The following is a 144,179-nucleotide window of genomic DNA, read 5'->3' on the forward strand; positions in this document are numbered from 1 at the left end:
GGGCTGCTGATCAGCCCCACCTTTCTGATCATGCCCCGTTGATAGGCCCAGAGATGTTGACTGGCATAGAAACCGACCAATCAGAACCAAATCTGGGTCAACTGTGAGGAGCCAATGGTTGCCTAGGAGGCGGAGCTTTTGATGCTGACTGGCATAGAAACCGACCAATCAGAACCAAATTGGCTGGCATAGGCGTGCAGTTGGAGGCGAAATCAGGCCTGCAGGGGAGGGCAGTTGGGGGCAAGATCAGGCTGGCAAGGGAGGGCTGTTGGGGGTGAGATCAGGCCTGCAGGAGAGGGCAGTTGGGGGCGAGATCAGGCAGGCAGAGGCAGTTGGGGGTGAGATCAGGCTGGCAGGGGAGAGCAGTTGGGGGAGAGATTAGGCCGGCAGGGGAAGGCAGTTAGGGGGAGTCAGGCACGCAGGCAGAGGCAGTTAGGGGCAATCAGGCAGACAGGTAGAGGGGTTAGGGTCAATCAGGCGGCAGGCAGAGGCAGTTAGGGGTGATCAGGCTGGCAAGCAGGTGAGCAGTTAGAAGCCAGTGGTCCCAGATTGGGAGAGGGATGTCCAACTGCCGGCCTGATCACCCCTAACTGCTCTCCCCTGCCAGCCTGATCTGCACCCCCAACTGCCTCTGCCTGCCTGATATGCACCGGCAGTCGGATATCCCCCAAGGGGTCCCTGATTGGAGAGGGTGCAGGCTGGCTGAGGGAACCCTGCCCCTCCATGCACAAATTTTGTGCACCAGGCCACTAGTCTATCAATAATGGAATCTAAAAATCAGAATAAACAAACAAAAAATTTTACTATCAAAATAAACTGATGAATAAAATAGAATCACAGGCATGGAAACATGGACCAGACTGATGAATCTCAGAGGGAAGGAGGAAGAGATTAATCATAGATCTTATATGCATATATGCATTATCTATGGACATAGACAATAGGGTGGTTAAGGCCTGGGGTGGGAACAGGGTGGAGGAGGACAATGGGGGAAATATGGGGAACATCTGTAATACTCTCAACAATAAATATTAAAATAAAAAGATGATAGTTTGTTGTTTTATTTTGCTTAGAGTGTGGAAATACATAACTTCTCAGCTACTTCAGTGATTTAAGTATTAACAGAACATACCATAAGGTAATATTGTGCTTCCCTTCGACATTTACTAGTAGTTTTTATCCTTTAAGTGATTTCCAACATTTATGAAAGAGAATGAAAAGAATTTTTTTTGAGCATCTACTTTTTGCCAGGTACTTTTGATGCCATATTTTACAGACAAGGAAATAAGGACTAAGAGAGGTTAAGTTACGTGTTTGGAATTACAGAAAGATGTGTCAAAATATAAAATTTATAATCTGATAAATCTGGCCCTGACTGATGTGGTTCAATTGGTTTAGTATCCTCTTATGCACAGAAAGGTTACAGTTTCAAATACCAGTCAGGGCACATACTCAGGATTCGCGTTCTGTTCCTGGTCGGGGTATATACTGGAGGCAACCAATCAATGTTTCTCTCTCACATGGTTGTTTTTTTTTCCTCTTACTCTCTCCCTCTCTAAAAAGAAATCAATAGCTCTAGCTGACTTGGCTCAGTATATAGAGCATCAGCTGTGGACTGAAGGGTCCCGGGTTCAATTCAGATCAAGGGCACATGCCCAGGTTGCAGGCTTGATCCTCAATAGGGGGCATGCAGGAGGCAGCCGATCAATGATTCTCTCTCATTATTGATGTTTCTATCTCTTTCTCCCTCTCCCTTCCTCTCTGAAATCAATAAAAATATATTAAAATAAATAAGAAAAACACATGCTTAGATCAATCTGAATATAAAAACCTGTGTTTATTAAAAGTTTGGATTCATGTGCAAAATTATTTTCATGTTAGACATTGGCATTTAATTTTTTTATGAGGGCAAACTATTATTTTATTTTTTCTGGAATCGTATTTAAGTAGACTTTAGTCACTCATTCAAAAAATGCTTATTGTGTGCCAAGTATATTACAGACATTTTGCTATGAGGCCTAAAGCAATGAATATAGACAAAAGTTGGGAACATTATAGAAGATTCGTTTTAGGGGAGACAGATAAAATAAATTAACAAAAGCTATGTTATATGCAGAGATAGTTTAAAGATCAAAATATATAATAATTCAGGAGTTTTCATAAAAGTTGTTAAAATGAACTTTTTTTATCTTTATCTTCAATTAAGTATGAAGTTATAGGACTAGTAATAATACAGGATGGTGAATTAATTTCTTATTTATTTGTAAGCTTGTTTTATTTTATAGTGACTTACTGTAGTTGTTGTGGGGATATACATAATAGTTGCTAAATGATAAAAAGATATATCCTATAATAATACTATTCTTAAAAAGAGGGATGTTTTAATGATTTTAGCAAAGTTGTTTTGACTACTAAGGGAATTCCCTAGAGATCCATAGAATCACAAATAGTGACAGCTAACTTTTGTCTATATTTATCAATATTTTAGATACTCTTCTATATTTATTGTTATAAAAGCCCTTCTGATTAGTAAAACATGAAATATTTTTTAAAATCCAACTAATAGCAAATGAAAACTAAGACAATTTTTAATAAGATAAAGATATTCATCAAAAATCTAAATTGGTTCCCTGGAGGATAAGTTAACAGCTGTTTGAACTTCTGGTTAAAATGGCCCTCGACAACATGGTTCCTGTTGGATTACATGAAGATACTTCAGTTTGGAAAATGACAGTTTCTAAAGGACAATGCATACCCTCATCTCCATTCTAACCTGCGCTTGCCTTAAGTAGTTCAAACCAGATGCAAGCAATTTAATGGCATTTAATGAAATCTTGGTCTAGAGACCCTCAGTGGAATAGTGTTCACTGGTCATTTCAGGCTTGCCTGGAATTTTATTTATTTCACCTTTACTCCTAAATGTAGAAAATATGATAAAACAAAATAGATCCATAGCCATAGAAGCATGGAGCAGACTGCCAAAGAACAAAATAAATCTCAGAGGGAAGGCGGGAGTGGGTGGGAAAAGATTAACCAAAGAATTCATATGCATATATGCATAACCCATGGACACAGACAATAGTGTGGTGAAGCCCGGGGGGGGGGGGGGGGCAGAAGGGGTTAATGGGGAAAAAAGGGGGACATCTGTAATACTTTCAACAATAAAGATTAATTTAAAAAATAAAAATAAAAATATAATTATGTCATAATCATAGTTTCTCAACATATTGTGCTTTTTCTTTTTCCTATCTCACAGATATTAAGGTAAAAAAATGACTTTAAATGATAGAAACATCATCCTTTATCTGTTTTCTCCATTATAGGAGACATAATTGCACATGCAAAATTACTCTGCCCAGGGAATTATTATTGAAAAAAAATCTCTTTAAATCCTCTGAGAAAACAATCAAGTAGACATATAAACTGATTTAAAAATTCCCTTTGAAACTACATTTGCAAGGTAAATAAAATTTGCTACATCATTTATTTTGTTTTTGTTTTTTTCTTTTTCAAAACAGTATTAAAAAGAAATATGTTTGTTCCTTCATTTAAATGAGAAAGCTCAAATTGCCTGCATTTCACTTAATATTTTATATCACAATATGCTATTTTGATTTAATATTTTAAGAAATCTATTTAGTATTTTATCTCAGAGAAGCAAAACAATGTTAGTATAACCTACTTGTTAAAAGTAACTACATAATAATGAACAAAACTCTTTGGCTATTTGGAATTTATTATGATTTGAGAAAAATTAAAACATTTTTTTCAAATATATTTTTATTTTCCCTAAAAAGAGCAGAACTGGCAGCCTTCAACCTACAGCCAGAGATGAAGACCAAGGAAGGATTTGTGTTCACTGAGAAAGAAATGGAAAGATTGTATATTTTTGTTATATAATAATTGTACAAATCAGTTAAAATAGTCAATTTGAAACACATTTTTAGTTTCTCAGGAAAATATTTAAAATGTGACTAGGTTTAAGGAGAGTTGGGATATTTCCATACCACTAATGTCAGTGGTTCCCAAGCAGGATGGTTTCCTTACTCCTCACCTCTCCACTCTGGAAACATTTAGTAATGTCTGGAGACATTTTTGACTGTCATGTCTGTTATTGGCATCTAGTGGGCAGAGGACATATGTGCTACACACACAACGCAAAGGCAGCCCACAATAAAAAAAATCATCTGGCCTAAAATGTCAATGATGTCGAGGCTTAGAAACCCTGACTAAGGTAAAGGCAATCTTGTTTTGGCCAGTCACTAAGGCTAACTGGAGAGTCCTATATCGTTCGTCCTTCTGCATGAATGGAAGCAGTAATAAAATAATACTTTGTGATTTGTGCTTATATACAAACGTCGTAGAAAAGCAGTTTGTCATATATTTAGCATTTATGTCGTCTGTTCTAGAAAAGATAATTCTGCAGAAAATAATAAAAAAAAGTTGCATGATTAAGCTGTTTTCTGTTTTGTTTTAAAGGCATTAAGAAAGGCATTTTCATGATTCTCTTATCCTATGCAACTTTTCCTGCATCAAATAACTATAAAATTTCTAGAATAACAATTTTTATTGGGCTAAACTATCAATCCCTAGTACATGATAAAAACTTTGGCATTTTTGTTTACAAAATAAAATTAGTCACATGGCATTTACTCATACATAGTTGACCATGAACTATGTAATAAGAAATTCACCCAGTTTTTCATGAAAAGAGTTTATTATCTGAGAGACTGTTCTTTAGAAATGTATGAACAAAACACTAATGTATTTATTTGCTAATTGTTTTCTATTACATATGCATTGTTAATCTGACAGATCATTTCAATAAAATAGTCAACAAATGCTACAAGAACTTAAAACAGAAAATATAGTGAGTTAGGTATCATGGGTTATATAAAAAAGTAAAAGACACAACCCTGTCTCTAAAATCTTTACCAGACCAACACCCCAAATATTTCAACATTAAAAAAGGTTACGGTTTGATCATTCATTCATCTATTAACTAATTCATTGCTGTATCAACAAAAATATTTATAAATGTATTAATGTCTGTAACGTGACAAGTATATACCCAGTACAATGGCAGTAAAAAGAAGGCAATAACATACATAGTCAGGCATGTCATAAGGATCTTCACAAATAAGGTAGCATTTGACCTGGGCCTAACCCAATGATAAAAATCTTTGAAAAATTATAGGACAATTTGAGAAGAGTGAATGATCCTACATAAGATGACAGACTTGGTGTTTTATTTTTGTTTTTGTTTTGTTTTTTTGGTACAGTTAGTCTTTAGAAGATAAATCATTATTTTTTAAAATATATTTTTATTAATTTTAGAGAGGAAGGGAGTGGGAGAGAGAGATAGAAACATCAATAATGAAAGAGAATCATTGATGGGCTGTCTCCTGCACATCCCACACCGGCATTTGAGCCTGCAACCTGGGCATGTGCCCTGACTGGGAATCAAACCATTACCTCCTGGTTCATAGCTCAACGCTCAACCACTGAGCCACGCTGGCTGGACAAAGCATTCTTTTTGAAATATCAGCCGGATTAATATACAAATGTGGGTCCTGGGCTAAAAAGAGATGAGGGCTAGCAATATCAACTGAGATGGCAGCCACATAGTGGTAAACGAAGCAGCTTGAAAGCGGAAGGATATCTGAATGAGAAAACAGAGAGGAATATAGAGAGAAGTGGGGAGAGAGAGAAAGATAAAGATTCAAAGACTGAATGTTTGTAGAAGTAAGAAGTACGGATAAGAATTAATCTCACTGCTGCAGTGTAGTACCATGAGAACCAAGAGAAAAATGACTTCTAGAAAGAAATTACTGGTTCACTGTGACAAATAATGAAAAGAAGTCAAAGAAAATGAGGTATCAGAAAGGTCATTGGGTTTTTCATTAGGCGGTCCAATATTTCATACATGCATGCCAGGTAGTAGAAAGGAGAGGGGCAGAGGTCAAGGGAAAGTGACATAAAAGAGACGTGTAAATTTCACTCCTCTTTCCAGCACCACTTTCCTGGTTCATGGCCTCATTATGTTTTACTTGGACTACAGCCATAGCCTCCTAAAGAGCCCTTTCCTGGCGCAATGCGGCTTATGCACAGCTGCAATAAGAGTCTTTTCAAATCTCAAATTTGAACATGGACTCCCTTGCTCAGAAGCCATCACTGATTAGCCATTATTTATAGCCCCACGCTTTTATCCTGGCATTCAAAGCCCTACATTTTTTGCTTTCAATCAATTTTTATCTTATTCGTTTTATGTTCCATTACCTTTTGATAACTGTGTAACAGGCAGTTTTCTGTTTTCACTACATTATTTCTTGCCTCAATGTCTTTTCTCTTGTTTTTATTTTAACCATCTAGGGATATCTATTTTTGTCTGTCTGCTTGTTTGTTTGTTTCTTAATGTCAAGATCCTAGGCATCTTTCATGCCATGGGTTAAATGCTATCTATTCAATTAGGCTCTCCCTGATTCTCCTCACCTGCAGATTGCTTCTGTGTTCCACTCTTCTGAAGTATCTTTAGACCTCCCTTGTGGCACTTATATACTTTTTTCTTTATTATGTTATTTAGTTTAGTAAAAATATACTAATATATATGAACATATATTAGTAAGTATATACTAATATATATTATACACTAATATGTAAAAGTAGAGCAAAAGTAGGTTTGCAGTTGTGAGTATGCAAAACAGAATTTATTCTTGTATTATTCATTATTGTACTTTTTAATTGTATTATTTGTCATCTTCTTCTTGTTGTTATTTTGAATCCTTACTTATAATTTATATTTGAGGTAATGATGCCGGTAATTTAACCTATTTTACCGACCCCTATATTGCTTGCCCACTCAGCATCCAAATAATATGTTTTGGTTAATGGTGGCCTAGTTTAAATTAGATAAATACTCCGGTCATGTATTTCACAAGGATCGTCCCTACTCCCAAAGCCACAGTGAACTGGCTGTGATCCAAATGACAAGGGCAGAGTAATTAAGCATCAACATGAGGATTTTTCTGATACTATAAACAATGATATGTTTGTGTTCTACATAAGTCACTTAAGTGTTAGAATTAATGTCATGAAGGAGACCTGCTTGAGGATTAAGTTAATAAGAGTAAAATGGAATTGAGAAGAAATGAGAGATAAAGAGAAAAAGGCCAAATTCTAATGAACATTTTTTGAGAATCTGGATTCAGGAATTCTGTATTATAACTCTAGAGGGCACTATTCATATGTGTCTTGTGTGAACAATGTCCTCCCCTCTACCCCCCCCCCCCCCCCCCCGGAATTGTATGATGGGATAGCCTCACATTTTAGTTATTTGAGCCAATAAATTCTCATTCTCAGATTAATTCAATTTAATTTTGTTCCTGCCTCTGTCATTTGCAAATGAAACATGTAATGCATTTATATGTAGTTTGAAAAAACACTTATTCTACAAGGTAATATATTCTTGAATACTGTATTTGGTTATTCATTTTGAATTTAAATGGTTTCTAACAGTACTTTTTCCATAATAAAAAATATTTATGTTTTTGTATATTCTATTAAGTTGACCTAATTTAAGAGGTGGATATCAATAGAGAGAAAAACTGAAGAATATGAACCATGGAGAAAGAGTTTATGAGGGTGGGGAGGGAAAATGGCGATTGGCAGGAAGGTAGGGAGGGAGAGTGTGTGAGAGAGTGAGGGAGTGATAGGGGTGTGTGTGGATGTGGGTGTGTGTGTGTGTGAGTGAAATAGGGACAGTTAGACCCTGCAGTTCTTCCAGGGGGCTGCCAATCCGGGCAGTATTAGATGGCAAAACCCCGGGGCCACCGCAAACACTCTGGGGAGGACACCAGCGGCATAGAGACCACACCATCTTGAAGAACAGAACTGCTTGAGACTAGGATCCTAGCCTCGCCACCACCCAGTCTGATCTCGGAAGCAAACCAGGACCCTACAACCACTCTGGTAGAAGACCTGCCACCACAGCTGCAGACCCAGGGACACCAGGACTCCAGGCACCCGGCCGCAGATTTCTGTGAGTCACAAAACCAATCCCCCTCCCACGCCACCCCCAAGCAGCAACATAGAAACTATCAGACCCCAGCCGCACAATAAGGCTTTCTGCACACACAAAGCAGTGGAAACTCTGCCTGACTTTGAGCCTTGGTGTCAGACACGGGAAGTTTGTTTCCCATGACTCATCTCCACACCCAGGCAGGGAGACTGAGTGGAATTCGAGCCTAGCTGCTCACCCCTAGGGAGGTGGTCTTCTGCGACCAGATCCCGTGCTCACTCAGGGCAGGGAGACAGAGCTAAACTTGAGCCTGGACTTGTGAACTCTGGGAATTTGTTTCCTGCGACTCATCTCCACGCCCAGGCAGGGAGACTGAGCAGAATTTGAGCCTAGCTGCTCACCCCTAGGGAGGTGGTCTTCTGAGACCAGATCCCATGCCCACGCAGGGCAGGGAGATAGTGCTGAACTTGAGCCCGGACTTATGAACTTGGGGAATTTGTTTCTCATGACTCGTCTCCACATCCAGGCAGGAAGGCAGTCCTGAATTTGAGCATAGATGAATGACCTTGAGGAGATTGTCTTCTGCGACCAGATCCTACACCCACGCAGGGAGACAGCACTGAATTTGAGCCTGGGGGTGCAAACCCAGGGAGTTTGTTTCCCATGACCAGACCCTGCACCTTAGCAGAGAGGCTGCGGTGAATTTGAACCTGGATGTGCGGTCTCAGGGAGTTTGTTCCCCACGACCAGACCCTGTGCCCACACAGGAAGGCAGCGCTGAATATGAGCCTGGGTACATGGACACAGAGAGTTTGTTTCCCACAGTGCACACCCGCATGACCAGACCCCACACCCACACTAAGGGGCAGAGCCACCTGACTTTGATTCAGGGCAAGCGCACACAGAAGGCTGTTTACCGCAGGGCAGAAGTGGACCTCCTGCCAACACAGTGTGACTGAGCAACCTGGTCTCCCAGGCAGATCAGGGACCCTGAATCTCCACATAAGAGGCAGCATTGACCACCAGTGACTAGACTCTGTTCCTCATTACGTGTGCCTGAGATCCCTGATTCCCAGTACGTTCACACTAAAAGCCAGTGACTCCAATTCTTGGCACATGTGAACATAGGGACCTGATTCTCAGTGTAAGGTAGCACCAAGAAACAGAGACTCTGATACTCGATTCTCGGCATGGACACAGGGAGCCTCTGACTCCTGACATGCAATAGGGGACTTTGATTTTTGGCACACGCCAGTGGGTTCTCTGTTTCAACGTGGTGCAGGCAGGGTCCCTGATTCTAGGTGCACACACGAGGCCACACTAAGCACCTGTGACTCTGACCCAGGGTGAGTGTGGTTCCCACCAACCCACAGCAACTGCATGTCTTGGTATCAGAGCTCTTTAGTGACACTTGGGGGGTGCAAAACTCCCACTGCACATGGTCAAGGCTCCCACAACTCGACATCTGAACCTTCTGTGATAGTCAGAATGGGGAGACAACAAAACAATCCCCAGAAGAAAGTAAAGGAGGAATCACCAAGAGAGGAAGTAAGTGAAACAGAAGTATGCAACATGACAGAAAAAGAATTTAGAGTAATGGTCATACAGTTCATACACCAGATGGATAAGAAAATCAACAACCTATGCAAAAATCAGGATGAAATGAAAAATAATATAGCTACAATCAAAAACACCATGGAAGGCTTCAACAGTAGACTAGAAGAAGCAGAGGACCAAATCAGTCAGTTAGAAGATCAGGTACAGAAACAAGCCCAATCTGAACAGCAACTAGAGAAAAAAATTAAAAAGCAGGAGGAGAGCCTAAGGGAGCTTTGGGACAATGCAAAACGAAATAACAAACGTATAATAGGGCTGCCAGAAGGACAAGAAGAGCAGCAAGGATTAGAAAATTTATTTGAAGAAATAATGACAGAAAACTTCCCTGAAATGGGGAAGAAAAAAGTTACTCAAGTACAAAGAGTCTCAAGCAAGATGAGTCCCAAAGACCCACACCAAGAAACATCATAATTACAATGGCAAATGTTATCAACAAAGAGAGAATCTTAAAAGCTGCAAGAGAGAGACAGAGAGTTACCTACAAAGGATCCCCCAGCAGATTATCAAATGATTTCTCAACAGAAACACATCAAGCTAGAAGGGAATGGAAGGAGATATACAAAGTGATGCAAAGCAAAGGACTCAATCCAAGAATACTCTATTCAGCAAGACTATCAATCAAAATTGAAGAAGAAATCAGGAGCTTCACAGACAAAAAAAGGCTAAGGGAGTTTATCACGACCAAGCCAGCAATGCAAGAAATGCTAAAGGGAATGCTGTAAAAAGAAGAAACAAAAGGTAAGAAGGAACACAGCCTCAAAAAATAAAAATGGCTACAAACAAGTACCTTTCAATAATAACTTTAAACGTAAACGGACTAAATGCTCCAATCAAAAGACATTGAGTGGCTGAATGGATAAAAAAACATGACCCATATATATGCTGTCTACAAGAGACCCACCTCAGAACAAGGGACTCTCACAGACAGAAAGTGAAGGGATGGAAAAATATCTTTCAGGCAAATGGAAATGAAAAAAAAAGCTGGGGTAGCAATACTTATATCTGACAAAATAGACCTCATAGTGAAAGCCATAACAAGAGATAAGGAAGGCCACTTCATAATACTAAAGGGATCGATACAACAAGAGGATATAATCCTGGTAAACATATATGCACCCAATGCAGGAGCACCCAAATACATAAAAAGTCTCCTGGAAGATATCAAGAGAGAGATAGACAACAATACAATCATAGTAGGGGACTTTAATACACCACTGACATCACTGGATAAATCCTCTAGACAAAAAAATCAGCAAAGAAACAACAATCCTAAATGACTTACTAGATCAGATGGACCTAATTGACATCTTCAGAACATTTCACCCCAAAGCTACGGAATATACTTTCTTCTCAAGTGCACATGGGACATTTTCAAAAATAGACCACATACTGGGTCACAAGCAAAGTCTCCCCATTTCAAGAAGATTGAAATCATACCAAGCATCTTCTCAGACCACAATGGCATAGTATTAGAAATAAACTACAATAAAAACAATCCAAAACACTCAAACACTTGGAAGCTGAATAGCATGTTATTAAATATTGATTGGGTCACCAATGAGATCAAAGAAGAAATTAAAAACATTCTGGAAACTAATGACAATAAAAACACAACAATCCAAAACCTATGGGACACAATGAAAGCAGTCCTGAGAGGGAAGTTTATAGCTCTACAGGCCAACATCAAAAAACAAGAAAAAATGGTAGTAAATCATCTAATGCTACAACTCAAAGAATTAGAAAGAGAGCAACAAGAAAAGCCCAAAGTGAGCAGAAGGAAGGAGATAATAAAGATTAGAGCAGAAATAAATGACATAGTGACCAAAAAAAAAAAAAAAAAAAAAAAAAAAAAAATATATATATATATATATATATATATATATATATATATATATATATATACAAAAGATCAATGAAACCAAGAGCTGGTTCTTTGAAAGGATAAACAAGATTGATGAACCTCTAGCCAGGCTCACCAAGAAGCAAAGAGAGAGTACTCAAATAAACAAAATCAGAAATGATAGAGGTGAAATAACAACAGACCCCACAGAAATACAAAGAATTGTTTAAAAATATTATGAACAACTCTATCCCAACAAACTAGACAACCTGCAGGAAATGGACATATTCCTAGAAAAATACAACCTTCCAAAACTCAATCAGGAAGTTTCTAAAAATCTCAATATGCCAATAACTATGGAAGAAATTGAAGCAGTCATCAAAAAGCTTCCAGCAAACAAAAGCCTGGGCCCAGACGGCTTCACAGGAGAGTTATACCAAACATTCAAGGAAGAACTAAAACCTACCTTCCTCAGACTATTCCAAAAAATTCAAGAGGAAGGAACACTTCCAAGCTCATTCTATGAAGCCAGCATCACCCTAATACCAAAACCAGATAAAGACAACACAATGAAAGAGAATTACAGGCCAATATTCCTCATGAACATAGATGCCAAAATCCTTAACAAAATTCTAGCAAACTGGATCCAGCAGTACATCAGAAAGATCATACACCATGACCAAGCAAGATTTATACCAGGGATGCAAGGATGGTACAGTATCCACAAATCAATAAACATGATACATCACATAAACAAATTGAGGGGAAAAAATCACATAGTAATATCAATTGATGCAGAAAAAGCATTTGACAAAATCCAACACCTTTTCTTGATAAAAACTCTCAGCAAGGTGGGAATAGAAGGATCATACCTCAACATCATAAATGCCATATATGATAAACCCACAGCCAGCATCACACTCAATGGACAAAAACTAACACCATTTTCCCTAAGAACAGGAACAAGACAGGGATGCCATCTCTCACCACTCCTGTTCGACATAGTACTGGAAGTACTAGCCATTGCTATCAGACAAGAAGAAGGAATAAAAGGCATCCAAAATGGGAAAGAAGAAGTAAAACTGTCCTTATTTGCAGCCGACATGATATTGTACATAGAAAACCCTAAAGACTCCATCAAAAAATTATTAGACTTAATAAATGAATTCGGCAAGGTAGCAGGATACAAAATTAATGCCTAGAAATCTATGGTGTTTCTATACACCAATAGTGAACTTACAGAAAGAGAGACTAAAAAAGCAAACCCATTTACCATCGCACCAAAAAAATTCAGATACCTTGGAATTAACTTAACTAAGGAGGTAAAAGACCTATACGTGAAAAACTACAGGACATTGAAAAAAGAGATAGAGGAAGATGTAAACAGATGGAAGAACATACCGTGTTCATGGATTGGTAGAATCAACATCATCAAAATGTCCATTCTACCCAAAGCAATCTATAGATTCAATGCAATCCCCATTAAAATACCAATGACATATTTCACAGACCTAGAACGAACTCTCCAAAAATTCATCTGGAATAAAAAAAGACCCTGAATAGCCACAGCAATCCTGAGAAAGAAGAACAAAGTAAGTGGGATCTCAATACCAGATATCAAGTTGTATTACAAAGCCACTGTTCTCAAAAATGGCTGGTACTGGCACAAGAACAGACTTATAGATCAATGGAACAGAATAGAGAACCCAGAAATCGACCCAAACCACTATGCCCAATTAATATTCGACAAAGGAGGCATGAACATAAAATGGAGTCAAGACAGTCTCTTCAATAAATGGTGTTGGGAAAATTGGACAGATACATGCAAAAAAATGAAACTAGACCACCAACTTTCACCATACACAAAAATAAACTCAAAATGGATAAGGACTTAATCATAAGATGGAAACCATAAAAATACTAGAGGAATCCACAGGAAGCAAAATCTCAGGCATATGCTGAAGGAATTTCTTCACTGATACTGCTCCTAGGGCAATGGAAACTAAAGAGAAAATAAACAAATGGGACTACATCAAAATAAAAAGTTTTTGCACAGCAAAAGAAACCATCAACAAAACAACAAGAAAGACCACTACATGGGAGAACATATTTGCAAATGTTTTCACTTATAAGGGTTTAATCTCCAACATTTACAGGGAACTCATACAACTCAACAAAAGGAAGATAAACAATCCAATCAAGAAATGGGCAATGGACCTAAATAGAAACTTTTCAAAAGAAGACAGAAGGAAGGCCAAGAGACATATGAAAACATGCTCAAAGTCACTAATTATCTGAGAGATGCAAACCAAAACAACAATGTGGTACCATCTCACACCTGTCAGAATGGCTATCATCAACAAATCAATAAATGACAAATGTTTGCGAGGATGTGGAGAAAAAGAACCCTCGTGCACTGCTGATGGGAATGCAGATTGGTGCAGCCACTGTGGAGAACAGTATGGAGTTTCCTCAATAAACTAAAAATGGAACTCCCATTTGACCCAGTAATACTACTTCTAGGAATATATTGCAAGAAGCTAGAAACATCAATCAAAAAGAATATATGCACCCCTATGTTCACAGGAGCACAATTTACCATAGCTAAGATTTGGAAACAGCCTAAGTGCCCATCAGCAGATGAGTGGATTAAAAAACTGTGGTATATCTACATAATGGAATACTACACTGCGCTAAAAAAGAAGGAATTCCTACCATTTGCAACAACATGGATGGAACTGGAAAGCATTATGCTAAGTGAAATAAGTCTGTCAGAGAAAGATAAGTATCACATGATCTCACTCATTTGTGGAATATAATGAACAACATAAACTGATGAACAAAAACAGTTCCAGAGACAGAGAAACATCGTTCAGACCATCAAACCTCGGAGGGAAGGTCGGGGAGGGTGGGGGTAAGGGGGAGAGATTAACCAAAGGACTTGTATGCATGCATATGGGCCTAACCAATGGACACAGACAACAGGGGGGTGAGGGCATGAGTGGGGGGCATGGGGTGGTAATGGGGGAAGAAGGACACATATGTAACACCTTAATCAATAAAGAGATTAAAAAAAGAGTTTATGAGTTATGTAGACTATCAGTTAATATTAGACAAAGTTTTAGTTGAAAGTCATTTTTTATAAAAAACTACATTTAAAAATTCAAAATAATAATTTACATTTTATCACTGATTATTTTAACTTATGGATTATTGTTATAGCTCATTGTTAATGCTATTATTTTTGTTACAGGATTTTTATTTGTATAACTGATAAATTGGGACCTCTTATAGATTTGGAACAATAGCTGTGTCTGTCTATCAATGTATCTATCTCAAAAACTAAATCTTTGAATGTGAGCTCATTCTTAGTACTTGCAAAAGTAAAATAGTGATGCACACACACAACTCACACATATACAGACTCTAGAAGAGTCATAACAATAAGTGACATTCTGTCAGTGTTTGGTTAAAAATTTAAAGAAAACACCTATCACAATCTTTCCTTCCTCCTAGACTTGATTGATAATTTTCAATCTCGAGTCCAGCTTCATTCAGTCCTCACTTTTTTCCGTATGTTTTAAACACATTAGTAAATGTTTTTACATTATAACAAATGTACCAGATCTTTAACAGAGTTTTACTGGTTTTAAAAGAGCTGAAAAGAAGCAGGACTTGGGGAAAAAAGAGTGCAGGCCCAATTATTTTGCTAGTTTCTATGCAGTTGAAAAGAGGGATCACAAGCATAGGACACAAAAATTAATGGGTTTCTAAAATTGCAGAAAGTATTTCAGTTAAAATGGGTAAAAATGTACTCTTTGAGGCTTAGAATGCCAGGAGTATGTATGCTTAGGTGTGGAATCATTTTCTCTGACGTTATTAGTGGAAAGTCAAATCGTTGTTTTTCTGGCCTCTTTCCAAGGCAATTATGCCTGGAGATGTGAGGATGCACCAGATGACTTCTTGAAATGCTTCCTTTGATTTATAACTATCAAGATGAGTACATGTATACATGAATACACATGTACTCAATTTGAGAAATAACAGTGCTCCACATATGTGTGGGCATAACAGATGTGTACTCCCAGAAAAATCTCTGTAGACAAAAATGTTCAACAGAAAGTCAAAGTTTCTCAAGGTTACTTTTACCCTCACAATGACAATCTACCTCAGGGACAACTGAGTGAAAGTTTTACATTAAAATCTTAAATTTTTCTGTCTAGTCCTCTTTTTCCTACACAGAGAAAAAAGGAATGTGATGCAAATTAGTACAGTGATGAATGATCTGAGAACAAGCTTAGCTAACAGGAACAGGAAATAACCTAATGTCTTTTAATTACATTTACATAGTTACTCGTCAAACAGAGCAAAACATTTACATTTCTATTTCTGTGGTACTTCAGACTCTAGAATATATATATATATATATATATATATATATATATATATATATATATATTTAAAGCAGCTTCAATATTTCCTTTGAAAATGTCAAATATACTTCCAATTATCTAAGAAAAAATAAAATTATGGGTTCATACTTGGAAAATTTTAGCTTCATCCGTGGCTATTTATTCTCAGTGGATTTAAATGCTGTTACTCACTTTTCCTTTTGCTTACATAGTATAAAACCAGCCTGAGACAAACCAATATTATTTCTGAGCAATTTAGGCTTGGAAAATACTGGATGTTGATAATGTAAGGTAATGAGAATGGATGGCATAATTTTCTTGTAAAAATAAAGAACTTTTTCCATGATTTTCAGCAGAGCTTGAGTTAAGGTTTAAAAATATTGCTAAACTACTTTATAAAGCACAACCAGTAACAATAAATAAAATTATTAATCATCATAATAAAACTTGTCACAAAGACTCTGCTCACTAGAAAAAGACCGGTGCTCCCACCCGCTGCCGGTGCCATAGCTGTCGCTCACACCTGCTGCCGGCGCTGGAGTTGCCACTTGCACCCACTGCTGGCTACCAGCCCTGATCACCCCTCAGGGCTTCTCCACCTCCCTCTGCTCCTTAGAGGCGATCAGGGCAGTAGCCACCGCTCGCACTCGCTGCTGGTGTCGGCCCCAATTGCTCTGCACTGGGGGCCATGGCAGGAAGGGCAGGGCAGGTGTGCATAGGATTGGCCAAGACCTGCTCCTGTGCCCACCACAGCCTCGCAGCCCACAGTTTCTTTCAAGGTGCACGAATTCATGCACTGGGCCCTCCTTTTAACAGGAATATATATTTATATCTTTCACCTAAACAATATAAGGATCTTTAAAGATATTAAATCCAGTTAGAAAGATCATGACTAGTAAATAATATATGTTCTTTATTAATTTTGCACAGTATTTTCACTGTGATCTCACAAATATTATTAAAATTATTTTGTATACCTAAGGCTTGTTTAGATTTAACTTTTTGGAGTTTGCATTTTTTGTGGTTTTCCTTTCTTTTTCTTTTTTTCTTTTTTACTTTTCTTTGTGTTTACTTGCTAATTTCTGCTATATAATCTAAAAGAAAAATTCTTTTACTGAGGCTCTGCTTTTAGTTTTCCTAAAATGGTTTTTAGTATACACTCATTGATAATAGTTTTTCTAGGTGTATGATTTTAAATTGCTAATTATTCTTTTTTCAATTATTTAAGGAAATAATTTAATTTTCATTGTGGCAGCAGGAAATGTCACCTACCAGTATAATTTTTATTTGTCTTTGTTTGTTTGTTAGTTTTTGGCAAGGGGACATGTATTGTCTTTTTTTCCAGAGGTTTCTTTTATGATAATATTCTTTTTATCTTTAGTCATCTGAAGTTTCATTATAATGTATCTTTGTTCAATTTTTTTTTTATTTACCATAGAAAAGTTTTTATGATCCCCTAAACCTGATTAGTTGTATTCTTGGTCAGTTCTGGACAGCTCATCCAATAGTCCTTTGAATTTCATTTCTCATTCATACTCCACTTTTTCTTTCTGAATACCTTCATTCTGTGTTTCTCATGTCTTAATCTCTTTTTATCTTTCTTTCTGCTTTAGGGGAAATCAGATACATTTTCTAATTCGCAAAATTCTCACTTAGGCTCTTCCAATGTACTATTTTGTTCATGAAAGAATATGCAATTTTAATTGTTATGTGTTTTCTTATTACTAAAAGATTTGTTAGATTGGTTTTAAAATTTTTATAGCCTCTTGTTCCTTTGTCATATTTTAAATACCTTCTTTTAAATTTTAAAATATTGAGTGATTCTTATTTCATATTCTATTTTATATAAAGTTAAAATCTGGGGTCTTTGTGAATCTGTTTCTGTTCTCATTCCTTAGTCTCATGCAGACTTATTTCATTGTTTATTGTATGACTTTTATTGTAAGATCAATTTCCATGGGACTTTACCTATGGTAAGACATTGAGCTCTGAAGTAAAGTTGATTTCTTCCAGGGAAAAACTATATTTCCTTCTGCCAAGCATCTGGGGCATTACCAATCTGGAACTTTTTAAAATTCAATTATGGTTTGCAACCAGAAATTCTTAGGGGTACATCTTTTTCCCTCCACCTATCCAGAACCAAGACTGAGACAGTCTTTCACAACATCTCCTTTGGACCACTAGATGATGTGAAGACCAACTTCCCTACTTCCCTTCTAACACATATCCTACATTGCTTTCCGTCACACTTACTATGTGCACTTTGAAAATGGAAAGCTGCTACAAGGAATGGCAGATGCCTTAAGGACAGCTGTTGGCTTTGGTCCTGGATGGCCTTCTTCAGAGTCATGGTTTCTTATAATTCTGTTCTCTGAGAATTACCCTCCATTTATTGCTAACTCTCAACCATAAATTAAAGGTGTGTGAATAAATAGTGCACTCCACATTTTTTATTTTCCAGTTTTGAATAGATTTCAAGTTTCTCATATTTCTAGAAAGTGACTAGATGAATTCTATATATTTAATATGGATAGGTAAATAAAACTAGTTCTACAGTGAATGCTTGGGTCATCCACCTCATGATACTAATTGTATACTAGAGGCCCAGTGCACAAAATCTGTGCACTCGGGGGATGGGTCCCTCAGCCTGGCTTGTGCCCTCTTGCAGTCCTGGAGCCCTCAGAGGATGTCCGACTGACAGCTTAGCCGGCAGTCGGACATCCTTAGCACTGTTGCGGAGGCTTCCACCACCACCATTGCACTCGCCAGGGGTAAGCCCAGCTCAGGGCTTCTGGCTAAGCAGTGCTCCCCCTGTGGGAGCGCACTGACCACCAGGGGGCAGCTCCTGCATTAAGCGTTTGCCCCATGGTGGTCAATGTGTGTTATAGCTACCGGTCGTTCTGCTGTTTAGTCGATTTGCATACTAGCCTTTTATTATACAGGACTAGGGGCCCAGTGCATGAATTCGTGCATCTTGAAAGAAACTGTGGGCTGCGAGGCTGTGGTGGGCACAGGAGCAGGTCTTGGCCAATCCTATGCACACCTGCCCGGCCCTTCCTGCCATGGCCCCCAGTGCAGAGCGATTGGGTCCGGCACCAGCAGCGAGTGCAAGCGGCGGCTACTGCCCCAATCGCCTCTCAGGAGCACAGGGAGGTGGAGAAGCCCTGAGGGGTGATCGGGGCTGGTAGCCAGCAGTGGGTGCAAGTGGCAACTATAGAGCCAGCAGCAGGTGTGAGCAACAGCTATGGCGCTGGCAGTGGGTGGGAGCACTGGGCAGGACTGCAGCACATGGGAGCAAAGAATTTTCTGTAACCACCAGACGCTCACCCCGATGACAGCAAATGGTGCCCTGCCTTGGTCTGGTGCCCCCGTGCACCTGCTCCATCATCCCACCGTGGCCTATGCTCACCATGTTCCATGCTCTGCCGCCTGCTGCCGACACCTGCCATGTTCTGCGTGTGCCCCCTGGTGGTCAGCGCACTTCATAGCGAGTTTGTTGGGTTGTTCGGTTGTTCTACCATTTGGTCTATTTGCATATTAGGGTTTTATATAGATAGACTAGAGGCCCGGTGCACAAAATATGTGCATTTCCCTCATCCCAGCCTGCCCCCTCTCAAAGTCCGGGAGCCCTCAGGGGATTTTCTACTGATGGCTTAGGCCCGCTCCCTGTTAGCCTAAGCTGTCAGTAGGCCTCCCTCTGCAGGAGGCAACCTGGCTGATCAGGGGAAGGTGCTTCCCCCCATCACCTTGCTGCTGCTGCCACTGTCCGCCGCCGCAGCTGCCAAGGTGTTTTCATCAACATGGACTCCAGTCCTTTAACCATGAAAAAATGACAACTTTATTTAGGCTTTTTCAAGATGTCTCTTTCATATGATATGCCATTTCTTTCTTTCTTTTTTTTTAATTCTCACCTGAGGATATTTTTCCATTGATATTTAGAGAGCATGGAAGAGAGAAGGAAAGACAGAGAGAAACATCAATGTGAGAGGGACACTTTGATTGGTTCCCTCCTGCATGAGCTCTGACCTGGGTCCCAGTCAGTGAGGAGCCTGCAACCTAGGTACATGCCTTTGATCAGAATTGAACCCGGGCCCTGTGGTCCACAGGCCGAGGCTTTATTCACTGAGCCAAACTGGCTAGGGAAGGATATGACATTTCTTAGCCCCTCCAGCAGCAGACCTTCATTTTTTCCTCCAGGAGTAAGGTGGAAAAACCCTAGATCACCTTCTTGGATTCTTATTACCCAAGTTACCAAGAACACTGTGAGTGGTGTATACAGAGCTTAGCCAATGAGCTGTATAAAAGTTGTTTTCTCTGCAGCTCACACACAGAGGCAGGACTGCTCGCATGCTGTCTCCCAGTGAGGGCGGGCCCCCTTGTGTATTGCATCTCCTCTCTGGGCCCATCTGTGCGTGCAGCCTCCTCCTGAGCCGGTCGTGACTGTTATGGTGTCCTGGCTAATTTGCATATTACCTATTACCTCTCTTTCTCTCTCTTTCTCTCTCTCTCTCTTTCTCTCTCTCTCTCTCCCTCTCTCTCTCTCTCTCTCTCTCTCTCTCTTTCTCTCTCTCTCTCTCTCTCTCTCTCTCTCTATATATATATATATATGTATATATATATATAGATTATACTGAGCTGTATGTGCCCCTCTCCCAAAATTAATGTCTACCTGGAACTTGTGAATATGACCTTATTTGAAAAGAAGTTCTTTGAAGTGTAACCAATTTAAAATGATGTTCATATAGATTAAAGAAGACCCTATCCTATATAATAAAAGGCTAATATGCAAATTGACCAAATGGCGGAATGACTGGCTGCTATGATGTGCATTGACCACCAGGGGGCAGACACTCAACACAGGAGCTGCCCCCTGGTGATCAGTGTGCCAGAAGCTGGGCTCATGGTTGATGAGCACAGCGCTAAGGATGTCCAACAGCCAGCTTAGGCCCGCTCCCCACTTAGGCCTGCTCCCCAGGGGGAGTGGGCCAAAGCCATCAGTTGGACATCCTCCGAGGGCTCCTGGACTGCAAGAGGGTGCAGGCCAGGCCGAGGGACCCCCTGAGTGCACAGATTTCATGCACTGGGCCTCTAGTATTAGTATAACTGCTGTTATTTGTAAAAAGAGAAGAAACACAGAGATTGACACACATAGGCAGCATGCCATGGGACAATAAAAGCAGAGATTGGAGTGAGGCATCTATAAGCCAAGATACACCAGGGATTGCAATCAACAAGCAGAAGCTAGGAGACAGGTGTAGAATAGATTGTCCTTCAGAACCTCCTGAAGAAACCAACATTGTGGAAAATTTGAGTTCAGACTGCAAGCCTCCAGAACTGTGAGAGAATAAGTTTCTGTTGTTTTAAGCCACCAGGTTTATGGTAATTTGTTATAATACCCCTAGAAAACTAACACATATTAATCATGGGACCCCGTGATTTTTTTCTAATGTATTCATCTTAAGGTGTTTTTTTTTTTTTTTTTTTCATCTGTGGATGTGCATAAATAGTCACTTTTTCTATCTACAGAAAGCATATTTATGGGTAAAAACATGATGCATGCCGAAACCGGTTTGGCTCAGTGGATGGAGCGTCGGCCTGCGGACTGAAGGGTCCCGGGTTCGATTCCGGTCAAGGGCATGTACCTTGGTTGCGGGCACATCCCCAGTGGGAGGTGTGCAGGAGGCAGCTGATCGATGTTTCTCTCTCATCGATGTTTCTAGCTTTCTATCCCTCTCCTTTCCTCTCTGTAAAATATCAATAAAATATATTTTAAAAAAAAAAAAAAAAAAAAAAAAAAAAAAAAACATGATGCATTATGGTAGAAACTTTGTTTTCATCATTCAGTAAGAGTAAAATCACACAAAGTTCATAATATTATGTTTAAAGAAAGAGAGCAAAAACCACTTGATCATTTTAATGTATTAATTAGTAGTTGATTATAGAAACAAAATCTAAGCAGTTTGAATCAGAAAACACTTTAAAAATAAGACAAACTACCTTGGCCAGTGTGGCTCAGTGATTGAGCATTGACCTGTGAACCAGGAGGTCATGGTTCAATTCCAGGTCAGGGCACATGCCTGGGTTGTAGGCTCAGCCCCCAGAAAGAGGCAGCCAATCAATGATTCTCTATCACCGATGTTTCTATGTTTCTATCTCTCTCCCTCTCCCTTCCTCTCTCTGAAATCAATAAGAACATATTAAAAAATAAGACAAATTAAAATATCATATATATATAATTAAAAAATTTTCAGATGGAAACTGCCAGGATCATTTTCAAAAAAATGTAATGCTATCAAACCTATGATATATGTACAATGTTATAAGATATCTTAGATATATAGTATTATATTGCTTTCTTGCTTAAGGGAGTATATTAAGATGTATTGTTGCTCAAGTTAAATATTGACTTTAGAATTTGGACACTCAATATTTGACTCATCCATCAACTTATTTTGAGAGTCTCTTTAGTGTTCAATATTTCCTGAGTTTTAAATAAAATGACAGGTGTAAAAGCAGTTTATCTTTGTGTTCCCTCTAGCAGATTTTATAGAGGATTTATAGGGAACTAGAAACAAACTACTTTTTAAAAACTAGTCTCTGCACAATGTGAGTGTGTGTGTGTGTGTGTGTGTGTGTGTGTGTGTGTAACTGTAATGTGGATTTTACTGAGCTGAAAACAAAAGATTTAGGGAAGAATTATGTAGTTGTGATGTTATAATAAATTCCCAAAGATTATTTAATTTCTTAATGTTGATCTAAATTTCTTCTTAATCATTGTTAAAATAATTGCTTTGGTTTTGTGATAAACTTCTCCATTTGTATACTATATTTTTAACTCAAATAGATAATACATATTATATATATATATATATATGTATATATATAACATATATATACAAGAGAAACATGCAAATTGACCATCACTCTGCTACGCCCACCAGCCAATCAGAGCAAGTATGCAAATTAACCCAACTAAGATAGCTGTTAATTTGCATATGCAGGCACGGAGCGAAGACTGAAGACAGGGTAGAACAGGGGTGGGCAAACTTTTTGACTTGAGGGCCACAATGGGTTCTTAAACTGGACCGGAGGGCTGGAACAAAAGCATGGATGGAGTGTTTGTGTGAACTAATATAAATTCAAAGTAAAGGAGCGGAGGGGAGAGCAAGAGAACCCTCCGCTCTTTCAGCTCCGCGGGCCAGATAGAACAGCCGAACGGGCCGGATCCGGCCCGCGGGCCATAGTTTGCCCATGGCTGGGGTAGAAGGAAGAGGGAGGGAAAGCGGAAAGTGGGGCGGCGGTGGCAGGAGGGAAAGCGCAGGGCGGTGGTGGCGGTGGTGGCGGTGGGAGGGAAGCCCACCCGCCTCAGCAGGCTTCGCTCCCTTCTCTGCTTCGCTCAGGCCGCAGGAAGCCCTATTCTTGCAGGAATCTTCTTGCAATGGGCCTCTCTCTATATATATACCTACACATATTTGACTCATCATTTTTATGTTACATGTATATTATGTATGTATTTATGTATATCTACATATATACATATGATGAAAACAGTAAGCTGCTTCTTCTGGAAATAGCCAACAAGTTTCAATGCTTGGTGTCAGCCATCCCTATTTAAGCTATCTACCTATATGTTAGTAGACCCAGCCGTTCACTCTGAAGGTTTTTAGGATAATTGTTTTGGTTTGAATATTCAATTCAATTGAACTCTTACCATATTAAGGCAATAACAAAATTTGACTGTTTACCATATAAACAGTCTCCATATCATCAGATAACCATTAATCTACAATTGATATCTGATAATAGCAGTATATAATTACAACCTTGTGAATATCCTTAACTTCCTTGAGGCACACTCCTTCCTTCCACTGCAGTCATCTGATAACACTCTTCTCATAGCTTCATCCAAATAGTCACTATGTTTCACCTGCTCTGAAGCAGCTGAAAGTTGTTAGAGAAACCACAAACCTGGCTGACTCTTATATTTTATTTATTTATTTATTTATTTATTTATTTATTTATTTATTTATTTTCTTTTAAAATACTTTATTGTTTAAAGTATTACATAAGTCTCCTTTTAATCCCATTGACATCTCCCCAGGCACTCACACCACCCAGCACATGACCTCAACCCATACTGTGTCCATTGGTAATGCTCATATGCATGCATACAAGTCCTTTGGTTGATCTCTTATTCGCCCCCGCCCCCCCTGCCCTGCCACCTTCCAAATCCCCTGCCTTCCCTCTTAGGTTGGACAGTCTGTTCAATGCTTCTATGACTCTGGCCCTATTTTTGTTCATCAATTTATGTTGATCATTATATTCTGCAAATGAGTGAGATCATGTGATATTTATCTATCTCTGACTGGCTTATTTTGCTTAGCATAATGCTCTCCAGGTCCATCCATTGCAAATGGTAAGAGTTCCTTCTTTCTTACAGCAGCGTAGTATTCCATTGTGTAGATGTACTATAGTTTTTAATCCACTCATCTGCTGATGGGCACTTAGGCTGTTTCCAAATCTTAGCTATGGTGAATTGTGCTGCTATGAACATAGGGGTGCATATATCCTTTCTGATTGATGTTTCTAGTTTCTTGGGATATATTCCTAGAAATGAAATTACTGGGTCGAGTGGGAATTCCATTTTTAATTTTTTGAAGAAACTCCATACTGTTCTTCACAGTGGCTGCACCAGTCTGCATTCCCACCAGCAGTGCACGAGGGTTCCTTTTTCTCCTCATCCTCGCCAGCACTCCTGGTTTGTTGATTTGTTGATGCCATTCTGACAGGTGTGAGATGGTACCTCCTGTTGTTTTGATTTGCATCTTGGATGATTAGTGACTTTGAACATATTTTCATATCTCTTGGCCTTCTGTATGTCCTCTTTCGAAAAGTTTCTATTTAGGTCCGTTGCCCATTTTTTTATTGGATTGTTTATCTTCCTTTGTTAAGTTGTATGAGTTCTCTGTAAATGTTGGAGATTAAACCCTTATTGGTGATAACATTGGCAAATATGTTCTCCCATGAAGCAGGCTTTCTTATTGTTTTGTTAATGGTTTCTTTTGCTGTGAAGAAACGTTTTATTTTGATGTAGTCCCATTTGTTTATTTTCTCCTTAGTTTCCATTGTCCTAGGAGCTGTATTGGTAAAGATACTGCTACGACATATGTCTGATATTTTGCTGCCTGTGGTTTGTTCTAAGATTTTTATAGTTTCTCATCTTACGTTTACATTCTTTATACATTTTGAGTTTATTTTTGTGTATGGTTTCATTTTTCTTGCATGTATCTGTCCAATTTTCCCAACACCATTTATTGAAGAAACTATCTTGACTCCATTGTATGCTCTTGCCTCCTTTGTCAAATATTAATTGAGTATAATGGCTTGGGTTGATTTCTGGGTTCTCTGTTCCGTTCCACTGGCCTAAATTTCTGTTCTTGTGCCAATACTGGGCAGTTTTGAGAACAGTGGCTTTGTAATACAGCTTGATATCTGGTATTGTGATCCTTCCAACTTTGTTCTTCTTTCTCAGGATTGCTATGGCTCTTTGGGGTGTTATTTTATTCCAGATGAATTTTTGTAGAGTTTGTTCTAGGTCTGTGAATATGTTGTTGGTATTTTAATGGGGCTTGCATTGAATTTATAGATTGCTTTGGGTAATATGGACATTTTAATGATGTTGATTCTACCAATCCAAGAACATGGTGTATTCTTCCATTTGTTTATGTCTCCCTCTATCATTTTTTTTTCCAACGTCCTATAGTTTTCTTTTTTTTTTTTTTTAAATATATTTTATTGATATTTTACAGAGAGGAAGGGAGGGGGATAGAGAGCTAGAAACATCGATGAGAGAGAAACATCGATCAGCTGCCTCCTGCACACTCCCCACTGGGGATGTGCCCGCAACCACAGTACATGCCCTTGACCGGAATCGAACCTGGGACCCTTGAGTCCGCAGGCCGACGCTCTATCCACTGAGCCAAACCGGTTTCGGCAGTCCTATAGTTTTCTGAGTACAGCTCTTTTACCTTATTAGTTAAGTTTATTCCTAGGTATCTTAATTTTTTTGGTGCAATGGTAAATGGGATTGTTTTTAAGTTTCTCTTTTTGTGAGTTCATTATTGGTGTATAAAAGGGCCATAGATTTCTGGGTGTTAATTTTGTATCCTGCTACATTGTCAAATTCACTTATTAGGTCTAGTGGTTTTTTCGATGAAGTCTTTGGGGTTTTCTATGTACAGTATCATGTCCTCTGCAAATAAGGACAGTTTTACTTCTTCTTTTCCAATTTGGATGCCTTTTATTTCTTCTTCTCATCTGATCACTATGGCTAGCACTTCCAGTACTATATGAAACAGGAGTGGTGAAAGTGGGCATCCCTGTCTTGTTCCTGTTCTTAGGGGAAATGGATTTAGTTTCTGCCCATTGAGTATGATGTTGGCTGTAGATTTGTCATATATGGCTTTTATTATGTTGAGGTATGATTGCTCTATTCCCACTTTGCTGAGAGTTTTTATCAAGAAAGGGTATTGGATTTTGTCAAATTCTTTTTCTGCATCGATTGATGTTATTTTGTGATTTTTGTCTCTCAATTTGTTTATGTGATTTATCACCTTTATTGATTTACAGATATTTTACCATTCTTGCATCCCCAGAATAAATCCCACTTGGTCATGGTATATGATCTTTTTAATGTAATGCTGGATCCCATTTGCTGGAATTTTGTTGAGGATTTTAGCATCTATGTTCATTAGGGATATTGGCCTGTAATTCTCTTTCTTTGTAATGTCTTTAGCTGGTTTTAGGATTAGGGTTATGCTGGCTTCATAGAAAGAGCTTGGAAATGTACCTTCCTCTTGAATTTTTTTGATTGTTTTTAGAAGGATAGGTTTTAGTTCTTCTTTGAATGATTGATAAAACCCCCCTGTGAAGCCATCCAGTCCAGGACTTTTGTTTGCTGGAAGTTTTTTTTTTTTTTTAAATATATTTTATTGGTTTTTTTACAGAGAGGAAGGAAGAGGGATAGATAGTCAGAAACATCGATGAGAGAGAAACATCGATCAGCTGCCTCCTGCACACCTCCCACTGGGGATGTGCCCGCAACCAAGTTACATGCCCTTGACCGGAATCGAACCCGGGACCCTTCAGTCCGCAGGCCGACGCTCTATCCACTGAGCCAAACTGGTTTTGGCTGTTTGCTGGAAGTTTTTTGATTACTATTTCAATTTTATCAGTAGTTATCGTCCTATTCATGTTTTTTTATTCTTCCTGATTGAGTTTTGTAAGCTTGTATTTTTCTAGGAATATGTCCATTTCTTCTAGGTTGTCCACTTTATTGGAGTACAGTTGTTCGTAGAATTTTTTTATAATCCTTTGTATGTCTGTGGGGTCAGTTGTTATTTCACCTCTTTCATTTCTGATTTTGTTTTTTTGGATCTTCTCTTTTTGTTTTTTTTTTTGTGAGCCCAGCTAGAGGTTCATCAATCTTGTTTATCCTTTCAAAGAACCATCTCTTGGTTTTATTGATCTTTTGTATTGTTTTTTTTTTTTTTTTGGGGGGGGGGCGGTTCTCTATGCTATTTATTTTCACTCTGATCTTTATTATTTCCTTCCATATACTTACTCTGGCCTTTTCTTGTTGCCCTCTTTCTAAATCTTTAAGTTGTGGGGTGAAATAATCTAGTACCAATTTTCCTTGTGTTTTGAGGTAGGCCTGTAGAGCTATGAACTTTCCTCTCAAGACCGCTTTCACTGTGTCCTATAGATTTTGGATTGTTTTGTTTTCATTGTCACTTGTTTCCAGGATGCTTTTTATTCTCCTTTGATCTCATTGGTAACTTAATCATTGTTTAATAACATGCTATTTAGCCTCAAAGTGTTTGATTTTTTTCATTCTTTTTATTGTAGTTAGTTTCTAATTTTATGCCATTGTGATCTGAGAAGATGCTTGATATGATTTGTATCTTCTTAAATTTGAAGAGACATTGCCTGTGTCCTAATATGTGGTCTATCTTTGAAAATGTCCTGTGTGCACTTTAGGAGTATATTTTGTAGCTTTGGGGTGAAATGTTTGGAAGATGTCAATTGAGTCTATCTGGTCTAATGAGTCAATTAGGATTGCTGTTTCTTCACTGATTTTTTATTTATAGGATTTATCCAGTGGTGTCAATGGGGTATTAAAGTCCCCTACTATGATTGTATTATTGTCAATCTCTCCCTTGATATCATCTAGAAGTTTTTATTGTGGTTTTTTTTTTTTATGTATTTGGGTGCTCCTGTGTTGGGTGCATATATATTTAACAGAGTTATATCCTCTTGTTGAATTTCTCCCTTTAGTATTATGAGGTGGCCCTCCTTATATTTTGTTGTGGCCTTCACTTTGCGGTCTATTTTGTCAGATATAAGTATTGCTATCCCAGCTTTTTTGTCATTTCCATTTGCCTGAAAATTTTTTTCCATCACTTCACTATCAGTCTCTGTGAGTTCTTTGTTCTGAGGTGGGTCTCTTATAAAGAGCAAATATATGGATCATGTTTTCTTATCCATTTAGCTACCCTATATCTTGTGATTGGACCATTTAATCCATTTACATTTAAGGTTATTATTGATAAATACTTGTTTGCAGCCATTTTTATTCTTTATGCCTGTGTTCCTTCTTTCCTTCCTATTTTTTCTTTCTACAGTAGTCCCTTTAGCATTTCTTGCATTGCTGGTTTGGTGGTAATAAACCAGCAATGCAAGTTTATCCATTTTTTGTCTGTGAAGCTCCTGAGTTCACCTTCAACTTTGAACGATAGCCTTGCTGGATATAGTATTCTTGGATTCAGTCTCTTGCTTTGCATGACTTTGTATATTTCATTCCATTCCCTTCTGGCCTGAAGTGTTTCTGTTGAGAAATCATTTGATAGTTTAATTGGAGATCCTTTGTAGGTAACTTTCTGTCTCTCTGGCAGCCTTTAAGATTCTTACTTAGTTGATGTTTGCCCATTTAATTATGATATGTCTTGGTGTCAGTCTTTTTGGGTTGATCTTGTTTGAGACTCTGTGTGCTTCTTGGACATGTGTGGCTTTTTTTCTTACATTAGGGAAGTTTTCTGTCATTATTTCTTCAAACAGGTTTTCTATTCCTTGCTATTTCCTCTCCTTTTGCATCCCTATTATGTGGGTGTTGTTTTGTTTTGTGTTGTCCCAAATCTCCCTTAGGCTCTCCTCCTGCTTTTTAAGTTTTCTTTTCAGTTGCTGCTGTGCTTGGGTGGTTTTTTCCTACCTTGTCTTCTCACAGATGCAGTCCTCAGCTTCTTGTAGGAAAGTTTCCATGGTGTTCATTATTGCAGCTATGTTGTTCTTCATTTCCTCTTGAGTCTTACAAATGTTGAATTTGTCTTTCATCCTTTTCTTATTCTTATAACCATTGCTCTGATTCTGTCTCTGACAAATTGCTTGACTCCATTTTATTTATTTCCTTTCTGGTGATTCCTCCTTTTCTTTTGAATGAGTTGTTTCTTTGTCTCCACATTTTTTTTTTTTTTTCTGTTCCTTTGTGATTGTTTCTATGCATTAGATCAAATTGCTATGCCACCCAGATTTTTTGTTTTTCTTATATAGTAAATGTTTTGTGGGATCCAATGGTGCAATCTCTCTGGTCTTCTAGGCTGGATAATCTATGGATGCCCCCTTTTTGGGATATTTGGGTTCGCTTGGTGTAGTTGGGTCTTGAGTGTTATTGTGTTGTTCGTGGATGGAGTCTCCTCTCAGAGTGTCTGGTTATGCGGCTTGCTCTCTACAACTTTGACTCAAGCCTCAGTTGAGTATTCAATATGTTTTTAAAATTATACTCCATTTTCCTAGTGTGTTTGGAAAACACATACTACTCCTCTCCTTGTCTTTGAAGCTCTTTCACTTCTGAAAGAAAACAAAATACCAGGAAGCTCCAAATTTAACTTTGTCATGAGGCCAGATTGGGGAATTTAATCAGAAATTATATTGACTAATAGAAAATAAAGAGATGCAACTTCTTTCAAATGTGGGTTTGTGGCCTCTGATTTATATTTATGTAGTATTAAGTGACTTCTCTTTCAGAGAAACTACTAGATAATTTTTTATTGTTCTCATTCTTACTGTATGACCATATTTCATTGTTCCTTTAGAAACTGATTATTTTGAAGGAACTTTCAAAATATTCTGTAGTGTATACACAATGTAGTCACATTTTTCTACATTTTGTACACAAAATCTAAGAAATTCAAGGTTAAAATTTTCATTTGAATGCAAAGAATGAACATGTGCATGTGTGCTCATGTGCTCTTTCTAGGAGCAAATAAATCTAAAAGGATTAATGTATTTTCCTTCTGATATTGATTTTTATTTGTGCAGCATTATCTTTCACATCCTGTAGTATGTGATCCCTGAAACAAACTACCTACTATATAATGATGTCATTTGTCCTCTTCATTAACTTTTATGGCAACTGACTTCATCTCTGAAGTTATTGGATATCAAGCACAGTTTTAGCACCAAGCTCACAAATTAATCAGCATTCAGATAACATTTTTATAAGACAGCATGTTAAATTATATAATGATATAGAAATAATAGTATGAGAACAAACTGCCTTACCAAAGCACTGATGCATATAAACCGCAGCATGGTAGAACCTGTAGTTCTTTTCTGAAAGTAATTTCTCAATATGAAAATATAGTGCACATTCTCTAATCAGAATATAATCTGATTCTCATCATTACCACTTTACTTAGAAGAGCCATGTTACAAATGAATACAAATCCTCCTCTCTCTTTTCTCAATTAACAGTTTCAGCATAAAGTACTATAGACAAGGTTTTCTTCCTCTTACATTACAGGCTTCTTCTCTTTGTAACTGAATTTTGTTAACACATTTCTATATTTTAACATGCTTCTGAGATTCCATTCTAGTCCACTTTCCTTGTTTCCTTTTATTGTTTCTTCTCTTACATCTCTTCCCTCCTTTCTTTTTTCTTTCTTTTCATTAACATAGTGTTTTAGGCAATTTTATTTAATCCAGTAATGAACATGCTGATGCCCTCAAAATGCATATTTCAATCCAAGACCTGATATCTGAACTCCAAGTCCATAAGCCTAATTGTCCACTTGCTATTTAGTATATTAGAGATTTTTCTTCTTTTGCTGCACATATTATGCACCTATAAAATGCCAAACACTGTATTTGGTGTTTGGGATAAGTTATAGAAAAAATATATATATAACAGGGTCAGCATACGTTTTCTGTAAAGGGCCAGACAGAAAATATTTTAGGCTTTGCAGACCATATGATTTCAAATGTAATTCTGTTGAGGTAGCATAGAAGCAGACAAAGACAATATGTAAACAAATAGGAGTGTCTGTGTTCTAATAAAATTTTACTTACAAAAACACACAGTGGGCCATATTTGACATATGGTCCTACAGTCAACTGACCCTAGTCTATAACATCTCTTATTAAATTGCCCATGGGCATATCAGATAAATTATATTCAAGACAAAATATTTGGTTTTCCCTGTCATACTTTTTTTTCATTAGTCTTTACAAACTCAATACATGATATCACCTTTATTTCAATTACTCAAGAAATAATTAAAAGGTAACATTAATTTTCACATGTCCATTTCACTATCAACATCCAATTTCTCAACAATAATGCAAATTATATCTCCAAAATGTACTTCATATTCATCCATTTCTTTGCCTCTCCAGATCAACATTATTTTTCCTGGCTTGATGCATACAATGACTTACTCCCTCCCTCCACCCCCAACTTATCTCTTTACCTCCCATATAGTCTCTACACAGCAGCTGGCATATTTAAAAATATAAATCAAATTATGTTATTCTTATACTGCAAACCATTCAATACATTCCCTTTGCCCGTTAAAATAATTTTAAATGTGTATGATCCAACTCTACTGGAATCCTTTATGTTTCTTGAATACAACAATGTCTTCCCGGTTTAGTGGAGTCTGCATTCATTATTTCTACACCTGGAATATTCTCCTCCAAGCCCTTTGCATGACTGGTCCCTTGTATATTCTTGTCAAAGTGCTGCCAACTTTTATCTTCTATGCCAGTTTCTATCATACTAGTATCATTTGTTCTGTTTATTTTCTAACACATCACCACAATCTAATTATTTACTAGTTTATTATCTTTGTCAGGTATATGTGATCCTTGAGTACTAGACCCAAGTTTACCATAGAATCTCCACCACACAGCATAAGGCATAACAGTTAATAAGTACATAACAGCTAACTGAATAAAGGGATCTATCTTTCTTAAAGGAATTATAAAAGCAAATAATATACTAATAGAAACAACATTTTGTTTAATATTCTTGAATCTTACATTTTTATAATGAGTTTATTCATTAGTTATTTGACTTATAAATATTAAGATAAAGAGTGGAGTTTCTCAATCTCAGTACTATTGAAATTTTGGGCTAGATAGTTCTTTCTTGTGAGCAATGTCCAGTGAATTACAGGATGTATAACAACATGTTTGATCTTTTCCCACTAGGTCTTTGTAGCAACATTTCTTTTCCCTACTCTTTACCGAGTTGTGACAACCAAAAATGTTTCCAAAAATTGCCCAGTGTCTCCTGTGTAAGAAAAATTACCCCTCTTTCCCTATTGAGAATCATTGATGAAGAGATATCTGTTGCAGCCTGCGCATTTTGCTAAATACTGAAATTACAAAACAAATAAGATGCATTTTTTTTGCTTCCCTTAAAAAGCTATCATTTATTAGGGGAAAGAAATACTGAGTAGTAATTTTAATTAAATGCTATAAAGAAGTATAGGGTAAAACTAAAGTATACAACATGAAAATTTAACCTAAACTAGAGGTTGGGAAAAACTTCTCTTCAAGAAGTAATTGTGTAGCTGAGATATTAGTGTTCTAAAAGAATAGGCTAGCTAAAGGAGATTGAGAATAGGTGTGGGCATAGAAGAAAAGAGCATTTCACACAGAGAAAGGAGCTTGTAGAAGAACAAAGTATGGCCCATTTGAGGAAGTAAAAACAAAATGCCCGTCTATCAAAAGTATAGAGGCAATTAATCACATGAAACCTGGAGAGTTCAACAGGTGCCACCTTATATTTACACAGGTGCATTACATTCAACTTTTGGAACTTCCTTTTATAAATGCCATGAAATGTTAGAAACGTGATCATGCCTGAAATTTTAAAATTAACTCTGGATTATCTGAATAAAATAGATCAGAGGGAGAGAGAGGATCTATGCAGTCGACAGAGAAGGCATAATGTAGTATTTTAGATAATGGTGAAAACAGAGGGGAAGGAAGGAGAGAAGTGGGTGAAAATGATAAAGTTTTTGAGTGTGAATCAACTGGGTTAGTGATTAAATAGATGTTAGGGGCCAGGGATAAAAGAACCATGATGTAAGTACCTAAGCAAATGGTGATATTTTGTTATTATTAATACCAGGTCCACACACCCAAACTTATACAGAGAATATCTCAAAAGTTAAAAATACACTTTTAGGGACAAAGAAACTCCTCATATTGACATTTATGACATTTTGAATTTTGCTCTTTTGATTTCTTTCTATGCTATATTATTCTGTGTTTGTTATCTGTTATTGCTTAATAAATTACCACAGATTCATTTATTTAAAACTATGCATTTATGTATATACTTTTTTATAGTTCCTACTAGAGGCCCACCGGGCGAAATCGCGTGAGACACAGATCCAGCACACTGCGGGACCCAGTGTCAAGTCTCCTCCCACCCACGCACGCCTTGCCCACCTTGAACACAGCTGTGGACGGAGATAAGAATAGTTTCCTGCCCTAACCTTTCCTTCTCAGGAGCACTTAAATGGACCTTCATTGGAAGATGAGAATTGAACAGAGCAACACTTACTTGTTCCCATGAAGAAATCATATGACGTTCAGCAGATGCCTTTTGGCATTTGGTCATGACGGCATGACGGCCACGGGGATTAGTCAGGATTGTGGGCATAACTTAGTTGGGGCCTCTGATTAATAATCTCTCACAAGGCTGTAAACAAGCCTGGGCTGGAGTTTTATGCAAAGGCTTGAGTGCAGTAGGTTGTGTTACCAAGATCACTCAGTGGTTGTTGACCTTATTCATTTCCTCATTGGGTGTTTAACTGAAGCCCTCTGTTTCTTACTGGACATGGACTGGAGTTTTTCCTCAGTTCTTTATTGCAGAGATCTTAACACATGGCATACAACTTCATCAAAACTGATAAGAGAGAGAATCTATTAGCAAGACAAAAGCCAAATCTCTTATAGCCTAATCATGGAAGGAGCTCCCTCTCAGTGTTTGCATATCCTCTTGGTTAGAACAAATTACTCAAGGAAGAGATTCCACAAGGACACAACACCAGGAGGTTGGGATCTTTGGCTGCCATCTTGGAAGTCTGGCTACCATAATTTATATATTATATCAAGCATGTAGATTAAAATAAAATAAACATATTCTGATAATGTGAACATGCTAACTTGTAGACATATATAGTCTAAAATAAATGTAAAAAAATTAATATTTTAAAGTTAGTTCTTCTCAGGGATAAGTGTACACACATTTTAGAAGCTGATATGTAGCATGGACAAGGAAATATAGGTCCCATATAGAACATGCAAGTTGAATGGAAATAATAAATTGGGAAAGTATTTTTTTTTTTCTTATTTTACAACTTCTTATAGCCTGGGATGGGGCTGGGCAGGAATTATGGAGAGAAGACCTAATGATAACTGACACCAACTATAAACTTAAAAGCATAAACTGTTTTAATTTTCTTTAAAAATGCCACATTATTTCCTTTAAGAAACATCTGATTTTTTACTAATCTTAAGGCATGATATCCTAATGTCTTTGTGAAAGTTGGGACACTCATCATCACATATTTGGCCAAGTACCTTATTTTACATAACTTCCTGCATATTGTTTAAAATTGATCTTGACAGACTTTAATCAGGTTCATGAAACTCTGTAAATTTTCAAGCATAAAATGAAATGTTTGTTCTACCCATTTAGAGAACTTGTAAAATGAACATTAACTCATTTGTGGCAGTAGAAGCAAATATTTAAGAATGTCTTTTTTTTTCTACACTGTCCTCAGTAGTTACTGGGTTTCAAGAGAATGAAATCTTTCGGATATGTTGTTTATCTTAACATGACATTTTATAAAGACGATATTTCCAGTTTATTGATGGTGTAAGCATATGTGATTTAAATTTTTATTAATATTTCTCATTTTATTTCAAGCTGATGTATGAATGCTCTAAATATTGTTTTTATCATTCCCAGCACATATCTTTAAGCTTTAAAAATAGTTCAGTTCTAGTTCATAATTTTTTTTAGTAAGAATTTTTCATGCAAGTAACTCAGGAAAAGGCTTTTGTTTTTAAATATCAGTTTCTATGTTCTGTATTACCCCTGAATGTCAGGTCAGCACTGCCAATTTTTTTATCTAATTACTTCATCCATGATGTCAAACACTTATTATAAATAATGAACAGTACTTCCTTTCATCTAGAGAAAATATTATTCATATGGAAATTGGCCAATTTGGAGTTTAACAAGAAGGGAAGTAAGATAATTTATTAGATTTCTTCTAACTTTGATTACATTCAATAATGTGCAATGCATACTATTAATGCTGTCTGCTGTAAGATAGTAGTCTCAGGCCAATAGGCTTGGTGAAATTTCTAAATTCCAAGATATTTTTTTCCATTTCCATTTGTACAAACTAAAATATTAACAAATCAAACCACCAATTAAAATAAAATGTTTAACAAATGCATGTACTATGTTAATGTAACAAAAAGACCTGGTAGAAAAAATAATGGATTTTAGGATCTTTTAACCTGCTTTCAAACAATGGGAAAAAGACCAACACTGTGTTTCTAAAGGTTCTTTGAAGGGGAACTATGAGAGATCCAGGATTTCATCACCAAAGAGAGAGGGTATGGAGCAGAGGGTTTGCAGTGGAGAAGAAAGCTAGTGTCACTGTGGAATGCTCATAGGACCTCAGAAGGGAATGAATTCATGGACCATGGTGCACCTGGGATGTTAGCTGTATAACATGGGCTTCTGGTCATGGCAAAGATTCCCAGTGGACACTAAGTCAATGGAGATGCCCACTATCTGGGGACCATATAAACTTATATAATTACTAGAGGCCCGGAGCATGAAATTCGTGCACTGTGGGGGGGCATGTGTCCCTCAGCCCAGCCTGCACCCTCTCAATCTGGGACTCCTTGAGGGATGTCCGACTGCCATTTAGGCCTGATCCCATCTTTGACCACATGGTGGCAGCCATCTTGTGTGTTGGAGTGACGGTCAATTTGCATATTACTTTTTTATTAGATAGGATTCGATCAAACTAAGGGACCTAACTTTACATGTATTAACATAGAAAGGAGCTTCAAGACCATCCCAGGAACCTGGTAGAGTAAAGACAGGGTGTGTCAATGTCAGAGTTGGGTTTTTGTTTTATTTTTATTTATTTATTTATTTTTAACTGACTATTTGGTAAAAAACATCTGAGTGGACGGGTGAGCAGAGACATATTTCATTGGATTTAGAAGACAAACCTGGAGATTTTATTTTACTTTTTTTACTGTTTGAAATCTGTAATATTACTTTGAATGAGTTTTGTTTGTATGCATTTGAGGAATAAGAAAAATATAAAATGGCCTTTTGCCAATATGAAATACATATGCTAGTAGAGAATATAATAACACTTAAAACATATAGATCGATGCAAAAGGTATCCTATCTAATAAAAGAGTAATATGCAAATTAACCATCACTCCACTACACCCACAAGCCATGCCCACCAGCCATGCCCACCAGCCAATCAGGATGGAATATGCAAATAAACCCAACCAAGATGGCTGCAGCCAGAGAGAGCAAGAGGGAGGCTTGGGTTTCCCTGGCAATGGAGGAAGCCAAGCTTTCCGCCTGCCCTTGCCGGCCCAGGCCTCCACTCAGTGCTACAAAGTTTCAATTATAGAAGATAAATAAATCCCAACAGAAATGGTGGCAGCCATGGAGCTGGAGAGAGCAGGAGGGTTGAATTGCCCCCAGCGATGAAGGAAGCCAAGCTTCAGCAGCCCTGGCCTGCTTTGGCCTCTGCTTAAGGCTACAAAGTTTCAATTACAGAAGATACATAAATCCCAACAGAAATGGCTGCCTCCACGGAGTGAGCAGAAGGCTTGGCTCCGCTCAAGGCTACAAAGTTTCAATTGTAGAAGATAAATAAATCCCAGATACCAGGGCCTCCACTTGGGTCACCAGGGGCGTGGCTGGCCTGCAAACCACCACAGGCTCCTTGCCCAGGCCGCCCCACGCCACAAGGGAACCCCCACCCTGATTTGGGACACCCTTCAGGGCAAACCAGCTGGCCCCCACCTGTGCACCAGGCCTCTATCCTATATAATAAAAGAGTAATATGCAGATTGGCCATCATTCCAACACACAAGATGGCTGCCCCCATGTGGTCAAAGATCCTGCCCCATGTGGACACCAAATGGCCACCACAAGATGGCCAGTAGTGTAGGGCAGTTGGGAGGGACCAGGCCTGCAAGGGAGAGCAGTTGTGGGTGATCAGGCCAGCATGGGAGGGCAGTTGGGAGGGACCAGACCTGCAGGGGAGGGCAGTTTGGGGTGACCAGGCCAGCAGAGGAGGGAAGTTGGGAGCAAACAGACTGGCAGGGGAGCAGTTAGGCATCAATCAGGCTGGCAGAGGAGTGGTTAGGGGGTGATCAGGCTGGCAGGCAAAAGCGGTTAGGGGCAATCAGGAAGGCAGGCAGGTGAGAAGTTGGGAGCCAGCAGTCCTGGATTGTGAGAGGGATGTCCGACTGCCCGTTTAGGCCCAATCCCACCGGACATCCCTCGAGGGGTCCTAGATTGGAGAGGGTGCAGGCTGGGCTGAGGGACACCCCCCACCCCCATGCACGAATTTCGTGCATTAGGCCTCTAGTTATATCATAAAAGTCAATCCTATCTAATAAAGATGGAATATGCAAATTGACCATCACTCAGCCACAAAGATGGTAGCGCCCATAGCCACACGATTTTGCCAACATGAAATACATATGCTAGTAGAGAATATAATAACACTTAAAAATATAGCTCCATGTAAAAGTTATCTCTACTAATAAAAGGGTAATATGCTAATTAGACCAGGAGACCTTCTGGGAGACCTTCCGGATGTCCTTCTGGACAAAGCCATGGTGGCTGGGTCGAAGCAGAGGTAGTTAGGGGCGATCAGACCAGGAAGGGAGGGCAGTTAGGGGTTATCAGGCCAGTGGGGGGTGCAGTTGGGGGCCTAAACTGGCAGTTGGACATCCCACGAGGGGTCCCAGATTGGAACGTGTGCAGGCCGGCTGAGGGACACCACCCTGTGCACAAATTTCATGCACCGGGCCAGTAGTTACATCATAAAAGACAATCCTATCTAATAAAAAGGGAATATGCAAATTGACCATCACTCCACCACAAAGATGGCGGCACCCATAGCCACAAGATAGCGGCACCCAGTCCTCTCAGCCCTGCCAGAGTCCCCCAGTCCCACGGGGGCGGCCGCTGAGAGTGGGCAGCATGAGTGTCCTCACAGAATGCTTGCTTCGTCACAGCGACGATGAGGCAATTGTTCTATCCCAGCTGCGGAGGGCCTCTGGGCAGCAGACATGAAGTGACCCGGGGAGAAGGGGGAGACTTGTGTCATCACCCCAGTAACGAGGCAAGCGTTCTGTGCCCAGCTGTGGAGAGCCTCTGGTTGGGGAGGACAGTTGGGGGCCATGAGGCCAGCAGGGGAGGGCATTTGGGGGCGATCAGGCTGGGGGGGGCAGTTGGGGGCGACCAGGCCAGCAGGGGGGGCAGTTTGGGGCTAGCAGGCAGGCAGGAAGAGTGGATAGGGCCAATCGGGCAGGCAGACAGGTGAACAGTTAGGAGCCAGTGGTCCCGGATTTCAAGAGGGATATCTGATTGCCGGTTTAGGCCCGATCACACAGGGACATCCCCTGGCAGTCGGACATCCCCCAAGGGGTCCCAGATTGGAGAGGGTTCAGGCTGGGCTGAGGGACACCCCCTGCCCCGGTGCACAAATTTCGTGCACCAGGCCACTAGTAGAATAATACTGAAAATTATGTCTACAGTAGTTGAAATGAAAAGAAAGTATTTCAAAATGGTGAACCAAGAGAGCCTCCTTGAGGATGGAGGAGATACTATTTTAAATGGGATTTGAAAGGTTTCCTCTAAGCAGGATGATTGAAAAGATACAACAGTGACCTGTTTGTAAAGGATAATAAGAATACTTTTTAAAAATTGTCTTCTTAGTTAACTTACAATTCCAGGAGTATATCATTGATATTTTGTCTTAAGGTCATATATATGTTGTATGAAAAATATTAGATAATCTTATTGCTGACAATTATTAATTAATTAATTCAAATCAGTGTCTCTTGCCTTGATTAAAAATAGTGAATGTGAATTGCCCCCCAAAATGTGAATTCCACATTCACCTTCAAATTGATTATAAAAGTATCTTTAAAATGAACACATGTATACCTCTTGTTCCAAACTTATCTGTCAATGAGTCATTGTAAAAAATTTGCCCTGTCCAGAGGGCCTGAAATAGGTCATCCTTCTTTTAATCATAATCACCCAAAGTTCATAGTTTACATTAGGGTTTACATTCTATGGGTTTGTATGAATGTGTAATGACACATGTCCATCATTATAGTATTACACTGGAAAGTTTAACTGCCCTAAAATCCTTTCTGCTCTGCCTATTTATTTCTCCCTCCACCCTAAGCCCTGGCAACCTGACCTTCTTGCTATCTCCATAGTTCTACCTCTCCAGAATTCCACATTAATGGAAGTACATTACAAAGCCTTTTTAAATTGGCTTCTGTCACTTAATAATAAGCATTTATGTTTTCTCCATTTCTTTTCATGGTTCAATAGCTTGTTTTTAGCACTGAATAATATTCCACTGTCTGTACGTATCACAGTTTATTTATCCACTAATCATGGTTGCTTCCAAGTTTTGGCAAATATGAGTAAAACTGCTATAAACATCCATGAGCAGGTTTTTGTGGAAACATGTTTTCAATTTCTTTGGGTAAATAACAAGGAAACGATTACTGGCTCATATGGTAAAAGAATGTTTAGTTTTATAAGTCTACTAGGGGCCCAATGCATGAATTCATGCACCTTGAAAGGAACTGTGGGCCACGAGGCTGTGGTGGGCACAGGGGTGGGTCTCAGCCCATCCTTCGTGCCCCCACCCTGCCCCTCCAGCCATGGCCCCCGGTCGCCTGTCTGCCAGCACCCCGCTCCCGCTGCTGCCACTCCCACGCACTGATGGCGCAAGCCCCACTTGCATCCACTGACGGCATGGAGAGATTGGGGCCAGCGCCAGCAGTGGGTGCAAGCAGCGGCTGCTGCCCCAATTGCCCCTCAGGAGCAGAGGGAGGTGGAGAAGCCCTTAGGGGTGATTGGGGCCAGCAGCTGCAGCTTGCACCTGCTGATGGCGCTGGGCAATCTGAGTTGACACTGGGCTCCAGCAGCAGGTGCAAGCGGGGCCAGTGCTGGCAGCAGGTGTGAGCAACGGTGGGACCACAGCATGTGGGAGCAAAGAATTTTCAGTAACCACTAGAGGCTCGCCCCATGACAGTGACCGGCACCCTGCCTTGGTCTGGTGCCCCTGGTCACCTGCTCTACCATCCCGCTGTGGCCAATGCCCGCCATGTTCTGCAAGCGCCCCCAGATGGTCAGCGCACATCATAGCGACAGGTTGTGTGGTTGTTCGGTTGTTCCGCTGTTCTGTCTATTTGCATATTAGGGTTTTATATATATAGAGATGCCAAACTGTCTTTCAAAGTGGCTGTAAATTTTGCATTCAGCAATAAATGAGAGTTTCTGTTGCTTCATATCCTCACAGCATTTGGAGTTGTCAGTATTTTAAGTTTTGGTCATTCTAAGGTAAGTTTCACAGTGGGAGGCTGACATAGAGTATGGATCAGAATTAGCACAATGGCCTGCTCAGGTCATACTTAAGGCCAGGTTATATTGTGTGCAGAAATCTTAATTAAGCTGAATATGACAGTTTTCAAAGAGAGAAATTTAGTAAATTTGCACAGAGAAGTGACTGCAGGAGCCTCAGAAGTAAAGAAATACAGAGAGTAGCTTCTTCAGAAACTGGCACCTTTCTGCTTATTCTGAAGACCTAGCTGTGCAGTATTTCCTTTCATGATTCCTTCCAGCTTTATATGAGCTAGCCTGAGAGAGTTATGTTTCTTATGGCCAGAAGAACGTTGACTAGAACATTTAAACAATGGATTTCAATTATAAATACATGGGCCACACTTTTATGTGATTAAAAAAACAACACACACACACAAAAAAAACTAAGCTTTGGAACAGAAGCTTACAAAAGTAAAAAATATATAGGTCCAAGCAAAAATTTACTTATGCCTATAATTTCCTTCAGGTTTCTGGTCCAAAACAGATCCCACTTTATACAGTTGGCCATTCTCCGGATCTGGTTCTGGACTTGAGCTATTCTTCTGGGAGCTGGGTTTTTTAATTGTATGGTTAGAGTAAAAAATAAAAATAAGGATATTCATTGGAAAGGTGCAATGGTATCTCTGGGAATTCAAGCTCTAAGATGCATGTCAGAAACAAATAGATACAGGCAAAAAGGGTAATGGGGAAACCAAGGAGGTTCTCTCTCTCTCTCTCTCTCTTTTCCTTCTTCCCTCCCACCTTACTCCTTGCCACTCTCTATTTTGTACCATCACCCCCACTTAGATTCACTTCCTTTCACTTTATTTCGCATATCTGCTTTACTCTTCTTTCTAGTTGCTAACTGCTTTTATTTATTTATATTTTTGCTTATTTGTCTGCATGGCAAAATATGGCCAAGAACAGCTTTTGGATTTACTAATGCATTGGCTCCACTACCTCAAGAGAGGAGAAGTCTCTATTAGTCCCCAGGAAGAAAACAAATCAAATGAATGAACCCATGTTTTTGTACCCACTTTCCCAGTCTTTGTATACCCAAAGCCTTTCATTGCACATGTTTTTTGTTTTGTGGCTTATTTGTGAAATATATGATACTTGCTATATTCTAAAAATATTACAAATGCAATCTCTTCATGTTTCTACATATTGTAGAGTTAAGTTTTTGAAGGTAGAAATTCTGCTTTATTAGTCTTATTTGTTCAATCTAAAGTAATAATTGTAAAAACTTAGAAACCACCCAATACATTTTTTTCAAACAATGAATAATATAATGCAAAAAAAGTTAATGATCTGGTTCAAACCACTTAATCATGCTTCCTATATGGCTTTTGCAAATTATACCCTCCTCTTGAAAGTTGGGCTGCTCTGGGAAACCAACTTTATGCCTGGGGAAGTGTTAGCTTTGGAAAGATTTATTTGCTTACATATATGTCATATATTGCTGGCTGCATCTGCCTGCCTTTTTGTGCATTATGTGTAAAGGCCCCATACTTACACTTTTTCTTTTGCTCTTACCAGGACCCTACTTTTATTGTCAGTGGCCTTTCTAATTCTATCTATATATAGTTAAGATAAATAATTTGTATTGAATAAAATAATAAGTCAATCAATAAATGGAAGAGTGTAGATGAGTTATGCCTGTGAAAACAAACCATTATGTTTCTAAATATGGCTAGGTGGAGTTACATTGATTTTTTTTATTTTAAGTGTTTTAGGTTTTAAAAACATTGGTGCAATGTTCTTCCTGGTGCCTCTCACCCATGATACCTTTAATTACTTTTAAGGAAAATGACAGTACCATCAAATATATATATATATATATATATATATATATATATATATATATATATGAATACATGTGTAAATGCATTCATATATACTTTTTCTATAGGACTCTAAATTCTTCTTGTGGAAAAAATGTACTGGATATGTGCTTTTTTTTTTTTTGCCAAGAGATCTGTACTTTTTCTCTAAGGGACCACCCTTTCTCTCTACTTGCCATGTGTTCACATGAAGCTGTCTGTCCAGGCACATTTGTTTAATCCATAAGTGCCATTTGTGTTATCATATGTTATCAAATAACTGGGCTTGTTCAAAATTTGATAAACTGGAAATACAGATGGTTTTTATTTATTACTTCTTTAAACAGTGTTTAGGAACTATGATTGTCATAGTCTTTCTTGCTTAAACTCAATTTATGAACTAGGACCAATACAGTTGCACTAAAGACCCTTTCAGTCAGTGTTTTAAACTACGGTTTTAGTTTTTAATCCTAAACACAAGCCCCCAAAGGAAGACTGAACTCAGGGGAAAAGACAACAGTAAAGGACTGACAATTATACACAGTCTCTTGCTCTAACGATGTCCAGGGCAACTGGTGATCAAATTTGGACTGTTTCCTCTGGCAGAGAAAAAGAAGCAAAAAGCTTGTTGTAAGTGTGCTCGCAGCTTGCTGAGCTCAGCCAAGCTCTGTGTGCTTTTCTTGGTACGAAGATCCTTGTAAATCTTACCACTTTTTTACTCCCTTGCTGAGCCATGTCAGAGTGCTCATAGACTCATTTCAAATTCCTCTGAATTCCTAGCTACCCACCACCAGTCAAGGTTGTTCTAACCTCCCTTTGAAATAAAAAACAGTTTGAGATGTTCTCCTAGACATAACAACAGTGAAAAAGAAAAAGAAGTTAAAATAATCAAAATTGTTTTAACAAAAAGGAAGAGCACACAATTGTCTCAGCCATTGGTGAACCAGAGCTACAGAACTTTGATTTTATTACTTACAGGTTACAGGAGACAGTGAGGGGCATTGCATGATGCCTAAAATCAGTTTACAAACTTGGAACCAGTCCCAAGTGTTCTTCCAAATCACTGGTGAAGCAATGAAAAAATGTTTTGCTGATTTTTCCCTCTACAATGGCCTTTTATAGCGCTAGAATTTCTATATCTTTGAAGGTGAAGATAATTATTAATCTGTGTTAATTTACTATTATTTCAGATTACTTGTTATTCCAATAGTCAGAAATGTTGAATATTTTATCATAATGCATTGTTTATTGCTAACTGATGTTGAGGAAGAAACATAGTTTTCCCTCTACCTTTCTAAGTTCTTAGCTGAGAACCCCAGTAATAAAAGACAGATTAATAAGAGAAAATAAATAGAAGTTTTGTAATATGTATACCTTCTGTGTACATAAGAGATGCCAAGGAAAACTCTTTGTAAATGGCATAAGCCACCACCTTAAATACTGCCTCCAGCTAAAGACAAAAGAAGATATTGGGAAGTTGCCAGAAAAAGCACAGTAAACAAGGGTATGGATTTTACACATATTTATTTCTATGCATTTTCCATAATAAATTTCTAGATATTTAGTTATTCCTGTATTTCTGGTACAGAGATGGAGACACTTTCAGAAATGGAAATTTCTTTTATAAATATTAATATCTCCTACAAAAGAGTAACTTCTACTGGTTTTCAGAGCCTCTCCTGTGTCTGATTTCATGTTTCTTAAAATTGTTCCATTCAAGATAATATGTATGCCAAAGAGGCATAGCTTGGGGTGTTATATTCTGCTCCCCCTCACTTAATAAACATAGCTATTAAAAATCAACCAAGCAGTTTTCAAATGGTGTTTTAGTAACTGACCAAAAATGAATTCAGTTTGATAGTTTAAAGATACAGGGGTGTATGGACATTTCAATGATGTTGATTCTACCAATCCATGAACACGGTATGTTCTTCCATCTGTTTATGTCTTCCTCTACCTCTTTTTTCAGTGTCCTGTAGTTTTCTGAGTACAGGTCCTTTACCTCCTTAGTTAAGTTTATTCCTAGGTATCTTAATTTTTTTGGTGTGATGGTAAATGGGATTGTTTTTTTAATTTCTCTTTCTGTAAGTTCACTATTGGTGTATAAAAATGCCATAGATTTCTTGGTTAATTTTGTATCCTGCTACATTGCTGAATTAATTTATTAAGTCTAATAATTTTTGATGGAGTCTTTAGAGTTTTCTATGTACAGTATCATGCCATCTGCGAATAATGACAGTTTTATGTCTTCTTTTCCAATTCGGATAACTTTTATTTCTTCTTCTTGCCTAATTGCTATGGCTAGCACTTCCAGTACTATGTTGAACAGGAGTGGTGAAAGTGGGCATCCCTGTCTCGTTCCTGTTAGGTGAAATGGTTTTAGTTTTGCCCATTGAGTATGATGGGCTGTAGGTTTGTCATATAAGGTTTTTATTATGTTGAGGTATGATCCCTCTATTCCCACTTTGCTGAGGGTTTTTTCAAGAAGGGGTGTTGGATTTTGTCAATGCTTTTTCTGCATCAATTGATATGACTATGTGATTTTTATCTCTCAATTTGTTTATGTGATGTATTATGTTTATTGATTTGCGGATATTGTACCATCCTTGCATCCCTGGGATAAATTCTACTTGGTCATGGTATATGATATTTCTGATGTACTGCTGGATCCGATTTGCTAGAATTTTGTTGAGGATTTTGGCATCTATGTCCATGAGGGATATTGGCCTGTAATTCTCTTTCATTGTGTTGTCTTTATCTGGTTCTGATATTAGGGTAATGCTCAATGCAATCCCCATTAAAATACCGACAGCATATTTCACAGACCTAGAACAAACTCTCCAAAAATTCATCTGGAATCAACTATTCAGGGAAAAAGACCCCAAATAGTTGCAGCAATCCTGAGAAAGAAGAACAAAGTAGGTGGGATCGCAATACCAGATATCAATCTGTATTACAAAGCCACTGTTCTCAAAAATGCCTGGTACTGGCACAAAACAGACATATAGTTCAATGGAATAGAATAGAGAACCCAGAAATCAACCCAAACCACTATGCTCAATTAATATTTGACAAAGGAGGCAAGATCATAAAATGGAGTAATGAGAGTCTCTTCAATAAATAGTGTTGGGAAAATTGTACAGATACATGCAAAGAAATGAAACTAGACCACCAACTTACACCATACACAAAAATAAACTTAAAGTGGATAAAGGACTTAAACATAAGATGGGAAACCATAAAAATACTAGAGGAATCCACAGGCAGCAAAATCTCAGACATATGCCGAAGCACTGTCTTCACTGATACAGCTCCTAGGGCAATGGAAACTAAAGAGAAAATAAACAAATGGGACTACATCAAAATAAAAAGCTTCTGTACTGCAAAAGAAACCATTAACAAAACAATAAGAAAGCCCACTGCAAGGGAGAACATATTTGCCAATGTTATCTCCAATAAGGGTCTAATCTCCAAAATTTACAGGGAACTCATACAACGTAACAAAAAGAAGATAAACAATCCAATAAAAAAATGGGCAACAGACCTAAATAGATACTTTTCGAAAGAGGACAGAAGGAAGGCCAAGAGACATATGAAAACATGCTCAAAGTCACTAATTATCCGAGAGATGCAAATCAAAACAACAATGCGGTATCATCTCACACCTGTCAGAATAGCTATCATCAACAAATCAACAAACGACAAGTGCTGGCGAGGATGCGGAGAAAAAGGAACCCTCATGCACTGCTGGTGGGAATGCAGACTGGTGCAGCCACTGTGGAGAACAGTATGGAGTTTCCTCAAAAAACTAAAAATGGAACTCCCATTTGACCCAGTGATCCCACTTCTAGGAATATATCCCAAGAAACTACAAAACACAAATCAGAAAGGATATATGCACCCCTATGTTCATAGCAGCACAATTTATCATAGCTAAGATTTGGAAACATCCTAAATGCCCATCAGCAGATGAGTGGATTAAAAAACTGTGGTACATCTACACAATGCAATACTACACCGTGGTAAAAAAGAAGGAATTCTTACCACAGCATGGATGGAACTGGAGAGCATTATACCAAGCGAAATAACCCAGTCAGAGAAAGATAAATATCACATGATCTCACTCATTTGTGGAATATAATGAACAACATAAACTGATGAACAAAAACAGATCCAGAGACAGAGAAGCATTGATCAGACCATCAAACCTCAGAGGGAAGGTAGCGGAGGGTGGGGATTAGTGGGAGAGATCAACCAAAGGACTTGTATGCATTCATATAAGTCCAACCAATGGACATAGACACCAGGGGGGTGAGGGCATGAGTGTGGGGGAGGTTGGGGGGCAATGGGGGTACAGTATGTAATACCTTAATTGATAAAGAGAAAAGAAAAAAAAAGATATAGGGGTCTTCTTAACTAATTCTCACTCTCTGCCCATGGGCAGAAAAACTTAGAAGTAAGAAAATAAAAGCATAAAACTATACAGTTAATAGATGAAAGACATAGAATATCATTCAACAAAAAAAGTCATCTTATTGACTTAAAATGTTAGCTACCATTTATTTAGAGTCTACCATATGCCAGGCATTGTTATAAATGTGAAAGGTTTATAAGCATTTTGTTGTTAGTAGTAAACTATACTGTGAGCCGAGGGTAATTCCAGGAGTTTTGGAAGATGATGAAGTATGACACCATTTGCAGTGTTGACAAAAGAATACCCAGAATATAGAAAAGAGTTGATTTAAGCCAAATTTTAAGGACATGCCTGGAAGCAAAACTTCAATGGATGAGAAAATGCTCCAGAGAATGGCAATTTTACACACTAGAATCTAAGGAAGGTTATATATATCAACCACTGGTTATAGATAAAGGGTGTGGGAAAAAACAAAGTGGAGAAATTTTTAGGATTGGTAGAAAGCAAAATAGAGAGACACATACTTCTGTTACACTGGTGAGTCCAGAATAGTTAATAATTAACATGAAAGCACAGAGTCATGGTATGAGGGCAATAAGATAACAATAAGGGGTTCTGTGGTCTTGTGCTCTGATGCTGCAGTTGATCCTTCTGAGGGTAGGAAATAAAATACTCTGTCGTTTCAAAGGTATGTTATCCTAGTAGAAGCACAAAGACAATAGACAGGCCCACAAAGTGAAGACTGGCCTGAAAACTCTAGGGCAAGTATTCCCACTGTGACTCAGTTTACATAAGAATTTTTATGTTCAGACCAACCCTATGTGGTTGCTTTTAGTCACGAAGTTTATAAGGACTACCATTTGTGTACCCCCTCTTTTTTTTTGTTCACAGTAGTTTAATTTAATAGTTTGGAATTTTGTGCAAATTTTTGTGGCTGATAAGGTTGTAGATACTTATCAAGAAGTCAACTTCTAGAGATTCCTTTTAACCTATGATTTTTTGGCAACAATTAGGCTGTTGTGAGAACTTCTTATTTGCCTTGGGATAGGGAAATATGTCTGAGAACAAATAAGCATTGCTCAGCTTTGTATGTCAAAATTACACTTCTCCTAAAATCCTCAGAATAAACAATAAACCTGAAAGCTAGAATTATAATTGTAGAATTGGGACTCTTTAAGAGAAAAATGTATTGAGCTTCTTACAGAACCTAGAGTATAGCATTTAATTAATTCCAAAAATTAGATAAGGGAAAATCATATAAGGTGCCTCAACTAGAGAAAAATGTGATGTTTTTCTTAGCCCCTGACTCTACGGTATAAATTTTGAACCGGAGCCTTAAGAACTCCTAAACACTCCTGAGGATTTGAACATAGTAAAGTTACACTATTCAGGGGAGAGGGGTGGCTAGGGGAAGGAACTATAAAATAGGAAATCAGAGCACCTGGGAAATGCTAGTTTTGATATAGTAGACTTCTAGCCCTTTCAAAAGAAAGCTGTAGAGCTATTTTACTTTTTGAGAAAGTAAAGAACAGACTTTCACAGGGTTGCACACTTAATTCTGACAACACGTCCTGTGAATATAGGTGTTATTTTTTCATCTATAATGGAAGGAATTTATATTTAAAGTGCATAAGTAATTTTCTGAAGGTTCCACACAGTCCATAACAGAACCAGGTGTGAAAAAATTACATAAGTAAAGCCATTTTAAAATGGAACCAGAGCAGTCATTACAGATAAAAGGCCTTGCACATCTTACTCCTTGAACCTTTGGAATTTTTGAACCGGGCAAAATAACGTTCGGACTGGGTTCAACCAACATTGTCTTGCAAACAACTGTTTGTAAAGCTAACAGGAAAGCAAACATCCTGACCACAAAGGCTCATGATTATGGACTCTCTGAAGATAGAATCAGAAACAAGCCACGTATAGCTAAAGTTTAACTCAGCTGTTTGCACTAATAGAAATTTCTTTTATCAATATTATCATTTTCCTTCCTTTTCTCTTAAAAAAACCTTTTGCCTTTATCCCGTAATCAAACACTATTTGGTTTTTTACCTGAATCTGTTGAATCTGTGCTTTCCCAATTGCAATGCTTTCTGATCCCAAATAAACACTTTTTGGGGGGCCTCTAATTTTGGCTTTTTTATTTTTAGGTTAATACAGGATTCAGAGAAACCAAGGTTGTTCTGATTCTTCAGCATGTTTTGTTACCATGAAACACTAACCTTTCCACAACCTAATACATGAAATTCAGCTCTACACATGGATGGACAGTAAATGCCACCCATGCTTGTGTCCATTGTGTAAAGCAATTGACAAATTATTTTTATTTTTAAATGCTATACTCTGAGCATATGCCTCTTTTAATCTTAAAAATACACAGTGTCTTATTTTTTTAAAAGAAAAGTACACTTTGACTATTTGAAGGGGATAGAAGGGGTGTACTTTAAGTTATACCTGGGTTGAGAAGCAAAAAGGAAGTCTCACATTAGACTATGATAAAAGGGCTTATTGTAAGTGAACACACACAAAAAAAAACTTTTAAATAAGAAACATATCATTCTAATCAGGAACTAATGCTCTCTTCTGAACTAGGGAAGGTTTCTTGTTTAGTGAAAAAAACTTGGGGTGTTTGTGTTTCTCCAAAATCTTTTTGAACATGCATTTAATAAAATATTCATTGAATACATATTTTATTCTTGGCTTTGTAATAGGCATTGGAAATAAAAAGTTTAATAAGACATGTCTTGTCCACAAAGAGATGATAATTGCATGTGAAGAAAGATAAGCTCATATACCATGTCTAATATTTAAATTGCTGACATACCTGATATCAGACATTGTGCTAGCATATGTGGTTCTGTCCTCATCGACAGTCTATGAAGAATAAAGATAAGTAAACAGGCAAAGATAGTGTGTATACTAAGATCTAAGAGGGAGAAAATGAAGGATCTGTTAGCATAAAAAGGGTACTAATATATCTAACTCATATCTGAGGATCTCTTCTGGAGGAAGTCATATCTAAGCTGAGAGCCAAAACATAGGTAGAAATTTCGGTGGAAGTACTTTGAAGAGTTTCAAGCATCAGAAGATTAAGAACACCTGAGAGACCATGGTCTGTTTGAGGACTAAAGAAATTATAGCTACATTAAAAAATAAAAACTTCATCTTTATTTTTGGAATTTTGACTAAAAAAAAAAAACTAGAGAAAAAACTCATTGTTATTAATTTTTATTGATCATTTTTTTCAATGTAAATCAAAGCCATATTAACTGCTTTTAAATAGAATTCAAAACTTAAATTCCTTTCTCTTCTTAAACTTCTCTGACATTATCAGCTTCGGCAGGGATGTCGTATTTTCAGTAGTTTTCATTGTTTTATTTCAACATTTTACATCCTAACTTGTCACACAGAATACAAGTTATGATGTATTTCTTTCAAGAAGTTGCAATAGAATTTTATTTAATTTTGCATCATGTAATTGGATTTTCCTAAATATACTAGTAAATTAATAAAACTTATAAGAAAGACTTACCTTTTAAAAAAGAATAATGTTCTTATTTACAATTCAGAAAATGAAAAGTTGTTGAAATATTTCTATAACTTCCTGACATTATAATTGGCTCACTTTCTCATTTCTTTCTTCCTGTTGCAGTCTCAATATTTTAAAAATTAGTTTGTGTCACTATTTGCATAAGCCCACAATCTGCTAAAGTTTTTCTTTTGCTGAAGTCCAAAGAGTTCACATGTCAATTTTCATTCCCACTGTCATCAAGAGGCAATGTTATATGTCAATGAATATGCTTTGCTTAACTTCTATCAATCTCACACTGCAGGAAATAAGCCTAGTCACCCTTAAACTTATGCTGTCAATCAGAAAATCAGAAAGCAGGATACAAGTATCATATGCTAGTAGCATTGTAAAATCCACATGTGGTTGACATGTTGAATGATTCATAAATATATGTCTTTTATCCCAAAAAAGAAGCAGAATTTGAATGAATAAGAGGCCAAAGTGATCTTAAAACAGTCAAGTTATTTCCAGATCAGAAAAAGGGAAATACATTTTTCATTAAGGGAGACAGAGCGAATACAATATAGGTCATTTGCTATAAATGGCTAGGTAAATTATACATTAAACATAAATATAAATAATGATGTATATACATAATTTCTAAAGGGAATATGGATATAATTAGTCTATGATCAAGGCTGTATTAATAAAAGCCTATTTTAAGAATTGGTTATCAGTTTTAGCCTATTCATTGCTGGAAGGAAACCTTTTATTTTTTAAGATTAGTTGTCCATATACTGTATCTACCTTGTTTTTTAACAAATATTATGTGTTTTAATTATATACTTTGATTGACTTTGATTTGGGTATTAACTTGTTGAATGGCTATATTAGAGATTTATGACAAATTCTTACAGCTACACTTGTATATGACCATTAGAAAGAGTTTTAAAACAATTTCAAACATCCTAATATATAAAAACCCAGTGTTCATAATGACCTACTGAAAGCTCGACCAAATACTGAAAGTCCGTCCTGCAGGCTCAGAAAGCCAGCACTGACTGCCAAGGGGGCTGGGGATCAGGCCTGGAGAGAGGCCCAGAGAGAGAGGTAGGGTCTGATCCACAGCCTCTGTAACAGCTGTTGATCAGCCATTGCCTCTCTCTTTCTCTTTGAGCTTCGCCAGCAGATGCGCCTGTGTTTCTTTCCTGGCCTCGGGGCGGGGGGGAGGGGGCTGCTTATCAGCTCCACCTCTCTGATCAGGCCTGGAGATAGGCCCGAAGACGCTGACTGGCATAGAAACTGACCAATCAGAACCAAATCTGGGTGAACTGTGAGGAGCCAGTGGCTGCCTAGGAGGCAGAGCTTTTGACACTGACTGGCATAGAAACCGACCAATCAGAACCAAATTGGCCGGCAGAGGAGGGCAGTTGGGGGTGAGATCAGGCTGGCAGGGGAAGACCATTGGGGGTGAGATCAGGCCGGCAGGGGAGGGCAGTTAGGGGTGATCAGACAGACAGAAGCAGTTGGGGGCACGATCAGGACGGCAGGGGAGGGCAGTTAGGGGAGATCAGGAAGGCAGGCAGAGGCAGTTAGGGGTGATCAGGCAGGCAGGCAGGTTGAGCGGTTAGGAGCCTGCCATCCAGATTGCGAGAGGGATGTCTGACTGTCAGTTTAGGCCCAATCCCTGTGGCAGTTGGACATCCCCCAAGGGGTCCCCAATTGGAGAGGGTGCAGGCTGGGCTGAGGGAACCCCCCCTCCATGCATGAATTTTGTGCACCAGGCCACTAGTTGTTAATATTGCTCTGATTCATTCAAGGTTGGAGAATTCCTATAGCTGGTATTCATTTTAGGAACTTTGGTTAAAATTCTAAGTTTTCTTTGGTAGTTGAACTTGTAAAAATTATTTGATGTGTACATTTGTGTACATTTTAAAGAAATAAAGTGAATAAATTGGTCTTGCATATAGTCTTTCTAGCTATCAAGTAAAGGTGTTACCTTTCCATTTCTCAAATTAAATAATAAAATTTAAAAAATAAAAGTGAATTGCCGTTTCCTTATTTGTAATATTTAAGAAAATTTTCCTCAACATGTCACTGTGAATTCTGTTATATTGTATGTTGAATGCTTTTTATTAGAATAATTTTAGATGTTGATAATATATATTTCAAATTTAATATGGTAACTCAGATCACCAAAACATCACAAATCTAAATATCACTTATGGATCATAAATACTATGAATCTTGATTTATTATTTATTTTAATAGATTATTAAACAAACAAAGAGTATGCATGTCTTTATAAATAAAAACAAGAGATGATACGTTTTCCCTTTTTTCAAAAATTACCTTGTTTAACTCTAATGTATTTCCTGTGCTCTGTCAATCACAACTGTTTTGGACTTTCTGTAATTGGTGAAGTAATTGCTTTTCATGCTTTTAAATCACATGTGCATTTTGTAACATTAATCAATTTCCTGCTTTGCCCTGAGTTAAATTAAATTATAACACTGATACCAGGAGGGTTCCCAATAGCTCTTTCTCTTTACTCTAATAAAGCAATCATCAGTGTATGATCAGAATTTTTTATTTTATAAATAGAACATACAGAACAACTGTTTTGCTAGAGCTGACAGCTGACATCTACTTTTGTTTAGTGCTTGCTGTTCTGTGATAGCAAAACTGTAGAATAATATATTATAAACAGTTGATGTGGAACAACTGTGTATGACTCCAAACTGTAGCAATTCCTTTTTTCTTCTGCAGCTGCCTGCCCCGTGCTCTCCCATTTGATGAAAATGAATGTAGAGTGAATGTAAATACATTTCTGCTCTATTCTCACTTTCATGGCTACATCACTCTAGTTAAGCAGTTAATTTAAACCAGTACATTGAGAACTTACAGGTTATAGCAAAGTGGATTTCATGCTTCAAGGAGTTCTAATTGGAGCTTTACCCAAAACTTAAACCAACGGACAGAGCTTCATGACCACTATATGGAAATATCCTGGTTGCATTATAGAGAAAGATAATTATGCAGGGATGTGATACATGTAGGTCAAAGTTAGTGGGCAACTATTTAAACTATTAAATCATCAGACCTTAACATTAGTAATGTTATGATTGGGCACATTTAAAAATTAAACCATGCTGAAGTTTGACATGAAAAATAGATCATAAAACATAAGCAAGAATGAATTTCAATATCTAAAAATGGAAAATTATTATCAAAATTTTTATTGAAAAGAATATTATGATTGCCTCAAGAGTTCTTGCAATTAAATAAAATGTAGCCTTCAATCTTGTTTAAAAATGGACTTTTGCAATAGGACCTTAAAATAATATGTTTGTGATTTGATTGCCTAAGAAGTAATAGGTAAAGTGTGACAAGAAAAAAATATTTTTAAAAAATAAAAATAGACTTTAATGTTGAGATTTTTTTAATGTTTTCTGGTAAATATATTCTTATGGAGGTATAAAATTATGTGTTGTTATATATAATTTAATGTGTTATTGAACTATTAAAAGACATTTTTAAAGATGTTTATAACAATTGTACCATAAAGCAAAAGTAATATTAAAATAGTGAATATGAACTAACTGAAGAAATAAAACAGAAGATTATAAAATATATGTAGAAGAAGAAGCTATAATAAATACTAGTGTTTGAAAATGACAAATGAAATGGCAAAAACATGCTAAGGAAACTTCTAATAAATTAAGAAAATATTTTCTATCTTTTCCTTTATAATTCTTTTGCTGTAGAAGACTTGATAAAGTAACTTAAAATTTTTAAATTTCTTTTATTAATGAAAAGTTTTCTTCTCTTACCAGCCATGCATAGTATCATATCATTATTGTTTTTAAACAAAATTCTGTCATTTTACATCATAACAATTGAAACAAAAATATGTGAAAGTAGGATAACAATGCTTTAAGCCCTGTTTATGTACAATTCTTTGTGCTCATGAAATGTTTCTAGGGCAGGATAGAGGGCTGTTAAGAAAGACTGATATCATACAGGCATGTCAATCACATTTAATAGGCGCTGGTGGAAGGTAATCTCCTTCTCCCCATCAGTCTCCAGCAGACTGGTAGACAGAACTCATTACTGTGCAAATGAACCTGCCAGATGCTTCAGCCATTTGCCTTACTAGAGGTCACAAAGAGTTGACACCACTTAAAACTGGTTAAATGTGGCCAGGGAAGGATCAGGAGACAGACGAGCTTTGTAAGTCGAAATAAGCAGTATCATATTGACAATAACCTTAAAGGAGCTAAAAACATCCACCTGGAATTGTGGGAGGAAATAAGTTTGCATCACAATGGTTCATGTGTTTAAAATTAGTTCATCCATCATTTACTATATACGAAAAATGTGCATTTACGATATCCAGTGTGATGGTAATAAAATGTCAGTTCAGCATCTTTTATCATATAAAGATCTATAGATTTTTAAAAAGTTCACATCACTTTCAATGAGCTATCTTTTGACTTAGAAATACTCAGAGCCTTGCTGGAGTGGCTCATTTGGTTGAGTGTAGTCTTGAGCACCAAAGGGTTGCAAGTCAGGGCACATACCTGGATTGCGGATTAGATCCCCGTGGGGGCACGTATGGACGACAACTGATCTATGTCTCTCTCTCTCTCTCTCTCTCTCTCTCCCTCCCTTCCTCCCTCCCTCCCTCTCTCATTTATCTGTTTCCCAAAAGCACCATCTTATTAATAATGACGATAATACTAATTATTATTGTTAGCTCCATTGATAGTTTCTTTTTGTTGTTGAAGTTTTTAAAAATTGTTTTTTTAGAGATAGAGGAAGGGAGAGGGATAGAGGATAGAGAGATAGAAATATCGATGAGAAGCATTGATCCGCTGCCTCCTTCCCACCCCGTACTGGAGATTGAGCACACAACCGGGCTTGTGCCCAGACAGGAATCAAACTGTTAACCTCTTGGTTCATGGGTCCACGTTCAACCACTGAGCAACACCAGCCAGGCAATAGTTAGTTTCTTTGAGGGGCTCTGCTAAACTTCATCTTGTTTAATTTTCAAAGCTGCTCAGTGAAGTAAGCATCATTATCTTATTTTACAGTTGAAGAAATTAGAGCTATAAGAAGTTGTAATTTGCATAAAGTCATCAGTTTAAAAGCACAAATGTTTTAATGTAGACTCAGGTGTGTCTGACTCCAAAGTCTAATCTACTAGAGTCTCACTGTTTTCTTATTATTTCTCACTTTATTCTATTTGTCTCCAATAATATGTATATGTAGGTATAATGAGAACAAACTTAATTAAATATAAAATAATCTAAAATGTCTATCCTTAGGAAGCCAATTATAATTTATAAATATAATTTTAGGTTATTACTAAATGAATACTTCATAGATCAATAATTTCAGGACAATCACTTAATATTCAATTTAAGAAAAGAAAAATGAACAAATAATTTTAATACTACTCTCAATAATGACTACTATTTAGTCTTTTTTAAGGCACTCTCTTCAGTGGTATTCAATTAAACTAGAGTAAATTCTTACAATAAAACTATCATGGAGAATAACCAGGAGTTGTTTTTTTTTTTTTTTTTATTTCTCCAATATCTTTTCTCATTCTCAATTCAGTCTGACATCCATGTAGCCCTTTTCTCCAAATCTTAAATTCTCTGGTGAAATTAAATTAAATTGATAATATCTAAATGCCCCTAGTTTTCTTTATTTCTCTGTTCAGAGAACAACAACAAAAAATCTGAAATGAAGCCAGTTATGGCTCCAATTTCTTACTCTAATAAAATACCATGTTATGAAAATAATGTATTCAGTTTTCAGGGGTGGGCAAACTTTTTGACTCGAGGGCCACAATGGGTTCTTAAACAGGACCGGAGGGCCGGAACAAAAACATGGATGGAGTGTTTGTGTGAACTAATATAAATTCAAAGTAAAGGAGCGGAGGGGAGAGCAAGAGAACCCTACACTCTTTCAGCTCCGCAGGCCGGATAGAACAGCCGAACGGGCCGGATCCGGCCCGTGGGCCATAGTTTGCCCACGGCTGAGTTATTTCATTTTAAATAGGAAATATTTATGTGGGAGAGTTAGTCAGTTTAAAACTTCTTAACTATATCCATGGGACAATAAAGTAAATGACTGTAAGTACCTGATAGTGACAAATATTGTGTGTTCAATACTACCTTAATTGTAACATCTATACAAATAACTGAATGTTGGACTGATATTTTTCTAAATAGAGAAAACTCATAAAATTAACTAACATTTATATTTAACATATTTTCCTAGTGGACTTTCCAATGTTTCTGTAGCTATGATTCCAAAGTTAACCTTTCAAAGATGAAAGAACTAAAAACAAACAAAGCAATGTGAGAGGAATACCGGAAAGATTGTATCTTTGAAAGACAGAAGAAGAAAGAGAATGTGACAGAGACAGAGGGAAAGATCAGAGATACACTAATCATAACAAATATTCTAGCCCAGAAGGGAACACTGGAAATTATAAACTAGTGATGGGCAAGCCTTTCAAGGTTTAAAGATCGGGTACAGATAAGAAGCTCAACATTCTTGTGACTATCCTAACCTTTCTCAGAGAGGTTAAAATCATATTGGAAATATGAGAAAAAGCTTTCCTGTAAAAATTTCTCCTTCCAGAGTCAGTCCAGCTGGAAATGCATAGAAGCATGAAAACGAAAAAGAAAACAAATAGAAATAAGCTAACCAAATTTTGAACGATAGGAAAGGTTCATTTGGGGTTGAGTAGGCATAGGTCACTTTGTTTTTACATCTGAATTGATTGTTCCCTTGTTCCTAATAAGAGAACTTTGTTGTTTTTTATAAATGAGCCTTCATGGAAATAGTTCATCATGTCTTCACAAAGATCTGGGATTATTATTTTTTCCCTGAGAAAGAGTTTAAAACATCATACAAAAGTGTTGAAGGAAAGGACATGGTTTTAGATTAGGGCATAGTGGTTGAAATAGAAAGTAATTAATGAGAACATTCTTGCAAATGGTGCAGATAGCAAAATGACTGAATTATGCTATATTATAATAGACTCAGGAAACCTTTGAATGCTAGAATTTTGACAGAGTGATATAAAGAGATCTATGTACAAATTACAGCATTAATGCTCTAATGCCATTTTTTCTAAAGAGAAACATTATAATTACAGAACCAATTATCTCAATCTGTAATAATGCACTGAATAACTGTCTACATATTCATATCTAAACTTATTTTATAGCTCAAGGAACAAAAACCACAGGTTAGGAAAATAAAACTGATGAGTATTTTACTTTGATATGAAGAATAAGAGTTTTAGGCTTTGCTAGACAAGAGAAATAACTATATATTTTAACAATCTCTCTCAAATTAAAAAAATAAACTTTGCATTTTCAAAGTCTAAATTCTAATATCTCATGCACATAGAACCATATTTTGTCCTTATAAAGTACAAACCAACTTAATCATGATTTAACAGTGGAAAACATCAATTCAATTATGTCCGTGATAAGTCTAGTGGCAGACATAACCCAAGCAGGAATCCAGCTTCAATTTTCTGTGACTCTTTTAGCAATGCCCTCTTCCCAGGTTGGCTTAGGCTTCTGGCTTCCTTACTTAGTGGAGAGAATGGCTGCTACTAATAACCAGGGCCACAAGTTCTTTATTTAATATAAAGAAGTAGGGAAAGCTTCAACTCTTATTATTATCATATAAATGCCTGAATTTGGCCAGGGAATCCTAGCTCTTATTTATTGAGGCTACTACTCATTCCTAAACCAACCTTTCAACAAAGGGATAAGATTATGTTGATTGGATAATGCCACTAGGGGCCTATCCATGGAGCTTGGTAGGGTTTAATACTATCAAAATCATAAAGATAAATAACATTGGAAGAAAGCTGTCTCCCAAAAGAAAAATCTGGATGCTGTTAGAAAAAAGAAATGGGATACCTGATAAACAGAAAAACAATGACTACTAAATACAGTAGTAAATATAATGAATATAGAGAAAACAGTCAATGTATAAGGAAGACCATAAAAATAACCACATAATAAAGCTATCTTAGTTCTCTACATTATTGTTTTTTATTGAATCATTATATGTTCAAATGTAATGCTTTATACAAGTACCTTAAGTTTATAAAAGTAACTTAAATCTGTTTATATTACAGGAAAGTCGAGATATCTGCATTTAGCTATGTACCACCTCTTAGCAGTTTGCCCTCACTCCTACATTTTCAGTCCCTATTATTCATCACCTTCAAAAAAATTTCAAGCAAACCAAATTAAAAAAAAAATGAAGCTAAAGAGATAATTGTATTTAAAAAATGGAAGTTTATATCTTTATTTAAAATATTAAGATCAGCCAAAGTAATCTTGAGAAAAAAGGATAAAAGTTGGAGGTATCATGCTCCCTGGTTTCAAAGCTACTGGCAAAAACAACCACAGAATAAAGAGCCTAGAAATGTAACAAAATAAAGAACCTAGAAATAAACCCATGTCTATATGGCCAATTAATATATGACAAAGGAGACAGAAATATACAATGGGAAAAAGACAGTTTTTTTAATAAATGGTGTTGGGAAAACTAACAGATACATACAAAAAAGAAAGAAAGAAAGAAAGAAAGAAAGAAAGAAAGAAAGAAAGAAAGAAAGAAAGAAACTAGACCCGTTCATGCACTGTATAGAAAAATAAACTCAAAATGAAATAAAGACTTTAATGTAAGACCTGAGACCATAAATCTCCTTGAAGAAAACAGGCGGTAAACTCATGGGCATTGTTAGTATAAACAATTTTTTTTTGGATATATCTCCTTGTGCAAAGGCAATAAAAGCAAACATAAACAAATAGGACTATATTAAATTAAAAATATTTTTGCATAGTGAAGAAAACCATCAACAAGATGAAATGGCATACTTAACTGCCAACATCTTGTTGGGAGAAAAATTTGCAAATGATATCTCTGATAAGAAGTCAAAATCCAATATATTAAAGAACTCATATAACTGAATATCAAAACAAACAACTAAAAATTCAATTAAAATGGACAGAGGATCTGAACAGATATTTTTTTCAAAGAAGACATACAAAGCCTAGCCAGTGTGGTTCAGTGGTTGCACATCAACAGAGGTCACAGTTCAATTCCTGGTCAGGGCACATATCCAAATTGTGGGCTTGATCCCTGGTGGTGGCAGCTGACCAATGATTCTCTCTCGTATCATTGACTAGAGCCCGATGCACAAAATTCGTGCAAGGGCCTAGGGCAGCCTTGGGCAAACTACGGCCCGCGGGCCGGATCCGGCTGTTCTATCCGGTTCCCTTGCTCTCTCCTCCGCTCCTTTACTTTGAATTTATATTAGTTCACACAAACACTCCATCCATGCTTTTGTTCCAGCCCTCCGGTCCAGTTTAAGAACCCATTGTGGCCCTCGAGTCAAAAAGTTTGCCCACCCCTGGCCTAGGCCCTTGCAACCCCAGCTTTGTCTGGAAGGTCGTTTGGCTGTCCGGTCTAATTAGCATATTATGCTTTTATTTATTTATTTATTTTTAATATATTTTATTGACTTTTTACAGAGAGAGGAAGGGAGAGGGATTGAGAGTTAGAAACATCGATGAGAGAGAAACATCGATCAGCTGCCTCCTGCACACCCCCTACTGGGGATGTGTTCGCAACCAAGGTATATGCCCTTGACCGGAATCGAACCTGGGACCTTTCAGTCTGCAGGCCTACGCTCTATCCACTGAGCCAAACCGGTTTCAGCAAATTAGCATATTATGCTTTTATTATTATAGATGTTTCTATTGCTTTCTCCCTCTTCCTTCCTCTCTGAAATCAATAAAGATATATATATTTTGGAAACTAAGGCAGAATAAGAATGAAAAGGGGTATTCTACTTTTTACCATATAAATCTACCTTTCAAATTCTTTATGATGAAGAGAGAGGAATAATCCAGTAAAAGATAAGTTAGCCTGGCTGGTGTGGCTCAGCAATTGAGCCTTGACCCAGGAACCAAGAGTTCATTGGTTCAACTCCTGGTCAGGGCACATGCCTGGGTTGCAGGCTCAATCCCCAATAGGGGGCATGCAGGAGGCAGCCAATCAAAGATTCATTATCAACATTGATGTTTCTATCTCCCTTCCTCCCTGGAATCAATTAAAATATTAAAAAAAAGAGAGAACAGATTCCAAAGTGGCAGCGGACTAAGTGAAAGCTACACTGACATGCTCCCTGGACCAAATTGGAATTATAACTAAAATGCAGAAAAACCATCCTGAATAATCAGTGAAGACTGGCTGGAGAGAACCCTGATAACCAAGGACAGAAAGTGGAGACCGCATCGTGGCTGGTAGGAGGGGCCGAGGCTCAAAAGGTTGGGCCAGTCTCCCACAGACACCAGCTGAAGTTCTGCTGGGATATCTCAGCTGTGGGGGTTCCCACTCAGAACTCTGGGTTCTAAACTCCAAGCTTGGCTCCCCAGACCAGAGCACCACAACTGAGAAAAGTGCCCACACATCATCTGGCTGTGTAAAGGAGCAGGTTTGCTGCCAGCCAATGAGAGAATGCTGGAAATGTAGGCACCCACTTAAAGGGCTAACACACATTTCATACGTAGCCACTCACCTTGGGCTCTGGCAGAGGGAGGGCAGAGTAGGCTGGAGTTGTGTGAGCAGAAGCCAGAATTGTGGGTCCTAGGGTTAGACCTCAGAAGGCAGATACCCCAGTTTCCTTTATTGAGTCATTCCCTCATGCTGTGGAGGACATCTTTCTCTGGTGGACCTTTGCCATCCAGACAGTATTTTCCTGGGGGAAGGACAGTAGCCCCACCCTATTGGAAAACCCCTTGCCCCAACTTTTGGAGTTTCTGAGGCCTGAGAATAACAATCAGCCTTCAGACAGAAGCAATTGCCCCAACCTGTTTGAAAACCTCTTGTCCTACCCTATGGTCAGTAGCCTGAGGATAATCAAGACTGAATATAATCAGACTGCAGGCAGAGGCAGATCACTGGAGACTTTGAGTCTTTGCCTGATCTAAGTCTGGGCCCAGGACTAGGACAAAAAGATGTGGTGCACATCTTGGTCCTTTCCAAGGCACCCAGCCCAAGCAGAGGGAGCCACAAGCTGTCTATTGCTGAGAGCTCCAAACAGGGTACTCAGGGCCAGTCACAAACAGCATCTGACACTGTCCTGAATTAAAGGTTGGGAGGCATAGCAGGTCTACCTAATACATAGACACAAACACAAACAGGCCCCAAACGAAAGAACAAGAGAATTCTCCAGAAGAAGAGATAAATGAAATAGAGATAAGAAATTTTTCAGACATAGAGTTCAGAATAATGATGGCAAAGATGCTCAACAGCATGAGAAAAGACATAGTAACTATGAAGAATGACATAGCACTAATAAAGAACATGGTGGAAGGAATACACAGAAGAATAGGGGAATCTGAGGATCAGATCAGTGAATTAGAAGACAGAGTAGAAAAGAATCACTCAATCAGAGAGCCAAAAAGGAAAAAAACAACAACAAAAAACAATTAAAAAACAGGATGACAGCCCAGCTGGCATGGCTCAGTAGTTCAGCGCCAACTATGAACCAGGAGGTCACAGTTTGATTCTAGGTCAGGGCACTGCTGGGGTTGTGGGCTGGATCCTCAGTAAGGGGCATGCAAGAGGCAGCTGATCAATTGATCAATAGTTCTATCTCATCATTGATGTTTCTATTTCTTTATCCCTCTCCCTTCCTCTCCGGAATCAATAAAAATATATTTTAAGAAAGAAGCTAATTCAATTTTGTAGAAAAGAATAGAGCATAAAGGTGGCAATGGAAAAAAAGAGAAGCCTATATATTCAAAGGATATGTGAAATGGGGGAAAGAAATATGTAAAATGACTGGATAAATGGATCTTGACAATAACTGATTCAGAAGACCATGGAAGAAGGGACTGTGAATGCAATTCAGTGTTGGATATTTTTTCATTTGAGGTACATTTGAGACATCCAGATGGAGAATTTAAGTAGGCAGATCAAAACAAACTTGACATGTTATTAAATCAAGTAATACAGAAGAGCTTATGGTGAAAAGCACAGCAAAAGAGACCATCAACAAAACAACAGTCTCTTGTATCAGAGAACATACTTGTCAATAATTCATCTGATACAGGTTTAATCTCCAAAATATATAGGGAACTCAAACAATTTAACAAAAGGAAGACAATCCAATTAAAAAATGGGCAAAGGGCCTAAATAGACACTTATCCAAAATGGACATACAGGTGGCCAAGAGACATATGAAAAAATGCTCAAAGTCACTGATCACCAGAGTTAAAAGGACAATGAGCTATCTACAGGGGTCCTCAAACTTTTTAAACAGGGGGCCAGTTCAATGTCCCTCAGACCGTTGGAGGGCCGGACTATAGTTTAAAAAAACAACTATGAACAAATTCCTATGCGCACTTCGGGCCCGGGACGAGTCAGCTGCTAAGCAGGACAGGCAGCGGCACCCGGTGGGCCGGATAAATGTCCTCAGTGGGCCGCATGTGGCCTGCGGGCCGTAGTTTGAGGACACCTGAATGTCAGACTGCTACCATCAACAAATCAATAAATGGCAAGTGCTGGAAAGGATGTGGAGAAAAGGGAACCCCAGTACACTGCTGATGGGACTGCAGACTGGTGAAGCCACTGTGAAAAACAGTATGGAGTTTCCTCAAAAAATTAAAAATGGAAATGCCATTTGATTCAGTGATCCCACTTCTAGGAATATATCCTAAGAAATCTGAAACAGCAATCAGAAAGAATGTATGTACCTCTATGTTCATAGCTGCACAATTTACAATAGCTGCGATATGGAAACAACCCATGTGCCCATCAGTAGATGAATGGATAAAAAGCTGTGGTACATTTACACCATGGAATATGATGCAGCAGTAAAAAAGAAGGATTTCTTACTCTTTGAGACAGCATGGAGGGACTTGGCAAGTATTATGCTAAGCAAAATAAGCCAGTCAGAGAAAGACAAGTATCATAGGATCTCACTTATATGTGGAATCTAATGAGCAAAAAAAAAAACTGTTGAATAAAATAGAGCCAGAGACCTAGAACATGGAACAGACTGTCAAATCTCAGAGGGAAGGTGGGGATAGGTGGAAGGGTGGGAGGAGATCAACCAAAGAACTTGTATGCATAATCCATGGACACAGACGATAGAGGGTGGCAGCCTGTGATAATTTGTCACAGAAGCAATAGGAAACAAACAATGTATATGAAATCAAGCTTGTTGACTCATTTATTTAACTCATATTATTTATTGTTTTCACCTAATCTTTCAATTTCTAAAACTGATATGGCAAGTCATTTTTTGTCAATTTTTCTTCTATTTCCATTCTTGTTTTCTTTATTTTTATGCCAAAGAACTATAGTTTAGGCATAATATATATTCCTAGTATCTCCCACAAAAGAAAACAGGACATTATTTCAACAGCCTGGTAAGTTGAATGAGGGCATGTATTAAGGGAGAGATAATGCAAATAGGACATTGATGTTAAAAAACATTCGCCAATGCAGCAAATAAATGAGATGAAAGAGCACATATTTAAGCCTGAACTTTAGGTTTTTATGTTGAGTGACTGTGAAGATGCCAATACAAAAAATACAATGTAATACACCTTTGTAGGAAACATCTTTTACTTTTGCACTATAAAATATCTGAGTACTCATCCTTGAAGGGAAACCCATGAAGGTGTTAAGTCCCTGTAGCTTCCCTCAGTGGTTAAAGAGCTGATTGTTCTTTCCCCTCCCAGACAGGAGTGATCCAAGTTGAAGTGTGGCATCACAATACAGCCAGTAGTAGTAGTGGGGGTGTTCTCACAGGATGATCATGTGCTCCTGACCATGCTTCCTGCTACTTAGCCCAAACAGGGTCTGGCCATTTCCAAGCCTTTTCTCCAAACTCTTATGCAAGATCCACATGCAATATGACCTTTCAGCTCTAGAAGCAAGGCTTTATACAAAATAAAAACAATTTACAAAGAATTTAACATGCATTATAGAATACACGGAAATGATAACAAAGCCAGACATTGTAGCTTCTAATTGAATAGAATGTTCTACTTGGGTTCATCTTGAACTTTGAACCATTCTTTTTTTAAAATATATTTTATTGATATTTTACAGAGAGGAAGGGAGAGGGATAAAGAGCTAGAAACATTGATGAGAGAGAAACATAGATCAGCTGCCTCCTACATACCTCCCACTGGGGATGTGCCTGCAACCAAGGTACATACCCTTGACTGGAATCAAATCCGGGACCCTTTAGTCCGCAGGCCAATGCTCTATCCACTGAGCTAAACCGGTTTCCGCTGAACCATTCTTTAATTGTAAATTAATCATAGTTGAGACTACATTTACATTTTTTTCTAGATTATGTATCCATACATACCGATTGTCTAATTATTCAAAAAGAAAACATGAATTACTTCAATTTAGATTGTCAAATTAATTTACATTTTAAATGTATAAATCATTTTCTAGTATCCTATTTTAAAATTAAAATAAAAGCTTTATTAAAAATATATTCTTAGAAAAATAAAATGCAGTGAGTATAGATATTTTATAAAATATAGAGAAATGAATTAAGAAAAATATTATCACACCATTGATTATTCAGAACAATATAACCTTGTAAATATGTGTCTGCCTTTTCTCTCATTTTTCTATGAATATTTTTATTTTATATATTTATGATTGTAGAAAATCTTGTACTTAACTTTTAACTCCTAACAGTTGTATAATACCTACTGTTTACTTAATGCTTATCTCATAGTGATCATATACTATTGTATTCTTACAATTTTTTGCATAATATATTATGAATGGTGCCATAATTTTAGATTGCTTTTCTATAGTAGATTATCAGAAGTGAAAATTGTAAAACAAAGCATATAAACTTTTAAAATTTCTTGAAGCCTCCCCAGTGGTGGGTTTTATTTGTATTATTTAATAGTACTCTGAGTTAATGTTGTGAAGGAACTGCAAAATATGCCAAGGAGACAATAACAAAATATATACACTTATATTTGCTCTTAATATGTAGATTGATAATTTTTTGATGGTATCTCTAAAGCCACTTTAATATGTACATTAATTTATAATCTCCTATTGTCAAGCAGTCTTAACCATACAGTTTGACTATCACTTAAGACTGTCAGCAAGTATATATTAACAAAATTTGATCAGGAAGCATTCTATGAACAGATGTAGGTGAAAGAGAGAGATTGAGAATTCATTTTTTATACATATATAAAAATGGAAAAACTTGATTTCTCTGTATCCAAGTAACTAGATCTATATTTGATAAAGCAGTATATTTAAAAATAGAAAATTATCACTTATTCTAAAACCATTATATTAATATAAATATTATATCTATGCATAAATTATATAAAAAAACAAACTAAATTATGACTCAAGTTTTCCCTTTCATATTTGTAGTTAGATCAGGTAGTCTTGCAATACTTATGAGGTAACTGAAAATTGTCAAAGGAGATCTGTTAAAATTATAAAAGTATTGGTTAATGATTATTAAAGAAAAACTGCAATAATTGTTTTTTGGGGGCTTACAGTAGAGAAGATAAACTCTAATAAAGCCTGCAAACAAAAAGTAATGCAAGGCAATGAATCACCCTTACTCTCTAAGAAAACAAAAAAGCACAGATTAGAGCAGAGTTTAATAATCCTAGACCAAAAACAATCCTAATTTTAAGATTTTAAATATTTCAGCTGTACTTGACACTTGTTCTACTGAGATATTTAAAAATTAACTTGAAGATCTAGTAGTCTGAAAGTTTGCTCATAAGAGTTTTACCTTTAGAACAGACTCTAGTATTTTATGAATATCCTATCAACTTTGATGCTGTCAGTGCCCTTCAGCTAAAATCACCAGGAACACACATGTAGTTAAGCAAGTTGTGTTTATCACCGGTTGCAGTGAGGGAGAACACTCACCATGGGAACCCTGGTGCATCTCAGTAAGTTGGCGTCAGAAGGAACTTGTACAAGTGGGGCGTTGGTTGAATAATATGGCGAGAGGTCTAAAGAGAGGAGTGTCAGGAAGTGGGGCCAGTTTTGTGATTGAGCATACCAATAAAGTCTTATCGTTTATAAGGAGCATAGATTAGAAAAGAATGAAGATATAGTAAGTAAAAAAGTAGGAGTCACTCATTTAATGAGAGTTGGGGGTGTTTGATATTTTGTGGGTTGCTCAGTGACTGTCTTCAGTAAGTGTTTTTTGAGATTATGTCCAGTGAGAGCACAGCATGGCTTAATTTTAGGCATCTGGTAAACGTGTAAAAACACTGAGGCTTAGTTGTAAGCATCAGATTTGTTGCTCAAGGTCCAATGTCAAGGGCTGTCTTTTTTTCTTTAAAAACCTTTTATTTTTATTTATTTGAGAGTGAGAGAGAGAGAGATGAAAGGAGACAGAGAGAGAGAGAGAGAGAGAGAGAGAGAGAGAGAGAGAGAACATTGATTTGTTGTCCCACTTATTTATGCATTCATTGGTTGATTCTTGTAAGTGCCCTGTTGAGGCAATCCTAGTGTACCTAGATGATGCACTATAGGGGCTTAATCACAAGGAACGACAGCCTGTAATTATTGGAATCAAGAGTCTACTGCCAGGGCCAGGTCCGGGCTGCCTTTTTTTTACACTATAAATAGTATTAAAAAATAAAAAGTGGGAAGATGGTGTTTCCTTGGTTTTAATAAAACCTCTTTTTAGAATTAACAACTTGATATTGGGTAGTTTTGCACATATTTAAGAAAATTTTATACTTGCTATATTTTTTATTAGCTAAAATATTAGTGACATATTTTCTGAAGCCAATTAAAATATTTCTCTATTTGAAATTTATTTAATTTTTTTCCTTGTATGAACTATGGTTACATTAAAATTGTTTTCTAATAGTTTTTCAGTATCACATAGCATTTCATAAGGAACATAGAGAATTTACCCTGAAGACTCATCAGAAAGTTGGGCCAGCCTCCTTAAACTGATTTGTAGGTGTATTACCCTGCATGAGAATTTATAGCTGGATGAAACAGAGCATGAAAAAAGGTAAAGATACATCGTAATCAAATAAGAGCAAAAAAGTCAGTGCTTGAGCACATTCCTAAAGAAAATTATTACCAACTCTGACCTTTGGGGGAACCATTATAAAAACTATAAGGAATATCAAATGGATTTGATGTTTTTTAAAAAAGAAAACTCATCTTTGATTTTATAATATAAGAATAGGTATAAAAGATTTTGTTCCTTCAATACATATTAAGATAAGGCAGAGCTAAGAAATTTGCTTTGTTAGCAAAATGTGAAGCCAAAGTAATTCAATTTAATTACCTAGTGATATATTTTATGTGGGCTTTTACTTAAGCAATGCTTCAGAAACTGATTCTATGAGGTAAGTGAATTCTGCCATTTTTGATACAGTAAGCAGGTTTTCAGTGCTTTTTAAAGAAATTTTTAAGACTAGAATTACAATCTTAATTTACAACAAATATTCATTATTTAAATTACTAAAATGCCACCTAAATCTGGGTTAAATTACATTGTGTTACACCAAAATCCCTCCACTTCTAACTCTCAGAGGTAATATCTCTCTTCAGATCTGTACATTTATGTTTAAAAAAAAATAGCACAGATTAATGAGAAATTATTCTCTTAATAAAAAATTCTAAGAACTTCTAAATCTAAGATAAATTTTATTTTAGGCAATTGTATTACTCTTGTGTGAATTTAGTGCCATTCATAGTATATGAATTAGTTTGTAAGGTTTTGGTAGTTTTTCTTCAAAATTAGAAATTTAAAAATTACACTGAAATACTTGAAGCAAAAAGCTCATATATTAGTAAGAAATAATCTGATTTCTACTTTAGCAGATTCCAAATATATAAAAATTTGTTTTCATTATATCAAAAAAGGAAAAATATCTATTTTCAAAACTGGCTAATCCTCTTCCAGGACAAAGGCCTTTAAAACTTTTCGTGTTGTCATAGTTTATTTCTTCACAGTCCGTTCCTTCAGAGCAGCACTGAATGGACTGCACTTTTTCTGAGGCGTATACTATTACACTTAGCTACCAAGCTGGCCACTTCATTCTGAACTTTGTTATCATTTCAACTGTTCCCTTCCATTGGTTGTTATTAGTACTGTCACCAGAATGCTTCTAGTGGTGGAGTTATTCAAGTAGAACAAAACAAAACAAAACGAAACAAAACAAAACAAAAGAAAACAAAAACCATCAATATTTTCTCAGGCTGTGTTCCCCAGAAAACCAACTCTGAGATGGAGATAAGAGTGAAAGTTACTGAGGAGCTTTAAAGATCTCGTTGAAGGGAATTAATGAAACTCAGTTGGACAGAGGAAGATGACGAACTTTGACCAGAACTCAGGAAGGCTGAGGTTGAAATGTTCCTGCAGAATTTTCCCTGTGGGACCAAGGGGTCTGACTTTGAAACCCTCATGTGAACTGGCATTGCTTGAAGTTCACCCTAATATGGGGGTGTGGCTTTGTGTAAGGCCTTGCCCCTGAGCTCAGGCAGTCCTCAAAGGGCACAGTCCTTATTTTCTAAAGGCATGTGCGTGGTCCATCATAGTGTATATCTGGACACTATATATCTATCCTTCATACTTGGTTCTGCAGACAGAAAGAGTCCTTATTCTTCTGATCAAAATTCCTTCACTAAAAAGAAATAAAAAATCTGCTATGCTCCTTTTAAAAAACAAACTTGTTTTTAAAAATATTTTTTAAATAAATATAAATATCTTACCTAATAATAGACAAACATGTAAATTGACCATACCTCCACTTTGCCACCAGTCTATCAGGAGTGATATGCAAATTAACCCAACAAAGATGGTGGTTAATTTGCATACACAGGCCCGAGTGATGGGGGCGGGACACTTGGTGAAGACGCAGGCATTCTGCCCCACTCCCGTCTCTCAGGGCCTCTGGGCAGCGTGGGAAGGTGGGGCCAGAGCAGAAAGAGCAGGAAGAGGCTGGGTCGGAGTGGAAAGGCGGTGCCGGCAGCCAGGGAAAGGAAAGCCCATTCTAGCACGAACCTTTGTGCATTGGGCTTCTAGTCTATGTATAATTGACTTTCCTGCCACAGGGGTTTAGAGTGTATGTGTGTCTACTGTGTATTTTTGAAGTTACTACACTAAAAAAAAAAAAGAATAAAATTTCCTCAAAATATATATGTAAAGTCAGTGTTTGTGTCAAGGCAGTCTATTTTCCCACTACATCAAACTGTATAGGACTTATGCAGTCAGGACTGCAGAAGACTCTAGGACTGTAGAAATTTAAAAAGCAGTTTTTGTGGGTCATGAAAAAAACTTAGCAATCATCATGGAACACATAGGAGCCCCACTGGAAAATATGAAAAACTTTGAAATGTAAATTATATAACTATAGTTATTTTCAACTGCTAAATATTTTAGAATTCTGTAATGAAAAAATATTTTTATTAATGTAAAAATCCCAAGCTGTAGCCAAAACCGGTTTGGCTCAGTGGATAGAGCGTTGGCCTGCGGACTGAAGGGGCCCGGGTTCGATTCCGGTCAAGGGCATGTACCTTGGTTGCAGGCACATCCCCAGTGGGAGGTGTGCAGGAGGCAGCTGATCGATGTTTCTCTCTCATTGATGTTTCTGGCTCTCTATCCCTCTCCCTTCCTCTCTCTGTAAAATATCAATAAAATATATATATATATATAAAAATCCCAAGCTGTATCTGTCATAATATGCAATAGCTAGATATTTTATTGCTCTAAAAAATAGGTAGAAATTAGATTTTAAATATTTTCCTAGAAAAAATTGAATAATTTTTATGCAAAAATATGAATGTCTACTATTTCCATGAGCAAGGATGATTTTTCTCATTTATAAAATGAGGGCATTAGTAACAGCCCTATTGGGTTATTGTGAAAATCAATTACATAATGCATGTAAAACACTGAACACCCTGCCCGATACATTGTAACTATCCAATAAGTGTTCATGCTTATTTTTGTTCTTATTAATGTGAAACTTTTATAACAGCATTATAAAAAATAGCTAATATGCATTGAGGCATTCTATGATATATTTGGCAATAACTTATAAAGTTCACATTCTCCTATGCTAAAGTGTTAATTCAAAAACACATTTTAAAATGTTTGTATTTACTTTTATTTCTGGATATGGAAACATTTCACAAAAGTGTGTATTGTAGCTATCGTAATTCACTAACATATCCAAAATTTATTATTTGCAATATTTTCTGATGTAACCAGTTACGCTTTTTTGAGGTGACTATATTGCTAAGATTATCTACTTTTTGTTGTTGTTGTTGTTAAGCCTCACCCAAGGATATTTTTTCCATTGATTTTTAGAGAGAATAGAAAGGAGGAGGAAGAGGATTAGAAGAAGGAGGGGGAGAGAGTGAGAGAGAGAGAGAGAGAGAGAGAGAGAGAGAGAGAGAAACTTCAAGGTGAGAGAGAGACACATCAATTGGTTGCCTCATGAACATGTCTTGATGGGTCAGGAATCCAATCAGCTACCAAGGTATGTGCTCTTGACCAGAATTGAACCTGTGACCCTTCAGTCTGAGGGCCAATGCTCTAACCACAGAGTCAAACTGGCTAGGGCAAGATTATCTATTGAGATGACCAAAAAGTTTGTTTGCTAATGAAGTTATAGCACTTCTAAATAAGTTTTAGAAAATTCAGTATTATTTCCTAACTGAATATTTGAATGGGAAAAAAAAAAATTGAGCATAACTCTACTTTAGCTATGCTGTTTAGAATGAGAAGTAAAAACAGAATATAAGTAAATTAATTTTATAATGAAAGATGGCTGTTTGGGTCAAAGTGAATATAATTATTAATTATGCACTTCAGAATCAGGAATTATAAAGCATCTGCCTAAGCTCTCTAAATTGTACTATTTTATACATCTTAACTCTCTTAGTAGGTGTCAGCCATGTTGTGCCCTTGGCTTTCTTATAGAAATACTTTGTCTAGACAATGTTTGTGCTCTTTTTAATAATTTTGCATTAGGCTTTATGTGGTTAGATTTCTTAATTCAAATAAGGACTGCTCTGCAGATTAGACATTTAATGTGAAATATGAGTCAACGTCACTGTCAGGAAACGAGCTGAGTCAGATATATTGACTGAAATTTACTTGGAATCTAAATGAGAAAGTCTTGGTCAGATAATAATACAAGTGAATGTATAAAGACTGTCTCCTAAAAAAGACTTAAGTATAATTAGATGCTGGAGACATTTCTTTAGGTAAATCAGAAATTCAAATTCTTACCAGAGGTTTGTGAAAAATGACGGAAGGGGAGATGATGGAAGAAAGTGCTTGTTACACATCAAGAGCATAAGCAATGTGATGAGGGATTTATCTCTCTGTTCATTTGCTAGAAAGGAGGGAATGACTTATTAGGTTTCATTTTATTTGGATCGACAATGAATGTTCAGGCAGAGAAGGAGCTCTGACCTTCAAAATGTCATTGTGCTTGCCAATGTAAATCAATCATTTAGGATGCACATATACCTTCTCTGGAAAATAAGATAAAGATGGCCAAGAAGAGAACATTTACTTGTTTGATATGTTTAGGGTGGTTTATCTCAATGTGAATAAGTTACCAGTGTATTACAGTCTCCCTGACTGAGTGAATTATTTATTGCATTATGTTTTATCACAAGCCTGATGTTCTCTCTAGCTTGAACTCACATCTAAGTAGAGGATTTTAATTCGCTTTTAAAATCATCAAATATCCTCATATGGATGAAAAAATTAGCTTGACTGGGAATTGTTTTGTGTAAAATCTGTGGCTTTGAAAATACTGGACAATTACTTTTAGCTGCATGAGTTGTTCTTTCAGAAGTTTCTTATTTTTCATAAATAGATTTATATTAAAAACAATAACTGTTTCTGTAAAACTTATCCATCGGCAATAGTTACATCGAATTGGCAGTGAAACAGATGGTATCCTATATAATAAAGAGGTAATATGCAAATTGACCATCACACCCTCACAAAAGATGGCTGCCATCATGTGGTCACAAGATGGCCACCCCCATGTGGTCACAAGATAGCTACCAAAAGATGGTTGGCAGGGGAGGGCAGTTGTGGGGGATCAGGCCAGAAGGGAGGACAGTTGGGGGCGTCTGGGCCTGCAGGGGAAGGAGAGCAGTTGGGGGGGACCAGGCCTGCAGGGGAGGGCAGTTGGGGGGGACCAGGCCTGCAGGGGAGGGCAGTTGGGGGCAATCGGGCTGGCAGGGGAGTGTTTAGGGGGTGGTTAGACTGGCAGGCAGAAGCAGTTAGGGGGTGATCAAGCAGGTAGGCAAGCGAGTGGTTGGGAGCCAGCAGTCCCAGATTGTGAGAGGGATGTCCGACTGCCAGTTTAGGCCTGATCCCACAGGGAAGGGTAGTTGGGGGGCACTAGGCAGTCAGACGTCCCCTGAGGGGTCCCAGATTGGAGAGGGTGCAGGCTGGGCTGAGGGACACCGCCCCCCCCCCCCCCCCCCCCAGTGCATGAATTTCGAGCAGCAGGCCTCTAGTGTAATTTATATGCTATGAAGTTGTTCTCAAGCATTGGGATGGGAGAAGGAGAGTAATGAGCTGGTCAAATGGGAACTGAGGAAAACCATGCAAGAAAAGAAAAAGATATTATGTTAAAAGTTTTGTCCTTAATTCCTCCATCCTCATTTCTTCAGCTCCCAGGATAGCTTTATTTTAATTATATTCTTTTTTTTTTCTTTTTTTGCAGGTTCCTTCCATTCTTTTGTCTTTATTAGCAATGCTGCAACAATGACATATATAATTTTTTCTCCTATGCAGGTATATCTACATAGGATAAATTTTTAGAAGCAAATTTGCTGGGTCAAAGATTATGAACTTTTGTAATTTTGATCAATATTGATAAATTTCTCATCATAGAGATTATACCAATTTATTCTTCCATCAATAATCAATGAGTCTTTTTCACTTTTACAAGATATGATCAAACTTTATAATTCTTGCCACTCTGATAGGAGAAAATGGCATCATGTGTAGGTTTTTTACTTATTTTTTTATTGTCTACAACTTTTATATATGTCTCCTTTTTCCCCAATTGATGCTCCCCCCCAGTCATTCCCACCCCGGGCAAGCCCCTACCACCTCAGTGTCTGTGTCCTTTGGTTATGCTTATATGCATGCATAAAAGTCCTTCGGTTGATCTCTTACCCCGCTCCAGACCTCCCCTGCCTTCCGCTGTTGTTTGACAGTCTGTTCTATGCTTTTGCCTCTGTATCTATTTTTGTTCATCAGATTATAATGTTCTTTGTATTCCACAAATGAGTGAGATCATGTGGTATTTATCTTTCACTGACTGGCTTATTTCACTTAGCATAATGCTCTACAGTCCCATCCATGTTGTTGCAAATGGTAAGAATTCCTTCTTTTTTACAGCAGTGTAGTATTCCATTGTGTAGATGTACCACAGTTTTCTAATCCACTCATCTGCTGATGTGCATTTAGGCTGTTTCCAAATCTTAGCTATTGTAAATTGTGCTGCTATGAACATAGGGATGCATATGTCCTTTCTGATTGGTGTTTCTGATTTCTTGGGATATATTCCATAGGCAGCAAAATATCAAACATATGTCTTAGCAATATCTTTATCAATACAGCTCCTAGGACAATGTAAACTAAGGAGAAAATAAACAAATGGGACTACATCAATGTAAAAATCTTCTGTACAGCCGAAACCGGTTTGGCTCAGTGGATAGAGCGTCGGCCTGCGGACTGAAGGGTCCCGGGTTCGATTCCGGTCAAGGGCATGTACCTTGGTTGCGGGCACATCCCCAGTGGGAGGTGTGCAGGAGGCAGCTGATTGATGTTTCTCTCTCATCGATGTTTCTAGCTTTCTATCCCTCTCCTTTCCTCTCTGTAAAATATCAATAAAATATATTAAAAAAAAATCTTCTGTACAGCAAAAGAAACCATCAACAAAACAAAAAAGCCCACTGCATGAGAGAACATATTTGCCAATGCTATCTCTGATAAGGGTTTAATCTCTAAAATTTACAGGGAACTCATACAACTTAACAAAAGGAAGATAAACAATCCAATTAAAAAATGGGCAAAGGACCTAAATAGAAACTCTTCAAAAGAGGACATACAGAAAGCAAAGAGACATTTGAAAACATTCTCAGAGTCACTAATCATCTGAGAAATGCAAATCAAAAAGATAATGAGGTACCATCTCACACCTGTCAGAATGGCTATCATCAACAAATCGACAAACTATAAGTGCTGGCGAGGATGTGAAGAAAAAGGAACCCTTGTGTGCACTACTGGTGGGACTGCAGACTGGTGCAGCCACTGTGGAAAGCAGTATGGAGTTTCCTCAAAAAGTTAAAAATGGAACTCCCATTTTACTCAGTAATCCCACTCCTAGAAATATATCAATATCTCTTTCTATTCGAATAAACCCATTTGCAGTTTTACTGATTTCCATGGGGGTTAATACACTTTTTTCCCATGTCAAAATTGGTTATAGTATAGCCAAACTTATGCTTAGAGAATTACTTATTCACTGTGATAATTGGACTGAAAAAAGAAAAGGGAAGCGGTTAAGGTATGAAATTAATTAGTTACTCAGTGTCATTAAAAAATCAAACCAGAAAGTTTAATAAGAGCAATCAAACCTATATAAAAATTAATTTCTTGGAAACTTCAACTATAAACATGAAAAGGTATAATGTTTCAGTAACTGAAAATTGAAATTGTCTTTGTTCTGTTTTTTTCTTTCTTTCTACCAGTTAGTGGACTCCCTGAATGACATCTCAGTCAGATTTCATAATTTGTATATTGTTTGGTTATAAGAACTGTCAGCTGTTACTAATTTCCTAGGTGGGGAAGAGGAAGGAGAATGCTTCACTCATTTCCTCTGCCCTTCGAGTCTGAGCCTGTTGACAAATCCTTTTCAGCCATTAGGTATTGTAGAATGTTAACTCACTTTGCTTTTCTTCATTTTAGTGTGTGTGGTAAATCTATATAACATTTTACCCTCTCTCATAGCCAGAGGCAGAAAGGCATATTAGAACAAGAAGCGAGACTTTTAAAAACTTGGCCTTGGAGAACTTAGTAACTTTGTTCTCAGTAGGGTGCTCACTGCCTCTACCATGGCCTGCCTTCTCTGGCAAGCCCTGGAGACAGGACCATATGTCAATCAGTACCTCATGCAAGCTGTGCCTCATAAATTCATTATCCTTGTGGAAACATATAGTGAAGGAAATGGTTGTTAATAAGTGTGAAACTATACTCCTGCCAAACAAACACAATGCATTTGGAAATAATTTGAAAAAGAGTCAGTAAGTCAGAAAACCTAGATTCAAAGGCATTCATCAATTCATCTAATCATGTATTCATTTGCCCTGTTACATGTAAGGCACAGTAGTGGAAGCATAGAGTTTACAACAGATAGTTCTTTGTAGCAACAAATAGCAAGTTCAGAAATGGAGAGTGCTAACTTAGTATCTCAGTATAAGCTGTTAGTGTAAAAAAGAGAAAAAAATACAATGAACACTATACAATATAGCTTGAAAAAAGATAATTTATCGTGCTATTGAATAATATGTCTGGAGAACATACAGTTGTTATTATACTCTTTGAAACAACTTCTTGAGCATATATTACAAAAGCATATATGCACATGTCCTTGAAAGCAAAGTTAAACAAACATAGATGCTAACTAATATCCTATAAAGGTAATTTTTTATTACATCAGCTTATGGAACATTTAAGGAAGTTGAGAGTCAGTTACATATTAGACACCATTGAGAAATAATTGTACTATAACCTATCATCATATATTTTGCTAAAATACATATGAATTTTAATAATTTAAATTTCAAAAATTGTAATACCATAATACAATAATTAAAATTTTAAGAATTATCCTATATAATAAAAGGCTAATATTCAAATTGTCCCCTTGGGAGTTCTACTGACTGGGAGTTCGACTGCTCACTATGATGTGCGCTGACCACCAGGGGGAGGTGCAGAGTGAAGGAAAGCCCCAGCCAGCAGCCAGCAGCAGGGGGAAGGAAAGCCCCAATCGGCCCTGATTGCCAGCCAGGCCTAGGGACCCTACCCATGCACGAATTCCATGCACTGGGCCTCTAATAACACTATAGTAAGCTAAAACATGAATTATCTGTTATTATACATTACATATATTCTAGGTATTTCCACACATAAACAATGTAAGTAAAAGTTCAAATTTAAAATGTGGTACATAATATGGCCTCCATAATAAGATTGTGATAGGCATTATTAAACAAACAAAACAAATAGAAAATTCTACAAAGAAGCCATAGGAAAAAAAGGCATATTAGCTAGCTTCAAAGCAAAAATAATAAGAGCTACTGTTCACTTTTCAAAAGTAATAATGGTATCAAGATGATAATAAAATACTATTTCACAACACAGAAAGAAAATAACTGCCAAAGCAGAATTTTCTCTACAAAATTACTTTTTAAAATTACCTTTAAAAAATCAAGACATTTTCAGTAAACTAGAGTATTAATGAGTCAGCAGAACTTCAATGAAAAATTTTAAAATGTAATTCTTTAGATAGAAAGAATAGAATCTCATAGAGAAACAGAAATGCAAGAATAAATGAGAGACAGCAGAAAGGGAAAAATATGTAGATAAATATAAATAAATATTACCTCTACAAAATAATATCATGTTCTTGTATATAAAATATATGTTTAATCAAAATGCACAAAATATATAAACACAAAGGTGGACATGATATAAATGTAATTAAAGAGTTCTAATCTTAAAGCATTATTGAGGTAGGAAATAGGTAAAATTTGTATTGAATTCTAATAAATCCAGAAGTCCTAATCTTTAGATAACCAATCTATAATAATAAGAGCATAATATGCTAATTAGACCAGACGTTTTTCCGGACAAAGCTGGGGCTGCGAAGGAAGCCCGGGTCCCGGGTGCCAGAGGGAAACTGGTGCTGGCAGCCGGGAGAAGGAAGGCCTACTCTTTCACAAATTTCATGCATCGGGCCACTAGTAAGTTAAGAAAGGGAAAACAGGATGAGAAAAAAATATTGCCTTCAAAAAAAGAAGAAAGGCAAGAAAGAAGGAGAAAAGTACTCTCTTTGTTCATTTAACAAACAGTAATTAACATTATGCAGGTCAAATAGAACACAAAAAGAAAAATTATAGTTATAGCTCATATGTTTCAGCAACCACTCTAAGCCTCAGTTAACTAGTCTATTTAAAACTATAAGATTGTAAAACTGAATAAGACTTGAAACCCAAATATATGCTGTTTTCCAGAGATACACTTTAAGTCCAAAGACACAAATGTTAAAATGAAAGGATGGGAAAAGATAAACATCAACCTAGTCAACAGAGGGTGGTTTAGTTATACTAATATCAGACACAATGGACATTAGGGTAAGACATTTTTTTTAAATTTTATTTCTTTCTATAGTTGACAGAATTACAGATGTTCCTCGATTCCTCCTCCTCCCCCCAGCCCCTGCCTTACCCCAGGCCTTCATTACACTATTGTCTGTATCCATTGGTTATGTATATATGTATATGAGTTCTTTGGTTAATCTCTTCCCATCTTCTGCCCCACCTCCCTGAGATATGTTAATCTATTCCATGCCTCAATGGTTCTAGGAATATATCCTAAGAAGCGTGAAACACCAATCAAAAGAACATGTGCACTCCTATGCTCATAACAGCATTATTTATTACTAGGGTCCAGTGCACGAATTCATGCACCTTGAAAGGAACTGTAGGCCGCGAGGCTGTGGTGGGCACAGGGGCGGATCTCAGCCCACCCACCACACACTTGCCCAACCCCTCCCGCTGCGGCCCCTGGCTCTCCTGTCTGCTAGTGGCCCTGCTACTGGCACTGCCGCTCCCACGTGCTAACAGCACAGAGCAATTGGGGCTGGAGCCACAGCAGGTGCGAACAGGGCCAGCGCTGTCAGTGGGTGCGAGCAGCGACTCCGGCACCAGCTGTGGGTGGAAACAGGCCAGTGCCAGCAGTGGGTGCGAGTGGAGGCTCCAGGGCTGGCAGCGGGTGTGAGCGGGGCTGTGGCCGGCAGCAGGTGTGAGAGGCGGCTGCCAACCCCGATCACCCCTCAGAAGCAGGGGTAGGTGGAGAAGCCCTGAGGGCGATCTGGGCCAGCAGCTGCTGCTCGCACCTGTTGATGGTGCTGAGTGATTGGGGACAGCGCCAGGCACTGGCAGTGGGTGCGAGTGCCCGGCGGTACTGCGGCTTGTGGGAGCAAAGAATTTTCAGTAACCAGCAGAGGCTCGCCCTGATGACAGTGATGGGTGCCCCGCCTTGGTCTGGTGCCCCTGCTTACCTGCTCTACCATCCCACCACGGCTGATGCCTGCCATGTTGCGCATTCTGCCACCTGCTGCCGATGCCCATCATGTTCCGTGCACGCCCTCTGGTGGTCAGCTCACGTCATAGCGACTGGTTGTTCGGTTGTTCCGCTGTTCGGTCTATTCGCATATTAGGTTTTTATATATATAGATGGCTAAGATCTGGAAACAACCCAATGCCCATAAGTAGATGAGTGAATAAAAAAGCTGCGGGACATTTACACAACGGAATACTATGCAGCTGTAAAAAAGAAGGATTTCTTACTCTTTTTGAAAGCATACATGAAGCTGGAGAGTATTATGCTAAGTGAAATAAGCCAGTCAGAGAAAGAGAAGTATCACATGATCTTACTTATAAGTAGAATCTAATGAACATAATAAATGGATGAATAGGTCCAAGGACATTGATATAGGGTAAGACATTATTTAAGAGAAAAGATAAAGTAATTAAGACGTTTTGTAATGATAAAATAGTCTTCCAGGAAGATATCATAAGTCTCAGTACATCCAATTACATATCTTCACATATAGTAGAAACAAAACAAACAAAAAACACACCTGACACAACTAGAAGGAAAAAAAGATGAATCCACAATTATAGAAGAATATTCTCAATAGCTGAAAGAAAAGGCAGAAAACCAATAGCCAGGATTCAGAAATTGTGGCATTTCAATTAACAAATTTGATCTACTTGATATTATTTATCCTGCGAATCTGCAGCCAACAATGACAGAGTACAGATTTTTTCCATGAAGTATTTCATGCAGAATCATCATAGAGCATGATGCATGCAGCATTTATTGACATTGTAAGCAAGCCTCATCAAATTTCATAGGATTGCCATATGTTCTCTGACCACATTTAAATAAAACTACAAATAAGTAAAAGATAAATTAAAGAATGAATGGCCCAGGTAATATATTTATTATATCATATAATTGTAAAAGAGTATTTTATTTTCTAATAGACATCAGATCAAATTTAAAACTAAATACTGTTCTAGCCCTGTTTGGTTGCTCAGTGGTTAGAGCCCTCAGACCACAGGTCACAGGTTCAATTCCTGGTAAAGGGCCTGTACTTGGGTTGCAGGTTTGATCCTTGGCCCCACTCAAGGCGAGTGTGGGAGGCAACCAACTGATCTGTTTCTCTCACATTGATGTTTCTCTCTCTTTCTCTCCTCCTCCTCCCTCACTTCCTTCTATTCTGTCTGAAAATCAATGGGAAAAATATCCTCAGGTGAGGATTAACAAAATAACAAAAAAAAGACAAAAAACCTGTTATAGATATAAATTTCTAAACTATTTTTAAATATCAACATTTATAAAGTAATTTGATTTACCCTGAAGGCATCCAATTCCTGGGCAATAGGCAGGGGTTAAACAAAAGAGATCAATATGCCTACTCAGCCTCTTGCTGCCTGTGTGATCTTAGACAAAGTACTTACCCCACTAAATTCCAATTTACTCATCTGTAATATGAGGATAATTATTGCACTTACATCATAGTCTGTGTGTAAGGATTAAAGAGATAATGCTGATGAAGTGTTTTACACATAGTAGCAAAATATTTTCAGGAAATGTACTGGAGTGCATGTAACACATAGTATTTTCCTATTATTCAGTCTTTCCAAAGCCACAGAGTGTTTTGGAACTCAGGAGACATGCCTTGGGGCAAATATTTTTCACAACTGCACTGTAGTAATTCATTAACCTCTTATTTAATACATTTGTTTGCCTTTAGGAAAGTTCTGCTTATAAATCCACACCAGACTAAAATACTATGATATTGAACAAGGTCCACTTGGTAGAAAAAGTAGCTTAAAATTCTCTTTTCTTTTTTCTTTTTGTCTCATTTTGAATTTCTCACTCTGTCTCTGACCTTAGGTAATTGGTCAGATTCACTGAATAATCTCCATATTTTATGATCAATTAATTTGAGACCTTAATTACCTCTTCAAAATCTCTTCACAGTGGTATCTATATTAGTTTGTGATTGAGTAACTAGGAGAAGGTATGTGTGCATCAGCCTGGTAATCTTGAGTGTTGTCTTAGAATTTTATCACACAGTTTAAATAATATTCTTAGTTAATACAAATTAAGCTTTTGAACTTTATTATATTCTTTAAAAATTACCAAAAATTACTCTAAAACGACAGAAATGGAGAAATACTATTTTATCCAGGATCAATTAATTGTCAAATCAATAACTTCAATTAATTGACAAAATGGAGTACAATACTTTTTTTCCTGGTTTTGTTCAATTTTTCTTTATTTGAATTGACCATTTGTGACAATTTGTGAAATTTATTATTCTTCACAGAATTGAGCTGATTAAACTCAAAATTGTCTTAAAGCAAGACCTATTATACGTAAATTGAAATTTCATCCATATTTACTTAAAACATGGGTCTTTGCTATTTTCCGTCTATCTTCTTTTTTCCATGTATCTAAAATAATCAATTAGCAAATCTGAGATTATTATTTGATTATTGAATTATTTTCTTTATTTTTCATATATACAAAGTAGAGGCAGCTAAGCATTGATTAAGTACAAAATAAAATACATACTTTAAAAGTGTATAACTTAAAAAAAAAAAAAAGGTCAGCAATGTTTTCTGTCAATACCAGTGTTAATATTTTAAGATTTGCAGGCCAAAAGATCTCTGCTGTGTTTCTTTGTTTTTTGGTTGCTTATTTGTTTATTATTATTACAGCCTTTTAAAAATGTAAAAGACATTCTTGCATCATGAGCCATTTCAAATCAGGCCATGAATAAAATTTGGCTGAGGGGGCAATAGTTAGCCAGTCATTTTAAAAAGAAAACAGAAACACAGTGAAGGATCAACAGGCCTTCGCCTCCTCCTCCTCCTCCTTGTCCTCTTCCTCCTTCTTCTCCATCTCCTTCTTTCTTATTTCTTCTTCCTCTTCTTTCTTCTTTATTGTTATTATCATTTATATTGATTTAATGTTTATTATGTGCCAGATTTTGATTTATATGTATTATGTTAGTTAAAAAAACATAATTCTTATGTTCACATTACTTAATAAGGAAAGTTAGGCTAAAAGAGACTGAAGGAGTTGTCCAAAAACACAGCTCACTAAATAGTGATGTCAGAATTGACAAGTGACTATACTCTTAATTTCTATTCTATACCTGACATTGTAATCTACATAAAGAGATGGCTTACACATCATCAATACACATTATACAGCAAGTCAGGTAAAATAATTACAGAAACATATGTTATTTGTACAAACCCTAAAGATGAATTATTAATTTCTTAACAGGTTTTATTATATGAAGTTTTCATTTCTGATGCAGTTGTGTTCCTGTGTGACAGAAAGCAAATTTTCCTTTTTAATAATGAGAAAATGCAGAATCCCAAAGAATAAATATTTACAGTTAAAATAACTGATTATTTTTGTTCTCTACTGAAGACCAGAATCTGCTTAAAAAATAGTAATTTATTCTTTTCTGATGCTTTGAAAAACACTAGTGCCTATAAGATACATTCACAGCATTAAAACCTGAAGCTATTTTAGGTGTAGGTGCTATGAAACAATAGTTTTCTTTTTTGTAAGGATTTTCCAAATAATATTTTATAACATACTTAATAAAAAATGTTATGTTCTAAATATTTATTCACACTAAAAATTATTTACATTATTGGTGAAATGTGTATAAAATCATGTTCATTAGACATAAATTTCCTGCAAGGAGAATTTATGGAAACTATCCTGAAAGTTCCTGAGACAGACTTGTTGAGAGAGGTATAAGACATATACGCTTGGTGCTCTTAAATGGCAGAGTATTAATGCAGTCATTTTTTAAAAAAAATTTCTGAGTTTTAAATCACAAAGACTTGAGTGGAAGTAATCATCTTATCTAATAAAAGAGTAATATGCAAATTAACCATCACTCCACTACACCCACAAGCCATGCCCACCAGCCAATCAGGAGTGAATATGCAAATAAACCCAACCAGGCTAGGGTTGCCCCCAGCGATGGAGGAAGCCAAGCTTTCTGCACACCCTGGCGGGCCCAGGCCTCCACTTAAGGCTACAAAGTTTCAATTATAGAAGATACATAAATCCCCCACAAAATGGCTGCCGCCACGGAGCAAGCAGAAGGCTTGGCTCTGCTCCAGGCTACAAAGTTTCAATTGTAGAAGATAAATAAACCCCAGATACCAGGGCCTCCGCTTGGGTCACCAGGGGCGTGGCCGGCCTGTAAACCACCACAGGCCCCTCACCCAGGCCACCCCACACCCCAAGGGAACCCCAACCCTGATCTGGGACACCCTTCAGGGCAAACCAGCTGCCCCCACCCATGCACCAGGCCTCTATCCTATCTAATAAAAGAGTAATATGCAAATTGACCATCACTCCAACACACAAGATGGCTGCCCCCTGTGGTCAAAGATCCTGCCCCCATGTGGACACAAGATGGCCACCACAAGATGGCCAGCAGGGGAGGGCAGTTGGGAGGGACCAGGCCTGCAAGGGAGGGCAGTTGTGGGCGATCAGGCCTGCAGAGGAGGGCAGTTAGGGGTGACCAAGCTGGCTGAGGAGGGAAGTTGGGGGCGACCAGGCCTGCAGGGAAGGGCAGTTGGGGGGAACTCAGGCCTGCAGGGGAGGGCAGTTAGGGGTGACCAGGCCTTCAGGGGAGGACAGTTAGTGGTGACCAGGCCTGCAGGGGAAGGCAGTTAGGGGAAAACAGGCTGGCAGGGGAGCAGTTAGGCATCAATCAGGCTGGCAGGGGAGTGGTTAGGGGATAATCATGCTGGCAGGCAGAAGCAGTTAGGGGCAATCAGGAAGGCAGGCAGGCAAGCAGTTGGGAGCCAGCAGTCCTGGATTGTGAGAGGGATGCCAGTGGGATCGGGCCTAAACAGGGAGTCGGACATCCCTCGAGGGGTCCCAGATTGGAGAGGGTGCAGGCTGGGCTGAGGGACACACACCCCCTTGCATGAATTTCGTGCATCGGGCCTCTAATAACGCCCTAAATTTATAATTTATACAACTTATACAATGATAAATTACACAATTTAGAGTAAGTAGATAAATTCCATGAAAGACACACTATCAAAATTGACAAAATAATACAAAATCCACAAGGCTAAGAAATTGAAAACTTTAAGTGAAAGTTTGTTTCCTTAAGAAAATTTCCTGTCACAGATACCTTTATTGGCAGATTCTGTCAAACATTTAATATTACACAATCTTGTTCAAAAAATAAAGGATGTGAGGAACATTTCCCCATTCATTTTATGAGGCTAGTATTACTTGATGTTAAAATCTTATTACATACTGCCCCCCAAATTTACAGACCAATATCCTTCAGAAATGTCATAGCAAAAATTTCCCCAATATATTCGAAAATAGAACCCAGATCTAACTAAAAGTAAAACATTATAAGCCAGTGTCATTTATCCCAGAAATGCAAAGTAGGTTTAAAATGTAAACATCAGTCAATAAAATTCATTACCTTGCCAACACAAATCAGAAAGCAATAGATGTGCAAAAATAAATTTATAAAATTCAACACAAGTCCTGATGGAAACTCTCAGAAAGACAAGAATAAAAGAGACCCTTCTCAGAATTTCATAATACACTAGAGGCCTGGTGCATAAAATTCGTGCATGAGGGGGTGTGTCCCTCAGCCCAGCCTGCACCCTCTCCAATATGGAACCCCTCGAGGGATGTCTGACTGCCCTTTTAGGCCCGATCCCAGTGCGATTGGGCCTAAACAGGCAGTTGCATATCACTCTCACAATCTAGGACTGCTGACTCTCAACCGCTCACCTTCCTACCTGCCTGATTGCCTCAAACCCAGTGGTTGGCAAACTGCGGCTTGCGAGCCACATGTGGCTCTTTAGCCCCTTGAGTGTGGCTCTTCCACAAAATACCACGTGCGGGCGTGCACGTACAGTGCGATTGAGACTTTGTGGCCCATGCGCAGAAGTCAGTTTTCGGCCTGGGCGAGTCTATTTTGAAGAAGTGACGTTAGAACACTCAAGGGGCCAAAGAGCTGCATGTGGCTTGCGAGCCGCGGTTTGCCAACCACTGCCCTAACCGCTTCTGCCTGCCAGCCTGATCACCCCCTAGCCACTCCCCTGCCAGCCTGGTCACCCCCAACTGCCCTCCCCTGCAGGCCTCGTCCCCACCAACTGCCTTCCCCTGCAGGCCTGGTCCCCACAACTGCCCTCCCCTGCAGGCATGGTCGCTCCAAACAGCCCTCCCCTGAAGCCTGGTCACTCCCAACTACCCTCTCCTGCAGACCTGGTTGCCCCTAACTGCCCTCCCCTGCTGGCCCGGTCACCTCTAACTGCCCTCCCCTGCTGGCCCAGTCACCCCCAACTGCCCTCCCCTGTAGGCCTGGTTGCTCCCAACTGCCCTTCCTTGCAGGCCTGGTTGCCCCTAACTGCCCTCTCCTGCAGACCTGGTTGCCCCTAACTGTCCTCCCCTGCAGGCCTGGTTGCCCCCAACTGCCCTCCCCTGCAGGCCTGGTCGCCCCCACCTGCCCTCCTCTGCTGGCCTGGTCACCCCTAACTGTCCTCCCCTGCAGGCCTGATTGCCCATAACTGCCCTCCCTTGCAGGCCTGGTCCCTCCCAACTGCTCTTGTCTGCTGGCCATCTTGTGGCAGCCACCTTGTGTCCACATGGGGCAGCCATCTTTGACCACATGGGGGCAGCCATCTTGTGTGTTGGAGTGATGGTCAGTTTGCATATTACCTCTTTATTATATAGGATTATGATAGACTAGAGGCCTGATGCATGAAGATCCATGCAAGAATGGGCCTTCCTTCCCCTGGCTGCCAGCACTACCTTTGCTCTGGCTGGAGCCACCTTTTCGCTGCTGCCCAGAGGCCTAGAGTGGCTGGGGTGGTGCAAAACGCCTGCGTTGTCACCATGATGATAACACAAGCATACCACCCCTGGCCACTCGGCACCAAGTATGCAAATTAACCCGCCTTCTTTGTTGGGTTAATTTGCATACTCACTTCTCATTGGCTGGTGGGCTTCGCGAAGGTACAGTCAATTAGCATCTTACTCTTCTATTAGTGTAGATAGAAATATGAACACAGAGAACAGACTGACAGTTGTCAGAAGGGAGTGGTGTTGTGGGACTGGATGAAAGGAGGTAAAGGAATTAAGCATGCACACACACACATACACACACACATATGTATCACAAAGGCACAGACAACAAAGTGGTGATAGAAGAAAAAGGGGTGGTGAATTGGTGGAGATGGGGAAAGTGGGGGGAATGGGGATGGAAAGAAACTTTGGGGCAATGGGCACAAGATGCAATGTGCAGATGATGTCTTATTTAGTTATGTACTTGAAACCTGTATGGTTTTGTGCACCAATGTTATCCCAATAAATTTAATTTAACAATAAATAAGACTTAATGATGTCCACCTAATATTAGGAAAAAGTATATAAATTTCAGTCTCACTACTCCTTTTGACATTTTCTTTGGAACCTACTCAGTACAATATGAAAAGAAGAACAAAGTAAAAGGCAGATAAATAAGCAAGATGATTGTAAATGTAGAAAATCCTAAAGAATCCTAAAGAGTCTTTCCAATAGCTATTAGCATTGATAAGGTAACAAGATGCAAGGTCAAAATATAAAACTGAACTGTATCTCTGCACAATAGCACTCAAAAATAGGAAAATAAACTTAGAAGGGGTTATACAATAACATTCAAAAACTCAAAGTCCTCTGGAATAAATTTAACAAAGATATATACAGAATGTTGCAAAAGACAAAAAAATAAAAACACTAAACAGATAACAAGATATATTTATGTCTTAAAAGAGTCAAAATTACTGAAATGTCAATTATCCCCATATTGATCTGTAGATCCAATGCATTCCTAATAAAAAATCCCAACAGGGAAAGGAGGAAGTGAACCTCTCATAATTTGCAGATGACATGATACTGTACATGGAAAACCCTAAAGACTCCATAAAAAAAAAAAAAAAACTACTAGACTTAATAAATGCATTTGGAAACCTAGCAGGATACAAAATTAACACCCAAAAATTCATAGCACTTTTATACACCTACTAGAGGCCTGGTGCATGAAATTTGTGCATGGGGGGGGGGGGTTCCCCTCAGCCTAGCCTGCACCCTCTCCAATCTGGGTCCCTCCACAATCTGGGACCACTGGCTCCTAACTGCTCACCTGCCTGCTTGCCTGATTGCCCCTAACTGCCACCCCTGCCAGCCTGGTCACACCCCACTGCACCCTCTGCCGGCCTGGCCACCCCATGCATCCTGCTGTTCAGTTGTTTGGTCGTCCCTCACTTACCCCCCCTGCCAGCCTTGTCACCCCATGCAGCCTGTGTTCGGTCATCTTTCCCATCGTTTCAGTCATGATGGCCCCTGGCTTTTTATATATTAGGATAGTGAACCCTCAGAAAGTGACACTAAAAAACAATCCCATTTACCATTGCAAAAAAAAAAAAAAAATATATATATATATATATATATATATATATATATATATATATATATATATGATACTTAGGAATAAGCTTAACCAAGGAGGTAAAAGACCTATACTCTGAAAACTATAGGATGTTGAAAGAAGAGATAGAGGAAGATATAAACAAGTGAAAGAATATACCATGTTCATGGATTAGTTGAATTTACATCATTAAAATGTCCATATTACACAAAGCAATCTATAGATTCAATGCAATCCCCATTAAAATACCAATGGCATAATTCATAGACCTAGAACAAACACTCCAAAAATTGATATGGAACCCAAAAATACTTCTAATAGCTGCAGCAATCTTGAGAAAGAAGAACAAAGTTGGAGGAATCACAATATCTGATATCAACTTATACTACAAAGCCACTATATTCAAAACAGCCTGGTACTGGCACAAGGACAGACATACAGATCAATGGAATAGAACAGAAAACTATGAAATCGACCCACTATGCTCAATTAATATTTGACAAATGAGGCAAGAGCATACATTGGAGCAGAGTCAATCTTTTCAATAAATGGTATTAGAAAAATTGAACAGATACATGCAAAAAAATGAAACTAGACCACCTACTTACACTATACACAAGAATAAACACAAAATGGTTAAAAGACTTAAATATAAGAAATGAAACCATAAAAGTCCTAGAAGAAACCATAGGCACCAAAATGTCAGACATCTTTTGTAGTGACATGTTTACAGATACATCTCCTGTCCTAGGAGAAAATGGAAACTAAGGAGAAAATAAACAAATGGGACTACATGAAAATAAAAAGCTTCTACACTGCAAAAGAAATCATCATCAAATAACAAGAGAGCCCTCTACATGGGAGAACATATTTGCCAATGATATATCTGGTAAGGGATTAATCTCCAAAATATATTGGGAACTCATACAACTTAACAAAAGGAAGACAAAGAAATCCAATTAAAAAATGGGCAAAGGACCTAAATAGACACTTCTTCAAAGTGGATATACAGAAAGCTAAGAAACATGAAAAAATGCTCAAGGTCACTAATCATCTGAGAGATGCAAATCAAAACGACAATGAGATATCACCTCATACCAGTCAGAATGGCTATCATCAACAAATCAACCAACAACAAGTGTCAGTGAGGATGTGGAGAAAAGGGAACCCTAGTACACTGCTGGTGGGAATGCAGACTGGTGCAGCCACTGTGGAAAAAAAAGTATGGAGTTTCCTCAAAAAATTAGAAATTCAACTCCATTTGACCCAATCATCCCACTAGTAGGAATATATCCTAAGAAACCTGAAACATTCATCAGAAAGTATATATGCACCCCTATGTTCATAGCAGCACAATTTACAATAGTTGAGACTTAGAAACTGCCTAAGTGCCCATCAGCAGATGAGTGGATAAAAAAATGGTGGTGCATTTACACAATGAGTACTATGTGGCAATAAAACAGAAAGATAGAACTCTTACCATTTCCAATAACATGGATGGACCTGGAGACTATTATGCGAAGCAGAATAAGCCAGTCAGAGAAAGATAAGTATCGCATGATCTCATTCATACATGGAATCTAATGAACCAAATAAACCGATGATCCAAAATAGACCCAGAGTCATATAAGCAAAAACAGATTGTTGAACCTCAGAGGGTAGGCCGGGGAGGGTGGGTGGGAAGAGATCAACCAATGAACTTGTATGCATATGTGCATAACCTGTGGGCACAGGCAATGGGGTGGTGAGGGTCTGGGGCAGAGGGGAGGATGGGACCAGGCTGGCAGAGGTTAATGGGGGAAAAAGGAGGACCTATATAATACTTTCAACAATAAAGATTTTTTTAAAAAATCCCATCAAGTTTTTTTTTTTTGGGGGTGGGGAGTGAGGAATTGATAAACTGATTTGCAAATTTGAAAGAATATGCAGAGAATTAGAATAGCAAAAACAATTTTAATAAAAAGCAAAGTTGGAGGACTTACATTACTTGATATATCATAGGACTTATTATAAAGCTACAGTAATCAATAAAATGAGATGTAACATAAGACTAGATGAATGGCCCTGGCTGGTGTGCTAAGTGTTTAGAGCATGAGCCTGCAAGTTCAATTCCTGATCTAGAGCACGTACTTGGGTTTTGGTTTGCTCCCTGCCCCAGTCAGGGCACCTGCAGGAGGCAACCTAGTCAATGTATCTCTCTCAAATTGATCTCTCTTTATCTCTCTCTCTCCTCCTCCCTCCCTGCCACTATCTTTGAAAAGCAATGAAAAAAATATCCTCAGGTGAGGATTAAAAAAAAAGAAGAAGAAAAGAAAAATAGAACAATTGAACATGATAGTGGCCTCAGAAAAAGAATTACACTCACCCAGTTACTTAAGGAAAATGTAATGTATGTCTTATAATTAAACCCCTCATGACATTAATGAACTCCTCATGACATTGACATTAAGAACAGCTTTATTTGTATTAGCCAATAAAATTGTCCCTCACCAGTGAATGGATAAACAAATTAGGGCATGTCCTTAGAGGGGAATATTCAGATTTACCTGGTAAAAAGGAAGAAATGACTGATTCATACAATGACATATAGAATCTTAAAAATATTAGGATGAGCAAAAGTAACCAGACACAGAGTATTTATTGTATGATTCTATTTATATAAAGTTCTAGGAAAGGCAAAATTAACATCTAACGATATATAGTAGAACAGTGATTTCTTGGGGACAGTAATATGCTTAGTTGACAGTAAGGGAGTCACACGGAAACTTTTTGGAGTGAAAGTAATTATTTTTTATCTTGATTGTGATGGTCAATATGTTGGAGAATATAGTTGTAAAACCTGAACAAATGGTATACTGTATACTAGTTATGGATGTAATTTATATTACATAAATTGTACTTTAGTAAAGTTGGAATAATAGCAAGTTGCAAAAATAATATACCTCACTATAAATTACTTGTTTGCTCCTCTGCACTTTTTTTATTTAGAACTTCTGCTTATGTTACTATTTTTCTTCATACTTTTCCAGAAGTTTCAATTCCACTCCTTTATTATAATTAAATAATTTTTCTTATCATTCTGGTTAATGGTGTACTTTTGATATTTGTACATTGTATCTTTATTTGCTAGAATAGAGTTTATAAATAAACCTGATGCCCCTTACTTAACCCCTACTTATTTGTATTTACCTCTTTGTGTAGTATGCATTAGAGATGACTATGATTTCTACTGACATAGCTCAATTAATAATATGACAAATTCCAGTGAATCCAAAAATTTGAATAGAATGATTTCTATCCAGGTACTGAAACCTGCATTTAAACACAGGTATTATTATTTTTTAAATAAACTTATTGAAAGATGATTAAGCCAGCTGTTATTATATATCTTTCCCTACTAAACCTACATTTTCAAACTAGGCAATCATTTACTTTCTCATTTTCTTTTAGATGTCTTGTTAGGTAGGAAGTTAGACATGAGCGGCTGCTGTGGGCCTGCCCTGGGGTCCTGACAGGGGTGGGACCAACATTGCCTTCAGGCCACTCTCTATGGGCAGGTTTGGAACCGGTTGGTTCTTGGTGCAAGCTGAGAGGAAAACAACATGACCTCAATGAGACTTTACTAGGGTCCTGGACTAATTATAATAACATTTGCTGTGCAGTTTTGACACTCCCACCCCTGTGGGTTTTTCTGTATGCATTATGGGTAAGAGCATGTGCAGAATAAATATACTGTATTTTTCCATGTATAAGACACCCCTATGTATAAGACGTCCCCCACTTTTCCAACCCAAAATTAAGAAATCAATATTTTAAACATTTTGCTGGTTTTCCTCCTAAGGCCTTCTTTTTTGGCATCTTAAGGAGTTCTTCCTCCTGTTTCCTCCACTATCTGATCATACCCTCAGTGGGAGGAGGTCCAAATTGTCTCTCTGCCGCTCTATTTCCATGCTCTTTTGCACAGTTGATTACATTCAGTTTAAATTTTGCAGAGTAAGACAATTGCTTACCAGTATTTATCGTTTTATTTTTTGATATCTTTATGGGCTCAGAAGGCTCCCGTTCCTGTTGCATCTGCACACTCTCCACCTCCAATTTCTGCATCAACTGATGTCAGTAACAATAAGGCTCATGATTGGTGGAAGCCTGTTTGACAAAGTATGGGCAGCTACACACCCATGTGACTCCCTTCTCAGCTGACTTCCATGTATAAGATGCCCCTCGATTTTCAGTCTAACGATTTAAAAAAAAAATAGCATTTTATACATGGAAAAATACGGCAGTTATATAATCCCTTTCTGCCAATCATCCCTGAATGCAAATAAAAGTCTCCACCCAGAAAATATCTCATTTAAACCATGTAACTCAGGAATTAGGGGCCATTGTCTCTCAACTGGCCCGCTTCTCACTTGGAGTGTATCTTCAATAAATCTCACTTTGTTTTACTTTAATTTTTGTTGACCTTAAGGTCTTTTCTGTGTCAATAAGAAGAACAAAGGTCCCAGGCAGTAACCCCAATCAGTAACAATCTGACTTTAAATGCCATCATAACCATCACCATATTATCCTCATAGCTAATATCACTATTATGCTATGCCAGGCACATTGCAAGTGCATTCTTTTTTGCATTCTTTAGTACTTTTGCATTAGCTTCATATTTTTTAATCACAGTTCAAATTAGTGAGGCTTATTATCTAATCTTTCCCTGTCATACAAGAATCTCCTTATTATAGCAACTTTTCCACCAATGATTATAAGAGTAAAAGGAAATTTCCTAGAGTTGACCATCATAAAAATAAGACATCTTGGTCTAAACCCTTATATCATATTTGAATATAGTTAGATTTCACTGCATAAAGTAAAGGACTTTTGCATTGGCTTAGAAAACCTTTTGAGGATAGAAGATGTGTTTGAATTTTTAAAAATTTCTTTAATATTTATTTATTTTTTTCTTTTTAGAAGGAGAGTAAGAGCCAGAGAGAAATCAACGTGAGAGTGAAATGTGGATCTGCTGACTGACTCCTGCACAACCCCTACCAGGGTTAAAGCCTGCAACCTAGTCATGTGCCCTAACTGGGAATCCAACCTGCAACCTTTTGGTTCACAAGAGGACACCCAACCAATTGAACCACACCAGCCAGGGCAGGGATTACCTAAAGAACATATGTGTATACTCCATGGACACAGAGCTTGGTGAAGACCAAGGGAGGAGGAGTTAAGGGTGGGTGGAGGTGGGCAAAGGGTGGCGAAAAGGGGATGCTTACAATTATGTGAACATTAAAATTTTTAAATAAAAAATAAATTATCCTACAAATATATTCACATATAACTTCAAATAAGTTTGAAAGTAGCATTTCTTTTTATGTGCAAAGAAAAAGGAAGATGTGTTTGCACAGAATTTTGACTTAAAGTACAAGTAAGTCAGGTTTTTTAAGAATCCCTCATGATATAGGCTTTCTACAATTTCTCCTGTATTGCTCTCTCCTAAGCTGACTTATAAGGCATATTGGGGAAATGCTGTGAAATTATTCTTAGACTCAAAGCAGTGATTTTGATGTATAAGCTTTCACAAAAACATTTATATGTTTGTGCCCCAGGCTTAAAAACTCATCTAAAAACCAGTCAAAGTTTTTGTTAGCCAGCAAAATAAAATGTGATTTTTCTTTACAGTTATCAGAGTAGACAGTCTATACTGCTCTAAGTGTGGGAGAGTATGTTCATCTTAATGTCTGTCAGGGGAGCTTAGAGAGGAGTAACCACTTTATCAGAGATGCTGTTGACCATTTAAAGGTGGCAGTAGCAAACAAAATGGGGAAATAGGCTCTTGTTTGGGAGAATGGATGCAAGTGGGTAAGCATCAGCATATATACATGCAAAAGACTCTGGGATAACTGAAAAAAAAATCAGATCAGTGCCTAAAGGTAAAAACACATAGAGTTATATCCACAGGCCTTTACATCTCCAGTCCTTCAAGTGGCTTAAAAGTCAACTTAAATTGAATTACATAAAGCTAACGTACACTAAACCCAATATAATTTTACCGGGCTTCCATCAGGGACTATAAAGCTTAAGGCACAAAATTCCTAATTTAGTGTATAAATGAGATAGTCACCATTGGAGAAACAGACTTGACTTGAAATGTAGTTTTCACTGACTCATTTAAATTATAATAGCCTCTGACAATAGAAGATTATGAATTTTATAATAGGTCTTGAAAAGTCATGAATTTGTTCTTTATATATGCAACCCAGATTCCTGACAGGGTATTTTATTATTGTAGTTTCAATCTCAGCTCTGAGTCCAAGAGTCAATGAAAATGCATTTATTTCCATTTTGGAAAGATGGAATTGCCAGGGGGCATAATTAAGGGAGTCATCAATCTAATTGCTTTCTAAAGGAAAATAAAAGGGTATGAAGGGTGTCAAAAGTGCATATGGGTCTCCAGAGAAAATCACCGCTTCCCCTCAATAAAGAAAGAGAGAGAAGAGAGAAAGGAAAGAAATAGGAAGGAAGGAAGGAAAGGAAGGAAGGAAGGAAGGAAGGAAGGAAGGAAGGAAGGAAGGAAGGAAGGAAGGAAATAAGGAAGGAAGAAAGAAGGAAAGAAAGAAAGGAAGAAAGGAAGAAAGAAAGGAAGGAAGAAAGGAAGGAAGAAAGAAAGAAAGATTCATGATACTTTATGGCATGTGTGTATATGGGACAAAACTGTAGGCTGACAGAAATAAAGGAGGGATGAGGAATGGACACTGGATTTCAAATCACCTTTGAATCCAATATAGCTGATGAGTAAATGGGTTTGTTTTGGGTCATAGATGAACAATGCAAATCCCAAGAGTTGAGGAAGAGCTGTACAACTTAAGGAATTGAACCATCTTTCAATGTGAATGCACTGAAATGTTTTCTAGTGTGGCTTCTTGAAAAATCATGAAAAAAAAAATCTACAAGACCATGAGCTAAAGGAATTGAACCATCTTTCAATGTGAATGCACTGAAATGTTTTCTAGTGTGGCTTCTTGAAAAATCATGAAAAAAAAAAATCTATAAGACCATGAGCTAATTCCAGAACAAGTTCACCGCAAACATCTCCCAGCAGCTGAGATAAGTAATGTCAGCACACAAGAAAAATTCTCTTCCTCTCTTTTCCCAGTCTTCAGCTTGGAGGATCCAGTAAGTTTTCTATCTCAGGCTTCCTACCTACAGCAAGCTTAAGTTGGAAGGAAAGACACATTTACTTTTAAAGAAGTCCAAGTTATGACTATTGTCTCTCAAGACATAAAACCATTTTTTTAAAATAACAGAAGCATTTTAATCTCTGCCATGTTTGACCATCATAATAAGTAGCTCGCAGTGAGGGAGGTGATGATTAAAATAATAAATAAATAAATAAATAAATCTACCTAATAAAAGAGTAACATGCTAATTGACTGTACCTTTGCAATGCCCACCAGCCAATCATGAGTGAGTATGCAAATCAACCCAACAAAGATGGTGGGTTAATTTGCATATGCGGGCACAGAGCAGCCAGGAGCAGGGCAGGATGCTTGCTTCATCGCCATGGTGATGAAGCAGCCATTCCACCCCACCCCAGCTGCTCCAGGCCTCTGGGCAGCGGGGGAAGGTGGAAAGGTGGCTCCGGGCCAGAGCAGAAAAGTGGCTCTGGCCTGGAGCCAAGGCAGTGCCAGCAGTCAGGGGAAGGAAGGCCCATTCTTGCACGAATCTTCATGCATTGGGGCTCTAGTAAATAAATAAATAAATAAATAAATAAATAAATAAATCCTATATAATAAAGAGGTAATATGTAAATTGACCATCACTCCAACATACAAGATGGCTGCCCCCATGTGGACACAGGATGGCTGCCACAGGATGGCCAGCAGGGGAGGGCAGTTGTGGGTGATCAGGCCTGCAGGGGAGGGCAGTTATGGGTGATCAGGCCTGCAGGGGAGGGCAGTTGGGAGGGACAAGGCCTGTAGGGGAGGGAAGTGTGGGGGTACCAGGCCTGCAAGGAAGGGCAGTTAGGAGGGACAAGGCCTGCAGGGGAGGGCAGTTGGGGGGGACCAGGCCTTCAGGGGATGGCAGTTGGGAGGGACAAGGCCTGCAGGGGAGGACAGTTGGGGGGACCAAGCCTGCAGGGAAGGGAAGTGGGGGGGAACAAGGCCTGCCGGGAGGACAGTTGGGGGCGACCAGGCCTGTAGGGGAGGGCAGTTGGGAAGGACAAGGCCTGTAGGGGAGGGCAGTTGGGGGGGACCAGGCCTGCAGGGGAGAGCAGTTGGGGGGACCAGGCCTGTGGGGGAGGAAAGTGGGGGGGGGGAACCAGGCCTGTAGGCGAGGGAAGTTGGGAAGGACAAGGCTTGTAGGGGAGGGCAGTTGGGGGGGGGGGGGAGACTAGGACTGCAGGGGAGAGCAGTTGGGAACAACCAGGCCTGCAGGGTAAGGCAGTTGGGAGGGACAAGGCCTGCAGGGTAGGGCAGTTGGGGGGGACCAGGCCTGCAGGCGAGGGTAGTTGGGATGGACCAGGCCTGCAGGGGAGGGCCATTGGGGACAACCAGGCTGGCAAGGGAGGGCAGTTAGGGGTGACCGGGCCAGCAGGGGAGGGCAGTTAGGAGCAATCAGGCCGACAGGGAAGCAGTTTGGTGTCGATCAGGCTGGCAGAGGACTGGTTAGGCAGTGATCAGGCTGGCAGGCAGAAGTGGTTAGGGCCAATCAGGCAGGCAGGTGAGTGGTTGGGAGCCAGCTGTCCTGGATTGTGAAAGGGATGTCCGACTGCCCATTTAGGCTGGATCTGATGGGCAGTCGGACATCCCTTGAGGGGTCCCAGATTGGAGAGGGTGCAGGCTGGGCTGAGGGACACACATCCCCCCTCCCCCCGTTTACGAATTTCATGCACCGGGCCTCTAGTAAATAAATAAAACTACTAATAATAATGTAAGAATCTGCAGGGTGTTAAGACTCTGGGAAAGGGTGTGCTTTCTCCATTAATAAAAATTAGCAGCAGTAAACAATTACCCATCCCAATTTTTTGAGTTTTTTTATGTTTTTGGGAATGGGTTGCTGGATTTCTCTCTTAGTCAATAATTTTTTAAAAAAATCCAACTTTGCAGCAGTTCCATTCTTTCTTTCAGACATTTTTGGGGTTGTTTTCATATTTTATTTATTTTTTTAATACTGAGAACTATAGTTCTTTGCATAAAGTGTTATTTGATTTCTAAATATATAGTTCTTTGCATAAAGTGTTATTTGATTTCTAAATATATAAACTAGTTCTTTGCATAAAGTGTTATTTGATTTCTAAATATATAAACTCTTTTTCTGACTCAATATATATTGAACCTCAGTTGAAAAATTTTATCATGTGCATATTTCCAGTAAGTGATTTCCTCAGTTATGTCTGTGGTTTAATTTAAGCCATCAGAATGTAAACCCTTTTCAAAAGAGTGCATAATAATCTAATTAAACCATAGAGAAATGCGAATTTGGTGGACAAGAGAAAGAAGAAGAAAACAAATAGGACATAAGAAGAGTGTCTGGTATACCATTTGTTTAGTTAAACCAAGTTCAATATTAGCCCTGCTTTTAAAGTGCACAGAAACCACCTTAATTTTTTTAGTTATATTCTTGCTCATGGGGAATATTGGTAAAGTCTTTAGAATATATTTTGAGAGCATTCCAGCAGAGTAAAATCAAGTACATTACTTAAAGTTCTGAAGGCCATCATCATTTTGGTTTTACCTACTGATACAAGCAGGCAGCTGTTTGAACAGATTTTTTTTTTCTTTCTCCCCAGGGCCTTTCATTACTCAGAACCATATTATTTTGTTGAAGCACTAAGGGATAAATAATTTCCATTTTACTGTGTCTTCAGCAGCTTTGGATGCCTTCAACAAATAAAATAGTATGTCCTCACTACATTACTTAAATTGCCAGAATTACACAGTGTTAGCCTTTATAGATCAGCCTGTACAGTAAATAAATCAAAGGCATATCTATTTTCCCCCTGACACACATACTCGTAAATAGAAGTAACCAGGATGTCCACAATTTGCATTCTGTTCAATGAGAGCAAAGTTCTAGTAGAAAAGGGCATTTGCAAATAGCTAATAATTTCCAGAACAAAATAGACCAGTAAACAGATATTACAACACAATGTACAATATAATGAAGTCATTACCAGAGTGTTATATGAGTACCTTAAGCAGTGCCATTAACTTTCTTATTGGAAACAGGTAATTTTTACCAAATGTATGTAACATTTGATAGAGACACAAACATATAAAGAGATCATTTTCAAATAGAGAAGAAAAGATATTTCAGATGAGGGTTGTAATGTGAGTTTCGGGATTCACAGGCTACATCTGCCAGATGGCCCACAGTGAGCAGGGATGAAAAGGATGACAGGAGATAAGGCTGCCTTGGGTCTAGATGTTAAAGGACCATGAGTGTCTAAAAGAAAGTTAAAATATTTTAATTTTGATGCAGATACTATTTTAAAAACAACATGTCTGGATTTCATTTAAAATGTTATAAATGCTTGCTCTATAATTGGGACTCTTTCTTATTCTTCTTTGCATTCCCAGCCCTGAATATTGCCTATATCTTATTCTAGTCATGTCTTGCTGTGGTTGTCTTTAAAAGAAATGCCATTTAGAACACCCTTGATAATCAAGGCTTTGGTGTTTCAACATTTTGTGAGCTGACCTGAATGTGAGATGTGGGACAATTTGTATGAATTTGCATGTATAGATGGAGAAATGGATGAGAGTAATAAGTCATTTAACTATTTGTGAACGAAATTTTTGCCCAATCATCAATAACATGGTTCTGTTATTCTTTATTCCTCACTAGGGACATAATGGCTGAGGCATACAAATAGCTTTCCGGAAGAGAGGGATACCATGGTGAATGGATGGCTATTTAGGGAGTATTCTTATTATCATTTTCATTATTATTAAACTAGAGGCCTGGTGCATGAAATTCATGTACTGGGGTGTTCCCCTCAGCCCAGCCTGCACCCTCTCCAATCCTGACCCCTCAGGGGATGTCCAACTGCCGGTTTAGGCCCAATCCAGGGGATGGGGCCTAAACTGGCAGTTGGACATCCCTCTCACAATCCGGGACCGCTGGCTCCTAACTGTTCACCTGCCTGCCTGCCTGATCACCCCTAATTGCTCCCCTTGCCAGCCTGATCTCCCCTAACTGCCTCTGCCTGCCAACCTGACCGCCCCTAACTGCTCCCCCTGCTGGCTTGGTCGCCCTCAACTGCCCCCCTGCACTGGCCTGGTCACCCCCAACTGCCCCCGCCCCTGCCAGCCTGGTTGCCCCATGCAGCTTGCTGTTCAGTCATTTAGTCATCCCTCACTACCCCCACTGCTGTTCTTGTCTCCCCAGGCAGCCTGCTGGTTGTTACTTTTACTGTGACGGCATCCTGGACAATTTGCATATTCCTCTATTATTAGTATAGATATTGGGCACATTCTGCAAAACCTAAACATTAAAGGCGTTTTCCAAAAGCTGATTCTCTTAGAAGAGAAGCTGCCTTTTTGTAATCAGATAATTGCCTACAGTGGTGTCTTAGTACTTAACAAAAGAGATCTTTTTCCTGAATTGTTTTTAAACCTGTACACATTTGAAAAGTTTCCACTTCTCTTTTGTGTTAAAAAAGGACAGACAAACAAGAGGTTTTATTCACAGTCTTTCTTTGTGAACTCAACCCTGTCAATCTTCTCCCTATCAAGGTGACTTACCTTGCTCTTCTGTAATGAAGAAGATAGACAATAATGACATTATTAATTCATTGCACTTCCTTCTTCATTAGGCACTGCATTTTCAAATAGAAAGATCACAACTTATTATATAGTAAGATATCAAGGTATAAAGACTTAGAGCACATCTTACTAATATGGTTGATCCTTCCCTCTTATGTAACAACAAAATTACATCTTGAGAGAAGAATGGTGCCAACTGTGCTTTTTAGTGACAATTTATCAAATTTATAATTATTTGTGCAGATAAAAAATAATTGTTCAGGACAATTGGACAAAAACTACCTCTGAGGTAGAAATGGTGTGGGTTCTACTCACCAATGTTCCAATAAACTCTTTTACATTTTTAAAAATTTTTCAATTAAAGTAACATTCCATATTGTATTAGTTTCAGCAGTATAGCTTAGTGGACAGACAATTATATACTTACAAAGTGATCTCCCAATAACTCTTGCACCCACCTGACATGACACCATTTGTAGTTGTTACAATATTATTGACTATGTTTTACATCCTCATAACTATTTTGTAACTGCAAATTTGTACTTCTTAATTCCATCACTTTTTTCATCCCGCCCCTAACCCCTCCCATCTGTCAGCCCATCAGTTTGTTCTTTGCATCTATGACTTTCCTTCTATCTTGATCTTTTGTTTGTTTGTTTGTTTGTTTGTTTTAGATTCCACATATAAGCTAAATCATATGGTATTTGTCTTTTGCTGTCTGACCTATTTCATGTAGCAAAATACCCTGTAGGTCCATCCATGTTGTCACAAATTGTAAGACTTCATTCTTTTTTGTTGTTGTTAATCCTTACTTGAGGATATAACCCCTCCCCCACTGATTTTTATAGAGAGTGGAAGGGAGTGGGAGAGGCAGAGAGAGAGAAACATTGATGTGAGAGAGACACATTGGTGGCCTCCCACAGGTGCCACAATAGGAGGGCAGGGATCGAGGCTGCAACTCAGGTATGTGGCTTTGACCAGAATTGAACCCACAACCTTTCAGTCCACAGACCAATGCTCTAACAACTGAGAAAACTGGCTAGGGCAAGACTTAATTCTTCTTTATGGCTGAGTAATATTCCATTATATTTATGTCTCTTTATTTTTTTATTTTTTTATTTTTAAAAAATCTTTATTGTTCACATTATTACAGATGTCCCTCTCCCCCCCCCCCATAGCTCCCCTCCACCTGGTTCCCACTCCACCCCAGGCCCTCGTCACACCACTGTCTGTGTCCATAGGTACTGCATACATGCATATAAGATCTTTGTCAAATCTCTCCCCGCACCCCTCACACCCCCTTCCCCCTGAGAGTTGTCAGTCCATTCCATTTCCATGCCCCTGATTCTATTACATTCACCAATTCATTCTTTCATTCTTTTCATCAGATTTTTTATTCATTAGAATTTTATATTCACTTGTTGATAGATATGTATGATATGTATTTGTTGTCACTTTGTTGTTCATAATTTTTATCTTTACCTTTTTCTTCTTCTTCCTCTTCTTAAAGAATACTTTTCAGCATTTCATATAATACTAGTTTGGTGGTGATGAACTCCTTTAGCTTTTTCTTATCTGTGAAGCTCTATATCTGACCTTCAATTCTAAATGATAGCTTTGCTGGGTAGAGTAATTTTGGTTGTAGGTTCTTGCTATTCATCACTTTGAATATTTCTTGCCACTCTCTTCTGGCCTGCATAGTTTCTGTTGAGAAATCAGCTGACAGTCGTATGGGCACTCCCTTGTAGGTAACTAACTGTTTTTCTCTTGCTGCTTTTAATATTCTCTCTTTGTCTTTTGCTCTTGGCATTTTAATTATGATGTGTCTTCGTGTGGTCCTCTTTGGATTCCTCTTGTTTGAGGTTCTCTGCACTTCCTGGACTTGTAAGTCAATTTCTTTCACCAGGTGGGGGAAGTTTTTGGTCATTATTTCTTCAAATAGGTTTTCAGTATCTTGCTCTCTCTCTTCTTCTGGCACCCCCATAATTTGGATGTTGGTATTCTTGAAGTTGTCCCAGAGGCTTCTTACACTATCTTCACATTTTTTTATTCTTTTCTCTTTTTGCTCTTCTGGTTGGGTGTTTTTTTCTTCCTCATATTTCAAATCTTTGACTTGATTCTTGGGATCCTCTAGTCTACTGTTTAATCTCTATATTATTCTTTATTTCAGTCAGTGTATGCTTAATTTCTAACTGGTCCTTTTCCATTTTTTTTGGTATTCTCACTAAGATCCTTATAGATCTCCCTAAGTTCCTTGGATGTTTCTAAAAGATTCTTGAGTAACCTTATAACTGTGGTTTTGAACTCTATATCCAGTAGTTTGCTTTTTTCCATTTCTTTCATTTGTGACATGTTTCTTTGTCACCTTATTTTGGCTGTTTCCCTGTGTTTGTTTCTATGTATTGGGTAGCTTCTATGTCTCCTTGACTTGGTAGAGTGGCCTGTGTAGTAGGTGTTCTATAGGGACCAATGGCTCAGCCTTCCCAGTCACCTGAGCTGGGCACTCTAGGTGCACTCCTTTGTGGGCTGTGTGCACAGTCTTGTTGTAGTTGAGCCTTGATTGTTTTTGGTATCACTGGGGGGAGGAATTGACCTCCAGGCCAATTGGCTGTGGGGACCAGCTGTGTCTACAATTGAAGGGCTGCTGTGCAGGAGACACCCTTATGGAGCAGGTCTTGCTTCAGTGGGACTTTGGTGCTCACTGAGTCTGCCCCTTGAGTGTGTCACTTATGGATGTGAAGAGTTGTAATCTGGTATGGTCTCACACTGATCACTGAGTACACTGGCTCTTGGATCTTCAAGGCGATGCAAAGTCAGCCACTGCCTGGGGCCACCCAGCAGGAGCTACAGATAGATCTGCAGATTCCTCCTCTTTGTTTTGGGTTTGGAAGTGCCCAGATGAGGCCCAGATGTGACACAAGGCAGGCTGCTGCTGGTGCCAGTCTTGGGCCTTCTTTTGATAGTTTTGGGGCTCCCTGACCCAGCTTCAGCTTGTTTGACAGGTTTTAGGCTGACAAAGGGCAGGCTATTCATATGCAAAAGCCATTACGCACAGCTTGGGTGGGGTTGTAAATTGGGTGGGACGGGGTCTCAAGGAATCTCCAAGGCAGAGCAAACAGCAATGTCTGCCAGTAGTCCTGCAATGGGGAGGTCCCAGCACAGGAACAATGACCATTGTGAGCACCTCCATCTGGAAGAAAGCCACCCCTGTGTTCCTGCCTAGATGTCAGACAGTCCAGGTTTTCCTCGTATATGTCTGGGTTCCCCAGTCTCACCTGGCGTGAGCTCAGAGCAAGCAGGAGCTTGTATCTCCCTCCCGATTAAAAAAACAACACACGCAGGTGCCAGACCAGCCTGTTCTGCGCCTCTGCACTTCCTACCAATCTCAATGTGCTTTCTTCTTTACCTCTCTAGTTGTAGTACTTCCACTCAGCCAGCTTTCCTGTGATTCTGGATGTAAGTTGTTCTGTATTTTAGTTGTAATTTTGATGTGGTTGTGGGAGGCAACGAGTCCAGGTGTTTATGCCGCCATCTTGGTTCTCCTCTCTCTTTATTTTTTGTATATCTTCCTATATTTTTAGTTTGTGGTTACCATGTGCTTTATATGGTAACTTCCTATGGCAACTTGATGTAAGCTATATTTATAGCAGTCTATTTTAAATTGATGGTCATTTAAATTATACACTTGTCCAGACAACATGTCCACTTGGATTTCTAATAAGCATGCCATATCTAAGAAGTCAAAAATTACCTGCAGCTATTATTCTCCATTTCTGCCTTCTCACAGATGTTCCCATCTCTACCAATATTGATTCCATTATTTTTTACTCACACCAAAATCTTGGAGTCATTTCAACACCTCCCTATCTTCATAATCCATATGTAATTCACTAACAAATTCTGCCTAACTCTACTCTACAAAATATGTCTAGAATTCAACACAATTTTATCACATCTCTGCTACCATCTTCTCTCAAGTTGCTATCATGTCTCATCTACATTACTTTAATAGGTTTTCTATGTGTCCTTCTGTTTCTAGTGTCACCCATCTTTGACCTGTTCTTAATATGGCAGCAAAATTATCTTGTAAAATAAGCCTGATCATTTTTGTTCCTCAGCTCAAACCCTCTAAGAGCTTGCTGACTTGAAATGAAAGTCAAAGTGCTTATGATGGCCTACCAGTCCTTACATAATTTATTATCTTCTCTTCTCGAGCATCTCCATTTCCTTTTCCCTCCATTTGCTACAGTGTTACTGTTGCCTAGCTGTTCTTTGAATAGACTCGCCATTCTCCTTCCTGAATGCCTGTATTCTTAGCAGTCTTTCTGCCTGGAATCCTCTTGCCCCAGATGTTAACACAACTAGTACCTGTGTCTCAGGTCTTGACTCACATGGTGCCCTCCCAGTGCCATCTTTCCTGGCTGCCTTCACCTTGTCTACAATTGCATCTTTTTGCTCCAGCCTTCATCCTGCCCCTGCCTGCAACTCTTCCTATCCCTAATTCTGGCTTTAATTTGTTTTCCTTTGTGTGTATTACTAACATACTATATAATTGAATAATTTACTTTTTTTTTTCTCAATCCTCTTTCCTAGAATTAAGCTCTAGAGAACTTTATTTTAAAAATATTTATGTTTTATTGTTCAAAGTTGTATTTATAAGTACCTAGAATAGTTTCTGACACTTGGCAGGTATTCCATAAATACATTTTGAACAAATATCTAAACTTTAATGATGTATCTTCAAATTTATTAAGAATTCTACATATACATTTAAAATATTATTTTATACAATATTCACCTAAAACATGGTGCCTTATGTAAGAGTAAAATGAGGAATTAGATATATAGCACAATATCTTGCCCACATATTATTTTTACATATAAAAACAAAAACAAGCATTTTATAGGAATCCATACAAACAGAAAGATGCATACAAACAGGCTAAAATGGTTGACTGTGGGAGAATAGAATAGTGAGGTAAGAGGATAATGAGAAATAACTAGAAATAATAAAAGAGGAATGTTGTCGAATTTGATAATAATGATTAACTGAATCTTCAGCACCTGAAGGCTGGTGTACATGAGTGAGAGACCAGAGAGAGAGAGAGAGAGAGAGAGAGAACAAACTAACTTGTGGAGACACTGAAGTTTGGCCAGTGAGACCTTGATGTTCATCTCTCTTTTTCATTGACCGATTCTACCATGGAGACTGTAACACTATAAATGTTAAAAAAACAAACAAACAAACAAACAAAAAACCCACCTTGAACTGAGCTTTTCTGTTACCTAGTGGTGGGATGTTACATACATCAAAATCATAATATATAAGTGAAAGTTCATAGGAGGATAGCACTTCCTAAGGAAAAAGGAGAAGCCGGATTGGGAGAAAATTTTTTCACTTTTGCACATTAACCTTCCCTGTTCTTCTTGAGGAACATAGTAGTAATGCCTCTCTGCCTGCAGTCGAACTGCAAACTTGATGACAAAAGCCAGAGAATAGAGATTGTGTAGCAGAGAAATAGAGCACTTTTTAGTTTTTTGTTTGTTTGTTTTTATAATTTCTTAAACAGCTTAAACTGGGCTGTTTACATGTGGAGTATTGTTACATTAAAAATAAACCTTAATCTGTTTAAGTTTTTACAATATTTTTTCTATCACATGATGCATCTATCTATATAGTTAGTTTATTGAGTATTAATGTTTCCTATTATTAAGATATGATACTTGCATCATTCCCTGTCAGTTAAAATGAGGATTTATTTTGACTCAGAGTCTCAAAAATAGTATCTTTATTCATAAAATGGATGAGGGAAGCCTGATTGAATTTACTAGAATGACTGAGATAACCAGGAAGAACAAAATATAAATAAGTTTAAAATATAAAAAATACAATAAATTTTATTCCATTTCATGGCTGATGATTTATAAACATAAATAGGTATTTAATAAATTTTGCAAAATTGCTTTCATGAAGAATAAATTAAGTTGGATCATTTATCAATAGCAGACTAATATAGGTTCAGATTCTTTTTTCTTTCTGACCATCACAGATGCTAAAGTATGTGAAAGCTCCAAAGTCAAGAATGTATATTCTGGATTGAATCCTAGGAAAGAAACCAAGATGGCGGGGTAGGTAAACACCTAAACTGCTGCCTTGCACAACAATTTCAAAACTACAGCTAAAAGACAAAACGGACATCATCCAGAACCACAGGAAGGCTGGCTGAGTGGAAATTCTACAACTAGAAGGAAAGAGAAAAGCACACTGAGACTCAGAGGAGCTTCAGGAGGCAGAGGTACTGAGACGCACACATGGAGAGGACTGGCAACTAAGTGTGCATCTGGCTTTCTCAAGCGAGAGGGAGAGAAAAGCTCCTGACTGCACTGAACTCCAGTTCCGGGCAAGACTCTGGGGACCCAGACTCATTCGGGGAGAAACTGGACTGTCTGGCAGCGGGCAGAACTCAAGGGCAGCTTTCTCTCAGAGGTGCTTGCAGCGATTACCCTGGGACACTGAGACACAGGGGCCTATTAGGGCAGGGCTGACGGGAAACCAATGCTGTCTGCTCCATCCTGAGACTCCACCCCTTCAATCTGAGCACAGAGGCTTTTGCAAGTCTTGTCTCATAAGGGTGTCTCCAGCACAGAAGTTCTCCCAGCGTAGACACAGCTGATCCTCACAGCCAATTGGCTTGGAGGTCAATTCCTCCCAGTGATACCAACAACAATCAAGGCTTAACTACAACAAGACTGTGCACACAGCCCACAAAGGGGTGCCCCAAGAGTGTCCACCTCAAGTAACTGGGGAGGCTGAGCCACTGGGCCCTATAGGACACCTAGCACACAAAGCCACTCTATCAACTCAGGGAAGCAGCCAAAATGTGGAGACAAAGAAACAGATCACAAATGAAAGAAATGGAGGAAAGCAAACAACTGGATATAGAGTTCAAAACCATGGTTATAAGGTTTTTCAAGAATTTTCTAGAAAAGGCTGATAAATTTAGCAAGACCCTCGAGGATATGAAAAAGGACCAACTAGAAATTAAGCATACACTGACTGAAATAAAAAATATTATACAGAGATCTAACAGCAGACTAGAGGATCACAAGAATCAAGTCAAAGATTTGAAATACAAAGAAGCAAAAAACACTCAACCGGAAAAGCAAAAAGAAGAAAGATCCAAAAATATGAAATAGTGTAAGGAGCCTCTGGGACAACTTCAAGAATACCAACATCAGAATTACGTGGGTGCCAGAAGAAGAGAGAGAGCAAGATACTGAAAACCTATTTGAAGAAATAATGACCCAAAACTTCCCCCACCTGGTGAAAGAAATAGACTTACAAGTCCAGGAAGCGCACAGAACCCCAAACAAAAGGAATCCAAAGTGGACCACACCAAGACACATCATAATTAAAATGCCAAGAGCAAAAGACAAAGAGAGAATATTAAAAGCAGCAAGAAAAAAACAGTTAGTTAACCACAAGGGAGCACCCATACGACTGTCAGCTGATTTCTCAACAGAAACTATGCAGGCCAGACGAGAGTGGCAAGAAATATTCAAAGTGATGAATAGCAAGAACCTACAACCAAGATTACTCTTCCCAGCAAAGCTCTCATTCAGAATTGAAGGTCAGATAAAGAGCTTCACAGATAAGAAACAGCTAAAAGAGTTCATCACCGCCAAAACAGTATTATATAAAATGCTGAAAGGTATTCTTTAAGAAGAGGAAGAAGAAGAAAAAGGTAAAGATAAAAATTATGAACAACAAATACATATCTTTCAAAAAGTGAACCTAAAAATCAAGTGAATTAAAAATCTGATGAACAGAATAAACTGGTGAATATAATAGAATCAGGGGCATAGAAAGGGAGTGGACTGACAATTCTTGGGGGGGAAAGGTGTGTGGGGGGTGTGGGAAGAGACTGGACAAAAACTGTACACCCACTGTAATTTGACAGTCTGTTCGATGCTTTACTGCCTCTGTATCTATCTTTTTGTTCATCAGGTTATAATGTTCTTTATTTTCCATAAATCAGTGAGGTCATGTGGTATTTTTCTTTCATTGCCTGGCTTATTTCACTTAGCATAATGCTCTTCAGTTCCATCCATGCTGCTGCAAATGGTAGGAATTCCTTCTTTTTTATAGCAGCGTAGTATTCCATTGTGTAGATGTACCATAGTTTTCTAATCCACTCATCTGCTGATGGGTATTTCGGCTGTTTCCAAGTCTTAGCTTTGGTGTATTGTGCTGCTATGAACATAGGGGTGCATATATCCTTTCTTTCTTTTTTTTTTTTTAATATTTTATTGACTTTTTACAGAGAGGAAGGGAGAGGGATCAAGAGTTAGAAATATCAATGAGAGAGAAACATCGATCAGCTGCCTCCTGCACACCTCCCACTGGGGATGTGCCCACAACCAAGGTACATGCCCTTGTCCGAAATCGAACCTGGGACCCTTGAGTCCACAGGCTGACGCTCTATCCACTGAGCCAAACCAGCCAGGGCTCATATATCCTTTCTGATTGGTGATTCTAGTTTCTTGGGATATATTCCTAGAAGTGGGATTACTGGGTCAAATGGGAGTTCCATTTTCAGTTTTTTGAGGAAACTCCATACTGTTCTCCACAGTGTCTGCACCAGTCTCCATTCCCAGCAGCAGTGCACGAGGGTTCCTTTTTCTCCACATCCTTGCCAGCACTTGTCGTTTGTTGATTTGTTGATGATAGCCATTCTGACAGGTGTAAGATGGTACCGCATTGTCGTTTTGATTTGCATCTCTTGGATAATTAGTGACTTTGAACATGTTTTCATATGTCTCTTGGCCTTCCTTCTGTCTTCTTTCGAAAAGTTTCTATTTAGGTCCATTGCCCAGTTTTTTATTGGATCATTTATCTTCCTTTCATTAAGTTGTATGAGTTCCCTGTAAATGTTGGAGGTTAAACCTTTATCAGTGATAACATTTGCAAATATGTTTTCCCATGTAGTGGGCTTTCTAGTTGTTTTGTTGATGGTTTCTTTTGCTGTGCAAAAGCTTTTTATTTTGTTGTAGTCCTGTTTATTTTCTCTTTAGTTTCCATTGCCCTAGGAGAGGTATTGGTGAAGAAATTGCTTCTACATATGTCTGAGGTTTCTGCCTGTGGATTCCTCTAGTACTTTTATGATTTCCTGTCTTATGTTTAAGTCCTTTATCCATTTTGAGTTTATTTTTGTGTATGGTGTAAGTTGGTGGTCTAGTTTCATTTTTTTTTTTGCATGTGTCTGTCCAATTTTCCAACACCATTTATTGAAGAGACTGTCTTGACTCCATTGTATGTTCATGCTTCCTTTGTCAAATATTAATTGAGCATAGTGGTTTGGGTTGATACCTGGGTTCTCTATTCTATTCCATTGATCTATATTTCTGTTCTTGTGCCAGTACCAGGCTGTTTTGAGAACAAGGGCTTTGTAATACAGCTTGAAGTCTGGTATTGCGATCCCACCTACTTTGTTCTTCTTTCTCAGGATTGCTGTGGCTATTCGGGGTCTTTTTTTATTCCAGATGAATTTTTGGAGAGTTCTTTCTAGGTCTGTGAAATATGCCATTGGTATTTTAACGGGGATTGCATTGAATCTATATATTGCTTTGGGTAGTATGGACATTTTAATGATGTTGATTCTACCAATCCATGAACATGGTATGTTTTTCCATCTGTTTATGTCTTCCTCTATCTCTTTTTTCAGTGTCCTGTAGTTTTCCGCCTATAGGTCTTTTACCTCCTTAGTTAAGTTTATTCCTAGGTATCTTATTTTTTTTTGGTGCGATGGTAAATGGGATTGCTTTTTTAGTCTCTCTTTCTGTAAGTTCACTATTGGTGTGTAGAAATGCAATAGATGTCTTGACGTTAATTTTGTATCCTGCTACATTGCTGAATTCATTTATTAAGTCTAATAATTTTTTGATGGAGTCTTTCAGGTTTTTTATGTGCAATATCATGTCATCTGCAAATAAGGACAGCTTTACTTCTTCTTTTCCAATTTCGAGCCTTTTATTTCTTCTTCTTGTCTAATCGCAATGGCTAATACTTCCAGCACTATGTCGAACAGGAGTGGTGAGAATGGGCATCCCTGTCTTGTTCCTGTTCTTAGGGGAAATGGTGTTTGTTTTTGCCCATTGAGTATGATGTTGGCTGTGGGTTTATCATATATGTCTTTTATTATGTTGAGGTATGATCCTTCTATTTCCACCTTGCTGAGAGTTTTTATCAAAAATAGGTGTTGGATTTTGTCAAATGCTTTTTTTGCATCAATTGATATGACTATGTGGTTTTTATCTCTCAATTTGTTTATGTGATGTATCACTTTTGTTGATTTGCAGATATTGTACCATCCTTGCATCCCTGGGATAAATTCTACTTGGTCATGGTGTATGATCTTTCTGATGTACTGCTGGATCCGGTTTGCTAGAATTTTGTTGAGGATTTTGGCATCTATGTTCATGAGGGATATTGGCCTGTAATTCTCTTTCATTGTGTTGTCTTTATCTGGTTTTGGTATTAGGGTGATGCTGGCTTCATAGAATGAGCTTGGAAGTGTTCCTTCCTCTTGAATTTTTTGGAATAGTCTGAGGAGGATAGGTTTTAGTTCTTCCTTGAATGTTTGGTAAAACTCCCCTCTGAAGCTGTCTGTGCCTGGGTTTTTGTTTGCTGGAAGCTTTTTGATGACTACTTCAATTTCTTCCATAGTTATTGGCATACTGAGATGTTTAGATTCTTCCTGATTGAGTTTTGGAAGGTTGTATTTTTCTAGGAATATGTCCATTTCCTCCATGTTGTCCAGTTTGTTTGAATGGAGTTGTTCTTACTATTTTTTCAAACAATTCTTTGTATTTCTGTGGGTTCTGCTGTTATTTCTCCTCTTTCATTTCTGATTTTGTTTATTTGGGTCCTCTCTCTGCGCTTCTTGGTGAGCCTGGCTAGAGGTTCATTAATCTTGTTTATCCTTTCAAAGAACCAGCTCTTGGTTTTGTTGATTTTTTTGTATTGTTTTTTTTTTTTTTTTTGGTCTCTATGTTGTTTATCTCTGCTCTGATCTTTATTATTTCCTTTCTTCTGTTTACACTGGGCTTTTCTTGTTGCTCTTTTTCTAACTCTTTGAGTTGTAGGGTTAGGTATTTTATTACCATTGTTTCTTGTTTTTTGCAGTAGGCTTGTAGAGCTATGAACTTCCCTCTCAAGACTGCTTTCGCTGTGTCCCATAGATTTTGGATTGTTGTGTTTTCATTGTTGTTTTTTGCCATGATGTTTTTTTATTTCTTCTTTGATCTCTCTGGTAACCCAGTCATGTTTAATAGCATGCTATTTAGTCTCCAGTTTTTTTATTTTTTTGGATTGTTTTTATTGTAATTGATTTCCAGTTTTATGCCATTGTGAGCTGAGAAGATGTTTGATATGATTTCTATCTTCTTGAATTTGAAGAGACTTTGCCTGTGACCCAATATATGATCTATCTTTGAAAATGACCCATGTGCCCTTGAGAAGAGTGTATATTCTGTGGCTTTGGGGTGAAATGTTCTGAAGATGTCAATTAATTCCATCTGGTCTAGTGAGTCATTTAGGATTGATATTTCTTTGCTGATTTTTTGTTTATAGGATTTGTCCAATGTTGCTAGTGGGGTATTAAAGTCCCCTACTATGATTGTATTGCTGTTAATCTCTCCCTTGATATTTTCCAGGAGTTTTTTATGTATTTGGGTGCTCCTGTATTGGGTGTATTTATGTTTACCAGAGTTATTTATTCTTGTTGGATTGCTCCCTTTATTATTATAAAGTGGCCTTCCTTATCTCTTGTTATGTCCTTCACTTTGAGATCTAATTTGTCAGATATAAGTATTGCTACCCCAGCTTTTTTTTCATTTCCATTCACCTGAAAAACTTTTTTCTATCCCTTCACCATCAGTCTGTGTGTGTCTTTTTCTGAGGTGGGTTTCCTTTATACAGCAGATATATGAGTCATGTTTTCTTATCCACTCAGTAACCCTATGTCTTTTGATTGGGCATTTAATCCGTTTACATTTAAAGTTATTATTGATAGGTACTTATTTGTCGCCATTTTTATTATTTACCTCTGTGTTCCTTCTTTGCTTCCTATTTCTTCTTTTTAGAGCAGACCCTTCAGCATTTCTTGCATTGCTCGTTTGGTGGTAATAAACTCCCTTAGTCCTTTTTTGTCTGTGAAGCTCCTGATTCCACCTTCAATTTTGAATGATAGCCTTGCTGGGTATAGTATTCTTGGATTCAGTCCCTTGCTTTGCATCACTTTGTATATTTCATTCCATTTCCTTCTGGCCTGGTGTGTTTCTGTTGAGAAATCAGTTGATATTCTAATAGGAGATCCCTTGTAGGTAACTCTCTGTCTCTCTCTGGCAGCCTTTAATATTTTTGCTTTGTCATTGGTGTTTGCCAGTTTAATTATGTGTCTTTGTGTCGGTCTTTTGGGGTTGAACTTGTTTGGGACTCTATGTACTTCTTGGACTTGCATAGTTTTTTTCTTGCCAATATTAGGGAAGTTTTCTGTCATTATTTCTCAAACAGATTTTCTATTCCTTGCTGCTCTTCCTTTCCTTCTGGTACCCCTATTATGCAAATATTGTTTCATTTTGTGTTGTCCCAAAACTTCCTTAAGCTCCCCTCTTGCTTTTTAAGTCTTCTTTCCAGTTGCTGCTGTGTTTGTGTGTTTTTTCCTACCTTGTCTTCTAATTTGCTGATGCGGTCCTCAGCCCCTTCTAGTCTATTGTTTAAGCCTTCCATTGTGTTCTTTATTGCAGCTATGTCATTCTTCATCTCCTCTTGGTTCCTTTTCATGTTGGTTACATTCTCATTCAGCTCCTTATAGTTCTCGTTGAGTTGTGTGTATTTGTCATTGAGTTGTGTGTATTTGTCATCCAGCTGTTTAAACTTCTTTATAACCATTACTCTGAATTCTTTCTCAGGTATGCTGCTAGCCTCAATTTCATTTAAGTCCCTTTCTGGTGATTCCTCTTTTTCTTTCCTTTGGGGATTGCTTTTTTGTCTTCCCATCTTTTGCTGTAACGCTTTCATTGTAGGTCCTATTGGTCTGATACTCAGGTTCTTTTGGGGATGGTGCTACTGATATGATCTCTCAGGTCTCCTGGGCTTGGTATTCTAGTGTAGCTCCCTACGTAAGCTATTTGGGTTCTCTTGATGTAGGCCTGTAAGCTGGAAAGGTACAACTGCGATGTCTAGAAGTCAGCAGCCATGGAGGGGGGTGTCCCAATTTTTGCTGTCTTGTGCCCTTGATTGAAATCGTGTGTGCCCAGTGGGGACTCACAGTGGCACCCAGGAACCCTCTGTTAGGGTGATGGGTCTCAGGAGGCCTGCGCTCTGGAAATGTGTGACTGTGGTGTCCAGAGTTCTGTAGTTGTTAGGTAGGCAGACTCAGCTTTTGCCGTTGCACCTGTGGTGGTTATGCACACGCTTTCAGTGGCGGCTCACAGGGGCACCCACGGTGTGTTTGCCAGTGAGGGGCGCTGAAGCACTCTGAAGGACCCTGGCACTGAAGCCATGTAATTGAGGCTTCTGTGTGCAGGTATCCAGGATGAGTGGATTCAGAATTTCTACTACCAGGGTGAGTGTGTCCCTGTTTGTCCAAGATCACACCCAGCAAAAACTCACAGCAGCTCCCACAAGCACCCTGTGGATAGATGGGCTCAGGGTGCCTGCCTGTTGGAAATGCACGCGTGGACTCTGGCGGTGCATTTGCCGGCGCAGAGCTCTGATGCACTTTGAGGGGCCCTGGCACTGAAGTTAAGCAGCTGGGGTGTATGTGGGCAGTTATTCAGGAGGAAGGAGTTCAGAATTTCTACTGCGGGGCAGTGTGTCCTTGTCTGTACAGAATTACACCCAGCAGGGGCTCAAAGCAGCTCCCCAGAAGACCCTGTGGATATATTGGCTCAGGGTGCCTGCCCTTTGGAAATGTGCGAGTCTGTGGTGGTGAGTTTGCCGGCGCAGAGCTCTGACCCACTTTGAGGGGCCCTGGCGCTGAAGTTACACAGCTGGGGTGTCTGTGGGCAGTTATTCAGGCAGAGGAAATTCAGAATTTCTACTGCAGGGCAGCGCACCCTTGTCTGTACAGAATCACACCAGCAGGGGCTCCCCAGTGGCTCCCAGGTGCTCCCTATGGAGTGGTGTGTCCTGGATGCCTGCGCAGCTGGAAATGCATGAAAGAAAGTGGTGTCTGAAGTTCTGATGCTGGGGAGGGGGAAGATGCACTTACTGCTGTGGGAACAGTGCACCTTTGGAGGTGTAGGTCCCAGGGTCCCCGGGTCTGCGGCTAGGGTAACAAGATTTGGGCTGTAGTGGCTGCAGGGTTGCAGGCAGTGTCAAAGTCCTGACTGGGTGGTGGTGCTGATGAGTTCCTAGAAAAGGCCACTGTCCCCTTCAAGATGGTGTGGGCTCTGAGTCCAAGTCCTGCAGTCCAGAGAGTGCCCACAGCAGTAGTAGTCTCTCCTTGTCCAAGAGAGCCTGGTCTGCCAGCCCCTGATGCTCCTGTGAGTTTCAACTGTCCCTTACTCACTCACACATACACCACACACATCCACACACTCTCCTTGCATACCCTCACTCACTCACTTCCTCTCCCTCACCTCTGTTCTTCCAGCTGCCATCTTTTGACTCTGTCCAGTGTGTCTTAATTGCAGTTTACTCATTCATTGTTGATAATGTATTTTTTTATCTGAATTATTACATTGTATATAACATAGAACATCTTTGAAGAAAATATGAAAATTTTTAGCTTTAGTTTTATTGTTTATACTGTTACTAGAAGCCTGGTGCATGAAATTAGTGCACGGGGGTGTGTGTCCCTCACCCAAGCCTGCACCCTCTCCAATATGGGACCTACTGGGATCAGGCCTAAACGGGCAGTTGGACATCCCTCTCACAAGCCAGGACTGCTGGCTCCCAACTGCTCGCCTGTCTGCCTTCCTGATTGCCCCTAACCGCTTCTGCCTGCTAGCCTGATCACCCCCTAACCACTCCCCTGACAGCCTGATTAATGCCTAACTGCTCCCCTGCCAGCCTGTTTGCCTCTAACTGTCCTCCCCTGCAGGCCTGGTCACCCCTAACTGCCCTCCCCTGCAGGCCTGGTCCCCGCCCAACTGCTCTCCCCTGCAGGCCTGCCCCCCCCTCAACTGCCCTTTCCTGCAGGCCCGGTCACCCCCAACTTCCCTCCTCTGCCAGCCTGATCACCCCTAACTGCCCTCCCCTGCAGGCTTGATCGCCCCAACTGCCCTCCCTTGCAGTCCTCGTCCCTCCCAACTGCCCTCCCCTGCTGGCCTGATTGCCCACAACTGCCCTCTTCTGCTGGCCTGATCGCCTACAACTGCCCTCCCCTGCAGGCCTGTTCCCTCCCAACTGCCCTCTCCTGCTGGCCCGATTGCCCACAACTGCCCTCTCTTGCAGACCTGGTCCCTCCCAACTGCCCTCCCCTGCTGGCCATCTTGTGGTGGCCATCTTGTGTCCACATGGGGGCATCCATCTTATGTGTTGGAGTGATGGTCAATTTGCATATTACTCTTTTATTAGATAGGATAGGTGTCCTCATAACCCTTCCTCCTCCTTTGCTCATTTCTATCCAGCCTTCCAAATTCACCCTTCCTTCTAGTTAACATAACACTGTTGTCTGTTTCTATAGCTTACACATATATGTTCTTTGGCTAATTTCTTCACCTTCTTTCTTCCAGTCCTCCTTTTCTCCTCCCCTCTGTCAGTCTGTTCCATGTAGCCATACTTCTGTTTCTATTTTGTTCATCAGTTCTTTTTGTTTACTAGATTTCACATTAAGTGAGATCATAAGGTACTTGTCTTTCTCTGATTGGCTTATTTCACTTAGCATAATACTCTCAAGGTCCATCCATGCTGTTGCAAAAGGTGAGTTTATTCTTTGTTATGGCTGAGTCGTATTCCATTGTATAAGACAGCTTTTTTATCCACTCATAAAAATATATGCAAATTTTATCAAAAAGTTAGTTTAGAACAAAATATTTAATAAGTGTGAAACCTTCCTATGCTCAATATCAACCTTTTAGTTTGTTCTAAGTGTTTGCATGTAGATGTGGGTATTATGCAGTTGAATGAGTCAAGGGCTGCAATATATTTTTGACCACTAGGAAAAAAGAAGCAGTAAAAAAAAATGCTTTGATTTTAAAAATATTAATGGAATCAATAAAAACACATGAATGTTTTTGTTCTTATTTACTTTAAAAAATGACTTGGGAGCAATCATGCACTTATATACAGTCTGGAGAAAAATTGTTGCATATTCACTTTCATTCCATAATATTTTATAGATATCTAATTTCTTTAATAAATTCTGAACATTTAAAGAAAACATCCCTCTAGCTCATCTTTCTTCTGTGTTCTGAGAATTTCACAAATGCATAAGAATCTCCAGTCCTACTAAAATTGTAGCTATGATTCACTGTGAAAATGGGAGCAGAATAACATTCATCCATCTATTCAACAATGAAACAAATGCAATGAAATGCTGATGAACCAGACATATATACAACCTGTCTTCAGGGAGTTTCCAGTGTGGTCAAGAGGCAGCCTTGTAAGAAGGATATTGTTAGATAAGATAAATAATTAAGTAAAATTATGAGAGGGGTAGTTCAGGTATTCTAAGAAATTTAAGATGTGGGACATAATATAGACTTAGGATGAGAGAAGGCTTCCTTGGGGAAACTTTAAAAATTTAAACCTGAAAAACAGGTAGGGTGGTCCTGGTCAGGTAGCTCATTTGGTTAGAGCACCACTGTAACTCGCCAAGGCTGTCGGTTAGATGCCCAGTCAGGGCACATATAAGAAACAACCAATGAATGCATCAATAGGTGTAACAAGAAATCAGTGTTTTTCTCTCTCTCTTTCTCTTCTTTCCTCTTTCTCTCTGAAAACCAATTAAAAATAAGGAGGAATTAGCAAGGTAAAGTAGAGAGAAAAATGTGAGGAAATGGATTCCATGTAAAGGTGCACAATAGCTAAAGTGTCAGAGGCAGGAGGGAACATTGATATTTCCAAGGAAAGGAAAAATAACTGAGCATAGGTGGGAAGTTGGCATTTGAAAGTGGGCTGGACAGCAAAGGATAAAGTCTGATCGTTGCTCTAGGAAGCAAGTTTTCTGTAGCCTGTCCTCCTTTTTCCTCACTAGTCATCTTTAGTCTTCTGTTTATTTCAGTCTGACTTTTTTTTAAAGACACTCATTTAGCATCTCCTCATTAATCTTTTGTTCCCTTTTAAATGGATAACATTATAACTTCATGACAAATTTGGGCACATGGGTCTTCACAAAGTCTGGAAGCCCTAGTCCTACTGTTCAGCATCATACAAAGAATCTGTCTAAATTCCGGTTTCCACAAACATGGGTTGTCAGTTTGTATCTGCCCCCAGTCTGCCTTTAGGTAATCAAAGAAAGAAGTGCTGTCCTCATCCTGGGGATGAGGGTGAGGGCAGCGATGCTGACACATCCAATTGTTTCAATACTTCACTCTGTTAACACTAGTAGGAGAACAAAGTTTAGAAATAGACTGGTTTGAGATAGTCTCAGTTTTACGGCTTTAAAGCTGTGTAAACATAGTCAAGCTACTCAGTTCTTTAAAAAGGTTTACTTATTTAATCTGTAACATTGGAGACATAAAACCCAAATCTTTGTGTTGCCCTGAAGATTAAAAAGAATTATTTTCAGAAAGTTTTTTTTTATTATTTTTAGAAGAGTATCTGGCAACTAGAAAGAGCTCAATACATGAAATATATTATTGTTAATTTTTCCTGCACCTTTGTTTTTTCATCTTTAAAATAAATATAATGTTGTGGAGAATAAAAGAGATTAAGACCACAAAAGCACATGGGGATAACTGGTGCATGGTAGACACTCAACTAAAGTGAATCTTAGGGTATAAAAACAATGGTTGGTTCAAGGCTGTCCATATGTCTCATGTATCAAATTATCAGGGAGTAGGGGAAATGGTATATGTAAACAAATGTAAGAGAAAATGAAAAACCCCAGGGAATGCATGGAAGTGAATAGTGATGCTACCTTTACTACTGCTATTAATTATAACAGTGGTTATATTTGTAATTCCTCACTTGTCCAAGCTATTGAATGGGAAACTAGGATGTTTAAGTAACTTGATAAACCTGCAACCATTTCTCTGAATTTTTGTACAAATTAGAGAAAGTCAGCCTGTTCTGACTGATTTATTATAAAATGTGTACTAATAAATAGAGTGTTATGTTGACTGAGAATAATTAGAAAAGTGACTGAATAACATGCTTACTAATATTTTATATTAAAATATTAAAATAGAAACTCAAATTTTATTTCTATTCTAAAATGTATGAAAATGTTTAATTTTCCTGATTCTACAATCCCAAAAAGTTTATGATTTTATCCTCAAACTACGCATAGAAAACAGAGAAGAGTTGCCAAAACACAAAGACAAAATAATTCTCTGTGACTTTTTACAGAAATGATTGTTTACACAATTTGGATCACATTAAGAATATAGTATTGCCAAATAAAATATTATTATCTGGCAATTGGTATCTAACAATGATTCCTGATCTTTTTAAATATTAAAAACCACAAAGCTATTTGTAATCACTCAATTTTGCTGTCATTTGCTTTTCAGTAACAACATGATAAAAAAGGTGATGCAAGTTGGGTTCTGAGAGGCAGTCACAGAATTTCTCATAGTATGAACTGAACTATGTTCTCAATTTGAATGCATTCTAATTTAGAAATCATGCATAGAAGCATAACCCATGGACACAAGACAATAGGAGGGAGAAGGCCTGGGCTGGGGATTGGGGAGGGCTGGAAGAGGTCAATGGGGGAAACAGGGAGACATATGTAAAACTTTCAACAATAAATAATTAAAAAAATAAAATATGCAAAAAAAGAACTTGTATGCGTATATGCATAATTCATGGACACAGATAATAGGGTGGTGAAAGCCTGGTACTGGGGTTGGTGGTGGGTTACAAGGGCTCAATGGGGGGAAAAAGAGGACATATATAATACTTTCAACAATAAGATTAAAAAGTAAAAATAAAAATCATGGCTTCACCATAAAAACTTAGAACAATGCTGTGTGATATCCTCCATGATATCTTTTTAATGCATAACATCTACTGGTTAATATTGGCCATTGGTAGTCAAAGAACAGTTATCCTAAATTATTTTGATGGATATATTAATGAATTTAAAGTTCAATTTCAAAAGGCCTTCCCTAAAATGATTTTCCAAACTTAGTTTAATCTTTACTTTTGGCTCAGATCCCTTCTGTTGATCCTTCACAGACTCTGCATTTTCTTTATTCAGTTGCATATCTCCTTAATATCCCACACTTATTTTTAAAAAATATATATAAGTGGGAGTAGCATGAGGCTTTTGTTTCGGCTCCTTTTACTTGGCACTAACCACTTGCTCTAATCACAAACCAAATGTTTCAGTGTGTCGGAAGCTAGTAGATTCAGAGAAGGCATCTAATATGCATTCATTGCTTCACACAGACAGCCAGGAGAAAACCTGGAACTTACAGCATTTGAAAGGGCAGCCAACAATCTAACTTATTGAACATCTGAAATCTGGAGATGAATTTATGCAAATAAGATGTCTTATCTAACAGTCAAGGAAAAGGGAAGGAGGAGCTGTTTAACCTGGCTTGAATAAAAGTAGTAAAAAATTGTTGCTTTTTTTTTTTTTAATATTTAGTTTGAACTGCATCTGGTTCTAATTTGCTTTCCAAGCTGAATATTTTTGTACCCTGTTCATACTGGTCAAAAATTGCCATTTTTAAAAGTTTGTATTTTAAAAACAATTACATAATTTAGAAACTGAAATCTATTATTAATTTCTGCACACTAGAGGGCACTAAAATATCCTGAGATTATGTACTCAATATTTTACCTAAGATGGTTTTTGAGAGAACACTTATAATTTTTAAAATCTTTAAAAGAAACAAAGAGACAATAATAAGGTTAATACATCATTATAAAAATTAGCTTTGGAAAAATAAGATTGCAATATTATTTTTTAAAGTGACATTTACATCAGATTTTCCTAGTAAGGAATGTGTCTTTGAACACCAGTGTCTCCAAGTATTTTATACGAACCTCTCAAAACCTATCTTATTGCTAATCTTCTCATTTCTAAAGTTGCAGTTGCCAAACAGATTTTTAATAGATTTTTCCCTTGACCTATAAGAGTAAGTTTTCCCACCATCTTGATATAATCATATCAATGTATTATAATATCATTGAATGTTCAACAATTTACCATTTTTAGGGCTGAGAAAAATGTGCCATCTATTGTCTTGATGGATAATATTCAGAACCGGTATACACATATCTGTATGTTATAGTTTTGGAAATGTGCTTAAATACAAGAATTTTTCAAATGGCTAATCACATGTTTTAAATAAACAGGTTTTTTTCTTATCAATGTCTTTCTATTTGTAGTCTTTTTCTTCTCTATCCATTATACTTCTCAGCTCTTTGGTATTTACTCTTAAGTAGCTTTTTATGAATACTATCTAATAAAAGAGTAATATGCAAATTGACCGTCACTCCAACACACAAAATGGCTGTCCCTATGTGGTCAAAGATGGCTGCCACAAGATGGCCAGCAGGGAGGGCAGTTGGGAGGAACCAGGTCTGCAAGGAAGGGCAGTTAGGGGTGACCAGGCTGGCAGAGGAGGGAAGTTGGGGGCAACCAGGCCTGCAGGTAAGGGCAGGTAGGGGGGACCCAGGCCTGCAAGGGGAGAGCAGTTGGGGGTGACCAGGCCTGCAGGGGAAGGCAGTTAGGGGCAATCAGGCTGGCAGGGGAGCAGTTAGGCATCAATCAGGCTGGCAGGGGAGTGGTTAGGGGGTGATTAGGCTGACAGGCAGAAGCAGTTAGGGGCAATCAGGAAGGCAGGCAGGCGAGCAGTTGGGAGCCAGCAGTCCTGGCTTGTGAGAGGGATGTCCGATCCAGGTAGGATCGGGCCTAAACGGGCAGTCGGACATCCCTCATGGGGTCCCATATTGGAGAGGGTGCAGGCTGGGCTGAGGGACACCCCCCCCCCCATGGTGCACAAATTTCGTGCACCGGGCCTCTAGTATTGTAATAAGACAATAGGCCCAGAATGGAGCTGCTTATGCTAAGCTCAACATCACCAAACCAAGACTTACTTATAGTTTTGGATCTCCCAGGAATGGAATCTTAAATCAGTCGATCAGCAATGGCGTGTTCAGCACCAGTTAGGTTATCTGCCTGATAGATGTCCCCTGTCATCCCCTAAAGGGAAGTGACTTTGCAATAATCAACCCATTTTTTTTGCCTAGTACGACTTCCTTGTCCCTGTTTCCTTCTGCCTATAAAAGACTTTCATTTTGTATAGCTCCTTGGCGTTCCTGTCTATCTGCTAAATTGGATGTTGCCCAATTCAAATAGATTTTTACTCAAACAAACTCTTAAAAGTTTTAATATGCCTCAGTTTATCTTTTAACGTGAGTCAATAGAAACACATGCAAACCATTTTCCCTTGACCTCCTAGTCTTGGGAATCAACTAATAAAAAGAGATGGCAATAAGAACTTGTGTGTTATAGGTTAGAAGCCATTTTCAACTCTGTCTCATTTAGGAAACACTACTTTTCATGCCCGTGTTTGAAGTGTACATATGACAGTGTTAAAGGAACAGAACTTAAAAATCAATTTAAACACAAGCAAGTAGAAATGCAACAAAAAAGATGATAGGAAAACAAAGAGATGAAAGTATTAATTCTATATTTATTAGTACTTAGAGTTGTGGCAGTCTATGGTAGGAGGTAATATTTAAAAATAATGAATAAATATAAAGATATGACAAAATAGTGTATAATCTAAAAAGTGGATGTCAAAGCAATAGCCAATTGGTCAAATCAAATCAAATGCAGATCTGACATAAAGAGGGGCCGCAGTGAAATATTCTGGTTGAATTAAATGTGTTAATCTGGGTATTTGTCTTTTTTTCTCTTAGCTTCTTATTCCCCATTTTCAATATTAGGAGTATTTTAAACACTGTGGTGTTTTAGAGTTTGTACTCTGGAGCCAAGCTGTTTGGGTAGAATCTTAGCTCTGCCTTTTATAGGTGGTACGAGCTTCAGCAGGCTGCTTACCTCCCTGTGGCCTAATTTCCTCACCTGTAAAATGGTAATAATAGTAGAAGTGGTGTTTTGATTATGAAATGAAATAATTGATCTAAGGTGTTTAGATCAGTACTGGAGCATCAGTACATAAGTGTGTATTAAATATTTAAGGAGTAGGGCAATCTGAATTAATGACCTGCTGAGTTACTTAAGATATTTACAGAAATGACAATTGATATTTTTCAATTTTACATACCTCCTTGAATTAAAATCCTATTTATTGATTAGATAGCAGGTAATTGAAACAGCGTAGAAAAGTAAGGTCCTAAGCACCACTTGGCTCTGCTTATCTATTAGTAAGTACCTTTCACAAAGTACTTAAAGCATTTGATTCCTTAATCATTCTTAATGTTACCACTTTACATCTAGTTTAAACTACTGATTTTAACAGTTAATTTGATTGTATAACATACAAATGTAACTTTCAGCCCAATCTGTCAAAATATAAGAACACTCCTCAACTCTTCAAGTCTTCATTGTTGGCCTCTATTTTATATAGCACTTAATACAGATTGCCCTTAGTTGAAATTATTTGTGTATATTTCTTTTTACTCATTCTATGAACTCTAGATATTTGTAACCAGAGGTTTAAACAAGTGAGCAAGTGAGGTGGTGTTTTTATACTGATTTTTAGTGTTTTGTGTGTGTATGATAATTTTGAATTTCCTATTTAACTCATGTCTAGATTAAGTTCCAATTAAAATACAAAACTGTGCAGTCATGACAACACAGTACCAGGGTAGATGTCATGAAGAATATGAATGAAAAAAAAAAACCTGCAGAAGCTTATAGGATACATAGGACATACATGCACATAATTTTAACTTAGGACAATATATATGTACTAGAGGCTCGGTACCTGAAATTCTGCATGGGGTTGAGGGGTGTCCCTCAGCCTGGCCTGCACCCTCTCCAATCAGGACCCCTCGAGGGATGTCCTACTTCCAGTTTAGGCCCAATCCCTCTTGCAATTCAGGACCACTGGCTCCTAACCACTCACCTGCCTGCCTGCCTAATGCCCCCAACTGCCCTCCCCTGCCTGCCTGGTCACCCCCAACTGCCCTCCCTGCAGGCCTAGTTCCCCCCCACTTCCCTCCCCTCCAGTTAATTCATCATGGTACCCTCTGTGTGCATATAGTTATCTAACTCTTAGTGAGCCCTTGAATACATGTTTTTGAATGAAAGCCTTTTTGTTTTCTGTATGTAATAATGAAAGTAGTTTTTATGATAGTAATATATTCAGATCCATATTATGGAAGAATAACTTTTCTTGGTGCAAAAAAAAAAAAAAGAAAGATTGGGTTGACAGAAATATAAAGGAAAGGGTGAGTGCATTATCTTAGAGCAGAACCATTTTTAAAATTGTACATGTTGAAAAATGTGTGTCTGAATATTAGGGGCTAAACACTATGTAGGCATTTTTTTCTTTATTTGGTGTTTTGTGCCCAGAATTCATTTATCTTTATTTTGGTGGTTGTACTTGTGTTTTCTTTTGAGAACTATTTTTCAGGGATATACATGCATTGTGTCTAAAGGCCTATGGGAATTGGATCTGGGAACTTCTCCAGAACTATTTGAAAGAATGCCTTCACTTTTTATCAAATTCACCAAGCTGAAAGAATATAAGCCGGAATCTAGCCATCTGCCAGTAGTCATCATCCTCACTCTATAGGTAGAGATGGCTGGTATTTTCCCAAATAAGGTAAAGCTGAATCAAGAGACAGAGAGGTCTGATGCTCTTCTGGCATTGTTTATTTCCTGAACCCCAAAATACCTCTAATAAAATATCCCCTTTTGACTTATCACTTTGAGTTAGTAAATGCTACTTTTTAAAAAATAATGTTAGTTGATTTTTTTTCTCACTTGCAACCAGTAAACATCTGTTGGAGGTGAATAAGAGATGGTGAGAAATAGAAAAAAATCCAATTCATTTTCTAAAAATAAAAAAGGAAAACATAAATGACAATGCATCATTTATATTTTGCAATGTTATGTCTGGCATAATGCAATGCATTTTAACTCATGATTAATTGTAATTTATCAAAAAATTTTTAAACCTACACTGTATGTTATCAATTTCACATCACTTTCCTGTGCATTAGAAAGCTGAATTCCTATATATATGAAAAGTAACCCTTCCATATCATTGTTTCATCCAATTATATTTTTACCAATTCAATGTTATTTTTGTCTCAACATTAACTCTGTATTTTATGTACATGTAACTATTATATCTTATCTTAATAATTTCATTAAAGTATATACCATAGTTTCTAGTTGTCATTTCTTGGCAACCTATATAAATTGTTGATTTTATTTAAATGCCTAAATGGAAAACTATTTCTTGGGGTTTTCCTTTTGGTTTGCTGTACCTACCCAATGAAAAATGTATGCATGCACACTTGTCAACTTCATGTTAAGAGACAAGGATTGTCAGTAATAATAAGTTATTTCTTAACTAATTTGTTTTTTAAATAATTTAAATTCCCTTTAAATTTATCTATAAACAAAACAAATGGGCATTTAAAAAAATCAAAATAAGCAGCATATCTCCATCATTTACCTTTTTTTTTTTAAGGTGATAGACAATCTTCCACTGATTTCTTCTAAACTGTAAGGAAACAATGTTATTCAAAGCTTGATTAGAGAATAGGTAGAAATTGCACATACAGAAATTAAGATTTAATTTCTTCTCGGGAAGAAAATCTGAAAAATGTTTCTTCTAATGTGCTTTCAGCAAGATACTTTTGGAGTTAAAAATGATTCCACATAATTAGTATTTATAAGTAGCATTTTGCCCCTAAAAATGACTTCACTTATTAACATTTTTACTTGCATAAAAGATATGTAAACTATATGTAAGTTATAAGCATAATACTTCTTTATCGATTGAATTTTTAGAGAGAGGAAGGGAGAATAAGAGAGAGAGAGACACCAAATTGTTCCTCCAATGGTCTGTGCATTCACTGGTTGCTTCTTTTTTAAAAATATATATTTATTTATTTCAGAGCAGAAGGGAGAGAGAGATAGAAACATTAATAATGAGAGAGAATCATTGATTGGCTACCTCCTGCATGCCCCCCATGGGGATGGAGCCTGCAACCCAGGCATGTTCCCTTGACTGGTATTGAACCTGGGACCCCTCAGTCCACAGGTCAATGCTCTATCCACTGGGCTCATTGGTTGCTTCTTGTGTGTGCCCTGACCAGGTAAAATCCACAACGCTGGTGTATTGTGATGACACTCTACCCAGCTGCACTGCCCGGCCAAGACTGGCATAATACTATTATTAGTATTACTAGAAGCCCGATGCATGAAATTCGTGCAAGAGTAGGCCTTCCTTCCCCCAGATGCCAGCACCAGCTTCCCTCTAGCGCAGCTGTGGGCAAACTACGGCCCGCGGGCCAGATCCGGCTGTTCTATCCGTTCTCTTGCTCTCCCCTCCACTCCTTTACTTTGAATTTATATTAGTTCACACAAACACTCCATCCATGCTTTTGTTCCGGCCCTCCGGTCCAGTTTAAGAACCCATTGTGGCCCTCGAGTCAAAAAGTTTGCCCACCCCTGCTTCCCTCACAGCCCCGGCTTTATCCGGAAGGTCATACGGAAGGACATCCAGTATAATTAGCATATTATGCTTTTATTGTTATAGGTAACTATTACTCATGAATTATCTGCTCAAACTAAGAATTAGAAAATTTATAGTAATTTGAGTCTACTGATAATTCCCTCCCCTAATCCTTTCCTCTACCTTTTCCCAGAGATCTAAATGATTTTCCAAATTGATTTTGCCCAAGAAAATAGTAACATTTATAATTCTTATTATAGTATTTCTTAGAACAAATTCTTGTATGGTGGACAGAATAATACAAAATACAGGAAATTTACTTTAATAAAAATATATTGAGAATAATTTTTATTTACCAGAGCACAATTTTTTATTTTAAATAACAAGAAATCTGGGGTTCATGTTTCTTTATATATTGAACCCAACTCTAGATTTTTTAATAGCATAATGACAACAGGAACAAAAAAAAAATGTCCTGTTGACCTTGGGAAATCTTAAAAATAGCAAAACTTAAAAATATTGAAAAAATTTTTATTTTTCTACGTTATGTTGCTTAATTCTTTGGCAAATTTAATAGGCATACAATTTCTAGTTTAGAAATAACATTTTCCCCAAAATTTTACAAATTCCTGAGTGTATAAACCAATTAAAGCTAAAAGTTATCTTAGATTTTTAATCTAACAATATGTCCTGTATGACTGCCACAGTCACACAAAGGAACCATGTTAGTTTGATAGTGAAGAGTTCAAACACCCATGAATCTAAAAAGAAATCTGCAAAATGTATAAAGGTTGAAAATAACATGGAATTTTTTTAGCTCTGATTTTCATTTTAGGATTATTTATGTTACTCTGAAGAATTTTATGAAGAATCTGATAGCCCTTGGAGCATGGCTTTATTATTTTCCAGTTATTTGGATTATGGAAAATATTTTGTTGATTACTCCCAAGTCATCAAGGGAAAATATTCTATTACATAATAACATCATTAATTCAGTCAACAGATACTTTATTCAAAAAATATTTATTGAGCCCATACACTGTTAAGGCTCTAGTCCAGGTTCTGGCAATCTATCATAGAACAAGACAAATGTTCTGTCCCATGGAACATCAAGAAACCAACTGATCATTATTTTAAAAATTCAGTATTAAAACAGTAATGTAAATTCCAATTATATAACATAATCTTTCTTTTAACTTTTAATTTGAATGGTTGATATTTAATAGACAAAGTCTAAAATTACCTCTATTGAAGGAAAATGATCACTTCTGGAATTATTCAGTTATTTATTAAGTAATGCATTTTGAGAATAAGCCATAGCTTTAAGGATATTCAAGAAACAGGTTTAGGGCAGTAACTGTCCAATTCAAGATATGTGAATTAATACAGACTTCATTCTGAAAACATAGGTCTTTATTAAGCCCATTTGAGATACTGATATTAATAAGTTGAAGTATTAATATCATAACTTCATTTTCTTGCCTATATGGTTGAATTATACTTCTTTATTGCTTAGAGCATCATCTCCACAACCCTCCCCCCAACAATTTGTATTTGTTTTTCTAATAAATTAATCTTATTAATTAAAAGCTAGATAGTCCTTATTTTTGTAACTTTTTTCATATAGTAACAATATCTATTTTAAGACTATGCAGAACAAGCATATTTGAGGATGGCTATATTCCCTGGAAAGATACTAAATGGACATTGTAAAATGATGCTAAATTAAGGAAAGGATTAGGTAATGCATGAGGATGCAGGAGAATGTCTTTGAATGTTGACATTTAAAAACACACACAACAAACACAATGTCATTCAAATGGCTAGTGTTTAGTTTTTAAATTAATGACTTCCATGCCAGAACAGACCCACTGCATCATTGAGTTTACTTAAATGGAATTGAAACAGAAATCAAAAAGGTTCCACTCATCCTAGTTTCATCATCAACAAGATTTTGGAAAAGTCATTTGATTTTGTTAGAACTTCAGAATTTCCACCTAGAAAATGGAGGTTGTTATTATAATCTTTGTACCTAATTAGCTGTCCCAGCCATGCAACCTATTCTAATCAATCAGTGACATGACAAAGTCATCAGCTACCTATGCAAGGTTTAGAAACTACATAAATGAAAAAGACTTTATTTTCATTTAAAGAATTTTCATCTATTTGAAGTAGACATTGAAATACATATCATGTGATAAGTGCAATGACATTCTATGTTTAAGTTATAAAAAATAAAGTAATTGATTCCGTTTGTTTAGGCAATTTAAAGTTTTCATAAGAATGGCTTCTTTGACAGATTGCTAATTATACCCCAAATCTGTTTTCTTTTTCTTTGCAAGGATATGGCCTCCCAGCTGCCTGTTACAGGCACCAGTCTCCTTTGTAGCTATGAGTGGCAAGGTTGGCAAGAGTCATTTGTGCAGCCTCCTTACTTGAGCAAAGATAACCTGCTGCCTTCAATTTGATCTAATTTTCCTCTTTCTGTGGACTAGAATGCATAGGATTTGCATCTTAGCTTGGACCATTCAGAAGAGCCCTATGTCTAATGAAAGGCAGAGCAGTATGTTTACCAATACAGCTCCTAGGGCAAAGTAAAAAAAGGAGAAAATAAACAAATGGGACTATATTAAAATAAAAGCCAAAAAGAAACAATCAACAAAATGAAAAGGGAGACCACTGTATGGGAGAATATATTTGCAAATGATACATCTAATGAGTTAATTTCCAAAATATACAATGTAACAAAAGGAAGACAAGCAATCCAATTAAAAAATGGGAAATGTACATAAATAGACACTTCTCCAAAGAGGACATAGAGATGTCCAAGAGACGTGAAAAAAAATGCTCAAATTCACTAATTATCAGAGAGATGCAAATTAATGACAACATGGTATCATCTCACACCTGCTAGAATGGCTATCATCAAGAAGTCAATAAATGACAAATGCTGACGAGGATGTGGAGAAAAGAAAACCCTAGAACACTGCTGGTGGAAATGCAGATAGATGCAGCCACTATGAAAAGCAATATGGCATTTCCTCAAAAATTAAAAATGGAAGTCCTATTTTTCCAGTTATCCCACTTCTAAGAGTATATCCTAAGAATCCCAAAACACCAATCAGAGAGAATGTATGCACCTCTATGTTCATACAATATCTAAGATCTGGAAACAGTCCCACTGCCCATCAATAGATGAGTGGATAATAAAGCTGAGGTACATTTACATGGTAGAATACTATGCAGCTGTGAAAAAGAAGGATCTCTTACCCTTTGAGACAGCATGGAGGGACCTGGAGAGTACTATGCTATGTGACAAAAGTCAAGCAGATCAAGTATCACATGATCTCAGTCATTTGTGGAATCTAATGAACAAAATAAACTGATGAACAAAGTAAATCCAGAGATAAAGAAGCATGGAACAGACTGAGAAGTCTCAGATGGAAGGGGGGCAGGAAGAGATTAATCAAAGAACTTATGTCCATATATGCATACCCATGGACACAAACAATAGTGTGGTGAAGTGAAAGCCTCAGGGGGAGTGTTGTTGAGATGTGGAGAGGGATCACTGGGGAAAAAGGGGGACATCCATAATGCTTTCAATAATAAAGTTAAATTTTTAAATAATATGATTCCTATTACTCTCTAGCTACTAAAAATACAAGGTACATAGATGTGTTTATATATCCTTTTTTAAAAAACTTTCAGTGTTGTTTTTTTAAATATATTTTTATTGGTTTCAGAGAGGAAGGGAGAGGGGGAGAGAACTAAAAACATCAATGATGAGAGAGAATCATTGATCAGCTGCCTCCTACACTCCCCACACTGGGGATCAAGCCTACAACCTTGGCATGAGAACCATGACCTCCTAGTTCATAGCTTGACACTGAGCCATGCTGGCTGGTCTATATAGTCTTATAATAATACTAGAGGCCCATTGCACTAAGAGATTCGTGCAATAAGCCTTCCTTCCCTTAGCTTCCAGCATCGGTTTCTTCTGGCACCCAGGACCCTGGCCTTCGCTCCAGCCAGAGTCTGCCTTCTTTGTCTTTGCTGCATACTCCATCAGGAGTCTGCCATCTTTGCTGCAGACTGCCGTCTTCGTCTTTGCTGCAGACTCCGGAGTCTGCAGTCTTGTCTTCACTGTAGCACTCCGCTCCTGTAGATCCCTTCGCCCCCTGCCCTCCCTCTCATAGCAGGTGTCCTGCCCCGCCTGACCACTCCACGCATGGAGCAGCTGGGTAGCTGCCATCTTTGGTCTTCTAATTTGCATACTTACTCTGATTGGCTGTGGGTGTAGCGGAGGTATAGTCAATTTACATGTTTGTCTATTATTAGGTAAGACTAGTGACCCAGTGTGCGAAATCACGCATGCACTGCTCACCCTCTCACCGCTCCACCCTCGGTCCTGCGAGTCACCTTAGGCTGGTCCCGCCTCTCCGGGTGCCTCCCTACTTCTACCCTGTCTTTGGAGCAATACAGCAGCTCTGCCCCATCATGGCACCGGAGGAGAGCATGGAAGCCTTTGCCTGCTGTGGAGTTTCGAGCACCACTTCCTGGCTGTGCATGCGCTGTGCTCCTTCTCCTGACAGGTGGGCTGTGAGCAAGCAGTGGGTGGCGAAGGACTGGTGAGGGGAGCTCCATGGGCTCTCACCCCCGCCCTTTTCCAGGCACCTCCCCACTTCCACCCCATTTCTGGAGCAATGCAGAGGCTCCACCCCTCTATGCACGCAGCCTCCTGCTGAACTGTCATTATGGTGTGAGGGCTCCATGACCATTAGCATATTAGCTCTTTATTATGTAGGATTTTAGACTTTCTTTTTACAAGTATCTTTAAATGGTTAATTGCTAACATGGAGAGCTTACTAGTATAGGCACAGTTGTATTCCCTTTAATTATAAATTTATTTCTAATTTAGTTTCTTTTCTGATGTGGGATTATTACCATCCTACAAATAAGAAAATGGTGGCACAGAGTGGTTATATTACTTACCCAAAATCACATAGATTGTTGCAACGAGTTGCCAAACCCAGACAGTCTGGCTCCTATTAATGGATGCTCTAAACTACTCCAATGTGCTGTTCCTTATCTAAGGGAAACAATGCAAAGTAGTCTATGCCTGGACATCAGGAGGAATATGAGCCAAACACTCATCATTGTGGAGAATAGTACTCTGAGTTAAGCAAGAACAAACACAACAAAATAATAATATTAATCTTTGGTAATAAGTACCCATTTAAAAATTTTTAACTTAATATTACTCTTAATGTAGCAGAAATACTTGTATTTTCTGTCTCTACGTACATTGTTTTATTGCAGAAGAAAATCCCACCAACTGAGGTGAATATATGCCTCTGAATCTGGTATATATTGTTGTTTAAAATTAGAGCTCTTTTTCATGCACTTTTTTTCAATGAGGGACTTTAACTCATTAGGCAGGTAAGAACTTGGTGGAGAATTTTTTTCCAAAAAAAGAAAATCTTTGATTTTTTAAAATTATCAATAACAGTATCCTATCTAAGAAAAGAGTAATATGCAAATTAACCATCACTCTGCTACACCCACAGGCCACGCCCACCAGCCACGCCCACCAGCCAATCAGGAATGAGAATGCAAATTAAGCCAACCAAGATGGCTGTGGCCACAGAGAGAGCAGGAGGGAGGCTTAGGTTTCCCCAGCGATGGAGGAAGCAAAGCTTTCTGCACACCCTGGCTGGCCCACTACAGGCTACAAAGTTTCAATTATAGAAGGTAAATAAATCCCAACAAAAAAGGCGGCAGCCACAGAGCTGGAGAGAGCAGGAGGCTAGGGTTGCCCCCGGCAATGGAGGAAGCCAACCTTCTAAAGCCCTGGCCTGCTTTGGCCTCCATTACAAAGTTTCAACTATAGAAAATACATAAATCCCAACAGAAATGGCAGCTGCCACGGATCAAGCAGGAGGCTTGGCTCCACTCAAGGCTACAAAGATTCAATTGTAGAAGATAAATAAATCCCAGATACCAGGGCCTCCACTTGGGTCACCGGGGGCCGTGGCCAGCCTGCAAACCACAACAGGCCCCTTGCCCAGGCCACCCCACACCCCAAGGGAACCCCTATCCTGATCTGGGACACCCTTCAGGGCAAACCAGCTGGCCCCCACCCATGCACTAGGCCTCTATCCTATCTAATAAAAGAGTAATATGCAGATTGACCATCACTCCAACACACAAGATGGCTGCCCCCATGTGGTCAAAGATCCTGCCCCCATGTGGACACAAGATGGCCACCACAAGATGGCCAGCAGTGGAGGACAGCTGGGAGGGACCAGGCCTGCAGGGGAGGGCAGTTAGGGGTGACCAGGACTATAGGGGATGGCAGTTACAGGTGACCAGGTCTGCAGGGGAGGACAGTTAGGGGCAAGCAGGCTGGCAGGGGAGCAGTTAGGCATCAATCAGGCTGGCAGGGGAGTGGTTAGGGGGTGATCAGGCTAGCAGGTAGAAGCGGTTAGGGGCAATCAGGAAGGCAGGCAGGTGAGCAGTTGGGAGCCAGCAGTCCTGGCTTGTGAGAGTGATGTCCAACTGCCCGTTTAGGCCCGATTCCACCAGTCAGACAACCCTAATGGGGTCCCATATTGGAGAGGGTGCAGGCTGGGCTGAGGGACACCTTCCCCCCCCCCCCATGCACAAATTTCATGCACCGGGACTCTAGTCATATCATAAAATATACATTCCTTAGTAAAAACAATATGGCTACATCCTTAACCTGTTCTATTATATACTAGAGGCCCGGTGAATGAAATTCGTCCATGGGGGTGTGTGTCCCTCAGCCCAGCCTGCACCCTCTCCAATATGGGACCCCTCGAGGGATGTCCGACTGCCCGTTTAGGCCCGATCCTACCAGGATCGGTCCTAAACGGGCAGTTGGACATCCCTCTCACAATCCAGGACTGCTGGCTCCCAACTGCCCGCCTGCCTGCCTTCCTGATTGCCCCTAACTGCTTCTGCCTGCCAGCCTGATCACCCCCTAACCACTCTCCCGACACCCTGATTGATGCCTAACTGCTCCCCTGCCAGCCTGATTGCTTCTAACTGCCCTCCCCTGCAGGCCTGGGTCCCCCCAACAGCCCTTCCCTGCTGGCCATCTTGTGTCCACATGGGGGCAGGATCTTTGACCACAGACCACATAGGGGCAGCCATCTTGTGTGTTGGAGTGGAGTGATGGTCAATTTGCATATTACTCTTTTATTAGACAGGATAGAGGCCTGGTGCATGGCTGGGGGCCAGCTGGTTTGCTCTGAAGTGTGTCCCAGATCAGGGTGGGGGTTTCCTTGGGGCATGGGGTGGCCTGGGCGAGGGGCCTGTGGTGGTTGCAGGCTGGCCATGCCCCCCGGCGACCCAAGTGGAGGACCTGGGATCTGGGATTTATTTATCTTCTATAATTGAAACTTTGTAGCCTTGAGTGGAGCCAAGCCTCCTGCTTGCTCTGTGGCTGCAGCCATTTTTGTTGGGATTTATTTATCTTCTATAATTGAAACTTTGTAGCCTGGAGTGGAGACCAAGGCAGGCCAGGGTTGCTGAGGCTTGGCTTCCTCCATAATTGGGGGCAACTCAAGCCTTCTGCTCTCTCCAGCTCCATGGCTGCTGCCATTTTTGTTGGGATTTATTTATCTTCTATCTCTGAAACTTTGTAGCCTTGAGTGGAGGCCTGGGCCCACCAGCATGTGTGGAAAGCTTGGCTTCCTCCATTGCTGGGAAACCCAAGCTTCCTGCTCTCTCTGTGGCCGCAGCCTTCTTGGTTGGCTTAATTTGCATACTCACTCCTGATTGGCTGGTGGGAATGGCTTGTGGGTGTAGCGGAGTGATGGTTAATTTGCATATTAATCTTTTATTAGACATGTGGTTTTAGATTGGAAAATAGCAATTAAAAAGCTCTGGTTTTATTAAAGTGGCAAAATAATTACATATTGTTAACATTCATTAACATTCATTAGGTTAATAGTCATGCCTATATATTACAAGCATAACTCAGGACATTTTTTGCAATCTTAATTTGCAAACTATCCATCATGGTTATAGAAGGATGTAATGGTGTGATCAAAGTTGCTACTAGAATGTTTGTATATCCAAGAATGTGAGATGGTGTGGCACACAGGGTCCGAATAAAGAATTGCCCATCTAATTGGTTTTCTTTATATTCCTTGCTATGCCACTAACAACTGTGTGACAAGTGTGACACATATTGTCCTCTTCTGCAAATGATAAATGCATGAAACACTCAAAGTCATTTATATCACAAGTTCTTTTAAATGATGATGGGTACTTTATTGTTATAAATATCTGAGGCTAGAGACAGTAGAGGAATCAAGACAGAATGTTTTCACTTTGTATCCTGAGGACATAGACATTGAGTTGAGAGGCAATAATTATTAGAGACTGTGATTTTGGTCAAAAGTCCCATTGCCTATCCACCCAGATCTGAGTTCAGACTTTATGTGCTATGCGTAAAAGAGCTGTTTTATCTCAGAATAATTTTAGAGCAGCACTGTCAAAGCTTTCTGCTCTGATGAAAATCTACAACCTGAGATGTGGCTATTGAACACTGGAAATGTGGCTGGTAAAACTGAGAATGTGATTTTTTTACTTTACTTAATCTTAATAATTTAAATTTAAATATTCATCTGTGGCTAGTGATTATCCTGATTAGACACTTCAGCTTTGAAGGGCTTATTTATGGGGAGAAAATATGTCATAGTAGGGAAGATAGCAGGAAATTTTGGGAATCTAACCTCAAACAAAATTTTACATATTAAGTTTTCTTGTATATAAAGCCTGGTTTTAAGCAAAGAACAGATAACTTGCTAAAGCAAATGACTCCAGAGAGGTGGGTTTTAGCCTCATCCTATATAATAAAAGCCTAATAATGAAATCGACCGAATGGTGGAATGACCGGTCACTATGACACTCACTGAGCACCATGGGGAAGACGCTCAATGCAGGGGCTGCCCCTAACCTGCAGGCCTCAGGCCAGCCAAGGCATGTGCCAGCAGGGGCCCCTGATCACCCTACTGGTTGCCCCACAGAGGGAGGTGACTGGCGGTGGCGGTGGGGGGTGGGACCGGTGAGCAGGCGGCACCAGGCTGGACAAGGCGCGTGCCAGTGGGGGTCCCCTGATCGCCCCATCGGTTGCCCCACAGATAGGCCCTGATTGCTGGCCAGGCCTAGGGACCCTACCCATGAACAAATTTTGTGCAGTGAGCCTCTAGTCCTATATTATAAAAACCTAATATGCTAAGTATCCAACCGTTTGACCATTCGACCAATCACTATGACATGCACTGACCACCACAGAGCATATGCTCCAACCGGGGTCCAGCCAATCGAGACTGGGCGAGATGGGCTGGACACACCCTGGAGCCCTCCTGTGGCCCTCCCTGGCCTCGATCGTGCACCAGTGGGGTCCCTCGGCCTGGCCTGCACCCTGTTACAATTTGGGACCCTCAGGAGATGTTTGAGAGCTGGTTTTGGCCCAATCCCCGCAGGCCAGGCCGAGCGACCCCACCAGTGCATGAATTCATGCACTGGGCCTCTAGCAAAATCATATAATAAAAGAGGCTTGAGGGACCATTTATATCAAACATCTCATTAAATATTTAAATATCTATTAAATCTTAAACATTACTTAACTCATCAGAAGTCACACAGAAACAGAATTATAAAGAGACATCACTTATTCAATTAAAATTTAAGTAAACACTAACAACTAAATGTCATCTGACAATCATAACATAGGCTACCTTACATGGTAAGCGTTATCATTGTCCTGTTTTACAGAAAACTCAGTGATTATGTGTGGGAACCCCTTTCACGTCCCACGTGGTTCAGGGTTCCTGTTCAGGGTTCAGGTTCTGGAGAAGGCCGCACACAAATGAAAAGAGACTTGGAAAAGTATTAATTTGGGAATATTGGGGGCCAGGCGGGAGCCCAACTCTAGTGGAAGGACTACCCTTTGCTCTGGCCTTGCAATCCCTTTTATTGAGACTATGGGATACACCCATAACCTTTAGGCAGGAAATTCCAATAACAGAAATTTACATGAAACAAACAGAGGTGGAGGCTGCTTCAGCTAACAATGTTTCAACTAAACAGTGAGTGATCAAAACAATTAAGGTTGTTGACCAGCCTTCCCAGTTTCCTGTCCACATCTTTCTATTAGTGGTAGAATGATTGGTTCCCGGCAATTATGTAATGTTCCAAGGTATAATATTGTGACATGCATATTTTGGTCTTAATCCCTAATTTCTGGCCACAGCTCCTAAAATTCTTTTGATTTCCTAAGTGATAAAACAATAGGAGAATCTTTGGTTACATATGTGGTAGCCCATAAAATGTATGCACTCATTGAATAATTATAAAGGCAGTGTTTATTAAAATACATTTCATTTTCTAAATTGAGCTATTAGTTGTTAAAGTGTGCATAAATTTTTGGGAAGATACCCTGGTATATTTATTTTTGCATAGATCCTGAAATAGCTCTAGAGCAATGGTCGGCAAACTCATTAGTCAACATAGCCAAATATCAATGGTACAACGATTGAAATTTCATTTGAGAGCCAAATTTTTTAAACTTAAACTTCTTCTAACACCATTTCTTCAAAATAGACTCACCCAGGCTGTGGTATTTTGTGGAAGAGCCACAATCAAGGGGCCAAAGAGCCGCATGTGGCTCGCGAGCCGCAGTTTGCCGACCACGGCTCTAGAGTAATAAAGTTGAAATGAGTTTATTTACTATTTCTAAGAAGCTCCTTTCAGCCATACCTTAGTTTAAGTTAATTAGGTAATTTTTAGAAATTAGGTGATTCTTTAGAAGACTGGTTGCCAGGAACTAAAAATATGATTAAAGAACTGGATTTCTGAGTCTGCATCCTGAATTTCAGGGAGAAAGAGGGGCTGGAGGTTGAGTTAACTAATTGCCAATGATTTAGTCAATCATGCCTATATAGGGGCGGACAAAAGTAGGTAAATGTGCCAAAGTGTGCTTAAGTACAGTAAGTAGACTACAAAAATGTGCAAATAATGAAGGCTGGCATTTTGAGCACTTACGAGATTGTACCTAAGTGCACTGTGCCATTGTGACATCCTTTTGAGTTAATACAGCTACTGTAATAATCATAAGCTGCATGGCTTTTTCCATACAAACAAGTGTAAACCTACTTTTCCCAACCCCTGTATGATAAATCCTCCATAAAAATCACCAAAGGGGTTCAGAAAGCTTCTGAGGTTGATGAACAAATCTAGGTCCTTGAAGGATGACACCTCCTAACTCCCTGATAGGATCATTTTGAACCTCACCATATAAAGTCTTCATCTGTCTGTTCATTGGCATCTTTTAAAGTAATAGTAAGTTAACTGTTTCCCTGGATTCTATGAGATGTTCTAGCAAATTATCAAGCCTGAGGAGGGGTTTGTGGGAACCTCTGATTTGGAGCCAAGTAGGATAGAAGTTGTGTGTAACCTGGGGACACATTACTTGCAGTTGACATCTGGCAGGGGCGTGAGTCTTCTGGGACTGAGCCTTTAACCTGTGAGGTCTATCCTGACTCTGGGCAGTTAGTATCAGAATTAAGTTAAATTGTAGGACGTCTAGTCAGCATCTCTTGAGAAGTAGAAAAATTGTTTGGTATGGTGAAACCCATACATCTGGTGTCAGCAATGTTGTGAGTGGAGGAAGCAGTGAGTTTACTTTATTTAACAAGGATGCAGAAATAATAAATGGGGAAACTCATAAGCCAACTCCAGTCTAACTCCACAGCCTGTTTCTTTCTCTGCCTCCCAGGACACTAAATTCCACAAGGTTAGGAATGAAACACTTGGGGTCCACCTGAAGTCCTCCCTATGGAACTGTGGGCCACAGTAGGTTGATCACCAGAGATAGATCAACAATCCATCCACAGGAAACCTCAAGTAGTTGCTGCTCTACATAGAACAGATCTGAGTGTTATGAGTTCTTCCTTATAACAGTGAGGAAAAGAAGAAGGATTGCATATAATTGAGTATCTTAGTCATGTTAGTTTTTTAGAAACGTCCTGGGATTGATAAAAGCTAATCATTTTCTAGGTAATCTAGAGGGATTAATACCTGTGGCTGCAGTATTTCCAGTGTGACAAAGTATTTCTGCATTAGTTGCAAGAATATCAGTGATGTGCTGCACCTGGCATTTACTGGCCAGCAAGACATGACTGCTTAATTTCGGGAACTCCGCAAGTCGTTGCACCATATTGGTAGCTTGCAATTGGCAATGGTGGCAGCATGTACACCATGGAAAACAGCAAATGTTACAGATACCAAGTCACCCCAATTCCGAAAAGCCAGTTGTTAAATATTTACCAGCATTCCACTGTGCTTTGAGGGTCTATAATTGGTGGGTTACTAAAGTCTAATTAATAATCAACTTTAATTGCATCATCCAGCTCTTGTTCCAGTTTGTCATTTAATTCTATCTTATTTCTTCTATGCCTCTTTTCTACTTCTTTCCTTTTCCACCAACAAAAATCCTACCTTATCATTTGCCAGAAATTCTCTCCAGCTGCTTTAATTTATGGTTTTTACTATCTTCTGTTATTTCTTTGAATCTACTGTTTGTACCATGAAATTTTTTATTCAATCCATTTCACTTGGTTCATGAGTGTTAATGTCTTTTTCAAATAAATGGGAATTATTTTATTTTATTTTATTGTTAACCATTTTTAAACTTTATGTTTATTTGACACTATTACAGATGTCTCCATTTCCCCTGCTCCCTTTGCCCACCTCCACCCAGCCCCCACCCCAGTCCCACCTTCCCTCTGGCCATCACCTCACAGTTGTCTGTGTCTATGGGTTATGTTCTTTGGCTAATCCCCTCACCTTCTTTCGTCAAGTCCCCTTTCCCTTGGAAATCTATCCATTTTTTTTGTTTGTTTTTGTTTTTTTTTTTTTACCTATCAATAATAACTTTATTTTTTTTATTTTATTATTTATTTATTTATTTAATATTTATTTTTATTTTTTATATCTCACACACCAAGCATAGGTTTGTAGGTCATAATTAGTGCTTGACTAAGAAATGCAAAATGTAGAGTATACACTGAAAGACCCTGAATATTTTATTTTATTTGCTTTGTTCAATTTTTATTTGCTTTGACTTGCCAGCATTCCACATCACAACAGCTAACAGATATCCAGTATTCTACCTCCTCATCTTCTATATCCACACAAGTAGAGAAAAACAAACATGCCAACTAGTGACTTATCTTTTTAAAAATATTTTTATTTATTTAGAGATATGAAGATAGAGAGAAACATCAAGATGAGAGCAAACATCCATCGCCTGTCTCCTGCATGCCCCTACGGGGGATTGAGCCTGCAATCCGGGCATATGCCCTGACTGGGAATCAAACCAAATTTGGTGCCCAAGACAATGCCCAACCAACTGAGCCACACTGGCCAGGGCCTAGTCACTAATCTTAATGAAGTCCTTAAGGCTGTCTATTGTACTATATATAGTTCCCTTGCTCATGTTATCCACTTGGATACATAATGGATATCTCCCCTTTAAAATGTCCCAAACTAAGCTTCTAGTCTTCATCTTTAAGACTAACCCTCACAAAATCATCTGCGTTGAAGTTAATAGTAACTTAATTGTATCAAATCTCTTTTGCTGTGTAACAACCTCCCCACCTCCCAATGTAGTGGTTAAGGTTGGTTCTACTTTGAGGAATTGTTGGGTATTGACAACAGGGTGACTGGGTTGCATGCTTCTCATCACTGTTTGTGCTTGTTTGCATTGAGGCTTAGGATTCCATGTGAGCAAGAGGGCAAGCTCGAATGCACCAGCACTTACATCTTACATATTATTGTTCCATTGGCTAAAGCAAGTCACATAGCCAAACATGGATTCAGCATAGGAATGTTTAAAGGAATATCCTTATGTTCAAAATATGTAGATAAAGGAAGGTAAAAACAAATTGTATGCATTGCTGCAGTTAATCCACCTGGTCAATTCTTCATTTCCCCAGGTAAAATCTTAGGGTTACATTTGGTGCCTCTTTGTCTCATATTCCACATCTACTCCAGAAGAAAATCCTACAGATTTTACCTCTAAATATATCCAATACCCAACCATTTCTTACCACCAGCACTGCTTCCTCATCAAAAAAATCATTGTCATCCCTCATCTAGTTTCCTATAGTCTTTGTCCCAACCACTAGGCCCATGTCAATGTGGCTAACATTGTAGCCAGAAGTGTAAATTAGATCATGTCACTCATTAAAGCCCTCAGTGATTTCCTACTCACAGAAAAGCTGAATATGTGAAATGGCCTAGAAATGTTGGTGTACTGATATCTTTTTTTATCTCTTATCATATCCCCTCTATCTGATCAGCTCCAGCTACACCAGTCTTTTTGCTATTCTTCAAACTCACTTGGCACATTTGCATTCTGAGACTTTTCACCTGTGTCCTCTCTCCCTGTATCACTCTTGCCACCAGATCTCCACATTGTTCGCTCTCATTTCACTTGGCCTTTTTGCAACTTTCCCAGTGAAACCTTTCTTGATCACTTTATTTAAAACTATACCCCTTAACTCTGTCTAATTTTTCTCATAGAAATTGTCACCACCTAACTGCTGTACATTTAACTTACTTTTTTCCCTTATCATTAGGATATGACCTCTAAAATGCCAGACATTATTACTTATTTGTTTACTACAGAATCTCAAGTACTAGTGTATTTCAGGTACACAGTAATAAATTAACAAATGAATGTTTGAATAATCATTGAATGAATGAAATACTACTAAATGACCCAAACTGTCCTAGATACAAGGCATGTAGTAGTGAATATCAGACTAAGTTCTGTGGCAAATTGCATTATTGTTTCCAATTACATGATGGTATATATTCTTTATTCATGTCATTAGACTTGCAATGTATATTCAAGTAGAAATTTCCTGTTAAGCGACACCAAGGCAGGCTATGCTATTGAATGCAAGCAAAAGTGACACCATTGCCAAGAAGAGATTTTAAGACCATGTATAGTTTTCTACCATTATTCTTTTCTCCGAGCCATGAGGATGACATGTCTTAGAGGGAGGCTGCTTCTTCAGTCTGGAATGCAGAATGAATACATGTGGAGCAGAACATCAGCTTACGCAACTGACATATAATGTGAACAAACATAAACCTTTGTTTCTTTAAGCCAGTTAAATTATAGGGTTATTTGTTAATGCAAAATGACTCAGGAAAAGCAGGCTAATATAGTTTCTAACCACATGAAGTTTATAGACACAATAGGAAAGCCATCCAACCTACTGTAATATTTCTTATATTCTACTTAATTAAGTTTAAATCATAAGGGAATCAACTGGACATGGGAACTTTACATATTGCAAAGAAAACAGAATTCAGGTGTGTCTGAAGAATACTGGGCAACTTGCCCATGTTTCTTACAATATGTCTTCATTCTGGCCAAGCTCACACTTTCTCACATCTGTTTATTTGGTGTCTTTCTGTTCTTCACAGACACTCTAGGCAGAAGCAAGTCACTGAGAAGAGGAGGAAGAGGTAAATTTGACCAAGTTGTCACAATTTGATGGGATTCAGAATTCCTATTACACTGAGTCATTTAAAACCTTTAAAATGTTCTTATTTTATAGATTTTGATGTAAGTAGCTTATTGTGAAAAAATGCAACTTTTCATGTATTCAAGAGTCATGGTTTGAGCCTAATAGCCCCACTGAATTTCTATGAATACAGCCCCACGATGATTCCCAGGTATAAGCAAGTACAGAGGGTAAAACAGCAGGAGGAAAAGCATATGACTTCCAGCTAGAAAGAATTGCTATAAGCTTGTACCTCAAAGTCCATCCTCAGAGGCCAATGTAGAACTGAATCCAACAACATGCTCCTTTATTCTTTGTTTGTCTGTGTGCCAAGTTCTACATTTAAACCAAAAGCAATGTGTAACATGTTGTGGCAAAAATAAAAATGTATATATATTCGTTCCTGACATTCATAGTTACCTTGCTTCTCAGGTAATTCTTATTATGTTAGTGAGTGTTAAAATGAAAAAAAAAAGTATAATTATATCCCTGGGAATGAGCAAGTGAGCAAAAATTTGGGTAAAACCCAGTGAAAGGAATAACTACACTGTGGAGAGCAGTTAGAAATTCTGTTTCAGATGTAAGCTGAAAGTAAGAGGAGTGTGATGGTGTCATGGATTTTATCACAGGGTAGTGGTATTATTTACATTATTTTAAAAATGTTTTGTAAACATGTGTTTGCAAGCAGGGTCTTTCAAAGCAAAATATTCCTTAAGATCAAGGTTTGTATTTCTTTTTTTTCTTCTTCAAACATAAAATACTTCATATATTTCACATTTACAGAGTAATTAGAAATGTTTAAGAGCTATTTATACTTTTTAGAATTTTATGATTTATGTAATATTTGAAACTTAAAGAGAATGTATGTAACATTTACATAAAGAGAATTTATGTAAATTATAAAACAGAATAATAAAACAAATTACTGAAGAATGAGTACCTAAGACGAGCTGGTTGTTCCAAGATAATGCTGTCGCTACCATTTTGCTTCTTTCTTATCTTATTAATCTATTATCTCCAGAGGTAAACACATTCCTAGATTTTGCTTTATTTTATTTATTTTTTTAGAGACTTTACTTTTTTAGAGCATTTTAGGCTCTAAAAAAGAGTTTGAGAGGAATTTACAGCTATTTCCCATACACTTTCCAGGCAGAATTGAAACAGCTTTTCTTCATTTATTATTTTTTCTTTTTATTTTTTTTTCTTTATTGATTAAGGTATTACATATGTATCCTTAACTTCCCATTGCCCCTCACCCCCACCCCCCTGCTCATGCCCTCACCCCCTGGTGTCTGTGTCCATTGGTTATGCTTATATGCATGCATATAAGTCCTTTGATTGATCTCTTACCCCCACCCACCCCTACCCTCCCTCTGAGGTTCAACGGTCTGATCAATTCTTCTCTGTCTTTGGATCTGTTTCTGTTCATCAGTTTATGTTGTTCATTATATTCCACAAATGAGTGAGATCATGTGATATTTATCTTTCTCTGACTGACTTATTTCACTTAGCATAATGCTCTCTAGGTCCATCCATGCTGTTGCAAATGGTAGGAGTTCCTTCCTTTTTATATCAGTGTACTATTCCATTGTGTAGATGTACCACAGTTTTTTAATCCACTCATCTGCTGATGGGCACTTAGGCTGTTTTCAAATCTTAGCTATTATAAATTGTGCTGCTATGAATTTTGCTTTATTATTTCTTGATTAATAACTCTTTACTAAACACCTACTGTTTATTCCCTCACTGTGTTAAAGACAATGGCATATAAAAACTCTTTTTATAAATACCTCGTTTCCCCTCCACCCCCAATCTTGTGCCCTAATTTAATCTGTTGTAGTCTATTCAGGCTGCTAAATAAATTACCATAGACTGGTGACAACAACAGACATTTACTTCCCATGAATCTCAAGGCAAGGAAGTTGAATATCAGAGTGCCAGCATAGTTCGATTCTGGTGAGGGCTTTCTTCCTGATTCACAGATGGCTGTCTTCACGTAGCAGAGAAAAAAGGAAGCGGGCTTTCTTGACTCTTCTTATAAGAGTCCCCATTATGAGGGCTCATTCTCATGATCTAATTACCTCCCAAACTCAGCATCTTCAAATACCATCATATTGGGGTTTAGGGTTTTCACATATGAATTTTGAAGGGGACACTAACATTCAGTCCATAACAGCTCCTGAACTAGCAAACTTTTGTAATTAAAAACTATATAAATGTGCAAACATAATAATGTTGGGATTAAATGATTGGCTTTTGATACTTACTAATCTTCACAACAATTATGAACCAGACTGAAACTGTATAATCTAATCTCCAATTTAGAATTGTTAGTGTTGATAATCAAAGAGTCATGTTGCTATGGGTATAGCCATGTCCTGGCTCCAAGATATCTGACTAATACCATGGTGGTACATAGTCAAGGAATTCCTACTTTGTACCAAAATTATCTTCACCTTTTACCAACAAAGCTATAAAATCTGAACAGTTACTATGCTCAATTTTCTCTATAAGAAACTGAGTCTCAGAGAAGTTAACCAATTCATCCATGATCACACATCAGAAAATTGACAAGGCTGATATTTATGGCAAGATCTGTATGATTAGAAAACACATTCTCTTAACCACTGAATTTTATGACTCAAGTTATTTTGTCAAGTTATTATTTTATATACTAAACTAGAGGCCCAGTGCATGAATTCAGGCCAGGCTGGCCAGGGGGAGGGACGGGGCATTTGAACTCCTAGTAAAATTCCTGGTTGATGGGACAATTTACACATTAGCCTTTTATTATATAGAATATTATGATTATTGCCTACCTCTATTCTCACAGTACTTCATTTCATATGAATAAAACATAGCATTTCTTGGCCATCTATATTTAAATAAGAATCACTGTAAGTGTCTTCTTTAAAGTTCATACAATGTCTTTTTTAAAATTCAGACAACTCAAACTCATTTCCTTTTTAGCCCCAGGATTCAGTTTTGAGCTCGTGGTGATGTAAGCTGTATCATGAATTAAAGTTATGTAAATTCTAGAAGCAAGAGGATAAGGTTATGAGCAAAGGTAATAATTGCAGAAATAGAGAAGCAAAGAAATGTGGAGAATGTTGCAGAGGATGAAGACTGGTATAAAGTAAGATTTTAAATGATCTGGTAATTATTCTGAAAGATAGAATAAAGGAATAAGTCATTGTTTATAAATAGAAGTATAAAATGACCCAATCTATGTGTTAGAACTTTTGTTACTAAGTGATAGATCTTATAGAGAGATGGGGTGTTAAAATCACAAGTTCTCTTTGTTTGAAATTTTTTAAATTTATTCATTAATTAACTAATATTTACTAAATATTAATTAACTAATATTTACTATATATATATAT

This window comes from Plecotus auritus (assembly GCF_963455305.1).
Source record: "Plecotus auritus genome assembly, chromosome: 3".
Taxonomy (NCBI): Eukaryota; Metazoa; Chordata; class Mammalia; order Chiroptera; family Vespertilionidae; genus Plecotus; species Plecotus auritus.